This window comes from Cebidichthys violaceus, unplaced genomic scaffold, assembly GCF_023349555.1.
Source record: "Cebidichthys violaceus isolate CVI_PGR_0920_01 unplaced genomic scaffold, fCebVio1.0.p SCAF_16, whole genome shotgun sequence".
Lineage (NCBI taxonomy): Eukaryota > Metazoa > Chordata > Actinopteri > Perciformes > Stichaeidae > Cebidichthys > Cebidichthys violaceus.
Genome location: NW_027176329.1, coordinates 2,493,844 through 2,628,438, shown reverse-complemented (window position 1 = coordinate 2,628,438; position 134,595 = coordinate 2,493,844). Strand labels below are relative to the sequence as shown.

Genomic DNA, 134,595 nt, shown 5'->3' with positions numbered 1-134,595 from the left:
AGAGCTCTGTAGAAGTGACCCGTCACTAATTTCCATAGAAAATAAAAGCTGTATTTGACTGCTGCGTAATACAATGACACAGCAAATGTTATGCACGTCTAACCGGACAACACCGGGACAAAGAAACGCAAGTATCTCAAGAAGAAACACGGGGGGGGGGGGGTGTAAAACTCTCACCACTAGCTCGTCTGCAGCATGTCAGCCTAGTGCTGCACTACTAAACGTCCCCTGTTGCGTCTCCATTTCTCTCTGCAAAGAGGCTGGAAGTGTGACCTTTATCAGAGTGATTAATGAGTGGGCGACACCCCCCGCTTTAATATGAACGTCGCTATGGAAGAGTGTATATTTAAAACGAATAGAAATGATCAACAAATACGTCGTCGGCTCTTACGATCACCTTCTGTTCACCCCCCTCTTTTCTGCTCGTCTTACAGACAGATCACTTTCTCTTTTGCTCCCCTGAGATTCTTGGTCTTGTCATACATTGCCATGAAACTTGGTTCAGATATCACGGTCCACAGAGGATGAACCCGACTGATTTTGGTGATCCTCTGACTTTTCCACGAGCACCACCGTGGCATGTTTGGCTTGACAACTATCAGATGGATTGCCATGAAATATGGTAAATACATTCTGGTCCCCTTGATGAATATCTCCATATTGTCTTTGATTCTCTAACTTATCTAGAGCCACGCACGAGGTCAATGGACTCAACAGTTCAGTCCTATTTGAGGCGCTGCCACCATCTTGTTTGGATGATCTGGCTCGATGAATATTCATTCAATGCGAATTGATTGGAGGGAGAGACAGAAAGAGATTGACTGCTGGTCAGATTGACTTTAAGAGAGAGAGAGAGAGAGAGAGAGAGAGCGAGAGAGAGAGAGAGAGAGAGAGAGAGAGAGAGAGAGAAGCATCAATACCTTCTACGCTTTCTAGGGAATATAGAAACAGTGAAGTCAGGCTTCTTGGATTTTTCCCCCCAGCTCCCATCTTGCCTACAATGTTTATAGCTTCTTGCTATAAAATTAGACAGTGACTGCATGTGCACTGTAAACCGCTGACAGACACATTCTACACAGCTGGAAACTGTAACCAACGCACAACGCTTTCTGAAAGCCTGACTAAAAACACACAAAAAACAAATCTTTTATTCGCAGGCGACGCATTTATTTACAATTTTTGTTTTAATTCTGAACACGACTGATTTTTTTCTTTGACTTTTTGTATTCTATACTAACATATCTAAAGTGCCGTAGACGCCACATCGACGGCCTGTTGCGATTGGTCCAGACTTCACATGTGACACGTGTCTTTTACTTAGTCTGAGCAGGGAAACGGCGCTTCAGTCTTTATTGTGTATCGTAAATATGAATTCTAAATATTAAAATGTAAAAGTATAGGAAAAATATATGTTCTCCCAGTCATTGAGGGTGGGCCGGTTGTACAAGTGGGCGGACCTAGACCCGTAAGGCCCGCCCACATTCTTGGTAAAAAACTATAGTTACCATAAAATCCTGTGTCAGGGTATTATAAACTGTTAAATGCATTAATTTACTACTTCGCCTCGAGATCCGGAGTCATGTTTTAGTCTCAACAACAACAACACGCCCCGACCCATGCCCCCCCCCCCCCCTTAAGATCGTTTACTTTCTCGGCTCGTCCCCGGTTGACACGAGTTGGATCAACCAATCAGGTTGCTTGACACTCGGCTCCACGCATATTTACAAAATAAAATAAAAATAAAAATATATTTATATATATTAATTCATATATATAATGGCACTCTTTGATTTTTGGGGACAGAAAGAAAAGGAAAAGTAGATCGGATGAAGAGAAGGAGCCTACAGCAGCTCTCACACGGGAAGAGCGAAAGCTAAACACGCGTTTTTTCCACGATCCATCACCCAACACGGGGCCTGGCCTCACCAAATGGAAACCACCACGAGAGGACCCCCACCCCCCCACCCCCCCTCAGAAATTGGGTGGAGGATGTAATCCAAACAAAGCCATTCTCCAAAACCCGAGCGAGGCAGTCTTCACCGCAGACCCTCTAACTAACAGATGTTATTACCGTCTTATAACCGGTCCATACTGTTAATAGAGCCTCCGTCAGTGATTCGTAACGGTTGAATCGTGAGTTTGATTTCACAACAAACTAAATCGCGTGAACTTATCCTTTTTGGGGCTAAAACACGCTATTTTTTCTTCTTCTTAATGCTGATTTAACACGTGAGGCGGCTCTACCTCGGTTTTGCTGTATACACTATGATATTCAGCAGCTAAATTAACCACACACACGCCTTTTCTACCTATTTCATTTGGTCAACCATAATTTCGCCGTGGTCTCCCCTAGCGGCGAAGGAAAAAAGAAGCCCTCGCGCGGTTATTCAGGTGGTAAAGCGGTCGAACGTACTAAATCCACGAGTCGGAACGTTATCGTGGATGTCGTTGGTTTCTCCCGGTGTCGTTCATTCATATAACGGGCCGGCAGCCCTAAACAAACCGATACTGACCGCTAAGCGCAGAGAGGAGGAGGCGGAGGCACCGAAGTGAACGCCTAATGTGTTAAAAAAATATTAAAAACCAAGGCTTGCTGCTCACCCAGAAGATGAAGTTGAAGAAGAAGAGCAGGTACTTGATACATTTGGTGCAGCCTTCGACTCCCATGGTGGTCCGTTTAGTCGAATGTATTTAAAAAGAAAGAGTTTATACTGGACGGCGGCAGTGTAGCGGACCGAGTGTTGTCTCGCGACGTGTGTAACGGGGACTGAGTCTCGACCGGGAATCGTGACTTTAGCTCGGAGACCGAGGCAACACCCAACTCCTCCCTCCCTCCCTCAGACACACACACACACACACACACACACACACACACACACACACACACACAATCCAGTCCATAACACAGTGGACTTCCGGTAAACGCCTTCAAAATAACACATAATTTTAAGTGTTAATTGTAAAAATAAATGTTATTATGAGACCTCAGTAGAATATTGAGTTGGCCTATATGACGATGCTCTTATAGCAAACAGAACCTCAGGGATCACTATAGTCTGATGTGTACCTTCGGCTTCTCAGTCAACCGGTCCACACCCTGAATCGTAAGTTGTCGCCTCAATATTGCTATTTGAATTGCTGAGATCAGAAAACTTCCAGCATCAAATATTAAGAGATTTCAAAAGACCTAGACGTTGTTTCCACTTTTGAACTTTACACCATTATGGCAGACTTCCAAGAGGACCCAGAGGAAAGGAGCAAATTACCACTTTGGTTCCATCTTGACAGTCTCAACAGTAAAAATTCAAATACTCCCAAATGTCCTTCACACTATTTGATATGACCCCAGTTTCACTACCAGCACAGTGGTTCTATTGGAATAAATGAAGAAATAAGAATTGAATTGATTAGAGAGCAACCATTGTTTTCTTTCTTTAATATGGATCAAACCGCAGAACCCATATGTTTGGACACATGGAGATCATATCCATTACCGAAGATCCTGAATCAAGACCATGCCGCTCTTATCAAAACCCAACTAACCTCACTCTTCAACACACACCTCTGTATACCATTTTCTCTGACATCCCATACTCCCCTCTAACATCATCCCAGGTTCAAAACAAATCACTTTACATCAGCCATTTTTCTTCATGACCTTTAACCAACTATCTCGTAAATTACAACTCATCCGATAATATCACACATTCAGTCTTATTGGTTGGGCTTCGTTAGGTGGCTGTCCTACGTTTACTCTAGATATCAGCATCCTAAAATTGTCTGCCTGCCATTTTAGCAATCATTACCATCAGTCCGGTCCAATGGGACCATCTCCCTAACAAACGCAAAAGCTTATTTCATTGGTTTACAGTTGAACAGTGACTCACTCACCAAAATCTCAGCTCTTGTCCCTGGTTTGCAAAAGGATTTCTACATTTCCTCCTCTACTCTGGGATGTCATGTTAAAGGTTATCTGATGGCCCAGAGAGCAGCCCATCATGGACATTGTATAAAACAGATTGCTCAATGGACGGTCAGGGCCCAGAGACAGTCATTAAATAGAACACAGTTATACAACGTGTAATATAAGTTATTACAGTAAAACAATATTGTTAATGGGAACCTATTTCATGATTCCGTGACATTTGTGAGGAAAGAGGTGCATTGGTACATTGTTAATGTGAATGCACGCTTCAATGGTGTTACTTTGCAGCAACCTTATTCAGGTCCGGATGATAAAAGCACTCTACTGGACATCCATCATGTAGAGATCTGGACAAAGCCACTTCAAGCCTGTCTCACTTTGCGCTGATTGACTTTCATTGGTGAAGGGAAAGATGAGAAACGAGTAAATGTGTGGTTTCTTTACAGGGTTGTATCTGTACATTTGAATTGTTTGGTGAATATTTAGACTCACCTCCGTTGTTCCTAATGGTAGGTTCCGTCTCCCCAATGTGGGACCAATTAAGTTCCAAAACCACCATTGTTTATGACTGATGCGTCACCCGTTCAACTGCTTTAAATCACATATTATTACAATTTCATGTCTATTCATCCATTAAAGATAATGCTCGCCATAATGCTCGCACTAAAGATAATGAGGCCCACTTGGTTGCAACTGAGTGTGTGCCGTGTTAGCTTACCTGTGCTGAGCCTGTGCGTGATATCGGTGACATACATTCAGTGTGCCCTCCTTCAACCATTGCTCACGTGTAAACGGACTTGTTGAATTGCATTCGCACATTATCTATGAGTATGTTAATTGCGACAAGCAGTTACTGTGCCTTGGCCTGCTAACATCAGTTGGATGCAAACACCGTAGGCGTAGAGCTTTGTTGTAAATTGCTGCCTACTTTGATAAAGGAGCGGCTCCTTATAATTGAGTGTGGCTAGTTGGCACCACAGTGGTCTCACGGTTCCACCTTGTGGCAAAGTTGTGCATAGTAGTAAATCAAAATCCGATGGCGTGACAAGACTTAATCCAGCCTGCCATTTCCATAAGTGTAGTATTCTTGTAATCAGTACACCAGGTCTGAGACTAGTTGTCATTTTGATGCGATGCTGCACAAACCACACACACACATACACACACACACACACACACACACACACACACACACACACACACACCAGTCGGAGACAAAAATGGAAGTGAGGAAAGCCAGCAGACGACTAAAATCAATATGGGCACACACAGACAGGCTCGTCTCATTTTTCACCCTCCTCTCATCTGATTCAAGGGCAACGTTTTAGCCCAAACACAGCAGACGTGAGGCGACGCAACCGTCTGCCTTCGTCGGCGCTAGTTCTTCGGTGTGTGGGTTTTATGTGTTTTGTCTGAATCCTCCGGTTTCTCTTGATATCCACTCCATGAAAAGCCTGCTCCACGCTCGTTTGACAAAAGACGTCGTGACCCATTGCCGTCAACAACGCCTCACAGCGCTCCATTAACGGTACCAATAAGGTAGAAATAAGCAGCGGCCAGCAGAAACACCAAGGATCCATCTTTACGGTGTGAATTGGAGGCAATAACCTTCACATTGGGGTTACATAGTTGGGATTTTGGTGTTATATTTGAAGTTAAAAAAATAATGTTTTTAACTGTATTGTACATTTATGGGTCATTGACAAATAAGACTTCTAAAAATGAATTTTTAAAAAGTCTTTTCAAATTGGATGTAATGCATATTTTTGAGTGTGGAACAATGTATTTAAATAAGTCTCATTTGTTAAATAACTTTTCAGAGTGGTTAAATGTATTTTTAACAGTATTTTTTAACGTCATCTGCTCAAAAATGTCAGGTGGAGCGACCACATATTTGTAAAAATGTATCCTACTGTTCATTATAACTGACATCTTTGACAAGTATCCCTTAGAGTGTCTAGAGTGCCTAACACATTCTTATTTTGTGGATGTGTTTAATAAATTAAGAATGCATTCTACTGTCCGTGTTTTTGGTATCTTAAGCATCCGATTTTACATTTCACCTGAGAAAAATAATGATACAAATGTACAAATGAATACATGGAATAGAATAGTTATTCACGTTATAGTTATCAACCATTTGGTCACTTTAACCTGTTATTTATTGCGCAAAATGAATGTTTTACCTTGTTGCACCGCGTGACATTTACCAGTTGCACCAGCTGACAACATTGATAAAAACAGGATTCATGCTGAATATTTGCATTTTTACTTCAAATACGAAAAAAAGAGTTTTTGTCAACAGTCTCTATTGAAGTTAAAGTAGTAAATATTTCATAGCATCATAGTAATCATGTTCAGTACATCACACAATAGATTGATTAGATGGACAGACTGTAATGGATTGTGATTGATTCATAAAGTAACACCAGCTCAAGAGAATTGAAAAAACGAATTAAAAAACATCCAAATGCATTAATGTTACATTGCATAACATTAAATTAAATGCATAGCAACTGGATTGTAACACTATATACCAAATAACTTAAGATGAATTGCAGTTTATCAAGATGTATTATCTCTCTTTGCTTTTGGAATATGCTTCTCTTATAGCCAAATCATTGTCAATGCGCTCCCTGTGTCACTCTTCACTTAACAGTAGCATCTAAAATGATTATAAAATATCATCATGGAAAAGGTTAGAAAGCATATTGTATCTTTAAAGGCAGGGTTGGTTATCTTCTTCAAAAACATTTGATATTTTTGTTTAAATTCTCTTTACATCCTGACAGTTAATGCTGTGACAAACGAAAGAACAATAATCTGCTATCTGTGTCCATCTCAGGACTGTAAGCAGCTCGTCCGATCATTTCATTCAGCTCGTGTGTATATATATATATATATATATATATATATATATATATATATATATATATATATATATATATATATATATATATATATATATATATAAATATACTGTATATGTAGTATACAATGATCGGACGGCTACCTGACCAGTTCCTGCCTGCCTCCGTGTTCTCATACTATTGCTAGTTTCCCATCATTACCAAGCCTGCCTTTAACGTAAAACTACTAAACGATTAAAACATTTTGTGCGTTAAATAAAATATCATAAAGTGACATTCCTTTGCAGTTGCACCACCTGACTTTTACAACTAATTTCAAATGAATCAGGCATCTTCTTGGTATCCTGTATTCTTTTTTGTTCTTGTTAGCAAATTCATTCACATCACATTTAAATACAATAAAGACCTACATGATAAATAAACATTTTCTAGTTTTAAATTGGTTGTACCGCCTGACATGAAAAGTGTATCGGCCTACCTATAAGCTATTTTTATCAATATTTATGAGAGTTCTAAAATCATTTTCACTCTGCCGTAAAGGTCCGTTGAGGAACTCTTGATGATGCAATATCCTGTTTACTGTTCTGAACACATCTTTACAGTTGCGCCACCCTGACATTTGAGAACATGTGTAATGTATAATGATCTCAATTGCTTTAAACTATAGATATTTCTACAATTTTGTTTATTTGAAAGATGTCAACGATAAAATCATGCCATTGTATTCATTTTGAATTTATTATCATTAAAATACAATTTTTTTGACAGTTTTCTTAGTCTGTAGATTTGCTCGGATGGTGGGTTTGAGATGCCAAAACTTAAAAGAATGAATATTATTTGAATGTACTGAAAATATATTCAAACTCAATAGCTTTTATTGAATGAAATGACATATGTCGTGAATTGATAAAATTATTTTAAAATTAAATAATAGACTCGGACACTAAAATATGGACGTCATGTCATTGACCCTTATACAAATTCAGACTCATAGGTGTTTGTTGAGTCGGTTCAGGGCGTCTTCTACAATGTCCAGCTCATGCCGGATGTCTTTCAGCATGCTATTGATGCTGTTGGTGTCCTTCAGGACGTCCACACTCTGGGTGTAGGGGTTGTAGCGGACCGTAAATGGCCGCCAAATGGTCTTAGCAAACTCCCTGCAGACACACAAAAAGTCAGTTACATCAATAGCCCAGTTCAACCTTTGACGTCTCTGAAACATTGTAGCTACAAAATCATTCAACCAAAGTCTTGTGTGTGGTCATTTAAAAACAATTTAGAAACATGATCTCAAAAAGAACAGTGAAATTTGGGGATCCATCACCACAGTGTAAAGGACTTTAGGACTTTAACATACTCAGAAGTTTAATTGACTTGAATATATCAACATAAACAACAACACTGTGAGTTACCGCCTTGGGAAAAACATCATTACAGCTAAGCTAAGGTCCAGATGCTTGGGTATGCTAATTGTCACCGCATGGAGAACAAAAACAAATTTTGCCAACGTTTGCTGTGATACAGTAGATGCTGCTGGTGAAGAACTTTTTGGGGAATGTACTCATTTGCGTGACCTGAGAAGATTGATACCACATTCCATGTCTGTGCACCAAGTATGGAACTAGAGCCAGGAGGTGATTAGCCTAGCTTAGCATACATACTGAAAGCAGGGATAGAAAGGCTAGCCTGGCTCATCCAGGTGTAACGTCAGATGAAACGTTCATCTGATGATACAGTGCTGGTGTAATGACAGAAGTGACCTTTTGCTAAGCCCCGCCCCTTGCTACTACTCTGCCAAGCTGCCATCGAGCCCACACTGTCACTAACTGCACTCCGTGCATAAACATATGATAAAAAGTGAAAGCAGCATGTATACAGTCAGCACACCTTCAGTAGTTGGTATACCTTCACTAGCTTGTGTAGCATATGCTAACACTAGTTAATGATAACTAACGTACAATGCTAATGTTAGCGCTGCAGGTTTTTATGTAAAAACATGACATTTTAGAAACATATCTCCTTCCAACCTCTCTGGGTAACTCGTATAACTATTACACGTTTAACCATGACCAGCTCCAAAACTTCAAAACCAGCCTAAAAATAAAGCAAATCTGAAATTGCACGAGAGTCTACGAAGCAGCGCCGGCTAGTTGTCGGTCGTTGGTCGGAGCTGGCCAATGCTGCGCTATGATTGGCCAGTCTGCGTTCGAGGGCGGGACTTAACGAAGGGTGGGTCGGTTGGATTAGCTGCTAACTGCAACAGTGATGTTGTAAAATCTCAAAGTCAGAGCTACGTTATTAAGGGAGGAGACTTCTACTGACCTCATTTTGTTCTTGGCGTCCTCAAAACTCTCGGCGACAAAGTACACGTCCTGGAACGTAGTTATCATGCACTCCTGACTACTGGTCACCACGGGGTCAAAGGGACGGATGTGGGCCTGGTCAGACAAAGCATGCTGAAAGAAAAGAGACGCGTTAACTTGTGGTCACATTCACATACTGAGAGAATGCCCCTCTTAGCCTGGCTGGTCAAGTGACATGTTTTTGGCTGACTGCATGTAAATGCAATTACAGAATTAAAGTAACCTGGAATGCCACAGAGGAGTGTTTTGTTTTTGTAGTGGTAGTGAAAGCTAGATAAGAATTTCCTCTGAACACCTTTTGCTGAATATGAGCTGATGCTACAGAAGTGTGATTGGTTGAGGTCAGTACTGGTTTATTCATTTAAATCAAATTCAGACACAATTACTGTCGCTATAACCACAATCAATGGGTTTGCGGGAAACAAAGGAACTGTCATGGGAAAAGAAATTGTTTCTCGGTCCAGGAGATATGATCCAAAATCTCAATGCATTTATAAATGGCAACATTGTCACCAAACGTCATTGAAATATGTAATTTATGACATATATAGGAAAACCTGAGTAGGATCAATTGGCAGCTACTCATACAGAAGTTCACAGTGTAAGCAACAAGTGCAGCAGATGAACACGCACTGTGTAAAGCTAGACAGCAGGTGGAGTGTTACCTTGAGTTCACTGATGGAGGACAGGAGCCCGGCTCCATAGGCCCTTAGCCGGCCGTCCTGCTTACACAGGCCAAACTCCACTGTGAAGAAGTAACACTAGAACAAAGCGGGTTTTCATTTGTGCATCATCCTTTTCAAACACAGTATGAGAAGGTAAGTAACAGATGTCACTAACGGAGTTAGGTGTGTGAGTGTGTGCCTGTGGTAGGGATGTTATTGTCTTTATCAATCCTGCGTTGTCTCGGTTCTTTTTCAGGCGTATTGATAAAGGATTTACTTCATCAATGCACCTGAACCTTTGGTTTTATTGCACTTACAGTACAAGTGTATTGTGCGCACAGTGTTTGTGTGTGTGTGTGTGTGTGTGTGTGTAGTTGGAGGACCTCAGCTCCGACACAGAGAGCAGAGGAGATGCTGCAACATGATGATAAAGTACACCAAAACGTAAAGAAGTGCCGATAAAGAACAGCAAACATCAGAGCTTATTAACAATATCGCCTTTAATAATGTAGAACCGGGGCCCGTTTACTACTGTGTTTTGGTACCCATCCCTAGTTATACAGTTCTATATTATTATAGCAAATTATACTTGACAAAGTTCATATCGACACCAAAAAGAAAAAAGTGTAATGACAAAATGCCCATCAAGCTCTTTAGTTTTATTCTCCTCGTTGGTTCCTTTTGGTTGTGTGTTCCTTAAACTTAAGCTCAGCTTAAACTCGCACGAACCCCAATCTGGGATGTTTTAGTGCAGGGCTACCCAGAGCTTAACGATCTGTCCCACTGGCTATTTCACTTGCTTCACCCTTTCCGTCCAAAGACATCACAACATCTGGTTGAAGGGTCAACCTAAACTAACGCAGACAAGTGGCAGCAAAGCTAATATGATCCAGATTGACTTTGTTTTGACTTTGTTTAGTTTAGTCAGTGTGAGGCTTACTGCTCAAGTACCGCAACTTCAGCTTCATCGTCATCATCGCAGCGCGCAGGTTTTGGTTGCTTAGTAAGGGCAGGCGGGAGACGAGCACCGTGGGAACAAGCTGCGAGCGGCACGGCTGACGCTTTTGACACGTTTCTAGACGCAACACGCGAGCGGTCCCTTAGCCTAAATGAGTGTAAGGCTATGTAAAGGTCACCAACAGCAACATGAGTGAATGTGTGAGTGAATGTGTGTGTGTGTGTGTGTGTGTGTGTGTGTGTGTGTGTGTGTGTGTGTGTGTGTGTGTGTGTGTGTGTGTGTGTGTGTGTTTTCTCACTGTGGCCAGTTTCTGCACAGCATCATCTGAAGCTCCCAGCGATGCTAAACCAATTTCTTGAGAGAACTGGGCGAAGCTGGGCTCAGCGAGCAGAGGAACGTGACCCAGCAGCTCATGGCATGTGTCTCTACATCCAAACGTGAGGAGGCAAATGCAGGTATTGCTTCACTGAAACAGTAGTATGAAGTGAAGGCCTTTTGTGCGCACACGTGTGTGTACTCACGGTTCAGGCGTGTACAAAGGCTCGGAGCTGTGGCGGACATACTGAGTGCAGTGGAACACTCTGAAGGCCAGGCCCGCTAGGAAGTCCCTGGGGGAGAGGTACCCAGCTACTGGCCGAATGATGAAGCCTGAGCGCTCTACACACACACACACACACACACACACACACACACACACACACACACACACACACACACACACACAATGCCTGTTCAATTGGCCCTTAATCAAGAACCATGAACAGATTTACACTTAAGTGACACATACAAGTGATTTAAAGGTCATATTGATGACATTATTACATCGACGAATAATTACAAAAAACATACACAGAGTTTTTACAAAGGCAGTGAATGAATGTGTCGTGAATGAGCACTTGCGTTGCTTCCATTCGCCTCCATTGTAAAGGTGCTGACGCATAACTTATTCTTGAGGTTAGGCGATGTAACCTCACTTTAGCCTTTGCCTTGGAAAAGATTGGCAGAAAATAATTTTTACTTTTTAAGATTGTAATCTTCTTGTCATTAGAGAAACTGCTGCGTAAGCACTAAGCGCTGGCAAATGCTGGAACACACTTGTCCACACTTAAATGCGCCCCACCTGATCGGAAAGAGATCGGATGTAGGAAGCGGCTGTAAAAGGCTGGATAAACACGTGTAATTACCCATCAATTCTATACAGTAAAAGTCTGTAAACCTGTTTTATTAAATTCTATACAGTAAAAGTCTGTGAACCTGTTTTATTGAAGAATAGTCACTAACAAAGCTCTGCTAATTAGTTTCTTTCCCTATAAATTCTTCACAATAAAAGTCCCCACGTTATTTTGTCATTTAAAAGCTGCAAGAAGCAGCAAAATTGTGAAATGTTGAGTTTTAACCAGCAGTAACTCGACAGGACTCAGACAGCAGTGCTCAGCAATGACAAAAGTGCGACCGCGGCCTCGGGATTCGAACCGTTACCCTTGAGGAAGTGCGAGACGTCCTCCAGCTGGGGGATGTTGTCTTCGCTGTAGTTGCAGTGTTTGGTCAGCAGGGGGAGGTTCTTCAGGTGCTCCTTGCAGGCGTGGCTCGGGTACAGCTTGTTGAGCTCCCTGAACACCACTCCCCAGGTACGCACCTCCTCCGCCGTGAAGTCGACCCGAAGAATGGGATCGCCACTGACCAAACACGAGGTAAAGAGATAGTGAGCTTATTGACGTCATGAAGTGAATGTTCTGAATTATACAATTCAATGTTATATATTATACTAGCTTATTATACTCGGACACACTAAACGCCCTTTCTTTGTTTTCTTTCTGATTTCTAAAGACATTGGGGGGGAAAGCCTTTAAATTAAAAGCTCCATGAATAACTTCAAAAAAATCACACATTACGATTAGCCTTCTTATTTTCCTGACTTCAAGAATTATTTGCTTGTATACCCAAATATGTGGCATGATTTGGTTCATTTCTGGTCAGTTTTGTGCAGCTGATGCTTATAAAAGATGTGGTCTGATATTCTATTGACTGCTATTGTCCATGACCCCCACCCAAGACGACAGGGTGCATTCCGGAGGGTTTCCCCCTTCACTTTAGAAACAGAATGTTATACATCAAAGCAAAACGAAACAGTTTGCATCACAGTCACAGAAACAGTGTAACTCACAGTTTGTAGCTCATAGCCAAATCAGAAAAATACTTTCTCCTTTTACGGTACATGTTGTCTTTAAATCCCTGCAACAACAAACAAAAAAGACAGACTCACAATCTCAGTTTTCACAATTCCCCTTATTATAGACGTAAAGAATGTATCAGAGCTGCTCTGTGGCTGTGTAAGCTGTGCATGTCCCTACCGGATGGTCGGCGTCTAGTTCAGAGCCATACATCAGAACCCTGTTCGCAGACTGATCCAAATCAGAGATCTTCTTCGGGAACCAGGGCACATCAGCCATAACTGTAACACAATTCAGGTTCAGTTCAATCAGAGGTCTGCTTGCATCTCATCACGTTAACGTCTGCGCTTGTTGACAGGCCTTGATTATGGCATTTGCTGCTATTTAAGCGTGAAAGGATACATGATCTTATTGTAAATCACGTGGGCCTACTGTCATCAGGTAGAGTGGAGTTCTCGAATGGAGTAATCTCGACAACATCGGTGTGCGTCCTTAGCAGCTGAGTCAGCTCCTTGAGCTGTTCATTGTCAGTGTTGCAATCCACGAAGATCTCAAAGTCTGAATTCCTCCGCTTGGACTTGCGGGACTCGATGTGGACGAGGTTGATGTGTTTTTCCTGCACATACGGAACATGTGGAATAAGCTTCTGTACATGATCAGGCTCATCCAGGTTAAGGTCACTACAACAAAACAAAGATGAAACTATTTCAATTTAAAGTTTTAAAAAAACTTTCAAAATAAAACACCCACCTGGAAAAGCCGAAGTGCCCTGACGAGACCACCGACTTCATTTTTCAGTGAGAATATGATGGTTGCAACTCCTTTCGCAGAGCTGGCGGGCCTTCCAGTGGAGACGCTCCTGTTGTCCTGCTTCTCACCAAATTTACTGAACGTAACCTCAAAGAAAATAACGCATCAGAGATTTTCCTACAGTCTGAAATTAAAAAACAGCAACATATTCTTCAACGCTTACTGAGCTACAGATCGGATCACTCAGCTGCAGGACCGTGAACGTATGCTAGCAAAGGGTACGCCTACCAGAGGCGGAGTATAGGGCGGCTCATGCCTTCGCCACGGTTGTAGGACAACAAATATTGCCACTGCAATATCATTTTGCGTGATAATTAGCCATGTGCTTTTGTTTGTTGCAGGGAGAGTTTGTGTTTTTGTGGCATCGGGCCTTTGGAACAATGGAGGTTTGTTAACTTTGGGATAACGGGCTGTAGGACAAATGGACTTTCAGTCCGATGGCATCAAAGCGTCAGTTAGCAAACCTATCGTTGTCTCATACGCGGTCTGTGACGACGTCTTTGTTGCAAGTTGTAGTGAAATGAATCAACACAGGAATAAAAATGGCCAACAACTACTTGCTATTTAAAGCGACGGGCCACACGTTTAGTGCACGTTTGTGCACGTGACCGTGTCCCACTGGGTAGCTCACGGCTGCCGCTGCACCGCTCAGCCGTCGCCATGTTGAGAGCCATTGAGAGGCAATAGAAATGCTCCCAACCCTTGTATATCAGCATGTTTAAACAGCTTGTTTTACATACAGCATACATGTCTGCTCTGTAAATCACCAACTAACAAATTCATGAACCAAAAGAGAGAATTTTATATTTCTTGGTTTCATGACGTCCCCTAGTTTTGCATTGATTTGAATTATTTTGACAAGGCGTACATCTTAAAGATCTTAAAGATTTAAACAACAACACGTTAGCTTTCCTGCTAAAGTCTTCTTCCTATCTAACTTACAAACATGGACACAGCTGTTGTCCTGCACGCGATAGCTTGTTGATCAGGCCACCAAACAAACATTCACACTGCCAATGCCAGTTTGTGGGCTAAGTGGCTAACGAGACGTTCGGCTGCAGCTCATCAAACAGCATGTAAACATACAGCAAATGTCATCTGAGTGGGTAGAGAGCTGCTCCAATACCAACAACACTTGTGTGCCCATGACACGTCGGCTACACCGTGACACCGGCACTCCTGCCAAACACCGATATTGAGATGGAAAAGGCACTTCTGATATTTCCCTAAATACCTTTTTTCTTCCTTTTAATAATCCAAAAACATTACCAACAATACCAGTGATATAAAAACGCGTTGACATTATTTTTGTCTTTAAAAAGCGACTTCATTTCCGTTTTCAGTTCAGACTTAAAATAATGTTTTTAGCTTATACCGATAAGAAATCGTTTGACAGTTTTGATGGGCCTCCACAGAGCCATGCCAGCTCCAGACGTCAACTAACCAATCAGGAGGTCACCTCAAAGCAACATCGACGTAAAACCGCTACTAGTAAAAACAGAACACAAGCATTATCGGGGCTACTTACTTCATTGTTGAGCTGCTTCTCCTCGTAAGCAGGATTAACCGAGTCAAAAGACCCTTCTCTGCGTGTCTCGTGTTCTTCGGAATTCTTGGCGTACATGCCTGTCTCCATATCAGACAGGAATCAACTGCAGTTGTTGCTCGTTCAATTTGTGTGTTCTGCCCGAGCTACAGCTCAGCTTGACACTGGATGCGTTCTCTGAAAGGAAGACGTCTCTTGTCGGCAGTAGAAGGCGTTCCAGATCAACTCCAGTGTGAGTTTCCAGCCGTACTGTATCACGGAGCAAAATGCTGTGGTGTTTATGAGACTGTAGTGGAGGGGAGGGAGCAGCAATTTATTTCAGCAGGAGGGAGATTAGTACAGGTCAGTGTTGACTTCAGGGCGGACCCATCACATGGCCTGACACACACACACACACACACACACATACACAAACACAAACACACGCACACACACACACCACAGGTGGCAACCTCTGGGTCTGAAAAGTGAAGCCAATGCGTAAGTGTCTTAAACTTGCATTCTCTCTAGTGTCCATCAGGGGGCGACTCTTCTGGTTGTATAGAAGTCTAGTCTAAAATGACTCTACTTCTCTCTTGATTTATTCCCTCAGTAAACATTGTAAACATGAGTTTATGGTCTCAATCTCTAGTTTCCAGTCTTCTTCAATACAGCATGATGTTCATTTAGTACATTATGGTCCATTTAGAGTCAAACAGACCATAAAGCAGGGGATGATTTAGGGCGGGGCTTACTGTGATTGACAGGTCGCTACCACTACCAAAGGCAGACACGGCTACTCTACCAGTGCGCCACTCCACAACAGTCCAAATATGGTCACTTCCGTTGCAAAGAACCAAGATGGCGGCGGCCAAAATGCCAAACTTAAGGCTTCACAACTGCAGTCCGCAACTCAATGGGTGTCGTCACGAGAGACCAAACCTTGCTTGGACATTGTCACTTAGTTGCATTTCACTTACATGTAAAGCTTTGCAAAGTTGTAGGCAACATCGAGGATTGTTGAGTGTGGTTGTACATTCAATGCTGGTCAATTCCTTAAAAAAGGAAGTGCTTTTTGTCACCATGCTCATATCCATACTGGTGGAAACTGTGTCGTCGCTTCACTCAATAAGTTCTCTCTCGAGATGCAGCGATCTAAGCCGGACGGTTTTCAGCTGATCGGCCATAACCGGCGACCGATCCGCCTCGTATTTCCACGTGTTTACACACGTGTGCCGCCATCGCATCATAGCTTTACTTTGGAACGCAGCCGTGGAGGAACATCCATAAATCATTTTCAACAACTAACTTCATCAGACATTTCTGATATCACTTATGATAATGTGATTCGTATTCACAGTGACTGCTTAGAGCTACTCAGTGAGATGAGTATTGAGCAAAGGTTCATTTTAACGTTAGCGTGTATAATAGATAGAGTTTAAAGGAGATGTTTTCACGGCAATATAAAATAGGTATTGGAGAGGGAATTATGACCTGTTAAACTTCTTTACACTAGCTCTAAGCAGCTTATAATACTTCAATAGTACTACTAATGCCTCGATTAAAACAAAAATTAAAGCAAGTATTTAAATAAAAATACGTATTTCCTAATGATTTAAATCGTGTTTTAATACAATTAACTGATATAGATGACAGTAACAAAATAAAAGGATAACATTTAGAAATTCAAAATGGTCTTTTGGGACGCTTTCGGGACGTTGGTAAAAAAAAAAGTTAGTCCGGAGCCTTGATGTCAATGAAGGTTTGTAGGAAGAAAATCTCAATCTGATATAAAACAATTGCGGTCAGCACATCTGTAGTTGTTTTTTTTGTACTTACTGTTACCAAGGTAACAGCTTTAGTGGGTGACTCCTAAATATGTGTTAACGATGTTGCTATTACGTGCAACCAACACGTTTACGAGCTCTCACCATCGGGAGCCACATTAGGGGTGAAATTAATGAGGAAAAAAAAACAACAACGCCGGACTAATGAGTGAATCAGATATTGTCCCTGAACAGCGTTCACTGTCTTCATACGTCAGACCTGCCTATGAACTGTATTTCTAATGGAAACCACAACAGGGCGTTGAAGAGACGAGTAAGAACTGTTCCCAGCAGTATTGGGTGTGACACATGAGTCACACTGAGGACGTGGCCACACAGACCTACTTCTTGGATAGAGTACTGCAGGAATGAGTCCTAAAAGTCTGAAATGACTCAGCATTTTTGCACCTCCGGATCCTCTAGCATCAAAGTCAATGGGGCTTTTTTTCACCGTTTTTTTTTTTTTTTTTTTTAGATGCCTGAAATAAGAGCTGGGATTAATGCAAGTTTAACATATTTTAATGTTTTGTTTGACAATATGATATATGATATGTCTAAATACCCCTGTGGTGATCTGTCTTTAAAAAGGCGTGGCCAAGCGAGACTCCTGAATGTCATCATGCCGAACACTAGTCCTCCTACAATCCCACTGGCTCTTTGTAGAGGGGAACTATTAAATAAATATCCCTGCACAATATATGTATGCATTATAGATGCAATTTTTCAGCTGTGGCCTCCTCCTCCTGCCCTGAGATGATCCGCCTTCTGTTGAGTTGGGTGCTTGGACCCCTGCTTCAAGGGTTCAAGGGTTCAAGGATTCAAGGATCATTAATTGTCATTATGCAACACAGGGATGGGCAACGAAATTCAGTTGTAGCCCATTTGTAACGTAACAAACACATGACAAACAAAACAAAAAACAGTAGTGCATTCCTGTATAGTGCTTTTTAACATTTTTAAATTTGCGTCATAAGGAATGTAAACAGCAGCAACAACAAAAAACCTCTCCTCTGGGCCGATAATATGGCCGACATCTTCACATTCAAAATTCAACATGATGAAAAAAACATTGTCCGTCAACTCTGACACCATGACGTGAACACAGAGTCCAGCTCCTCCCGTCCCACCGGAGTCCTGCTCTCAACAGTCACCGACCTCCCGCTGCTTCTATCCATCTTATTTTCCTGCGGCGGGGCGTCAGACAGCCAGGAGCATGCTGGGTAGTGGAGTAGCCTCAGGTCCTATAGCTAGGTTAGCTTAGCTCCCATCTCGGCTCTTCTCCCTCTCTTCTCAGGGCCAGTTTGGTTGGTCGGCCGTGGAGTGGCGATCATCTCAAAGTCCTCTACACTTAATCCCCACACTTCCTTCTCAGATGTTGATGAAAGGGGTCCTTGGCCTTTCTTCTAAGGCCAAGGACCCCCCCCCCCCCCCCCCCCAACTTCAATCCAGGTCCCTGGCACATGCCCGCTTTGCCCACGCGGTTATCCATCTATATGATGAGTAATTGTAATTACAGCAAGAGACGGGAAGTCTCCATCTGGTTCTTTAATTGCTGTAGCCTGTCTCTAGGAGGCCTCCATACGAGACCTGGTGCATTTAAACACATTTACAGCCGGATATGACCCTCAGCAACCCTCTGACGCAGGTTTGTTCACTCTCGTAACAAGTTATCTGCAGTCAGGAGGTTGTTTTTTTTCTTTTTCTGAGAGGTAAATCTGACCATCGGTGCAGCTTAATGACAAGCGATCTGCTCTCTGTTTACACAATTAGAGAGCCCAGGCCCTTTGTGGTTGTGGCAGGTATTTTACAATGTCCAATTTGTTGCTCTGTTTCATTCTGCTGCGCTGAAACATTTAGACAACCGGAGTTGCAGTCAGAGCCGGATGCATACCGTACTTATAGCAAGAGATCAGCTGCGCCCTCACTGCAGGTGACCTAGGCTGGTGACCTACCCGGGGTGCATCCTGTCTCTTGCTCAATGCATGATGGGACAGCAAAATACCAGGGTGGTGGGGACCAAAATGTATAACCATAGCTGATAGAATCACAGGTTAAGCCCTGATTACCTCGTTCTTACTCGCTGCCATTTTGGTTCAGCTAATTGTGTGTTCCAAGTATGTAATGTTATTTATAATACATTGTTTTCTTGTTTTCCCTCTGGCTTACTTCCCCGTTTACTGTATTCAAATATATTTCAATGTTTGACTGCAAGAATCTTTCTCATAAAGACTGACGTACTACTACATAAGGCATGATTACCTTCTAGATTTTTCAGATTTAAATTGATCTTTTAAGAGAAAAGAAGAAAGGCTAGAAAGGTTGCTAAAAGGTATTCCTTGTATTAACTTTAGATGTAGTTGCCCTTCTCCACCACTAGGCGCTGCTAAATTGCACATTCATGCAGTTCAGCTATGGTCCCAAACTGGAGTTTCCAAATAAAAGATTGTATTTTGTACTCCACTACATTTATTTGCCAGGAATATTTACTAATCACTTTAATTTTACGTACAAAATGTGCTCATGAAATATAAAAAATATGATGCATTATTATAGATTAGATTATTAGATTAGATTGTTTTCAGTGTGTTTCTGAACATTTTCAGTGTTACGCACTGAAAACCGCTCTAATGTTCTTCAATTCGTTTGTCAGTAAGTGAACGCATCACCATTCATCTGCACTTCAGTGCTGGCCTCTGCAAGGTTTTAATAATCTTTTCCAGAGGGAAGTTATGTACTGTGAATTACTGCCAACGTGCTCTCAGTCATTCGGTCAACTCTTAAGTCATCTCGCATTTACATGTTGCAGAGGCTGGAGGCATGACCTTTGGGAGCGGGCTCTGGAGCCTGGAAGCATTACATTGATTGAACGAGGGGAATACTGTAGTTAAAGGTCAAAATACAAAAAAGTGAAAAGTCACAGCTGAGGTATGACCCAAGGTGTTTGTGTACCATCTGAGGAGGATGCTTACTTTGTAGATGTGTATGAAGTGTGCGTGTTCCTGCTTTGTTTAGCCTCGCTGGGGTTTATCGCACCGTGCTGTCCTGATTGGTTTGAAGTCAGTCCCTGAAGCAACATACAGAGTGTGTGAGTGAGTGGGGGCGAGAAAGCGCCTCACGCTCACTGAGGAAGGACAAGAACAACATCGAGCACATGATGTCTACTTCAGATTCTGTCGATGAAAGTGTGAGGATGGAAGAGTGCCAGACAGGAGGGAGGGAACAGAGTGTATGAAGAGAAAGTGCATGGAGTTACTGGAGGGGATGTCTGTGAACAAGTCAAGTCAATTTCATTTATATAGCCCAATATCACAAATCCTAAATTTATCTTAGGGGGCTTTGCCATCTGCATATGACACCCTGTGTCCTTTTCGTCCCTCCCAGAAGATAACAACAAAATTGGAAGAAACCTCAGATAGAACTGAGGGACAAAAAAAATTACAATAAAGACAATCAATATGAGAAAACGGTACACAGAATGTGAAAATAAATAAAAAAGATGGATAGAGGGCGTCAAGCAGCTTCCAGGTGTCGCAAAACAGCGGGAGCCTGAGCCACACAACCTTCTCTTCACTAAGAACTGTGGAGAGACGGACCAGAAGAGGCTGGATGTCCTGGAGGATGGAGAGACGGACCAGAGGAGGCTGGATGTCCTGGAGGATGGAGAGACGGACCAGAGGAGGCTGGATGTCCTGGAGGATGGAGAGATGGAGCAGAGGAGGCTGGATGTCCTGGAGGATGGAGAGACGGAGCAGAGGAGGCTGGATGTCCTGGAGGATGGAGAGACGGAGCAGAGGAGGCTGGATGTCCTGGAGGATGGAGAGACGGAGCAGAGGAGGCTGGATGTCCTGGAGGATGGAGAGACGGACCAGAGGAGGCTGGATGTCCTGGAGGATGGAGAGATGGAGCAGAGGAGGCTGGATGTCCTGGAGGATGGAGAGATGGACCAGAGGAGGCTGGATGTCCTGGAGGATGGAGAGATGGACCAGAGGAGGCTGGATGTCCTGGAGGATGGAGAGATGGAGCAGAGGGGGCTGGATGTCCTGGAGGATGGAGAGATGGAGCAGAGGAGGCTGGATGTCCTGGAGGATGGAGAGATGGAGCAGAGGAGGCTGGATGTCCTGGAGGATGGAGAGACGGACCAGAGGGGGCTGGATGTCCTGAGGATGGAGAGACGGACCAGAGGAGGATGGATGTCCTGGAGGATGGAGAGACGGACCAGAGGAGGCTGGATGTCCTGAGGATGGAGAGGCGGACCAGAGGAGGATGGATGTCCTGGAGGATGGAGAGACGGACCAGAGGGGGCTGGATGTCCTGAGGATGGAGAGACGGACCAGAGGAGGATGGATGTCCTGGAGGATGGAGAGACGGACCAGAGGAGGCTGGATGTCCTGAGGATGGAGAGACGGACCAGAGGAGGATGGATGTCCTGGAGGATGGAGAGACGGAATCAGAGGGGGCTGGATGTCCTGGAGGATGGAGAGACGGACCAGAGGAGGCTGGATGTCCTGAGGATGGAGATCCAAACATGTGGAATGACAGGAGAGGAGTGTGTTCACACAACATCTGATGCCTGCCTGTCCATTTGTTTTTCTTCTTCTCGCCTGCGGTGTTAACGTCCAAAATAAATTGTAACTCTATCCCCGGCTAATACAGAAACAGAATGTCTCATGAGTCTTGTTCACATTGTGGGTTTTGCATCATCTACTTTCCTCCAACAGCATTACAATACATTAATTTAGCAGACGCATTTATCCAAAGCGACTTACAATTCAGTATCTATCTACACACCGTAGACGCAGCCACAGGAGCAATTTTTGGGATTAAGTGTCTCGCTCAAGGACACACTGACATGAGACTAGTAGAGCAGAAGCCGGATCGAACCGCCGACCCTCTGATTGAAAGGCGGCCCTGCTCTCCACTTAGCCACGGTCACCCCCAACATTTCTGGCAGTTTGATGACTTTGCACTGTGTTTCATCTGGGAATTCAAATATTAAAGGTTTTCTCTAAAGACATACAGTCTAATTAAATATTCCCAATGAGTTTGTGATGACTTGTATGTTTGGGTCTTCAATGGGTTCCAGTGAAATGATCTGCTCGTGTATTTCTGTACTTCAAGGCGTTTTGGCCTCTGGGTGTGCACCAGGTCAATAACTGGATCAATCAACACATCAATCAATCATCTTAACTACGTAATGCCTTCTAAAGTCATTTGTCACGGCTCATCATAAGTTCAGGGGGAAGAGCAAAGGAAAGTCAAAGGAACACTGTTGCGTTATCAGGAACACAAATTAATCGAAGCAAAGTTGTCAATATCTAAATGCCAACAATAGCATGTGTTGAGGCGATGACAAAGACAAAACTGCAAACAATGGAGAGACGATCAATACGCTGAATTGGAATCTATTGCTGAAGCAGTGGTTGGGTCAAAGACTTGGAGCTGGATTGAGATATCTGGATCAGACTCCTTTGAAGTTAGACCCACAGGACCACAGAACAATCTGTCCAGTCAGTGTTTTCTCCTCAGAATTAAATATGGCGTCTCAGACATCACCAGTTGTTTGTGTACTGCAAAATGCGACCAGACGCAGTACATCCTGGTATTTGTGGCAAACTGTATTTGATATACTATGTATTAGGACATACTAGATATTAAATATCTAGCCGGTTTGGCTGTCAGTGTTCAATAGATCTGTTCTGTTATGAGACACTTTGCCCAACAAACACATGTACCCATTTGAAAACATGACAACAATCCAGTAATGGTGGAAACACTGCGCAAATAGAAACCACCGCTTCCTGTCCTGACTTTCAAAATAAAACCAGGGCGAACCCTTCTTATATGGGGGCGAACACATTAACATTTTGATTTGTGAGTGAGGGGCTGTTACTTGCGGCAGAGTGACTGTGCGGTGGGGCGTTGCTACCTTTACTGAAATAGAAGACCTGAATACTTCCTCCACTGCTGTTTGTTCATGTGATTGGCCCTGGGTCAACTGTGACTGCCTTACATTTATTTATACTTAATAAGTCCATTTAATGTTATTTTGTGTTTAGTTAACTATTCTTTGTCAATATTGCTTTGCTGTTTTCTTAATCTGTTAAATGATTTTGTAGGGAAATCCAAATGATCTGCCTTAACAATATTTTTCTGTTTCCATATTTGATAATTAATGTTTTGCTATTTGAATTATGGATGCTGCTGGACACAATACGATTTTAAAACAATGCAGTTTTAACGACGATTGCAAATGAGAAATTCTTTTAAATATTTTTGCCCACCCAAATTTTGCTGTTGAGGCTTTCAAGGAGGGTCTCAAGTGAGTTCATCATAGCACAAGTGTACAAGGCTCTCAGAAACGCTCAGGGAATTACCAAAAGACAACTGCTATGTCCATTCACACATCAAATGTAATCTTCATTACAGATTATCAATAATTTATATTTAAAAATTCTTCAAATGTACTCAGTTGCCATTCGCTTATATTTCCATCGCACCCTCCAATTCTGCTTTTATCGTGGTTGACAAACACCACATGTACGGAACGCGGCCCTCCTTTAGGGTGTAGTAGTTAGGTGTAAGCACGATGTACGGAACGCGGCCGCAGCCTGTCTGGTTCCTGTCTCCGTCACATATCGGGGCTCCCTGTTGGACACAGCGCTTTACGAGCTGCCTTAGCAAACTTTGAAACAAAAGTTACTCTCCATAGCTAGACTGTGTCAACTATAAAAGAGAACGCGTCCCATTAACAGGGAGTGGACAAGATGCCTGCGGTTTCTAAAGGCGATGGAATGCGTGGCCTGGCCGTGTTCATCTCTGACATCAGGAACTGTAAGTTTTTGTTTATCACCTTCGCAGACAGCTCTCGGTCGGGCTCGTGACAAGCTAGCTGGTGCGGCGTTGACTAGCGACGCGACCCCGGCGGCTTCCAGAACGCGTCAGAAAAGCCTGTCCCTTCGCCCGTTAGCCGCGATGGCAACTTTAATTTACCAAAGCGGTCTTAGACGACCACTCAGCCGGGGCTAGCCCTACGCGAGCTAATCAACGTTAGCCGCTAGCTTCCAGTTGCTAACGTCACGTCGAAGGGCGTGGACGGCACGGCTAACCCGGAGATAACGTCCAAACGGCCGTTTGTATTTTGGAAGTGAGCGTTTCAAGTTTGTAGTTTACAAACCGGTTCCTGCGAAAAGCCGTTCACACAATTCACATATTGTGTTTTTTGTAAACTGACAGTTTCGTCCTTGTGAGGACTATTTCAGGTGGCGTTAGCGTCAAGAGGACGTGCATCATGTTTTAATGATGAGCGGCTGTGGTGTGTTTGACATGTTGGGGTTTTTTTGTCCCAGGTTTTCTGCCCTAAAGTGGACTCAAAACCCGCCCAGCACGCGCTCAAACGAACTGTCTGTCAGTTAAAAGTCGCATACAAATATCACACATTTCAAGTGTATTTCCAGAGGGCGGAACTGTTGCCAAATACGTTGCCCAACATTTCCCTTCTCAAAACGTGTTTATCAAGCATTATAGAAGTTATTCACAGACTGTATCCAAGCACATTGCACTCTGACAAGTTCATTTAAACATCCCATAATCATGATGTATAATGTTGTTATTAGGGGGGGGGGGGGGGGGGGGGGGGAGTAAACATAGTGATTCCAAATAGAGCTTGGAATTATATGGCTTTATAACAGCGATAATACTATTACTACTAATTTAGGGACAATGTGAGAAGTCATCTGATACTACAGATGGAGAGGACTTAATCTAATTCGATATTCTCATACGGATCTCCTAGTAATGAGAGTTTTTTTTATTATGAGAAACAAAATTCACCGTAATGAGATGCTGATCTCATAATTGCGGGGTGCAGAATTTAGTTTTTTCTTCAGTGACTGCATGCACTGTGCTTTGGTGCAAACTGTGTGATGCTACCATGTCAGCATGGACCACACTCTCTAAGTAATGTTTTAGCATCTTGTTGAATCCATGACACCAAGAATGCAGGCTGTTCTCAGAGGAAATTGGGGGGGGGGCACTATAAAGGTGTACCTAATAAAGTGGCCCCTGAGTGTAGCTAATACGTCTGTTTACATGGGGCTCCACTGTTCTTTATAGAGGGCTGCAGGGATGATGTCGTTTTTGTTCGCCAACCAAACGAAAACAGCAAGTACAGCTTATTTCCCTCAGCTCGACAAAAAAGAAGCAAAGCGGCGAAAACAAGGAAGAAGTGTCGTGTTGAAATGGTCGCAGCACTACGTAACCCCGCCAAATGTCTTCATCTGTTTGCAGGTAAAAGTAAAGAGGCAGAGGTTAAGAGGATAAACAAAGAACTGGCCAATATCCGTTCCAAATTCAAAGGTAGGTGAACAATTCTGACACAACGAGCTGAATTACAGTGTATGGCATGTTCTGGCCACTGGTTCTCCTTGTGACCGAAGGCCTTTCTCATTTCCTAGTTTGCACATCCTCGATTTCTTTCCTTGCCTCCTCTCAGCCCCTCCCATCGGAATATGTGTGACGAGGAAGAGCGGACACGAAGCAACCGGCATTTAACAAATAAAGATGTCGTTTTAAAGCGACGTCTACTAAATGTGATGCGCGTCACAGCTGCATCAGCTGTCCCATTGTTGTCTTATAACACTGTATTTTATGACCTCTGTCAGATGAGCACAACAGTGTTCATGACAACTTCTATATTTACACTTAATTCAGTTCACAATGTGACAAGAACGTTGCACTCCTGTCTATACGTCAACATCAAACGCATCGTTGAGATGGATCCTCCGGACCTCACACCGTGTCGCTGCTTCGCCCCTTTTCACTTGCTTCATAGTTGTTGTTTTTTTTGTTTTTTTTAATGGCTGTCGCTGTGTCTGCCTTCATGCTGTGTTGGTGTTGTTTCTCACGCCACCTGTTCCACGCTGCCTATAATTAGTGTGCTCCGGAATGAAGCTGCCTCCTCTGCCTCACGGTGCCCACTCATTCTGGCTCTGGTTCTCTATGCGACCCCTCCTGTGTTACGCCCTGGTTTGACCCAGTATCTTTAGCAGTGGTTGTTCTTCCTATGTGCTCCTTAAAAGGCCAAACCTAATCCAGCGCTGGAAAGCTACGGAGGGAGGAGGAGCCAGACATTGTTCGAGGATCCATCGAGCCCTCACTTTGAAGCATACTGACGTTTACTATATAATATGTTGCCAATAAGATACGCTTTTTTCAAAAAAGTGTGAATCATCGCAATGACAAGAAGTCCTTGAGTCAGTCATGAATGAGCCCAAAAAATATTAGGCGTACAACTTTTGTCAATCACCAATCATGGATCATGGATGGATGGATTCAAATTGATTATTTGACCATAAAAATGATTTAAAAGTTTCTTCTTTTCTTCCATTACTCACTGGTTTGGTGTGAGAAGACTGAATGCCCATTGGACTGATATGGCAATGTCAGACCATTGTGATCCCTGCGTTTTTAACTTCATGTAGACGTTCATAATCCTTATTTGTGTGTGTGTGTGTGTGTGTGTGTGTGTGCGTGTGCGTGTGTTGTGCGTACAGGAGACAAGGCTCTAGACGGCTACAGTAAAAAGAAGTATGTCTGCAAGCTGCTCTTTATCTTCCTTCTGGGCCATGACATCGACTTCGGACACATGGAGGCCGTCAACCTCCTCAGCTCCAACAAGTACACGGAGAAACAAATTGTAAGTTAGTCCCCGCCTTCATCCGGACGTATATGTTGTATCTCCCGTGTATGGCGGAACTGCGCTTTGAATCCATGTCCTGCTTTGCTAGGGTTACCTGTTCATCTCGGTGCTGGTGAACTCGAACAGCGACCTGATCCGTCTCATCAACAACGGCCTCAAGAACGACCTGAACAGCCGCAACCCGACCTTCATGAACCTGGCCCTGCACTGCATCGCCAACGTGGGCAGCAGAGAGATGGCCGAGGCGTTTGCTTCTCAGATCCCCAGCATCTTGGTGGCGGGGTTTGTACATGAACGTTTACTGCGTCGACGTTTCGGCCGATGCGACGTCTCTTGAGACGACGCGCATCCACGCTGAACGGGGGTTGAAGAGCGGAGAAAAGTCTAGATGAATTGCAGGAAATGAGAGCCGCGTTTAACAACAGCATACCTCTATCAAATGAATCTCTCACACAACTCGTGCAGCATAATCCAAGTCTCCTTTATCCGGCTCTATGCTCGGTGCTCGCTATTTAAAACACTTTCGACTCGTCCGGACTGTTGATGAGATTAACATTACAGGACTGAAATCTTAAGGATTATAACTTTTAGTTTTGAAATTCTGACCTCGACCATTCGTGGTGGATTAGGATGAATGAAGTCGTGTTGTGCTCCCCTCCCTCAGGGACACAATGGACAGCGTGAAGCAGAGCGCGGCACTGTGTCTGCTGCGGCTCAACAGGACGTCCCCTGACCTGGTCCCCATGGGTGAATGGACGGCACGAGTGGTCCATCTGCTCAACGATCAGCACCTGGTGAGGCTATAAATACAACATGCGGGTTTGCTTTTCCCTCGTCCTGCTGATCAGTGCGTCTAGGGGATGCCAATGACCTGCAACCGGACAATGGTGGTTTGGCACGAATGCATGAGCGGTGTTCATTCTAGAGATGTGACAGGATAAAGTATGCTCAAAGCAGACAGTGTGCATACTAAATATGTTTTCTGAGTGTGCTGTGGATGCACACTATTGTCCCACAATGAAATGTACAAAGGAAGTAGAGTCGCTCACAGCTGGAGAAACGCATCATTTCCTGTTCGTATTAAATTCAAGTGTACTAGCTGCTAAAGCAGTACCCTGTGACGAATAGTACGCAGTACGTGCTGTATAGAAGTAGTATAGATTTGGGACGCAGCGTCTTTGTTTTTGTGCGACACTCTGTGAACCTGAAACACAGGGTGATGCAGCAATGTGTCGGTTGGTCTGTAGTTGATGTGTGAGGTGTGTCTGTCTGTTGTCAGGGAGTGGTGACTGCGGCCGCCAGCCTCATTACCACTCTAGCCCAGAAGAGTCCCGAGGACTTCAAAACATCCATCGCGCTGGCGGTGGCCCGGCTCAGCAGGGTGGGTGTCTCCCTGTCACTTCACAAAAATAACCTTCATCTCACTGAGGTCAGCGGTGCGCTGATGTGTCGCGTTCTTCTTGCCGGTCCAGATCGTGACTTCGGCGTCCATCGACCTCCAGGACTACACGTACTACTTTGTTGCGGCGCCGTGGCTGTCCGTCAAACTGCTGCGCCTGCTGCAGTGCTACACTCCCCCCGGTATGGTACAGTGCGGTCCTGTGTGGTGGTTGTCATTTCCGTCTGCATAGAGTACAGTTGCAGGAGGTGGTCTTTGACACTAGATGGCACCAGAGTCAAATGGAAGAGAAAAAAAAAAAGCTTTGAGATAATATATCAGTTTATCTAATTATTTTGAATAATGAGGTGATAAAAACAACGCCTGAGTTTAGTGAGACATCCAGCAGAAAACCAGCAACATGGTCATTTGTCTCTCTTTGTAATATGACATTACATAGAGTGATTCCATTCGTTGTTATTTTATAAAAAAAAATGACGCCCTCATGCTCAGAGTTTGCGGTCGTTATTATGCGGTGAGAGTCAAAGCTACGAGGTTGTTCAGAAGGTAATCTTTGTCTCTGCAGAGGATGCGGCGCTGCGGAGCCGTCTGACGGAGTGTCTGGAGACCATCCTCAACAAAGCCCAGGAGCCACCCAAGTCCAAGAAGGTCCAGCACTCCAACGCAAAGAACGCCGTTCTGTTCGAAGCCATCGCCCTCATCATCCACTACGACAGGTTGGCCACGTCCGCCGAGGATTTCCCCATTGGGTCACTAGATAGGCTCTACGCTAACCGTGGTTGCCTCCGACGCGTCGCGTTTGATGTCAGTTTTCACGTAACGTTAAAAACCACTTAAGCTTTATGAACCGCTCATCAAACCTAGCCGCCATTAGTTCACATTCCGGTGTCGCGCAGCGTTGGGTGTGTTTTTTAGTTTTTATAAGAAGTTGAAATGTGTGTTGGCATTCGGACCCTGCAGCTACTCGTTGTGTCTCGTCCGTTGCAGCGAGCCCACCCTGTTGGTACGAGCCTGCAACCAGCTGGGCCAGTTTCTGCAGCACAGGGAGACCAACCTCCGTTACTTGGCTTTGGAGAGCATGTGCACGCTGGCCAGCTCCGAGTTCTCTCACGAGGCAGTGAAGACGCACATAGACACTGTGATCAACGCTCTGAAGGTGAGTCCTCCTGCAGCTCTGGTAGCTTAATGTGGAGATGATGTTGTTTTCTTTTATCTTTTATCTTTTACACAGATGTATCATTGGTACCGTAGACGTGTTATTAGCGGAACTGTGTGTGCGTCCACGGCACCGCCGGCTCACCCTCATTCCACACAAAAGTGTTTCTGAACGGTCAAAAGATTCTGTTCATTTCAATCTTGGGATACTTAAAGGCATAATTTACCCCAATTTTGCAATTTACAGCCTGGATTTAATTCAGCAATTCGGTCAAATCGATCGGCCGCAGTGGAATTTAAGTAGCCACAGCTGATCAAATCTGCCAGAGACGTTTGTCATGCGTTCCGTTGGTGTTTGTTTCCCACACAGACGGAGCGAGACGTGAGCGTCCGCCAGCGGGCCGTGGATCTGCTCTATGCCATGTGCGACCGCAGCAACGCCAAGCAGATCGTGGCAGAGATGCTGAGCTACCTGGAGAACGCCGACTACTCGATCAGAGAGGAGATAGTGGGTCACTGGCGCAGGCCTGTTCACCATCCCCCCCCCCCCCCTCTGTGTGCGGCTCCCACCCTCAGCCGGTTGCTTTTTCTCCCTCAGGTGCTCAAGGTGGCGATCCTGGCGGAGAAGTACGCCGTGGACTACACCTGGTACGTGGATACCATTCTCAACCTCATCCGCATGGCCGGCGACTACGTCAGCGAAGAGGTGTGGTACCGCGTCATCCAGATCGTCATAAACCGAGACGACGTCCAAGGCTACGCGGCCAAGACCGTCTTTGAGGTGACGATTTATTGAAGTCTTTGTCTTAATGCGGAGCGTTGCAGCAAATCGCTTTACGAATGTTCGCCTGCCTCGCACCAAATGTTCACCATGTACTACACTGATTTTTATTTGTTTTTTTTAAAGAGTAATAATGACTAAGGTCAGGTTTTACCTGTGGCAATCAAAAGAGACCCTTTAGCCCAATAACACTAATAGCACTGCCTTCACAGTGGGGAACCAGTGAGGGATTGTGTCCTTGTTGCTGCACGATGTGAGCTCCACCTTGTTGGCTGGCTGGTGACCACCTGGTCCGTTGTGAAAGCACGCAGGCAGTAGGTAGCCGTGTACATTCCTAACGTAGTCGTGCTTTGTGAACCCTCGTAGGCGCTGCAGGCTCCCGCCTGCCACGAGAACCTGGTCAAGGTGGGGGGTTACATCCTGGGAGAGTTTGGCAACCTTATAGCCGGTGACTCGCGCTCCAGGTAAACGGCATCCACAAAGATCAAGCCACGCTTTTGAAAATCTAATTTCAATATATGAGGTTGGTTCTTCCAATCTACAAAAAAGAAACCCAACAATGTTCTCACTAGCTGCCATGCAGATGTTTTTTTTATCCAAGTTTTATCAATAATGACTTTATTTTGTGACCGGAGCTGAAGCTTGAACGTCCGGAGGTTTCACCGCTTCGTGTCGTCTTCTCCTCCTTCAGCCCGCTGGTCCAGTTCGACCTCCTCCACTCCAAGTTCCACCTGTGCTCCGTGCCAACTCGGGCGCTGCTGCTGTCGGCCTACATCAAGTTCATCAACTTGTTTCCAGAAGTGAAGGCCACGATCCAAGACGTCCTGCGCTCAGACAGCCAGCTGCGCAACGCCGACGTGGAGCTTCAGCAGAGAGCCATCGAGTACCTGAGGCTCAGCTGCATCGCCAGCACCGACATACTGGTTAGTGACTCCTAAATGACATACTGACCTCGCTTGACCCTCTCGCACACACACTGTCAGCTTGACAGAAAAAAAACCATTTGGTTTTGCTTCTGCTACTTCAGCCACCTGGTTGTTCTGTGTCATTCTTCATTATTCCATGACTTACACGTACTTTTAAGCTTCCCGACATATACCCACATTAACTCACACGCGCACCTTTTACTGCAACCTGCTAGATAGAATAAATCTGCCGTCTGAAATCAATACAAAGATTGTAAAATGTAAACCTTCAGGGAGAAACGGCAGAGGCGCTCCATCACACAGTAAAAGGCAATGCATTTAATGAGTGAGGACAAGATGCGCCGCGTCCAGTTTAAACAAGATCAGCCGATTACAATGGTTGCGTGAGCGATCGCGTCAGCAGTAATTAACAGTTCATTAGAGCAGCATGTGGCTCTGGTTCATTTATTTTCTGTGAAGTCGAGACACAAACACACAATCGGTCACAGTAAAGTTGGTTAAAATGCAGGTCAAAGTCTCTGCAAGTCTGGGAAGTTTGATGACCGCCAGCAGGGACACATTTAGCCGAGTCGGCATGAGTCTCATCCTGTTTGCTAAGGGGGCTCCGGTCGGGATTTTAAGGGCCGATCCCTGGAAACGGCCTCAGCTGGTCTTGACCACGGGGGTCTATTATTTATTTTTTACCAACATTGTATATTATGTATTCTTCTTCTTTGTGTTTGTACCTGTGACATCTCGTGCAGTCAGTTGGTTCATTGGTTTCTTTACATTTACCTGGCAGTCCTTTACAAACGCACCAAAAAAGCGTAGCTATGCTCCGACCCGAGGTGTCTGAAACCCGCAAACGCCCTCCAGGACATTTGAGACATTCTCGCGTCCTGTCCCGTCCCCGTCCCGTCCCGTCCCGTCCCCCCTCCTCCCGCATGCTTTTCCTCCCTCTGAGTGCAGCCATTTGGAACAGCCGTAAACATTCCTCAGACGTGGTCACGTGACACGTTGCTTACAGCATCAACGGTGTTGTTAACAAAACATTCACGCCCTGCCTATCTCTAATGCGGGATGCACTGTGATGTACTGTAGGGTTTTAATAAGTTATAAAAACTTGTAAGTCACACTTGAGATCAGCATTGCTGTTTGCTGTTTGTGTTGCACAGGTTTAAGGCTTTACAGTATTCTCTCTCTCTCTCTCTCTCTCTCTCTTTCTCTCAGGCCACGGTCTTAGAAGAGATGCCTCCGTTCCCAGAGAGAGAGTCGTCGATCCTGGCGAAGCTGAAGAGGAAGAAGGGCCCGGGCAACGTGCCCGACATCGACGACGCCCGGTGGAATGTCAATGGCAACGGCAACGCCGAGCTCAGCGAGAGCACCGAAGGCACCAACAAGGTGAACCCCGCAGTGGAGCTGTAGAAGTAGCTAAAGTAGTAGTAGTAGTAGTAGTAGTAGTAAAACCCACCCAGGAAAACCGTTCATTCCTAACAAGTAAAGAAATGTCACCAGTTTCTCATACAAATGAGCACGTTTAAGGACTTCATCCCTAAAACAAGTCTGCATCACACTAACGGTATTCTGAAAGTCATGCTCTTTTAGCGTTTCCTTGTTCTTCACCTTTTTACTTGTCTTCTCTGCTTCCTTCCCCCCTCTGTCCTTGTTCTCGTTCCTTTTCTCTTCTTTTCTTTCTCCATCAGTTCTCTCCTTCACTGATGGCAGACCTTCTCCCTACCAACAGGCCCCGCCCTGCCTCTTCTAGTCCCACCATGCTCTCTGCTGGGACCATGGTACACCGATAGCTAGAAAAGACGCATCGTATGATCCGTTACATGATTATTCATTATCACTGGAGTGGCAGGCAGCTGTTTTTGTCTCTTATACAACCCACATTACATTAGTCATCCGTGTTCCTTCCACTTACTTTGTTCTTATTTACACAAACCAGCGCTGAAGAGGTTTGGGTTTCGTTTGCTTGCAATGATAAGGTTTTGACAAATCTTATTTCACTTTCTTTAAAATCCCCACGCGCTACACTGCATCAAAGTCAAACGTAAAATCAATTTTAAAGCCACAGTGGGCTGAAGTCACAGGACTACCAGAGGGTTTTGATATTCTTCTAGCCATCACCAACACACCTTCTCACCTCCATAACGTGGGACACGAGTGTTCTGCCGATCACTCGCCGATGACTTCGGCAGGCTGGGTTATATCAACATGAGCGGTGAAACGATTCTCCCGCTCCACGGTTCCGTTCACACCGCAGGTTCTCTTTTCTCGGTTTCAGAACCGTTAGACAATCACCATACATGATGACGTTCTTCAGCCAATAGCGCCTCACAGAAGCTGGCAGCGCGTCACTGACAGCGTCATCTCTCAGTCAACCAACCACACGGGGACATGCCCCAACACACAATGGCTGTAGTGTCATTATAGTGCATGTTTTATTACACAGAAAGTGATTTCAAGCTTGAGTTTGACTTCAATGTTCGAGCTTTATATAAAAACGATGTGGATATTTCTTGACGTTTCTCTCCCAGGGTTCCGCCCACCCCTTCACAGACCTGCTGAATCTAAACTCCAGCCCTTCAGCGGGAGCCAGCCTGCTGGTGGACGTGTTGTCCGACAGCTCCGCCCCTGCATCCGCAGACGTGTCTGAGGAGAACTTTTCCAGGTGGGACCGTACTGTGAGCTTAGCCGATGAAATCGGCAGAAAGCGCGGTTTTCACGTACGGTAGAGTAATCCACATTCCACGAAGTAATACTGGGACAGTTGGATGACACACAAGAGACACTTCAAAAATCCCGGCTTTATCCTGGACATGTTTTTGGCTTCGAGAATCCATACGCTAATTATGACAATTTCACACAAATGTTTTAATAGGGTGGGGGGAAAAAATTGTCATCGTAAATCAATTTATTTTCATAGTGTGTTAGAAAATGATCTGCGGTCAGCCCGGCCCCCTACCTGGTCAGCCCGGCCCCCTACCTGGCCCACAGGCCATAAGTTGGGTACCGCTGTATTAGACCCACCTTTTGCCTGGTAAACACTCCATTTCCCCAGTTTGTAACGTAGGCTTAAAGGGATAGTTCAGGTGTTTTGAAGTGAAGGTCGATTGAGATGTTTATCCATAAGCAGTGTATTATCTACAGTCGATGACAGTCGGCGTGCCCCCCCCCTTCCAGTATGGAGAAACAGACGGGAGGACCAGCACACCGGAGCAAAGCAATGCTGTGGACCGGGGCAGCAGCAAAACCTATTTCAGACACCTAAAAAAAATCCACATCAGCACCACAGCAAATTCTCAAAGAGTTCTTCTGCTTGTGAATTCCAGGTTCGTTTGTAAGAACAACGGCGTTATCTTTGAGAACCAGCTGTTGCAGATTGGACTGAAGTCCGAGTACAGGCAGAACCTGGGTGAGCAGCTTTACTATTAGTATTCGTCTCCGATGTGCTTGAGTTCTATATCTCGGTCTCATCAGACCTCATCAGTCGTTAAGGATGCTTCTGAAAGTCTAGCGTTGTTTGCATCACTTTAAATGCCGTGGATGCTGGTCAGATGTTGTTACTTAAAGGACGAACTCCAACACAGTTTACCTGCTGTCGTCTCACAGGTCGCATGTACGTGTTCTTCGGCAACAAGACCTCCACCCAGTTCCTCAGCTTCTCCTCATCGGTCACCAGTAGCGACACCCTCAAGACTCATATCCTGACCGCTGCTTGGTAGCTTTCCTGTCACAGGCTTGACTGTCCCTTTCCAGCCCACAGGAAAGCCCTGCGGTTTACGTAACAACCCAGACGTATGCTAGTGTCCTTTATGTATCTGTAGAGTCCTTGACCCGTCGTCTCCACAGCTGAATGTCCACGCCAAGGCGGTCGACCCCACGGTAGACGGCGGGGCTCAGCTCCAGCAGATCCTCAACATCGAGTGCGTGTCGGATTTCACAGATGCACCGGTCCTCGAAATCCAGTTCAGGTCGGTGTCTGGATTCGTTCTTTATTCTTCACGTCCTTTTAGTTTAGTTCCACATGCTAATTTCTGACTGTGTGTGTGTGTGTGTGTGTGTGTGTGCGTGTGCGTATGTGTGAGAACAGATACGGCGGAGCTCTTCAGAACATTGCCGTGAAACTCCCCGTGATGCTGAACAAGTTTTTTCAGACCACGGAGATGACGTCCCAAGACTTCTTCCAACGCTGGAAACAGCTCGGGGTGTAAGGCTCACTTTAATCAATATCGTTGGATCGACAGCGATCTGAACGTATAAAACACAAGTATTTAGCGTTTTATGGCTGAATGGTCTTTAGTTAGTTATGTCAGCAGTGGCTGCTGCTATCAGCAGGTCGGTTCTTAAAGGGACGGTTCACCCGGCCTCCTCGGCTGAGCTGTAACCTTAGCTACGAGGTTCAGATAGGTCACTTCTATTGTAAGTAGGCTATCGTTCTATTGTTCCTGTCCTGCTGCAGATAAGTGAGTCTCTCCTCTGTGTCCTCAGTCCTCAGCAGGAGGTTCAGACCATCTTCAAAGCCAGACACCCAATGGACACGGATGTTACCAATGCCAAGGTAAAACACTCACTTCTTTAAGGGTAACTGCTCAGCGTCAGCCATCCACTGAGAAGATCTGCATGAAGGATTTGATGGTTTATAATGCTGAATTTTCTCAAAAATGGTGAAGCTGTTTTGGACTGTTTTTGTGGTTATTTTGCACTACACTACTGTAGTTTTTTTTTAAACAAAGTGGGACGTCTAAGTAACTCACAGATGGTCTTGAATGTATTTAGTTCCCATGAGAGAAACATGTAGCAATAGAATGAATGCTCTAGTTTTCTATAACTTACTAACTTGTCAACATGAACAGATGGTGACCGTCCCTTTGATAGTTGGTGGGCGATGGTCTTTGTCAACTGTGCGTGCACTAAAAGAACAAATTCAGCATTCAGTCGGCAACTTTAAGCCTTAACTTGGTGAAGTTGAGGTATTGAAATGACCGTGGTGCGTTGAGACTTGGTCTATGATCGTTCCCCTCATCAATCTGCGGTTTTGTCTCCATACAATCATCATCATATTGTCTCTTCTGTAACGCGTCTCGCAGATCTTAGGTTTTGGTGTAGCTCTGCTGGATGGGGTGGATCCCAATCCTGCCAACTTCGTCGGAGCCGGAGTCATTCACACTAAGAGCACTCAGGTGGGCTGCCTGCTCAGACTGGAGCCCAACACACAAGCACAGGTAAAGAGACGCACACACACACACACACACACACACAGACTCATCCTTGTATTGAACCTTCATATAGCTTGTGTGTGTGTGTGTGTGTGTGTGTGTGTGTGTGTGTGTCCTATTCAGATGTACCGTCTCACCCTCCGGACCAGCAGGGAGTCTGTGTCTCAGCGACTGTGTGATCTGCTCTCTGACCAGTTTTAGACTCAACACACAGCTCCAGTATTTCTACACCTTTTACTCTCCTTAAATAGAATTGATGTATTGTACAGTGTAAATTCTTTTTCTTTTTTTTTTTTGTATTTGACTAACTCCACATGTAAATGAAGTGAACTGTATTTTTCGCACATAGCTTTACTAATACGTCACTGCTTTAAACCTGCCTTTATGTACTCACACTGAGCACCTTAGCCGAGATGTTGCGGACGGGGAAAGAGGCTCCGGATGCTCCTCCGCAGTGTTCCGCGGCTCCACACTTCTGAACAGCTTTTTGAAATATTGTGTTTTTATTGCTCGGGTACTGCCTCTCTCATCCAGACACTTTGAAGAGTTGCTTTGGACGCATTAATGAGATTGAGTTAGTTGAAACTCTCAGTAGCATTGTAAAGCTCAACAATGAACTCCGTTGTTCCGGCAGCCTTCCAATGACACTTTCTGGTGCTTAAGTGCTTGGGAAGCTTTCCTCTACTTCTCGGCCATTTTGCACTTGATAGTTTAAAAAAAAAAAAATGTATCACGTAAGTAGAACTACAGAAGCCCAGAGAGGGAAAAACGAATTTAGGGAGTTAGAAGTTCCTGGGATCCATTTTCTAAGAAAAATACCGTTTTGGCCAAGATAATCTTCATAAGTTCCTTCATTATTTCTGATTCAGCTGTGGAACAGGTGAAGTGTCCGTTTTTGTAATTCCTATTTTGGTCACATGAGGCAGAAGTGCACCACTACCTCACAGGACTAAAAGCATTGTTTTCCTTCCAGGTGAGTTTTATTTTGCGTAACTTGCGAACACACAATAAATGTACCTTTTTGTTGAGAGTGCATGGAGACATTAACGCTCACCTGGAGGAAAACAGGAACTTAAAAAGGATTACAGAGAACTATTTCAGATCAGACTTGGAAAAATCGATCACCACAATTCTTTTTTTTTTTTTCCCTCACTGTCCTCTCGGGGCTTCCGTACAGATAGATTTTGACGAGGTCGTCTTTGCTTCAGTGTAAGAATTCTCAAATATTTCACTAATTTTACACGTCTGTCATCTCAGGAGAAAAAGCTCAGCTTTGCATTGTGGTATTTTTTTTTAGCAAAAAAAAAAAAAAAAAATTCTCTTTGGATGCTACAATTTTTGCTGGTGGCATTTTTTTGGAGCTACACTGTGCACAAAGTTTACACGTAGAATTCAGGCACTCCGATAAAACGGGAATGAAAATCAACACGGAACACTAGGTAGCAAACGGATATGAATGTCTGGTTCCGTTTCCAGAATATAGAAGTCCGATTTTCCTCCCCTCTCCGCTATCTGCGCTTTCTGTTTGTGAGGGCGACGTTGCTGCCTCCTGCGCTCAGTGCCGCCAAAGACGACTGTGATCGGTGTGACGAAGTGCGAACCAGCCGGAGTGTGTTTGTTCTCCGGTAGAAGGATGAGAGGTGACACCAGACCGTTCTCCAGGGCTGACGCAAAGCTGTGGAGACGGGTCCACAATATCTACTCAGCTCCACGCAGTGCCTGTGAACAGAACCAACCTTCAAATAGTAAAGAGTAATATTTCATATATATATATATATATATATATATATATACTTTCACCTAAATGCATTTATTCACAGAACACTGCCAAACTGTTAGAATTTCTACATTTCAATAACGTATGGTGTATTTTCTGTTTTATAAAATGTGCTTTTATCATAATCCTTCATTGCGTGTTTGATGCTTGACATGAAGACCGGCTCAGTTCAAAGGCAATTAACAACAACGCCTCTGTAGCAGTGTGCAAACGACAAGCAGCGGCTGGATTGAGCTGCACTAGCTTAATGCTTAGCTTAATGCTAAGCTAAGCTAAGCGACTCCTGGTTGTAGCTTCATATTCACTATATCTAGAGCGATATTGATCTTCTTATCGAACTCTCAGCAAGAAAAGCAAATAAGGGTCTGTTCCAAAATGTTAAAAGAGCTTTTGTTCAAAACATTGTGAAGAAAATAAGTAAGAATAGATAGAATACGAGTAAGGGTACTTTAATCTGGACCCAAAAAGAAGCTTTACTGCGATGTTAGCATGTTTTGATAATGGGCCCATGTCCAGGTCATGTCTTGTATGATATAATAATCATTTAAAGATCAGTGGACTCTGGTCCTTTTGGACGCTTTGATACGATCCGCTTACTTGTGTCAGGCCAAGGAGTGTTCAAGAAGACCAACTATCCCAGTGTCACGCTGTGTTGCTCAATGCAACACTGCAATATTTATGAATTTCAAGAGGTTGAAACGTCATATCTCTTAAAGTACAACACAGTGCAGCTGTAAAATGACCAGCTGATACTCAGCACTGATGTACTTCCTGGCCTGTTGTGGACACACTACCATGAAAACGGTTTAATGTCCGAGCTGCTGCCCGGTTGCTGGAAACACGACTCCAGTTAAAATGCTAACGTTGCTCAGAATTAGCAGCTAAGCTACTGTTGGCTAACACATTTCTACGAGGTGATAGGTCAGAGTTGTGTTTACAGCTGGTTTCCGTGGCTCACTGAAAAAAACAGTTTGTGGCAATTGTGCAGTTTAATAAGCTGAGTCTTGTTTTCATATTTTCTGTCCGGTGAACTTGTGGTTTGGTGAACGGCTTCATTAAATCACAAGCCACCGATGGCTCTTCAGTCTTAACCGCTCACCAGCCTCACGGCTTCTGCCATCAACCGAATTGTATCTATTATATATATTTTATTGTTCACTTCAACTAAAAGCTGGACTCTTAACACAGAGCGGTGTTCAAGTAGAGCACAAGATGATGCTAAACTACACTGTAGATATTTGGGCCCTAAACCATGCCATTAAGACGGTACTACATCCAGCACACGCTCAGTGCTCACTATCGGTTACTGTACTATTTTAACTTTACAGGTTGTCACAATGCTGATGTGTTTCTGTGCTTTCTAACAAGCTTTCGGTCTCTGCCAGACGGCTGGATATCTTGTTCTTATTTAACTGTAACGTCATTTCAACATCCAAACGTTGACCTTCGTAAACAAATTAAAACCTATATTTCTTGCTTTTTAATGGAAAAAAACCATGATTAATTATACTGTATTATTATACAATATGTTCAATATAACTCAACTCACAGAATCATTCATTGTACTTGAAACGTGTGCACAGTTGAGCATCTGGATCTCTGCCATAAGCCTGCTGGACGGCTTACCTTGAGTTCTACAAAGCACTGAGTTTAGTGTAAAGAGTGCCGTCTGGCTTTAGAAGACTCAAAGATGGCCGCCACCACCTGTGTCCATTCCTGCCACGTATCACCTGTGCTTTAGAAAAGCTCCAACACCAAAGGGAAGGTGAAGGGAACCGATCGATCTCGATTTGGATCATTTAGATATTTAAACTTTTTTGTCGTGCTTGGTGATGCATTTATGCTTTAGAAATGTTTTCCCAGCAGCAAAGTTTAGTGTCATTCAATTCTCACTTCAGCGCTTCCCTCGTCTGAGAGAGTAAACTGTCAAAATGTTTGGTCCTACCCTCACCATCTGTATTTCAGAATGACAACGCAACAATAACACTGGACTGGTTTCCATGTCCCACGTGTTTGCACAGGTGACCTCTTTCATGTCTCGCTGTAGAGCTGTAGAAAGACATCGTCTCTTCAGTTTTATTCAGCGGAAGCAAAGTTAGTTTAGCACCCGGAGTACAGGATGAGTCATCAACATGAAATGAGATATTTAACTACCATTAAGAACACGGATGAACTTCTTTTTAATCAGTGTTGGGCCAGACAGTGGCAAATAGGTGACAACCAGTGAAATACATATGTGATTACAAAACAAATCTACTTTGAATTCCTTGGAACCTTAATTTAGGAAATATAATTAATGAGCTACCATCATAACTTTGACATGTCAGTGGCTCACAGTGGGTATTTTTTATAATGCAAAACATTTCTTTTATATGCAATAAAGGCAGCAATGAGCTTCCATAGAATAAACTAAAGTGAACTTGTTGAGCCACTGTCCTGGAAGACAGAAGACAGTGGAGCGGTATCAAACACAAAGTCTCTCTCAGAGACGGCAAAGCTTCAGTCAGTGAGATAAGATGAAGACCAGTCAAGCAGCCTCTTCATCACAATATGACGGTCTACAGTGTTGAAGCAGAGCTGAGGTCAGGAAGTCCTAACACAGAACAATCAGTACATCAGAAGACATCAGGACGCTTCAGGAACCGTCAGAGGATCTGTCTCAGTAGAGCTGTGTACCATCCTGGACTAGAACCTCTCCTGGGCACCAGTGAGGTGGTTGGCTACAACCTTCAATAACATTTGTGACACAAAGGGTAGTTTAGTTCATGGCCGGATATCAATTCATTTTTGTTAATATGGGCCGGATAGCTTACAGATGTGTGTGTGTGTATCAAGATGTGCTCTTACAATCCAGAGAACTTTAAAAATGCAAATCAATCAAAAAGCACAATAGCGTCAAAGGTTTATTTTATTTGAAAATCCTAAACAGAGGTATATTACAAACACCCCGATAGAGAGGGAATTCAGAGATCACCTTCTAATCCAGAATAAAAGACTCTCCAGCTACAAGAGAGTAAAGAGCAGAGGAAACTCTCTGGTACAAAGCATCATCTGTGCCGATGTCACTGTCCGTTCATTATGAAGTAACACAGATGGCTTCCTACAAGTACTCAGACCTGTTACTTAAGTAAAATGAGCAAAGTACTGACATTAAAGTATACCTTAAGTACCCCTTTAAGCAGATCTTCAGTTTTATAATAATACCTCATCATTTATTAGTTGATTGACAGTTTTTATCAATAATTTGAACCTGAACATACATGTACAATATCTGCCTCTGAACTGTAGTAGAAGTATAAAGTAAATACTTTGAAAGTACAAGTACCTTCAAATAGTTAAGTACAGCACTTGAAACGTCTCACCACTGCTGTGAGGATGGACACTTTGAAGACAGCAGAGGATAACTGCTCCGTCTGGCACAGACGTCAAAGTGAAACATCCACGATTCACAGTTTGTTTTCCAAATCAGTACAAAAAGAAGTGGTGAGAACTCTGGTTGTGCTCAGCAGGCCCGACGGCCCTGAAAAGTCCACGTCGTAATCAGAACTCAGTCCTTATAGCGCACCTCCGATCGGAGCTCCTTGGTGACGTAGTTGAGCAGCGCGGCGGTGACCTGCTGCTGCAGCGTGGCGTTGCCCATCACCAGGGCGACGAGCTGGGCCGCGTCGGTCCAGTCCAGGTTGTTCAAGACGGCCGCGACTTGATCGTAGAGCTTCTGTCGCTGGGCGGGAGGCAGCTCCATCAGGATCTGAGGCAGAGGCCGGAACTGTCCGCTGGTCAGCCAGCTGCCCAAGAGACCGCCCACTGCTCCGCCTGGTGGACACACAGAAGGGGAGGAGGTGTCCTGACTTAGACGTCCTGACTTGACCCAACAACCTCAAAGCAACCCTCCGTCAGCGTCGGCTACATGTGGACCTTTCATCAGCTGTAGATAACGGTACATTTTGTTTGGAGAGTGTTTATTCTTACCGACAGCAATCCCTGGAGGTCCACCGAGCATCCCGCCTACAAAGGCGCTTCCTCCTGCCAACATCGCTCCTGTGGTGGAGTTTTTCACTGCCACCTTGATCTGATCGTGGGCCGATATTTCACAGCACAGACGCATGACGTCATCCAATCGTGGAGCCATCCCTGCGTTGAGACGCTCATGGAGGACAGTCGACTCTACTTTGGTGTTGCCTAAAAAAAAAAGAAGAAGAAGAAGAAGAAGAAAGACCCATCTTTGAACCGTAGACCACATTTTGCCCCACAGTTGCAGCACAGAATGAGTTTTCTGAGCCGAGTATTCACACGGATAAGACGGTACAGTGTCTACCAAACCTAATCTAGTCGCTCAATATAATAACATAAGAACTTTGGGCAACTCCTACAAGCTGTATATTACTGTTCATGCAGTAGTCTACAGACTGAAAGAGAACGTTAAAATATCGGATCTACAACTGATCTGCTTTCAGCACGACTGTCACAATACATGCATTAGATTATATATTTAAAAGTGAAACCAAATGCATTTAGTTTCACTTTTACTTGTATGTATTCAACATAAACAGCAAAACAACAACAAACACATCACTACAATATATAACGTTAGTATAACTCTTAAGTCTATGTCTGAACAAATATAGATATTTATCAAAAATGACGTAGTGCTTCCACACTGCGGGTACCTCGTGGCTGCTGTTAATTCGTAAAATATCTGGAGTCAAACTGTACGCGTTATTAATGATTGGTAACATCCACTGTTATGTACTTATTTAAAGGACCTGGTTTCTGAACGGAGTTTGGCGGGAGAGGTTTCGTCGCCTTAATGCTCGCTAGTTGAACCGGGTACATATAAACTGACTTGATGTCACTAGGTGGGCATGATATGCCATCATGCTTCCACAATGTTTAATTTTTATTTTCAAAGATAACTCAACGACAGTGACAGTTGGTTAAATCGACAACGGTTTGAGTTGAATGCAACAGACGCTCAAGTTTCGTTTCTATTTTAATACCGAAAATAATTCTTCAAGTACCTTCGGCTTTCTTCGTCTTTATTTAAGTAGAGACACGAGGTAGAAGACAGCTGACACCACCTTTACCTCAAGAACTGTCTAATTGTTTTAAATACCTTCAGTCGCGTCCTGAATGTGCTGTGAAGTGGTCGTTTTTGCTCTTTGCGAGCATTCGGCTTTGAACAAAATGCGCTGTCACCAAACTTCTTTGCTGTTACTGCACTCTTTGTGCTGATCCCCCCCCCCGTCCGTGAGTGGCAGTCGCTCCACTTCCTGCTTTACAAAAAGCTACCAGAGAGTATATAACAGACAATCGAGGCGAGATGAACGTTTTCATCAGAATGCCGTTGAAAACAGCATGGCCGGTGGCATTGTGTCATATATCATCGATGTATTCGCTTCTCACCGGCTCTCTGCCGGTCCAGTTCAACTATTTCCACATGTATCAACTGTATCAGCGGAAAGGGGCTTACTAAATAAATTATTACATATTAGCACATTGTGCGCATGCGTGCTACACAAACAATGGCTGGTTGTTTGGTGAAGGGGTGAACTCTCTGGATCTGGAGGGTCTTCAAACTCTTTGAAGATAGTTTAGCTAGCTTGTCCTTACTTTGAGACTTTGTCCATAGCTTATTCGCTCATTCACTTACATTAATGAATAATAAATAAGTATTTAATTTATGGGAATGGTCGAAGCATTACTGTCCAGTTTTACAGCAATGAACGGAGGCTTTGAAACTATTAGTCCACAGTAGATACAACTTTCATCATTCTCGGTGTTTGTAAGCTCGGTTACTGTTCCACTGTTTACAGTTCGAGAAGTCCGTGAACACGAATATGTGTATAAAACCAGAGACAGAAGGACAGAACGTGAAAAACAAGCCGTAATGTTTCCGTCGACATTGACGTTTCAAATGTCACTTCTACATTAAATCCGTGACGCGGAGGAGAGAGCGGGTTGGTTCGTGGGTGTGTGACGCGCGCCCGCCCCGCCTCATTTGGGCGGGATTTGATGACGTGTCAGGACGAGGGGAGGACTCTCCCCGACAAACAACTTTGACATCAAAACAATCTCGGAAGAACAGCAAGATAGCGGGACCCTCTCTGCGCGACGGCCACACTCGAAGACAAGCATACATCTGTTATTACTGAAGTAAGTCAAAACGTGCATCTCTGAGCATTTACCGGACTGTTATGAGGCCTGTGTTTTATTTGTCTTTTGTCCTATAAGTACAGTAAAGCCGTGGCTGTGTGATGCGTTTTGGTTTGACGCGTTGGTGTCCGTAAATAGCAGTACTTATGGTACCTCGTCCACTCCATACAACTCACCCGATACGAGCAGCTGTGATTACAATAAATAAAGCAACGCACATACAGTATCCCTGAGCAGGCGGTCAGCTGTTTTCGCTCAGTGGATAGCAGGTTATTATTGGCCTGCATGCTGGGGGGTTATGTCTGTGTTTACAGAGAGCGGTCTGGTGGCAAACACTTGACGAGCAGGCGGTAAGGAGGGAAAACACCACTCGATTTTATTAATCTTATGCTTTGTCTTGAGCGACGACAGCAGCCACGTACTAATAATTATGGCCATAATATTTATTTTGTGATATATACCCCGAGGGTACTTTAAACAGATGAGGAAACGCGGGTCTGCTGCCGTCTGCGTGGGACATTCCTTTTGCGATCAGCTGACAAGTGTTGACAAGTAAACATCGCGCCATCACACACTTTATTAACTGAAAAGGATGACGTCATTACCTCACAATCACTACTTTGTCTACTTCTTCTCTTAGTGTGACAGTTGAATTTCTCAGAGGGTGAAATGCTGCCTCACAATAGCAATAAGCGATATTAAACAGACTAAAATATCTTTGCCCATGAAATGGCACGATGGCAACCTGTACCAGGGACCAAAACCAAAACAAACGTTACATAACGCTGGAGCAGGGAGCTACAGGGTCATCCGTTTGGGGCACAAGGTCAGTCCGCTGCAGCGTGAGGGTCAAAGAGACTTCCTCTAATATGGCAGCAATCGGTGTAATTTCAGCCTCTGTTATCACCCGGTTCCCTCAGCTGTTTCAGCTCTAAACTGACTGGGCTTCATAGCGACGTAAACAACTCAGGCCGCTCAGGTTTCTGAGCTTGACGCAGTGGAAGCTGTCGTTGATGCTGAGCAGGCAGGTGTCCACGGAAGACTGGTCTTTATTGGGACCGCCTCAAGGGGGAGCACTTGCACTGCTAATGTCTTTGATGCATTTCTTGTGACTCACCTGCCTACCTGTTGTCATCTTTTTCAGATTGCAAAAGAGGCACAAAGATGATCGGTAAACTTCTTTCCCATCTGCTCGGGAACGCCGGCGAGGACTTTGAGGCGGCGGATGACACTTATGAGGAGCTGATGGAGTTTGAGGAGGGAGAATGGGTCATTGTTAAGCTCCCAGGTGAGAAATAGACAGTGCAACACAGTGCTTTCTTCACATCTGTAGGATTTAAATCTGTCCTCGGCTCAGTGAGGATGCAGCTTCTACTGGGATGAAAAAAACCCCAGATCTGTTTGAACTGGGATGTGGTTTGTACAGAGAACGGGCCGCTGACGGCCTCCGAGGTGGATCCCCTGGAGAACCTGCTGATCGAGCACCCCAGCATGTCCATCTACCAGATGAGATGCGGGGCGGGCGGAGCAGAGGAGGAGCTGGACTCCGAGGAAGACGAAGAAGAGGACACCACCAGGTTAGTCTCCATTCAGCTTACACATCTGTCTTATACCTCAATGTTTTAATGGTCACCGCGCCTGAATGTCATCCTTCTCCTAAAGCATCCCCTGCTTTATGGTCTGTTTGACTCTAAATGGAGCATAATGTACTAAATGAACATCATGCTGTATTGAAGAAGACTTGAAACTAGAGATTGAGGCCATAAACTCATGTTTACAATGTTTACTGAGGGAATAAATCAAGAGAGAAGTAGAGTCATTTTAGACTAGACTTCTATAGAACCGGAGGAGTCGCCCCCTGGTGGACACTGGAGAGAATGCAGGTTTTAAGACACTTCTGCATCGGCTTCACCTGGTTTTCACGCAGCGCTGGCTTGCAGTAATACTTTCCTCTCTCTCATGTTGCGTAGCACCTAATATTCCATGAACACACACTGTAACACTTCCGCTGTGTCTGTCCAGGACCGTGGCAGTGAGGCGGCACGTATCCTGGCGTCTGGCTGCCTGGGGAATCCCGCTGCCCGGCAACGTCCAGCTGCTGGCGGTCCAGAGGGCCAGGACCCAGGCCGAGCGGAAGAAGCTGGGCCGCAGCGCCCTCCACAGGCAGAACCTGGCCAAGGCGCGTTTCTCCCCGGCAGAGAGACGCTACGGCCACTTCAAGAAGCCCTGCCAACGCCTCTGCAACTACTAAACGCAGCAGCGACAGCAACTGCTTGTGAGAGAGGGTGCGTTTCAAGTTGCAGCACGGTGCCTCGACTCTGAATCACTCAGGTCTTTCTCGCCATTGTTTCACCTCACACAGTTAATTCAGCACATCCACCGAGGCAAACCGCTTCCTGTGCGGTGAAGCGATCGAACGACTGAAACCACAGCAAGTTGTTGTTTTTGATTTTATAATATAGGAAACCTGCAGTGCATCTCTCACGTGTGAAACCGCTGAGAACAATGAATCTTCATCTCCTAAGTTACAGTGTGACACTGATACAAAAATATGAAAACTTCAAACAATACTTCTATATGAATTTAATAATTATGATGCAGTTGGATTACAGCGTGTCTTTGACTGGTTGGTCGTATTCAGTATGTTTTATATTATGTGCCTTAGCTTTAGACATTCTTGTGAATGTGAGGGTGTTAAAATTGTATTTCATACCGCGGTGTACAGTATTCATGTATTTTGTTTGACTCTGCTTCAGGAATAATTACAAAACTACTGTTTTGCGTTGAGTCCACCATGTTGTTCTTTGGAGCGGGTGGGCTCTCATTTCATTCATGTCACACATTGTTTTTTGAGTGTAAATACAGTTGAAAAATATGCTTTTCTATTTGCATGTATTTATAAAATGTACAAAAAAATTTATTAAAATCTTGTTTTCTTAAGGTGGCTGTATGTGTTTAATGTGGCACTACACGCAGTGGTAGTCCACGTACAAGCAAACACGTTTCAGGAACTGGGGCTCATTTTCGTAGGTCGCGTATCTTTCCCATGAACCTCTTCACTCGCTCCGGGTCGACTGCGTCGGCCCAGTGGCCGCCCTCCTTGAAATGAGAACCGACGATCATTCCGTGCGCGTCGAGGTAGCGTTCGATGTTGTCGTAGGTCACTCCAGAGCCTATCAGCACCGGGATTCTCACAGACTGGGAAACCTCTGCAGAAAGACAAGAAACAGCTGAGCAGTGGCAGCTACAAATTTTAAAAAAAAATAAAAATAAAAATACACACAGTTTATGGTTCCACAAATCCATGATAAGAGGAAAAAAAGCAAAAATACCTAATGGTAAAAATACATCTTTCACGGCTTTCTATCCTTCACTTCTCTCACCGGCATGGATGCATCTTCAGTACAGTCTAACTAAATCTACACGAAGCAGAGCGTTACAATCAAGAACATTGCTAATATGCTAAACTGCATCTTTGGGTTCACAGTTATGTCGATGCAGCATGCAATTTTTAAAACTCTGGGCCGGTCAATGAATGCTAATGTTCAGGATTTATTTTTCAAACGTTAAAAAGTGAATCTTCCTCAACTGCTCGAGAGGTTGACATTGAAAAGGTCACAACATAGAAGTATTCAGGTATCGATCAGACCTTGTCAATCTAATCCGGGCTGAAACTTAAATGTAGTGAGCGGAGGGTTATTCAGTGCGTTGCAATCTGCAACCACGCCGCTAGACGCCACCGAAATCCTACACACTGTCCCTTTAAGTCCTTCTTAAATGATCGGGAAAAAAACAGCAATCATTGGTCAGTGAGATTTGCTCTTAAAGTTTTCCCTGAAATCGTTACAGAAAATTGTGTCTGTTTATGCATTTAACTTGTTCTTTTTATACAGCACACGAACTAGATATTGTTTTCCCCCCTTTCTATAGTGTGTAACAGCTGATATATATCTATATATATAGATATATACATATAGATAGATCTAAAGCCTCTAAAAACCAAGAGAGGCTGTGATACACCCGGTGAACTTTGGACACAGGAGTCGGCTGACCTCCACACTGACATGTGAGCTCCAGTATCATTCTGTCTGACCAGTGTCAGATATTTGTGTTACCGAGATAGAGAGTGCACGTGTGTGTGTGTGAGGGAAAGAGAAAGAGATGGGGGAGAGTGTGTGTGTGTGTGTGTGTGTCTCTGTCAACACACATGCACTCGTGTCGCGTGCATGAAACCCAGGCTGAGTGCCTGTTTAGCTCCAGGTGTTGACAGTCTTGTATGTCGTATTGGGGACTGTTTAAAACAGCAGCCCTGGTGTTGCTAGGAGACGGGCATGGTCGGATTCAAGACCCACTGACTGATTCTGGTCGACCGCCACAATGTGAAAGAAGTTAAACTAAAAATGTTACTAAGGTAAAAGTACAGAAGTAGTACCAGCTAAACGCAGTCAAGTATTGAAAGTGCAGGTACTCGTAACAATGTGAGAGGAGCACGTTTGTACAATAGTATTGGATCAAGAGGTATTTAGATAAGTCTCAATACCACAATTTAAAAATACTGATTTACTCCTGCATTGAAAAATGTTTATTTTTTATTTTTTTTATGTAAAAGGTACAGAAGTTAAATGTTCTATCAAAAGTAAAAGTTGTTTTATGTTTTTGAATCAGGCTTTGTAAAAACCATGTGTTGTACGTAAATCTTCAAAGTAACTATAGCTATAGATTTAGTTTTGTTGACCAACAAGCTGTGAACATATTGACATATTATACACCTCATAAAGTAGATATGACAAAGCTGCCAGCAAACAGAACACATCCAGTAGATATGGAGCAACATTAGCAAATCTCAAGAGTTACAATCTGCTCTCATGGTATGTCATTGTTAATTGGATACTTTGATTAAAAAGATGAATGTCCAATCAATGTTGAAAAATAGCTTGTGTTGTGTTGCTGTCCAAATGTATTGCCAGAGCATTAAGCAGTGCATGATCAAAGCATTCACGTGGCTCCTGGCTAAACGGAGTAGGAAGCTGTTAAGCGGCGTCTTACCTCTAAGCTCCCGCGGGTCAGCCTGCGCTCCGGTGGCCGCTCCCGTGACGATGAGTCCATCTGAGAGGAAGAACTCTGCGGCACGCGCCGTCTCCTCGATGCTCACGTCCGACGTCAGGGCATGGGAGCTGGGGACGACACAGGCGGAGCAAGACTAGTCTGGGACAAAACTGAGACTAAGTCTGGACACCATGGTTTACATCAGTCTGTCTCTCTGTCCCACACAGTCCGACATGACTCTCATTTTTTTACTTAGTTAATATATTTGTGTGGAATCCTTCATATTTCCATATTAGAAATGAACAAATAAAGTAATATATTTATGATAAATGAATAAGGAGAAAATTCAGCTGCACATCAAATGAAACCAGGGACGTTCTGGTTATAGGGTATGCACCACAACCATTGGAACGCTCTTACATTCAAGAGCATATTTTGAAATCATCAGAAATAATAGATATGTTTTTATCCTTAAATTTAAGTACAAATTACATTTTGTCAAACTACAAATTTAAAACCCTTCCCGACCCAATTGACAGCCACGCTCAAGCAAATTCATTTTGAGGCTACTGACAAACTTGGTTGAGTCACCACTAAACAATTTCTATGAATCTCCATCTAGCAGTAAACAGGAATGGATCAGCAGTTCTGTCAGTATCATGAGAGGAAAAAGTAGTTCCAAGAGAACCACTACAGTTGTATTCAGAGATATTAAGTGTCAAACTCGGTCTCTCTCAGTGGCTCATCAGGTTTGATTTACTAATCGATCTGTACGGATGGCGATCTCACCTGTGCTTCTTTTTGATGTCGGTGAAGATCTGCACGTGCTCAGCTCCGATCTGCTTGCGATATCTCAGTAAGTCCCCGGCACAGGCATTCAGGAGACCCTCATCGGCCACGTGAGAGAAGACGAAACCCTCCGCCCTGATGAAATCCAGACCTGTGAGCACACAGTGACATTACGAGACTACGGTCGACCTACCGACCTTACGCACAAGTGGCCGACCTTTGACCTTTGGTAGTTCATAAGCAGCACAACGACAACTGATGCAAAGACCGAACCTGAAGCCAGAGCTACGGCCAGGGCCTGCTGGTTGGCAGAAGACAGTATTTGCACTCCGAGCGGCAGGCGAGGACAGGCGCTCCTCACGGCGGCGCATACTGCGGCCATACAGGCGGACACCTCCGGGCCCACAGAGAAGGAGTACGGGATATCGTGCATGTTCTCAATGATCACGCCATCCTGAGAAAGGGGTTGTTTTTTTTTTATGGGGAATGGTTACCGGCTTGCTCTGGAAGACTTCAAAATGTGTAAGGAATGTACACACGGTGTGAAATGACTTACAATCCCTGCATCGCGGTACATTTCTGCCTCCCTGCATGCTTCTTCAGTGATTTGGGACATTTTCATGCAACCCAGGGGGGTTCCTGAGATATCAGACGTTATAGCTCCCAAAATATGCAGTGATGCAATGCAACATTTAGTCAAGGACAAAATGTACTTTACTTGAGTTATTCCATTTCATTCCACTTTACACTTTTACTTCCACTGTTCAAAGATAGTATTGTAGGTTTTAACTCAGCTATGTTCATTTGATATAGTAAATATTTAGTTACTTTGCAAATTTACCACACAAAACTACAGGACAGTTTTTGTTACACTGCTTCTACTTGAGTTAAGCAACTGAAACATTTACATTTAAACATTGACGGACACAGGTCAGTGCAGTCTCAGTTTACCTGGTAAAGCTTTAACATGAACCATTCCAATAACCACGGGTTTTAGGCGTCCAAAAAGATCCAAAAACTTCATGATCCCGCTTTTAGGTGGAGCAACCAGAGAGCAGAGGACGAAAAAAAAATAATCTTGTTTTTGTCTTTCTAAGCATGGGGATCACATGACTGGCCAAGGGTCAATTTTAGTAAATCAAACAAAAAAACGATTTAAATAATAAACCGTCTCCAAAAGATAGTGCAGAAAACAATTGAACTGTAACTGGATTAAACACAAATGTTTCACTGCATCAAGTTCGTTAATAGAAAAAAAGGCTTTACGTTACGTGATTGCGATGTTGGACGTATAGATACTGCGACCCATGCTGGAAATGGGCGCCCTAACCCGGCAGAAGCATCGGCGGGCTAACATTGCTGTTTTTTTGCTAAATAACAGATGCGCCTACGGTGACAGTGGGAGACAACCACGCGTGGAGTCCACTCAACGACGGGGCTCTATTACTTCGCCGCAATTCGGTCGCGTTAACCTTTATTTTAGATTTAATCGCAAAGGACTACTGCTTTGTTTACATCCGACAGACTAGCCACGCGGTACCCGGGCACTTCCTCTTTGGAAGCCCCGCCCCCTGCAGCTGTCACCGCAGCGGTCCCGCCTCCTCGTTTTGCTAACTTTTATAAACGTATTTTTCCTTTTATTTGGCGCAATATACGCCGACTATATAGCAGCTACGTGTTCCACACGCGATATAGAGTCGACACGGGGGTGAATTGAGTGTAACTTCGAGCATAAAGAGGCGGTGGAGCTGGAGGTTTAGCGCCAAGTTAAATCCACTCCTCTCTGACGTTGACGCTTCAAGTCATCTGTTCTCTACAAGGCGCCAGCTCAGAGGAACTAGCCCGGCCTGGATGCACACACATACACACACACACACACACACACACACACACACACAGACAGAGCACCCCGAGTCTGAACAACAAGTCCGTGAAGTTACACACTATCCACATTTGTTGTTGAGACGTGAATACGAGTGAACTTCAAGGGCGGAATCTTGAGGTGAGTGTTTGAAACGCTGCGTTTACCGTCGAGTAAGCTATGTCGAGCTGCAACTTTTTTTTGTTGTAGCTGCGCCGACTTAAATGCTAACTTAACCAAACACCGCAACAAGTTGGACAATGAAGTGAAGGTTCGTTCGGATGTTCACGCTTTAAACGACGCGTTGTTTCATGCCGGGTGTTCCACGTTGTCGCTGTTAAACGGCGAATTGAGACGACGCAGGCCGCCTCAGCTGTGCCTGTCGTTAGGCCATTATGTGGCGAGCCAGCTGTCCGAAGTTATTGGGGGGGAAATAACCAGCTTACCCTTAAAAATACGCGAAATATCAACGCCGAGCAGCTAACGTGGTGTCTGATGTCAGTCGGTGGTTAGTTTCACGAGTGTACGTGTGTCGCGTGGTGCTCTTTTTCACGACTTTTAACACCGCGTACCGTTTCCATTTCCCCGCGCCAGGCTGCGTCGGGCTTTGTCAGAAGGAGGGAGTTGAGAGTGGGGGTTGGGAGTGAATGAATGCTGGTTTATAAACCCTAAAATATAACTCAAACATTTCTCATTCACAGGTTTACTCCGAAACGGACACGTGCCCCAACTATATATAATGCGAGGACAACGGTGAGTTTCGTGTTTGTTTCATTCGTGGCTCTTTTCTTAAGCGCGTCAATCAAAGTGTGTGTGTGTGTGTGTGTGTGAGTGTGACGACAGGAAAGCAAAGTTGAGTGGATGGAGCTTTAGCCATCCGGCTAGTTAGCTCGATGCTATAGGATCTTATTTTGAGCACATTCACATATATGAAGCGTGTTCACCGTGTTTCTATGCGTCTACTCTGGAGACTCAGCGTGTTTCTGATGGGCTGTTCACAGGGAAGAGACAGAACCGACGTCTGCTGCTCCCGAGGCGCCCAGTGAAACTACAGTACGACCGAGAAAGAGGAAGGCAGATGTTGCCATTGTAAGTAACATTGGTGTGAAAAGAGTCGGAGGCAAAGAAGTGGCCGACACACACACACACACACACACACACACACACACACACACACACACACACACACACACACACACACACACACACACACACACACACACACACACCAACTTAGCCGTGGCTAGGTTGCTAATGTTCAAATAGGGCCTACTTGAACAACTCCAATATACAACTGCTGTTACATATAATCACCATTGCTAGCAACTAAGTGAAGTATGACTGATTGATGCAGCTGATATTGCGTTGCACATGACATGTTTACACTGTGGATTTCTGTGAGGTTTGTGATCTGAATCTTTCAAAAAAAACAATACATTCATTTTCCTCTTTTTTTTTTTTAAATTTTTTTTATTTTTGTATCCTCCAGTATTTACAGGACCTGGATGACGAGGTAGCAGAGATGACGAAGAAGAAGCAGCGTGAATGCGAGGTATGCTTTGTGATCTCAACCAGCGCCTCAGTTCTGTTAACGTGTCCGTGGCCCGGTGACACATTGACTTCTTGGTTTGTATTGAGTCAAATGCAACACCACTATGAATTTGGTTGCTCATTCTAAGGCTACTTATCTGCTGATCTGTTGTTAACACTGCCTCAACTCTCGCTAGGTGTGTCTATAGTTTCTTATCAGGATTCAATGTTTCTGTGCTGCGACTTCACCCTCCCGTTGTCTGGTTGTCATCGCTCTGCTCTGTCCTCTCTCCCCCTGTGAAGGTGGACTGGAGTCCCGATGCCAGTTGCACGAGTCCCCAGAGGTGGATCCCCACACCTGATCAGGAAGAGGACCAACCAGTCGCCCTGATAAACGTGGGCTTCCCCCACTACAACTTCAACAACGTGTTTGTAACACCCGTGCGTTGCGCTCCGCTTCCGGCACTGTGGTGAGTTCTGTTGATGTTAGATTGAATTTCTCAGGTTAGGCTCCAGCTAATCACACGCATATCGGAGACAAATTAAGCTCAGCCTGTTGTCAAAGCTTAGCTTGTCTTCTTTCACAGCATTCTCTTTTCTGTAGTTTTCTCCTTTTTTGTCTTTTTTTTTAAATCACTACCTGTGATTAAAGTACAGCCCTGTAGGAACTAGATTGAAATATGTCAACTCCACATTTTCTTTTGATCTCATGGTTAATGTATCCAACTGTCCATGGAAAATCCTACTTCTAATGCAAGTGGTTGTTGTATCATTCATTTTTTTTTGCCTTGCTGTCCATCTCTGCTTTACTCTCAGCTGGGCCAGTAAGGATGTGGTGTGGAACAACATGTTGGAGAAGGATAAGACCTACACCAGGGACGTCCACGTGATGGAGAAACATCCTCACCTGCAGCCCAAGATGAGGGCCGTTCTCCTGGACTGGCTCATGGAGGTGTGTAGTTAGTGACCAGTTCAACATCAGTATCTAAATAGGTGTAAAACAGGGAAGACGGTAGTTGGCAGGGACATAAATGGCTGTGACCGCCCTGATACCATTTCATGTCCGTAGTGCACTCTCGTATGCGACCCTACCGGTGAATGTGGTTTGAAGTCGCGTGCGTTGATGTCCTGTTTTGTGTGCATGCTTTAGGTGAGTGAGGTGTACAAACTGCACAGGGAGTCGTACCACCTCGCCCAGGACTACTTCGATCGCTTCATGGCCACGCAGAGAAACGTCTTCAAGTCAACGCTGCAGCTCATCGGCATCACCTGTCTCTTCATCGCTGCCAAAGTAGAGGTGAGAAGTGTTGGCGGTGCACAGAGTGAGACGGCGTTACGTGGCCTGCGGTTCTTTTTGGTCTGCGTTGTGGGCTAGCTCGCTTCAGGGGCTTCATCTTAGTTGCACTACTACAGCATTTTACAATACGTGGTTTGATTTGATTGTAATGATTCTCTGTTCTCCGTCCTCCAGGAGATGTATCCTCCCAAAGTCCACCAGTTTGCCTATGTTACAGACGAAGCCTGCACTGAAGATGAGATTCTCAGTATGGAAATCATCATCATGAAGGTGAGGAACGCGCACACATCAATCGTATACATATCGCAGAATCTCCTCACGCCACTGGTTGGTGGTGTTTTACTCTTAACACTGCAGGTTGGTCTGCTCTTTCTCTCCGTTTCTACCACAGGAGCTGAAGTGGAGTCTCAGCCCGCAGACTCCCATCTCCTGGCTCAGCGTTTACATGCAGGTGGCCTACCTGAAGGACACCGACGAGCTGCTCGTCTTCAGATATCCACAGACCACCTTCACGCAAATCGCAGAGGTAGCAAAACACTGCATTACAACTACGGAGGGCTAAACGTTTGTGTGAAAAGCCAATTCTGGTCTTTATAAGTTGTAAAGTGGAGTTACCTTAGAGAACAGCGTCTAGTCAGCAGTGGTTAAGACGCTTTAAATTCACTGTAAATGCACAACTGAAGGCTTTTTTTCCCTTTTTTGAGGGTGAAATACGGTCTACTTTGAGTGACGACTTAGTTCAGAGAGAGCCAGTATTGGGTCTTAATCTCTACACGACATTACTCGGTCAGATTTATCCATTTTAGTCGTGAATTGCCGTCTTTCACGTCGTAGAGAAGGAGGTCCTAGAAACCCACTTCCAGGAACAAGAACGTAAACGAACAAGGCTTTACACCTCTAACAATATACAACACACACACACACACACACACACACACACACACACACACACACACACACACACACACACACACACACACACACACTCTAGAGCAAAATAAAAAGGAATGTAAACATGCTAGTCTTTCGGCCGGGAGGCGGCGACCACTGTGACGCACTACGTGAGATAGAATGATTGATTATGGTTCCCAATCCGAGCAGACGCCCCACGTCTCCAGTCGGGCTGTAATTTCGGCCGATGTGAAGTCTGAACTCGTCTTTAGTACCATCCAGTAAATACTAAGACGTCAAAGTTCCACTTGTTGCTGCCCTACAGTTGCGAGCTCCGCAGTTCAGCTTTCAGAGATCGTCGTGGTTTGTTATGAGTATTTGCAGTACTCATTTGGAGGCGTGCTCTGATATTTACTGTTGTTTTTCTCTGTTTTTCTTTTCTCCAGTTGTTGGACCTGTGTATGCTAGACGTGCGATGCCTTGAGTTTTCCAACGGCATCCTTGCTGCTTCAGCCCTGTTTCACTTCTCCTCTCTGGAGCTGGTGGAAACTGTCTCGGGTAAAAAAAAACAAAAAACCTTTTTATTAAAGACGGCTTTAGTTTTTAGTTTTTTTTATATTTCCTGGTTGTGTTGCCCCGAGGTCTCACTCGGCTCCTCCTTGTGTCCTTGCAGCGCTGAAGAGGGTGGAGGTGGAGCAGTGCGTGAGGTGGATGGTGCCGTTCGCCATGGCGCTGCGGGAGGTTGGTGGGTCGTCCATGAAAACATTCGTAGGAATCCCGGCAGATGACGTGCACAACATCCAGACGCATGCGTGCTACATCACATGGATGGTAAGTGAAAGTACCGCAGTATACGTCTTGTTGTTTTAAAACATCATTTCCAGGGAGGGTTGTAATGGAAACGTTACAGATCCCCTCAACACATCTGTATAAATACTCAACCTTCAATATTTTATAACAAAATGTTGACTCTAATCTAATCTGTGTGTTTCCGCTGCGTACAGGACAAGGCCTACTCCTACCAGGATGTGGAGTTGGAGCGTCACGTCAACTGCCCTGTACCTTCAGGTGTCCTGACTCCGCCCCAGAGCAGCGAGAAAAGCGAAGACTCGGTCCGAGTGGATGCCGCGGTGCTGAAGATCCGGCCCAGGATTCGTACTCCGTCCCCACAGCGGCACTTTCCGAAGTAGCGAAGCGAACACTGAAAGTGACGAGACGACGGCGGCGAATCCTAATTTAGAGTTTTACGTTTTTAGCTGTAAGCGGAAGAAGAACTCCAATGTGTTTTTACTCTGAACAGCGGCACCACTGCAGTACCTGTGCACACGTGTACGATGGATTCTCAGTGGGGAAACATCAGATGTTTTTAAATGTCTCTGCCGTGGGTGACCACGGGGACTTTGACTAAATTGGAGAAACACTGACGCACAGTGAGCGAATGGCTTGGACGGCCCCTCTCCTCACAGGAACGGTACCTATTTAACCCTGCAGTTAGAACACAAAGCGAAGGGCTGTTAGGGATGGATGGCACGGCCCAAAAGGAGATATTTTATATACATATATATATATTTTTTTTTAATGGCATTGCATCCAAATGCTTGCATTAATTACCAATAACACCTACATTTTGTGGTTGCCATTTTTATTTTCTATGCAGACGCCAAATTGAATGGACAGTTTATGGAGTCTCTACTTGATTTAGTGTGTGTGTGTGTGTGTGTGTGTGTGTGTGTGTGTGTGTGTGTGTGTGTGTGTGTGTGTGTGTGTGTGTGTGTGTGTGTGTGTGTGTGTGTGTGTGTGTGTGTGTGTGTGTGTGTGTGTGTGTGTGTGTGTGTGTGTGTGTGTGTGTGAGTGTGTGAGTGAGTGTGTGTGAGAGAGAGAGGGGGGGAGGGTGATTGCTGTTTTTAATCTATTAGTGGCCTCATTTGCCCAAAAACTATTCCTAGGGTCATATTTGGCTCTTTGTGCTGCTATAAAAGTGGGCTTTGGTGTGTGTGTGTGTGTGTGTGTGTGTGTGTGTGTCTTGCCATTTTATTGGACAAAACATGGCCATGTTTTGCTGAGGGACTAGTTGACTAAATGGACAAGTGAACCAGCCAGGCTTCAGAAGCTGATTGTATTGATTGTATTTAATTTTTTTTATTTTTTTTTTTAAATCTCAACCTACATTTTGTTTCCCCACCACCAAAATGTAAGATTTTTATTTTACTTATTAAAATAAAATGCTGCTACATATTTTCATTTAAAGAATGTTTCTGAGGACTTTGTTTAATTATATCTGCTTTTAAAATTGCAGAACAACAAATGCTTTCATGAAATCCTAATGCTGTCAGTCATTTTAGAGTGTAACTTCCTTGCAGTCGCGTTAGGATAACAGATGCACGGCGACTTCATTCCACTAGATGTCAGTATGATGCTGTCGGTTCTCACCAAGAAAGAGAAACATGCAAATATACCGTCATCGAAGAACCAGAACAGAAAGGCTGAAATGTTATACAGTGCGGTTTTATTTCATTATTTTTTTTTTTTTTGTCGGAATCTAAAAAAAAATAAACTACAAAGCAGAGGACCAAATTCCCCAAAAAGAATATTTTCTTTTCTTTTTCAAAAATAATGAAGAAAGATGACATGCAGATGCAGACATCTATTTATAGGAATTAAATGTGTACATATCAGAGATGGATCATCTTTGGTAACAAGCAAGCTCTTTGCTTAAATGTGGTCCGCTGACCTCCGGTTTGTAAATCCTCGGCTCTCTCAGCACGCGGCAGACATGACGGGCCGCACCAATTTCTCTCTTTTTGCTTTATCGGTTAACTACCTACTTTTCTGCCATGCCCACAAGCTTTACCACAGAAAAATATCAACGGAGTGCACGAAATTGTTCGATGTACTTTTACATGCACCAACCAGCTAACGGGAGAAATGTTCGAAGTTGTACATCAACAAATGAGGGTGAGTAATTAAGCTTGTAGCTTAGCCTAATGTCTGCCAGGGCCAGAGCTTGTTGGAGAACCAGGGGGAGCGTTCCCACGGCAGAGCGTGCCCACGGCAGAGCGCCCGCTGTCGGCTGTCCTTCAGTGTTCACGCAGCCCTGCATGCGGAGCCTCCGACGGGCTTTGCAGGCCCTGGCTAGACTCTCACAACATCATGACTGCCTCTCCAGCTCTAGCCTCCAGTTTTTTTTTTATGGAAAATGCTGATAATTGAAATCTACACAGTTGAGATCTCGCCTCATAAATTATAAAGAGTGAATTTAAGGATGTCACAACATATGGAATTTGTCAAAAAGACAACTTGGCATTACTTCGCACTAGGGGAACAAAAGCTCTACTCCACAATCTTTTCTGTAGAACAAGTCGGCGCATAGCAGTAGCTTATTTAAAACATTTATTTACATGTTTAGGATACTAGTTTGGTCATTATGTGTTCCAGTCAAGGTATGCAAGCATCTTTCCGTATCAGGCCATCTGTGTGCACGCATGTAACAATCTGTAAATAAATACAAAAGACTGTGACAAATAAAAATCTTATTTTAGTGAGCTTTTCGAAGGCAAACATGATTAGATCTGTGAAGTTGAAGTTAAAAATCTGTATGTAAAATATTAATATTTTTTGTAATTGAGATTTGTGCATTCATAAAACAGTTTTACGCGTGTTGAAATTAAGCTAAAAGGTCAGAGTATAGTATGCCGTAAAAATCATAGTGTAGTATGCCTTGAAAATGTTAAAGATATTCTATATATACTATACTATACCATGCCCTTTTTATGACTTTTTTTATTGCTTTTTTAACATTCATTACTGTGACTTTAATAACGTTTCGACATGTACTACTATGGCTTTTTATGACTTTTTTTCACATACTATACCATGACTATTATATGACTTTTTAATACCTTTTTGAACATACTTTATGACTTTTCTTTACCTTTTTTGACATACTCTATTATGACTCTTACTTCCTTTTTTGATGTAGAATACCGTCCTATGACTGTTTTCAACATACTATACTAGGGCTGTTTCATGCCTTTTTAACATTCTGTACCACGGCTAGTTGTTCAAGATTTTGATCATTTATATTATGACTTTTCAGTTACTTTTTCGTCATTTATTACTTTGGCTTTTGTATGACATTTGTGACATATTATATAATATGGCTATTTTTTGACTTTTTCTGGTCATACTAAGATTTTTGTATGACTTTTTTTTTACATACAATACGATTACTTTTTATCACCTTTGTCGACATATTATTCTTTGGCTATTTCGTGACTTTCTTTTCTTTTTTTAACTCACCATACTTTTTTTCCACATACACGTAAATGACTATTTTAGAACTTTTTGGACATACTATCACAATTAAATGCCTTTTTAAATGTTATATACTATCAATTTGTATTATTTGTATTCAATGTACTATATCATGACTTTTCAATTACTTCTTCTACATACTGTCCTTTTTTCGCCATACTATACTAGGGCTATTTCATGTCTTAGAATGATTTTGAGAATTAAAATTATGACTTTTCAATTACTTTTTGGCAAATATTACTGTGATTTCTTTTGATATGCTATAGTATGGGTAATTCATTTTGAATCATTTACTTTTTTTGGGCATACTATGAACTTTTTTATGATTTTTTTTCGATGTACTATACTATGGCTTTTTTCAAGATTTTAACATTCTATATTATGACTTTTTCATGAGATTTCTTTTCATTTTGATGGGTGAGTGTCGATTGAGGTTAGGTATACAGTATACAGTACAAATACAGTATATGTACACAACCCTATAAATTGTGTGTGTATATATATATATATATATATATATATATACACACACACACAGTTACACATAAGAAAAATAAAAAAAAATACATTTAAAAAAACACTAACAATGACATCCTATTGTAAGAAAAGAAATAGAAGTAATTATGAATTTATGAAAAATAATCATCCATCCATCCATTTTCCTCTGCTTATCCGGGGTCGAGTTGCGGTGGCAGCAGGCCAAGCAGACTGACCCAGACTTCCCTCTCCCTCGCAACATTTTCCAGCTCATACTGGGGGATCCCGAGGCGTTCCCAGGCCAGCTGGGAGATATAATCCTTCCAGCTTGTTCTGGGTCTTCCCTGGGGTCTCCTCCCAGTTGGGCGTGCCCAGAAAACCTCCAGTGGGAGGCGCCCGGGAGGCATCCTAATTAACCCGAACCACCTCAGCTGACTCCTTTCAACGCAAAGGAATAGCAGCTCAACTCCGAGCTCCTTACCCTATCTCTAAGGCTGAGCCCGGCCACCCTACGTAAGAAACTCATTTCGGCCGCTTGTAGCCGCGACCTTGACTTTTCGGTCACGACCGACAGAGTACCATGGCCTCAGATTTGGAGGTACTAACTCTCATCCTCGCTGCTTCACACTCGGCTGCAAACCGCCCCAGTGAATAATAATAAGTTAGTTCATTAATTAATACTTCTTTAAATATTTCAGTATTATGTATGCAAGTGCGTGTGCATATTTGTGTATGCAGGGGTTGAGGGAGGGGGCAGTTTTGGATCTATCTGAATTACACTGATGACGGTAATCCGCCCAGCCGCGATAACGTCGGGGAAACTCTTCTGTTTGAATAACACAGTCTTATGATATCCAACTTAATGAGAGTACTTTTGTAAGCAAAGTTCATCTCATTAGTGGATATTTAAAGGACAACTTCAATCTACTGTTGAACTTTACATTTGCACAAAGTTGGGTTAAGTTTTCAACCAGCAACAATCACGTCTCAGTAGAACTTCATGGACTATGAAATTGCCTCTGCGAAGGGATGCCTACGGTCCCAAAAACATTCAACTGTATCTGGTCCGACACTCACAAAACACATGGTGCAATATTCGCCTTAGAGGGTCTACGGTCATGTTAATGGTGCATTTGATTGGCTTGTTGACTGCAAACCACGCCTTCTCCAAGTAATGGCAGTACTGGCTGGATGAAGAAGTAACACATCGTTGGGAAAAAATACTAAATGACACTACTTTGGGAAGCAAAGATGACAATGGACAGGCGTATTTGATCATGAATTCTATCCTGATGAAAAAGTTGGTACATCACAGGCAGACAACTCAAGAAAGTTGGTCTATTTAGTGGATATCTGAATGACAACATCAATCAATCTACTGTTGAATTCAGGATTTTACATTTGCACAAAGTATTAAGTCTCATCTGAGACCGACAAAAATCGCCATAGCTGACTATATTTCAAGTCATCTCGGCGGGGTATTGGGTTAAGTTTTCAACCAGCAACAATCACGTCTCAGTAGAACTTCATGGACTATGAAATTGCCTCTGCGAAGGGATGCCTACGGTCCCAAAAACATTCAACTGTATCTGGTCCGACACTCACAAAACACATGGTGCAATATTCGCCTTAGAGGGTCTACGGTCATGTTAATGGTGCATTTGATTGGCTTGTTGACAGCAAGCCACGCCTTCTCCAAGTAATGGCAGTACTGGCTGGATGAAGAAGTAACACATCGTTGGGAAAAAATACTAAATGACACTACTTTGGTAAGCAAAGATGACAATGGACAGGCGTATTTGATCATGAATTCTATCCTGCTGAAAAAGTTGGTAAATCATAGGCAGACAACTCAAGAAAGTTCATCTTTTGTGGATATTTGAATGACAACTTCAATCAATCTACTGTTGAATTCAGGGTTTTACATTTGCACAAAGTATTAAGTCTCATCTGAGACCGACAAAAATCGCCATAGCTGACTATATTTCAAGTCATCTCGGCGGGGTATTGGGTTAAGTTTTCAACCAGCAACAATCACGTCTCAGTAGAACTTCATGGACTATGAAATTGCCTCTGCGAAGGGATGCCTACGGTCCCAAAAACATTCAACTGTATCTGGTCCGACACTCACAAAACACATGGTGCAATATTCGCCTTAGAGGGTCTACGGTCATGTTAATGGTGCATTTGATTGGCTTGTTGACTGCAAACCACGCCTTCTCCAAGTAATGGCAGTACTGGCTGGATGAAGAAGTAACACATTGTTGGGAAAAAATAGTAAATGACACTACTTTGGGAAGCAAAGATGACAATGGACAGGCGTATTTGATCATGAATTCTATCCTGCTGAAAAAGTTGGTAAATCATAGGCAGACAACTCAAGAAAGTTCGTCTTTTGTGGATATTTGAACGACAACTTCAATCAATCTACTGTTGAATTCAGGGTTTTACATTTGCACAAAGTATTAAGTCTCATCTGAGACTGACAAAAACTGCCATAGCTGACTATATTTCAAGTCATCTCGGCAGGGTATTGGGCTAAGTTTTCAACCAGCAACAATCACGTTTCAGTAGAACTTCACGGACTATGAAATTGCCTCTGCGAAGGGATGCCTACGGTCCCAAAAACATTCAACTGTATCTGGTCCGACACTCACAAAACACATGGTGCAATATTCGCCTTAGAGGGTCTACGGTCATGTTAATGGTGCATTTGATTGGCTTGTTGACTGCAAACCACGCCTTCTCCAAGTAATGGCAATCCTGGCTGGATGAAGAAGTAACACATTGTTGGGAAAAAATACTAAATGACAATACTTTGGTAAGCAAAGATGACAATGGACAGGCGTATTTGATCATGAATTCTATCCTGCTGAAAAAGTTGGTAAATCATAGTCAGACAACTCAAGAAAGTTCATCTTTTGTGGATATTTGAATGACAACTTCAATCAATCTACTGTTGAATTCAGGGTTTTACATTTGCACAAAGTATTAAGTCTCATCTGAGACCGACAAAAATTGCCATAGCTGACTATATTTCAAGTCATCTCGGCGGGGTATTGGGTTAAGTTTTCAACCAGCAACAATCACGTCTCAGTAGAACTTCATGGACTATGAAATTGCCTCTGCGAAGGGATGCCTACGGTCCCAAAAACATTCAACTGTATCTGGTCCGACACTCACAAAACACATGGTGCAATATTCGCCTTAGAGGGTCTACGGTCATGTTAATGGTGCATTTGATTGGCTTGTTGACTGCAAACCACGCCTTCTCCAAGTAATGGCAATCCTGGCTGGATGAAGAAGTAACACACCTTGGGAAAAAATACTAAATGACAATACTTTGGTAAGCAAAGATGACAATGGACAGGCGTATTTGATCATGAATTCTATCCTGCTGAAAAAGTTGGTAAATCACAGGCAGACAACTCAAGAAAGTTCATCATCTTTTGTGGATATTTGAATGACAACTTCAATCAATCTACTGTTGAATTCAGGGTTTTACATTTGCACAAAGTATTAAGTCTCATCTGAGACTGACAAAAATTGCCATAGCTGACTATATTTCAAATCATCTCGGCGGGGTATTGGGTTAAGTTTTCAACCAGCAACAATCACGTCTCAGTAGAACTTCATGGACTATGAAATTGCCTCTGCGAAGGGATGCCTACGGTCCCAAAAACATTCAACTGTATCTGGTCCGACACTCACAAAACACATGGTGCAATATTCGCCTTAGAGGGTCTACGGTCATGTTAATGGTGCATTTGATTGGCTTGTTGACTGCAAACCACGCCTTCTCCAAGTAATGGCAGTACTGGCTGGATGAAGAAGTAACACATCGTTGGGAAAAAACAGTAAATGACACTATTTTGGGAAGCAAAGATGACAATGGATAGGCGTATTTGATCATGAATTCTATCCTGCTATAAAAGTTGGTAAATCATAGGCAGTCAACTTGAAAAAGCTCATATTTTGTGGATATTTGAATGACAACTTCAATCAATCTACTGTTGAATTCAGGGTTTTACATTTGCACAAAGTATTAAGTCTCATCTGAGACCGACAAAAATTGCCATAGCTGACTATATTTCAAGTCATCTCGGCGGGGTATTGGGTTAAGTTTTCAACCAGCAACAATCACGTCTCAGTAGAACTTCATGGACTATGAAATTGCCTCTGCGAAGGGATGCCTACGGTCCCAAAAACATTCAACTGTATCTGGTCCGACACTCACAAAACACATGGTGCAATATTCGCCTTAGAGGGTCTACGGTCATGTTAATGGTGCATTTGATTGGCTTGTTGACTGCAAACCACGCCTTCTACAAGTAATGGCAGTACTGGCTGGATGAAGAAGTAACACATCGTTGGGAAAAAATAGTAAATGACACTACTTTGGGAAGCAAAGATGACAATGGATAGGCGTATTTGATCATGAATTCTATCCTGCTATAAAAGTTGGTAAATCATAGGCAGTCAACTTGAAAAAGCTCATCTTTTGTGGATATTTGAATGACAACTTCAATCAATCTACTGTTGAATTCAGGGTTTCACATTTGCACAAAGTATTAAGTCTCATCTGAGACAGACAAAAATTGCCATAGCTGACTATATTTCAAGTCATCTCGGGGGGGTATTGGGTTAAGTTTTCAACCAGCAACAATCACGTCTCAGTAGAACTTCATGGACTATGAAATTGCCTCTGCGAAGGGATGCCTACGGTCCCAAAAACATTCAACTGTATCTGGTCCGACACTCACAAAACACATGGTGCAATATTCGCCTTAGAGGGTCTACGGTCATGTTAATGGTGCATTTGATTGGCTTGTTGACTGCAAACCACGCCTTCTCCAAGTAATGGCAATCCTGGCTGGATGAAGAAGTAACACACCTTGGGAAAAAATACTAAATGACAATACTTTGGTAAGCAAAGATGACAATGGACAGGCGTATTTGATCATGAATTCTATCCTGCTGAAAAAGTTGGTAAATCATAGGCAGACAACTCAAGAAAGTTCATCTTTTGTGGATATTTGAATGACAACTTCAATCAATCTACTGTTGAATTCAGGGTTTTACATTTGCACAAAGTATTAAGTCTCATCTGAGACCGACAAAAATTGCCATAGCTGACTATATTTCAAGTCATCTCGGCGGGGTATTGGGTTAAGTTTTCAACCAGCAACAATCACGTCTCAGTAGAACTTCATGGACTATGAAATTGCCTCTGCGAAGGGATGCCTACGGTCCCAAAAACATTCAACTGTATCTGGTCCGACACTCACAAAACACATGGTGCAATATTCGCCTTAGAGGGTCTACGGTCATGTTAATGGTGCATTTGATTGGCTTGTTGACTGCAAACCACGCCTTCTCCAAGTAATGGCAATCCTGGCTGGATGAAGAAGTAACACACCTTGGGAAAAAATAGTAAATGACACTACTTTGGGAAGCAAAGATGACAATGGATAGGCGTATTTGATCATGAATTCTATCCTGCTATAAAAGTTGGTAAATCATAGGCAGTCAACTTGAAAAAGCTCATCTTTTGTGGATATTTGAATGACAACTTCAATCAATCTACTGTTGAATTCAGGGTTTTACATTTGCACAAAGTATTAAGTCTCATCTGAGACCGACAAAAATTGCCATAGCTGACTATATTTCAAGTCATCTCGGCGGGGTATTGGGTTAAGTTTTCAACCAGCAACAATCACGTCTCAGTAGAACTTCATGGACTATGAAATTGCCTCTGCGAAGGGATGCCTACGGTCCCAAAAACATTCAACTGTATCTGGTCCGACACTCACAAAACACATGGTGCAATATTCGCCTTAGAGGGTCTACGGTCATGTTAATGGTGCATTTGATTGGCTTGTTGACTGCAAACCACGCCTTCTCCAAGTAATGGCAATCCTGGCTGGATGAAGAAGTAACACACCTTGGGAAAAAATACTAAATGACAATACTTTGGTAAGCAAAGATGACAATGGACAGGCGTATTTGATCATGAATTCTATCCTGCTGAAAAAGTTGGTAAATCACAGGCAGACAACTCAAGAAAGTTCATCATCTTTTGTGGATATTTGAATGACAACTTCAATCAATCTACTGTTGAATTCAGGGTTTTACATTTGCACAAAGTATTAAGTCTCATCTGAGACTGACAAAAATTGCCATAGCTGACTATATTTCAAATCATCTCGGCGGGGTATTGGGTTAAGTTTTCAACCAGCAACAATCACGTCTCAGTAGAACTTCATGGACTATGAAATTGCCTCTGCGAAGGGATGCCTACGGTCCCAAAAACATTCAACTGTATCTGGTCCGACACTCACAAAACACATGGTGCAATATTCGCCTTAGAGGGTCTACGGTCATGTTAATGGTGCATTTGATTGGCTTGTTGACTGCAAGCCACGCCTTCTCCAAGTAATGGCAGTACTGGCTGGATGAAGAAGTAACACATCGTTGGGAAAAAATACTAAATGACACTACTTTGGTAAGCAAAGATGACAATGGACAGGCGTATTTGATCATGAATTCTATCCTGCTGAAAAAGTTGGTAAATCATAGGCAGACAACTCAAGAAAGTTCATCTTTTGTGGATATTTGAATGACAACTTCAATCAATCTACTGTTGAATTCAGGGTTTTACATTTGCACAAAGTATTAAGTCTCATCTGAGACTGACAAAAATTGCCATAGCTGACTATATTTCAAGTCATCTCGGCGGGGTATTGGGTTAAGTTTTCAACCAGCAACAATCACGTCTCAGTAGAACTTCATGGACTATGAAATTGCCTCTGCGAAGGGATGCCTACGGTCCCAAAAACATTCAACTGTATCTGGTCCGACACTCACAAAACACATGGTGCAATATTCGCCTTAGAGGGTCTACGGTCATGTTAATGGTGCATTTGATTGGCTTGTTGACTGCAAACCACGCCTTCTCCAAGTAATGGCAGTACTGGCTGGATGAAGAAGTAACACATCGTTGGGAAAAAATACTAAATGACAATACTTTGGTAAGCAAAGATGACAATGGACAGGCGTATTTGATCATGAATTCTATCCTGCTGAAAAAGTTGGTAAATCATAGGCAGACAACTCAAGAAAGTTCATCTTTTGTGGATATTTGAATGACAACTTCAATCAATCTACTGTTGAATTCAGGGTTTTACATTTGCAAAAAGTATTAAGACTCATCTGAGACCGACAAAAATTGCCATAGCTGACTATATTTCAAGTCATCTCGGCGGGGTATTGGGTTAAGTTTTCAACCAGCAACAATCACGTCTCAGTAGAACTTCATGGACTATGAAATTGCCTCTGCGAAGGGATGCCTACGGTCCCAAAAACATTCAACTGTATCTGGTCCGACACTCACAAAACACATGGTGCAATATTCGCCTTAGAGGGTCTACGGTCATGTTAATGGTGCATTTGATTGGCTTGTTGACTGCAAACCACGCCTTCTCCAAGTAATGGCAGTACTGGCTGGATGAAGAAGTAACACATCGTTGGGAAAAAATACTAAATGACACTACTTTGGGAAGCAAAGATGACAATGGACAGGCGTATTTGATCATGAATTCTATCCTGCTATAAAAGTTGGTAAATCATAGGCAGTCAACTTGAAAAAGCTCATCTTTTGTGGATATTTGAATGACAACTTCAATCAATCTACTGTTGAATTCAGGGTTTTACATTTGCACAAAGTATTAAGTCTCATCTGAGACCGACAAAAATTGCCATAGCTGACTATATTTCAAGTCATCTCGGCGGGGTATTGGGTTAAGTTTTCAACCAGCAACAATCACGTCTCAGTAGAACTTCATGGACTATGAAATTGCCTCTGCGAAGGGATGCCTACGGTCCCAAAAACATTCAACTGTATCTGGTCCGACACTCACAAAACACATGGTGCAATATTCGCCTTAGAGGGTCTACGGTCATGTTAATGGTGCATTTGATTGGCTTGTTGACTGCAAGCCACGCCTTCTCCAAGTAATGGCAATCCTGGCTGGATGAAGAAGTAACACATCGTTGGGAAAAAATACTAAATGACAATACTTTGTTAAGGAAAGTTGACAATGGACGGGCGTATTTGATCATGAATTCTATCCTGCTGAAAAAGTTGGTAAATCATAGGCAGTCAACTTAAAAAAGTTCATCTCTTGTGGATATTTGAATGACAACTTCAATCAATCTACTGTTGAATTCAGGGTTTTACATTTGCACAAAGTATTAGGTCTCATCTGAGACCGACAAAAATTGCCATAGCTGACTATTTCAAGTCATCTCGGCGGGGTATTGGGTTAAGTTTTCAACCAGCAACAATCACGTCTCAGTAGAACTTCACGGACTACGAAATTGCCTCTGCGAAGGGATGCCTACGGTCCCAAAAACATTCAACTGTATCTGGTCCGACACTCACAAAACACATGGTGCAATATTCGCCTTAGAGGGTCTACGGTCATGTTAATGGTGCATTTGATTGGCTTGTTGACTGCAAACCACGCCTTCTCCAAGTAATGGCAATCCTGGCTGGATGAAGAAGTAACACACCTTGGGAAAAAATACTAAATGACAATACTTTGGTAAGCAAAGATGACAATGGACAGGCGTATTTGATCATGAATTCTATCCTGCTGAAAAAGTTGGTAAATCACAGGCAGACAACTCAAGAAAGTTCATCATCTTTTGTGGATATTTGAATGACAACTTCAATCAATCTACTGTTGAATTCAGGGTTTTACATTTGCACAAAGTATTAAGTCTCATCTGAGACTGACAAAAATTGCCATAGCTGACTATATTTCAAATCATCTCGGCGGGGTATTGGGTTAAGTTTTCAACCAGCAACAATCACGTCTCAGTAGAACTTCATGGACTATGAAATTGCCTCTGCGAAGGGATGCCTACGGTCCCAAAAACATTCAACTGTATCTGGTCCGACACTCACAAAACACATGGTGCAATATTCGCCTTAGAGGGTCTACGGTCATGTTAATGGTGCATTTGATTGGCTTGTTGACTGCAAACCACGCCTTCTCCAAGTAATGGCAGTACTGGCTGGATGAAGAAGTAACACATCGTTGGGAAAAAATAGTAAATGACACTACTTTGGGAAGCAAAGATGACAATGGATAGGCGTATTTGATCATGAATTCTATCCTGCTATAAAAGTTGGTAAATCATAGGCAGTCAACTTGAAAAAGCTCATCTTTTGTGGATATTTGAATGACAACTTCAATCAATCTACTGTTGAATTCAGGGTTTTACATTTGCACAAAGTATTAAGTCTCATCTGAGACCGACAAAAATTGCCATAGCTGACTATATTTCAAGTCATCTCGGCGGGGTATTGGGTTAAGTTTTCAACCAGCAACAATCACGTCTCAGTAGAACTTCATGGACTATGAAATTGCCTCTGCGAAGGGATGCCTACGGTCCCAAAAACATTCAACTGTATCTGGTCCGACACTCACAAAACACATGGTGCAATATTCGCCTTAGAGGGTCTACGGTCATGTTAATGGTGCATTTGATTGGCTTGTTGACTGCAAACCACGCCTTCTACAAGTAATGGCAGTACTGGCTGGATGAAGAAGTAACACATCGTTGGGAAAAAATAGTAAATGACACTACTTTGGGAAGCAAAGATGACAATGGATAGGCGTATTTGATCATGAATTCTATCCTGCTATAAAAGTTGGTAAATCATAGGCAGTCAACTTGAAAAAGCTCATCTTTTGTGGATATTTGAATGACAACTTCAATCAATCTACTGTTGAATTCAGGATTTCATATTTGCACAAAGTATTAAGTCTCATCTGAGACCGACAAAAATTGCCATAGCTGACTATATTTCAAGTCATCTCGGGGGGGTATTGGGTTAAGTTTTCAACCAGCAACAATCACGTCTCAGTAGAACTTCATGGACTATGAAATTGCCTCTGCGAAGGGATGCCTACGGTCCCAAAAACATTCAACTGTATCTGGTCCGACACTCACAAAACACATGGTGCAATATTCGCCTTAGAGGGTCTACGGTCATGTTAATGGTGCATTTGATTGGCTTGTTGACTGCAAACCACGCCTTCTCCAAGTAATGGCAATCCTGGCTGGATGAAGAAGTAACACACCTTGGGAAAAAATAGTAAATGACAATACTTTGGTAAGCAAAGATGACAATGGACAGGCGTATTTGATCATGAATTCTATCCTGCTGAAAAAGTTGGTAAATCATAGGCAGACAACTCAAGAAAGTTCATCTTTTGTGGATATTTGAATGACAACTTCAATCAATCTACTGTTGAATTCAGGGTTTTACATTTGCACAAAGTATTAAGTCTCATCTGAGACCGACAAAAATTGCCATAGCTGACTATATTTCAAATCATCTCGGCGGGGTATTGGGTTAAGTTTTCAACCAGCAACAATCACGTCTCAGTAGAACTTCATGGACTATGAAATTGCCTCTGCGAAGGGATGCCTACGGTCCCAAAAACATTCAACTGTATCTGGTCCGACACTCACAAAACACATGGTGCAATATTCGCCTTAGAGGGTCTACGGTCATGTTAATGGTGCATTTGATTGGCTTGTTGACTGCAAGCCACGCCTTCTCCAAGTAATGGCAGTACTGGCTGGATGAAGAAGTAACACATCGTTGGGAAAAAATACTAAATGACACTACTTTGGTAAGCAAAGATGACAATGGACAGGCGTATTTGATCATGAATTCTATCCTGCTGAAAAAGTTGGTAAATCATAGGCAGACAACTCAAGAAAGTTCATCTTTTGTGGATATTTGAATGACAACTTCAATCAATCTACTGTTGAATTCAGGGTTTTACATTTGCACAAAGTATTAAGTCTCATCTGAGACTGACAAAAATTGCCATAGCTGACTATATTTCAAGTCATCTCGGCGGGGTATTGGGTTAAGTTTTCAACCAGCAACAATCACGTCTCAGTAGAACTTCATGGACTATGAAATTGCCTCTGCGAAGGGATGCCTACGGTCCCAAAAACATTCAACTGTATCTGGTCCGACACTCACAAAACACATGGTGCAATATTCGCCTTAGAGGGTCTACGGTCATGTTAATGGTGCATTTGATTGGCTTGTTGACTGCAAACCACGCCTTCTCCAAGTAATGGCAGTACTGGCTGGATGAAGAAGTAACACATCGTTGGGAAAAAATACTAAATGACAATACTTTGGTAAGCAAAGATGACAATGGACAGGCGTATTTGATCATGAATTCTATCCTGCTGAAAAAGTTGGTAAATCATAGGCAGACAACTCAAGAAAGTTCATCTTTTGTGGATATTTGAATGACAACTTCAATCAATCTACTGTTGAATTCAGGGTTTTACATTTGCAAAAAGTATTAAGACTCATCTGAGACCGACAAAAATTGCCATAGCTGACTATATTTCAAGTCATCTCGGCGGGGTATTGGGTTAAGTTTTCAACCAGCAACAATCACGTCTCAGTAGAACTTCATGGACTATGAAATTGCCTCTGCGAAGGGATGCCTACGGTCCCAAAAACATTCAACTGTATCTGGTCCGACACTCACAAAACACATGGTGCAATATTCGCCTTAGAGGGTCTACGGTCATGTTAATGGTGCATTTGATTGGCTTGTTGACTGCAAACCACGCCTTCTCCAAGTAATGGCAGTACTGGCTGGATGAAGAAGTAACACATCGTTGGGAAAAAATACTAAATGACACTACTTTGGGAAGCAAAGATGACAATGGACAGGCGTATTTGATCATGAATTCTATCCTGCTATAAAAGTTGGTAAATCATAGGCAGTCAACTTGAAAAAGCTCATCTTTTGTGGATATTTGAATGACAACTTCAATCAATCTACTGTTGAATTCAGGGTTTTACATTTGCACAAAGTATTAAGTCTCATCTGAGACCGACAAAAATTGCCATAGCTGACTATATTTCAAGTCATCTCGGCGGGGTATTGGGTTAAGTTTTCAACCAGCAACAATCACGTCTCAGTAGAACTTCATGGACTATGAAATTGCCTCTGCGAAGGGATGCCTACGGTCCCAAAAACATTCAACTGTATCTGGTCCGACACTCACAAAACACATGGTGCAATATTCGCCTTAGAGGGTCTACGGTCATGTTAATGGTGCATTTGATTGGCTTGTTGACTGCAAGCCACGCCTTCTCCAAGTAATGGCAATCCTGGCTGGATGAAGAAGTAACACATCGTTGGGAAAAAATACTAAATGACAATACTTTGTTAAGGAAAGTTGACAATGGACGGGCGTATTTGATCATGAATTCTATCCTGCTGAAAAAGTTGGTAAATCATAGGCAGTCAACTTAAAAAAGTTCATCTCTTGTGGATATTTGAATGACAACTTCAATCAATCTACTGTTGAATTCAGGGTTTTACATTTGCACAAAGTATTAGGTCTCATCTGAGACCGACAAAAATTGCCATAGCTGACTATTTCAAGTCATCTCGGCGGGGTATTGGGTTAAGTTTTCAACCAGCAACAATCACGTCTCAGTAGAACTTCACGGACTACGAAATTGCCTCTGCGAAGGGATGCCTACGGTCCCAAAAACATTCAACTGTATCTGGTCCGACACTCACAAAACACATGGTGCAATATTCGCCTTAGAGGGTCTACGGTCATGTTAATGGTGCATTTGATTGGCTTGTTGACTGCAAACCACGCCTTCTCCAAGTAATGGCAATCCTGGCTGGATGAAGAAGTAACACACCTTGGGAAAAAATACTAAATGACAATACTTTGGTAAGCAAAGATGACAATGGACAGGCGTATTTGATCATGAATTCTATCCTGCTGAAAAAGTTGGTAAATCACAGGCAGACAACTCAAGAAAGTTCATCATCTTTTGTGGATATTTGAATGACAACTTCAATCAATCTACTGTTGAATTCAGGGTTTTACATTTGCACAAAGTATTAAGTCTCATCTGAGACTGACAAAAATTGCCATAGCTGACTATATTTCAAATCATCTCGGCGGGGTATTGGGTTAAGTTTTCAACCAGCAACAATCACGTCTCAGTAGAACTTCATGGACTATGAAATTGCCTCTGCGAAGGGATGCCTACGGTCCCAAAAACATTCAACTGTATCTGGTCCGACACTCACAAAACACATGGTGCAATATTCGCCTTAGAGGGTCTACGGTCATGTTAATGGTGCATTTGATTGGCTTGTTGACTGCAAACCACGCCTTCTCCAAGTAATGGCAGTACTGGCTGGATGAAGAAGTAACACATCGTTGGGAAAAAATAGTAAATGACACTACTTTGGGAAGCAAAGATGACAATGGATAGGCGTATTTGATCATGAATTCTATCCTGCTATAAAAGTTGGTAAATCATAGGCAGTCAACTTGAAAAAGCTCATCTTTTGTGGATATTTGAATGACAACTTCAATCAATCTACTGTTGAATTCAGGGTTTTACATTTGCACAAAGTATTAAGTCTCATCTGAGACCGACAAAAATTGCCATAGCTGACTATATTTCAAGTCATCTCGGCGGGGTATTGGGTTAAGTTTTCAACCAGCAACAATCACGTCTCAGTAGAACTTCATGGACTATGAAATTGCCTCTGCGAAGGGATGCCTACGGTCCCAAAAACATTCAACTGTATCTGGTCCGACACTCACAAAACACATGGTGCAATATTCGCCTTAGAGGGTCTACGGTCATGTTAATGGTGCATTTGATTGGCTTGTTGACTGCAAACCACGCCTTCTACAAGTAATGGCAGTACTGGCTGGATGAAGAAGTAACACATCGTTGGGAAAAAATAGTAAATGACACTACTTTGGGAAGCAAAGATGACAATGGATAGGCGTATTTGATCATGAATTCTATCCTGCTATAAAAGTTGGTAAATCATAGGCAGTCAACTTGAAAAAGCTCATCTTTTGTGGATATTTGAATGACAACTTCAATCAATCTACTGTTGAATTCAGGATTTCATATTTGCACAAAGTATTAAGTCTCATCTGAGACCGACAAAAATTGCCATAGCTGACTATATTTCAAGTCATCTCGGGGGGGTATTGGGTTAAGTTTTCAACCAGCAACAATCACGTCTCAGTAGAACTTCATGGACTATGAAATTGCCTCTGCGAAGGGATGCCTACGGTCCCAAAAACATTCAACTGTATCTGGTCCGACACTCACAAAACACATGGTGCAATATTCGCCTTAGAGGGTCTACGGTCATGTTAATGGTGCATTTGATTGGCTTGTTGACTGCAAACCACGCCTTCTCCAAGTAATGGCAATCCTGGCTGGATGAAGAAGTAACACACCTTGGGAAAAAATAGTAAATGACAATACTTTGGTAAGCAAAGATGACAATGGACAGGCGTATTTGATCATGAATTCTATCCTGCTGAAAAAGTTGGTAAATCATAGGCAGACAACTCAAGAAAGTTCATCTTTTGTGGATATTTGAATGACAACTTCAATCAATCTACTGTTGAATTCAGGGTTTTACATTTGCACAAAGTATTAAGTCTCATCTGAGACCGACAAAAATTGCCATAGCTGACTATATTTCAAATCATCTCGGCGGGGTATTGGGTTAAGTTTTCAACCAGCAACAATCACGTCTCAGTAGAACTTCATGGACTATGAAATTGCCTCTGCGAAGGGATGCCTACGGTCCCAAAAACATTCAACTGTATCTGGTCCGACACTCACAAAACACATGGTGCAATATTCGCCTTAGAGGGTCTACGGTCATGTTAATGGTGCATTTGATTGGCTTGTTGACTGCAAGCCACGCCTTCTCCAAGTAATGGCAGTACTGGCTGGATGAAGAAGTAACACATCGTTGGGAAAAAATACTAAATGACACTACTTTGGTAAGCAAAGATGACAATGGACAGGCGTATTTGATCATGAATTCTATCCTGCTGAAAAAGTTGGTAAATCATAGGCAGACAACTCAAGAAAGTTCATCTTTTGTGGATATTTGAATGACAACTTCAATCAATCTACTGTTGAATTCAGGGTTTTACATTTGCACAAAGTATTAAGTCTCATCTGAGACCGACAAAAATTGCCATAGCTGACTATATTTCAAGTCATCTCGGCGGGGTATTGGGTTAAGTTTTCAACCAGCAACAATCACGTCTCAGTAGAACTTCATGGACTATGAAATTGCCTCTGCGAAGGGATGCCTACGGTCCCAAAACATTCAACTGTATCTGGTCCGACACTCACAAAACACATGGTGCAATATTCGCCTTAGAGGGTCTACGGTCATGTTAATGGTGCATTTGATTGGCTTGTTGACTGCAAACCACGCCTTCTCCAAGTAATGGCAATCCTGGCTGGATGAAGAAGTAACACACCTTGGGAAAAAATACTAAATGACAATACTTTGGTAAGCAAAGATGACAATGGACAGGCGTATTTGATCATGAATTCTATCCTGCTGAAAAAGTTGGTAAATCATAGGCAGACAACTCAAGAAAGTTCATCTTTTGTGGATATTTGAATGACAACTTCAATCAATCTACTGTTGAATTCAGGGTTTTACATTTGCACAAAGTATTAAGTCTCATCTGAGACCGACAAAAATTGCCATAGCTGACTATATTTCAAATCATCTCGGCGGGGTATTGGGTTAAGTTTTCAACCAGCAACAATCACGTCTCAGTAGAACTTCATGGACTATGAAATTGCCTCTGCGAAGGGATGCCTACGGTCCCAAAAACATTCAACTGTATCTGGTCCGACACTCACAAAACACATGGTGCAATATTCGCCTTAGAGGGTCTACGGTCATGTTAATGGTGCATTTGATTGGCTTGTTGACTGCAAGCCACGCCTTCTCCAAGTAATGGCAGTACTGGCTGGATGAAGAAGTAACACATCGTTGGGAAAAAATACTAAATGACACTACTTTGGTAAGCAAAGATGACAATGGACAGGCGTATTTGATCATGAATTCTATCCTGCTGAAAAAGTTGGTAAATCATAGGCAGACAACTCAAGAAAGTTCATCTTTTGTGGATATTTGAATGACAACTTCAATCAATCTACTGTTGAATTCAGGGTTTTACATTTGCACAAAGTATTAAGTCTCATCTGAGACTGACAAAAATTGCCATAGCTGACTATATTTCAAGTCATCTCGGCGGGGTATTGGGTTAAGTTTTCAACCAGCAACAATCACGTCTCAGTAGAACTTCATGGACTATGAAATTGCCTCTGCGAAGGGATGCCTACGGTCCCAAAAACATTCAACTGTATCTGGTCCGACACTCACAAAACACATGGTGCAATATTCGCCTTAGAGGGTCTACGGTCATGTTAATGGTGCATTTGATTGGCTTGTTGACTGCAAACCACGCCTTCTCCAAGTAATGGCAGTACTGGCTGGATGAAGAAGTAACACATCGTTGGGAAAAAATACTAAATGACACTACTTTGGGAAGCAAAGATGACAATGGATAGGCGTATTTGATCATGAATTCTATCCTGCTATAAAAGTTGGTAAATCATAGGCAGTCAACTTGAAAAAGCTCATCTTTTGTGGATATTTGAATGACAACTTCAATCAATCTACTGTTGAATTCAGGGTTTTACATTTGCACAAAGTATTAAGTCTCATCTGAGACCGACAAAAATTGCCATAGCTGACTATATTTCAAGTCATCTCGGCGGGGTATTGGGTTAAGTTTTCAACCAGCAACAATCACGTCTCAGTAGAACTTCATGGACTATGAAATTGCCTCTGCGAAGGGATGCCTACGGTCCCAAAAACATTCAACTGTATCTGGTCCGACACTCACAAAACACATGGTGCAATATTCGCCTTAGAGGGTCTACGGTCATGTTAATGGTGCATTTGATTGGCTTGTTGACTGCAAACCACGCCTTCTCCAAGTAATGGCAATCCTGGCTGGATGAAGAAGTAACACACCTTGGGAAAAAATACTAAATGACAATACTTTGGTAAGCAAAGATGACAATGGACAGGCGTATTTGATCATGAATTCTATCCTGCTGAAAAAGTTGGTAAATCATAGGCAGACAACTCAAGAAAGTTCATCTTTTGTGGATATTTGAATGACAACTTCAATCAATCTACTGTTGAATTCAGGGTTTTACATTTGCACAAAGTATTAAGTCTCATCTGAGACCGACAAAAATTGCCATAGCTGACTATATTTCAAGTCATCTCGGCGGGGTATTGGGTTAAGTTTTCAACCAGCAACAATCATGTCTCAGTAGAACTTCATGGACTATGAAATTGCCTCTGCGAAAGGATGCCTACGGTCCCAAAAACATTCAACTGTATCTGGTCCGACACTCACAAAACACATGGTGCAATATTCGCCTTAGAGGGTCTACGGTCATGTTAATGGTGCATTTGATTGGCTTGTTGACTGCAAACCACGCCTTCTCCAAGTAATGGCAGTACTGGCTGGATGAAGAAGTAACACATCGTTGGGAAAAAATACTAAATGACAATACTTTGGTAAGCAAAGATGACAATGGACAGGCGTATTTGATCATGAATTCTATCCTGCTGAAAAAGTTGGTAAATCATAGGCAGACAACTCAAGAAAGTTCATCTTTTGTGGATATTTGAATGACAACTTCAATCAATCTACTGTTGAATTCAGGGTTTTACATTTGCACAAAGTATTAAGTCTCATCTGAGACCGACAAAAATTGCCATAGCTGACTATATTTCAAGTCATCTCGGCGGGGTATTGGGTTAAGTTTTCAACCAGCAACAATCACGTCTCAGTAGAACTTCATGGACTATGAAATTGCCTCTGCGAAGGGATGCCTACGGTCCCAAAAACATTCAACTGTATCTGGTCCGACACTCACAAAACACATGGTGCAATATTCGCCTTAGAGGGTCTACGGTCATGTTAATGGTGCATTTGATTGGCTTGTTGACTGCAAACCACGCCTTCTCCAAGTAATGGCAGTACTGGCTGGATGAAGAAGTAACACATCGTTGGGAAAAAATAGTAAATGACACTACTTTGGGAAGCAAAGATGACAATGGATAGGCGTATTTGATCATGAATTCTATCCTGCTATAAAAGTTGGTAAATCACAGGCAGTCAACTTGAAAAAGCTCATCTTTTGTGGATATTTGAATGACAACTTCAATCAATCTACTGTTGAATTCTGGGTTTCACATTTGCACAAAGTATTAAGTCTCATCTGAGACCGACAAAAATTGCCATAGCTGACTATATTTCAAGTCATCTCGGCGGGGTATTGGGTTAAGTTTTCAACCAGCAACAATCACGTCTCAGTAGAACTTCATGGACTATGAAATTGCCTCTGCGAAGGGATGCCTACGGTCCCAAAAACATTCAACTGTATCTGGTCCGACACTCACAAAACACATGGTGCAATATTCGCCTTAGAGGGTCTACGGTCATGTTAATGGTGCATTTGATTGGCTTGTTGACTGCAAACCACGCCTTCTACAAGTAATGGCAGTACTGGCTGGATGAAGAAGTAACACATCGTTGGGAAAAAATAGTAAATGACACTACTTTGGGAAGCAAAGATGACAATGGATAGGCGTATTTGATCATGAATTCTATCCTGCTATAAAAGTTGGTAAATCCTAGGCAGTCAACTTGAAAAAGCTCATCTTTTGTGGATATTTGAATGACAACTTCAATCAATCTACTGTTGAATTCAGGGTTTCACATTTGCACAAAGTATTAAGTCTCATCTGAGACAGACAAAAATTGCCATAGCTGACTATATTTCAAGTCATCTCGGCAGGGTATTGGGTTAAGTTTTCAACCAGCAACAATCACGTCTCAGTAGAACTTCACGGACTACGAAATTGCCTCTGCGAAGGGATGCCTACGGTCCCAAAAACATTCAACTGTATCTGGTCCGACACTCACAAAACACATGGTGCAATATTCGCCTTAGAGGGTCTACGGTCATGTTAATGGTGCATTTGATTGGCTTGTTGACTGCAAACCACGCCTTCTCCAAGTAATGGCAATCCTGGCTGGATGAAGAAGTAACACACCTTGGGAAAAAATACTAAATGACAATACTTTGGTAAGCAAAGATGACAATGGACAGGCGTATTTGATCATGAATTCTATCCTGCTGAAAAAGTTGGTAAATCACAGGCAGACAACTCAAGAAAGTTCATCATCTTTTGTGGATATTTGAATGACAACTTCAATCAATCTACTGTTGAATTCAGGGTTTTACATTTGCACAAAGTATTAAGTCTCATCTGAGACCGACAAAAATTGCCATAGCTGACTATATTTCAAATCATCTCGGCGGGGTATTGGGTTAAGTTTTCAACCAGCAACAATCACGTCTCAGTAGAACTTCATGGACTATGAAATTGCCTCTGCGAAGGGATGCCTACGGTCCCAAAAACATTCAACTGTATCTGGTCCGACACTCACAAAACACATGGTGCAATATTCGCCTTAGAGGGTCTACGGTCATGTTAATGGTGCATTTGATTGGCTTGTTGACTGCAAACCACGCCTTCTCCAAGTAATGGCAGTACTGGCTGGATGAAGAAGTAACACATCGTTGGGAAAAAATAGTAAATGACACTACTTTGGGAAGCAAAGATGACAATGGATAGGCGTATTTGATCATGAATTCTATCCTGCTATAAAAGTTGGTAAATCATAGGCAGTCAACTTGAAAAAGCTCATCTTTTGTGGATATTTGAATGACAACTTCAATCAATCTACTGTTGAATTCAGGGTTTTACATTTGCACAAAGTATTAAGTCTCATCTGAGACCGACAAAAATTGCCATAGCTGACTATATTTCAAGTCATCTCGGCGGGGTATTGGGTTAAGTTTTCAACCAGCAACAATCACGTCTCAGTAGAACTTCATGGACTATGAAATTGCCTCTGCGAAGGGATGCCTACGGTCCCAAAAACATTCAACTGTATCTGGTCCGACACTCACAAAACACATGGTGCAATATTCGCCTTAGAGGGTCTACGGTCATGTTAATGGTGCATTTGATTGGCTTGTTGACTGCAAACCACGCCTTCTCCAAGTAATGGCAATCCTGGCTGGATGAAGAAGTAACACACCTTGGGAAAAAATAGTAAATGACAATACTTTGGTAAGCAAAGATGACAATGGACAGGCGTATTTGATCATGAATTCTATCCTGCTGAAAAAGTTGGTAAATCATAGGCAGACAACTCAAGAAAGTTCATCTTTTGTGGATATTTGAATGACAACTTCAATCAATCTACTGTTGAATTCAGGGTTTTACATTTGCACAAAGTATTAAGTCTCATCTGAGACCGACAAAAATTGCCATAGCTGACTATATTTCAAATCATCTCGGCGGGGTATTGGGTTAAGTTTTCAACCAGCAACAATCATGTCTCAGTAGAACTTCATGGACTATGAAATTGCCTCTGCGAAGGGATGCCTACGGTCCCAAAAACATTCAACTGTATCTGGTCCGACACTCACAAAACACATGGTGCAATATTCGCCTTAGAGGGTCTACGGTCATGTTAATGGTGCATTTGATTGGCTTGTTGACTGCAAGCCACGCCTTCTCCAAGTAATGGCAGTACTGGCTGGATGAAGAAGTAACACATCGTTGGGAAAAAATACTAAATGACACTACTTTGGTAAGCAAAGATGACAATGGACAGGCGTATTTGATCATGAATTCTATCCTGCTGAAAAAGTTGGTAAATCATAGGCAGACAACTCAAGAAAGTTCATCTTTTGTGGATATTTGAATGACAACTTCAATCAATCTACTGTTGAATTCAGGGTTTTACATTTGCACAAAGTATTAAGTCTCATCTGAGACCGACAAAAATTGCCATAGCTGACTATATTTCAAGTCATCTCGGCGGGGTATTGGGTTAAGTTTTCAACCAGCAACAATCACGTCTCAGTAGAACTTCATGGACTATGAAATTGCCTCTGCGAAGGGATGCCTACGGTCCCAAAACATTCAACTGTATCTGGTCCGACACTCACAAAACACATGGTGCAATATTCGCCTTAGAGGGTCTACGGTCATGTTAATGGTGCATTTGATTGGCTTGTTGACTGCAAACCACGCCTTCTCCAAGTAATGGCAATCCTGGCTGGATGAAGAAGTAACACACCTTGGGAAAAAATACTAAATGACAATACTTTGGTAAGCAAAGATGACAATGGACAGGCGTATTTGATCATGAATTCTATCCTGCTGAAAAAGTTGGTAAATCATAGGCAGACAACTCAAGAAAGTTCATCTTTTGTGGATATTTGAATGACAACTTCAATCAATCTACTGTTGAATTCAGGGTTTTACATTTGCACAAAGTATTAAGTCTCATCTGAGACCGACAAAAATTGCCATAGCTGACTATATTTCAAATCATCTCGGCGGGGTATTGGGTTAAGTTTTCAACCAGCAACAATCACGTCTCAGTAGAACTTCATGGACTATGAAATTGCCTCTGCGAAGGGATGCCTACGGTCCCAAAAACATTCAACTGTATCTGGTCCGACACTCACAAAACACATGGTGCAATATTCGCCTTAGAGGGTCTACGGTCATGTTAATGGTGCATTTGATTGGCTTGTTGACTGCAAGCCACGCCTTCTCCAAGTAATGGCAGTACTGGCTGGATGAAGAAGTAACACATCGTTGGGAAAAAATACTAAATGACACTACTTTGGTAAGCAAAGATGACAATGGACAGGCGTATTTGATCATGAATTCTATCCTGCTGAAAAAGTTGGTAAATCATAGGCAGACAACTCAAGAAAGTTCATCTTTTGTGGATATTTGAATGACAACTTCAATCAATCTACTGTTGAATTCAGGGTTTTACATTTGCACAAAGTATTAAGTCTCATCTGAGACTGACAAAAATTGCCATAGCTGACTATATTTCAAGTCATCTCGGCGGGGTATTGGGTTAAGTTTTCAACCAGCAACAATCACGTCTCAGTAGAACTTCATGGACTATGAAATTGCCTCTGCGAAGGGATGCCTACGGTCCCAAAAACATTCAACTGTATCTGGTCCGACACTCACAAAACACATGGTGCAATATTCGCCTTAGAGGGTCTACGGTCATGTTAATGGTGCATTTGATTGGCTTGTTGACTGCAAACCACGCCTTCTCCAAGTAATGGCAGTACTGGCTGGATGAAGAAGTAACACATCGTTGGGAAAAAATACTAAATGACAATACTTTGGTAAGCAAAGATGACAATGGACAGGCGTATTTGATCATGAATTCTATCCTGCTGAAAAAGTTGGTAAATCATAGGCAGACAACTCAAGAAAGTTCATCTTTTGTGGATATTTGAATGACAACTTCAATCAATCTACTGTTGAATTCAGGGTTTTACATTTGCAAAAAGTATTAAGTCTCATCTGAGACCGACAAAAATTGCCATAGCTGACTATATTTCAAGTCATCTCGGCGGGGTATTGGGTTAAGTTTTCAACCAGCAACAATCACGTCTCAGTAGAACTTCATGGACTATGAAATTGTCTCTGCGAAGGGATGCCTACGGTCCCAAAAACATTCAACTGTATCTGGTCCGACACTCACAAAACACATGGTGCAATATTCGCCTTAGAGGGTCTACGGTCATGTTAATGGTGCATTTGATTGGCTTGTTGACTGCAAACCACGCCTTCTCCAAGTAATGGCAGTACTGGCTGGATGAAGAAGTAACACATCGTTGGGAAAAAATACTAAATGACACTACTTTGGGAAGCAAAGATGACAATGGACAGGCGTATTTGATCATGAATTCTATCCTGCTATAAAAGTTGGTAAATCATAGGCAGTCAACTTGAAAAAGCTCATCTTTTGTGGATATTTGAATGACAACTTCAATCAATCTACTGTTGAATTCAGGGTTTTACATTTGCACAAAGTATTAAGTCTCATCTGAGACCGACAAAAATTGCCATAGCTGACTATATTTCAAGTCATCTCGGCGGGGTATTGGGTTAAGTTTTCAACCAGCAACAATCACGTCTCAGTAGAACTTCATGGACTATGAAATTGCCTCTGCGAAGGGATGCCTACGGTCCCAAAAACATTCAACTGTATCTGGTCCGACACTCACAAAACACATGGTGCAATATTCGCCTTAGAGGGTCTACGGTCATGTTAATGGTGCATTTGATTGGCTTGTTGACTGCAAGCCACGCCTTCTCCAAGTAATGGCAATCCTGGCTGGATGAAGAAGTAACACATCGTTGGGAAAAAATACTAAATGACAATACTTTGTTAAGGAAAGTTGACAATGGACGGGCGTATTTGATCATGAATTCTATCCTGCTGAAAAAGTTGGTAAATCATAGGCAGTCAACTTAAAAAAGTTCATCTCTTGTGGATATTTGAATGACAACTTCAATCAATCTACTGTTGAATTCAGGGTTTTACATTTGCACAAAGTATTAGGTCTCATCTGAGACCGACAAAAATTGCCATAGCTGACTATTTCAAGTCATCTCGGCGGGGTATTGGGTTAAGTTTTCAACCAGCAACAATCACGTCTCAGTAGAACTTCACGGACTACGAAATTGCCTCTGCGAAGGGATGCCTACGGTCCCAAAAACATTCAACTGTATCTGGTCCGACACTCACAAAACACATGGTGCAATATTCGCCTTAGAGGGTCTACGGTCATGTTAATGGTGCATTTGATTGGCTTGTTGACTGCAAACCACGCCTTCTCCAAGTAATGGCAATCCTGGCTGGATGAAGAAGTAACACACCTTGGGAAAAAATACTAAATGACAATACTTTGGTAAGCAAAGATGACAATGGACAGGCGTATTTGATCATGAATTCTATCCTGCTGAAAAAGTTGGTAAATCACAGGCAGACAACTCAAGAAAGTTCATCATCTTTTGTGGATATTTGAATGACAACTTCAATCAATCTACTGTTGAATTCAGGGTTTTACATTTGCACAAAGTATTAAGTCTCATCTGAGACTGACAAAAATTGCCATAGCTGACTATATTTCAAATCATCTCGGCGGGGTATTGGGTTAAGTTTTCAACCAGCAACAATCACGTCTCAGTAGAACTTCATGGACTATGAAATTGCCTCTGCGAAGGGATGCCTACGGTCCCAAAAACATTCAACTGTATCTGGTCCGACACTCACAAAACACATGGTGCAATATTCGCCTTAGAGGGTCTACGGTCATGTTAATGGTGCATTTGATTGGCTTGTTGACTGCAAACCACGCCTTCTCCAAGTAATGGCAGTACTGGCTGGATGAAGAAGTAACACATCGTTGGGAAAAAATAGTAAATGACACTACTTTGGGAAGCAAAGATGACAATGGATAGGCGTATTTGATCATGAATTCTATCCTGCTATAAAAGTTGGTAAATCATAGGCAGTCAACTTGAAAAAGTTCATCTCTTGTGGATATTTGAATGACAACTTCAATCAATCTACTGTTGAATTCAGGGTTTTACATTTGCACAAAGTATTAGGTCTCATCTGAGACCGACAAAAATTGCCATAGCTGACTATTTCAAGTCATCTCGGCGGGGTATTGGGTTAAGTTTTCAACCAGCAACAATCACGTCTCAGTAGAACTTCATGGACTATGAAATTGCCTCTGCGAAGGGATGCCTACGGTCCCAAAAACATTCAACTGTATCTGGTCCGACACTCACAAAACACATGGTGCAATATTCGCCTTAGAGGGTCTACGGTCATGTTAATGGTGCATTTGATTGGCTTGTTGACTGCAAACCACGCCTTCTACAAGTAATGGCAGTACTGGCTGGATGAAGAAGTAACACATCGTTGGGAAAAAATAGTAAATGACACTACTTTGGGAAGCAAAGATGACAATGGATAGGCGTATTTGATCATGAATTCTATCCTGCTATAAAAGTTGGTAAATCATAGGCAGTCAACTTGAAAAAGCTCATCTTTTGTGGATATTTGAATGACAACTTCAATCAATCTACTGTTGAATTCAGGGTTTCACATTTGCACAAAGTATTAAGTCTCATCTGAGACAGACAAAAATTGCCATAGCTGACTATATTTCAAGTCATCTCGGCGGGGTATTGGGTTAAGTTTTCAACCAGCAACAATCACGTCTCAGTAGAACTTCATGGACTATGAAATTGCCTCTGCGAAGGGATGCCTACGGTCCCAAAAACATTCAACTGTATCTGGTCCGACACTCACAAAACACATGGTGCAATATTCGCCTTAGAGGGTCTACGGTCATGTTAATGGTGCATTTGATTGGCTTGTTGACTGCAAACCACGCCTTCTACAAGTAATGGCAGTACTGGCTGGATGAAGAAGTAACACATCGTTGGGAAAAAATACTAAATGACACTACTTTGGGAAGCAAAGATGACAATGGATAGGCGTATTTGATCATGAATTCTATCCTGCTATAAAAGTTGGTAAATCATAGGCAGTCAACTTGAAAAAGCTCATCTTCTGTGGATATTTGAATGACAACTTCAATCAATCTACTGTTGAATTCAGGGTTTCACATTTGCACAAAGTATTAAGTCTCATCTGAGACAGACAAAAATTGCCATAGCTGACTATATTTCAAGTCATCTCGGGGGGGTATTGGGTTAAGTTTTCAACCAGCAACAATCACGTCTCAGTAGAACTTCATGGACTATGAAATTGCCTCTGCGAAGGGATGCCTACGGTCCCAAAAACATTCAACTGTATCTGGTCCGACACTCACAAAACACATGGTGCAATATTCGCCTTAGAGGGTCTACGGTCATGTTAATGGTGCATTTGATTGGCTTGTTGACTGCAAACCACGCCTTCTCCAAGTAATGGCAATCCTGGCTGGATGAAGAAGTAACACACCTTGGGAAAAAATAGTAAATGACAATACTTTGGTAAGCAAAGATGACAATGGACAGGCGTATTTGATCATGAATTCTATCCTGCTGAAAAAGTTGGTAAATCATAGGCAGACAACTCAAGAAAGTTCATCTTTTGTGGATATTTGAATGACAACTTCAATCAATCTACTGTTGAATTCAGGGTTTTACATTTGCACAAAGTATTAAGTCTCATCTGAGACCGACAAAAATTGCCATAGCTGACTATATTTCAAATCATCTCGGCGGGGTATTGGGTTAAGTTTTCAACCAGCAACAATCACGTCTCAGTAGAACTTCATGGACTATGAAATTGCCTCTGCGAAGGGATGCCTACGGTCCCAAAAACATTCAACTGTATCTGGTCCGACACTCACAAAACACATGGTGCAATATTCGCCTTAGAGGGTCTACGGTCATGTTAATGGTGCATTTGATTGGCTTGTTGACTGCAAGCCACGCCTTCTCCAAGTAATGGCAGTACTGGCTGGATGAAGAAGTAACACATCGTTGGGAAAAAATACTAAATGACACTACTTTGGTAAGCAAAGATGACAATGGACAGGCGTATTTGATCATGAATTCTATCCTGCTGAAAAAGTTGGTAAATCATAGGCAGACAACTCAAGAAAGTTCATCTTTTGTGGATATTTGAATGACAACTTCAATCAATCTACTGTTGAATTCAGGGTTTTACATTTGCACAAAGTATTAAGTCTCATCTGAGACTGACAAAAATTGCCATAGCTGACTATATTTCAAGTCATCTCGGCGGGGTATTGGGTTAAGTTTTCAACCAGCAACAATCACGTCTCAGTAGAACTTCATGGACTATGAAATTGCCTCTGCGAAGGGATGCCTACGGTCCCAAAAACATTCAACTGTATCTGGTCCGACACTCACAAAACACATGGTGCAATATTCGCCTTAGAGGGTCTACGGTCATGTTAATGGTGCATTTGATTGGCTTGTTGACTGCAAACCACGCCTTCTCCAAGTAATGGCAGTACTGGCTGGATGAAGAAGTAACACATCGTTGGGAAAAAATACTAAATGACAATACTTTGGTAAGCAAAGATGACAATGGACAGGCGTATTTGATCATGAATTCTATCCTGCTGAAAAAGTTGGTAAATCATAGGCAGACAACTCAAGAAAGTTCATCTTTTGTGGATATTTGAATGACAACTTCAATCAATCTACTGTTGAATTCAGGGTTTTACATTTGCAAAAAGTATTAAGTCTCATCTGAGACCGACAAAAATTGCCATAGCTGACTATATTTCAAGTCATCTCGGCGGGGTATTGGGTTAAGTTTTCAACCAGCAACAATCACGTCTCAGTAGAACTTCATGGACTATGAAATTGCCTCTGCGAAGGGATGCCTACGGTCCCAAAAACATTCAACTGTATCTGGTCCGACACTCACAAAACACATGGTGCAATATTCGCCTTAGAGGGTCTACGGTCATGTTAATGGTGCATTTGATTGGCTTGTTGACTGCAAACCACGCCTTCTCCAAGTAATGGCAGTACTGGCTGGATGAAGAAGTAACACATCGTTGGGAAAAAATACTAAATGACACTACTTTGGGAAACAAAGATGACAATGGACAGGCGTATTTGATCATGAATTCTATCCTGCTATAAAAGTTGGTAAATCATAGGCAGTCAACTTGAAAAAGCTCATCTTTTGTGGATATTTGAATGACAACTTCAATCAATCTACTGTTGAATTCAGGGTTTTACATTTGCACAAAGTATTAAGTCTCATCTGAGACCGACAAAAATTGCCATAGCTGACTATATTTCAAGTCATCTCGGCGGGGTATTGGGTTAAGTTTTCAACCAGCAACAATCACGTCTCAGTAGAACTTCATGGACTATGAAATTGCCTCTGCGAAGGGATGCCTACGGTCCCAAAAACATTCAACTGTATCTGGTCCGACACTCACAAAACACATGGTGCAATATTCGCCTTAGAGGGTCTACGGTCATGTTAATGGTGCATTTGATTGGCTTGTTGACTGCAAGCCACGCCTTCTCCAAGTAATGGCAATCCTGGCTGGATGAAGAAGTAACACATCGTTGGGAAAAAATACTAAATGACACTACTTTGGGAAGCAAAGATGACAATGGACAGGCGTATTTGATCATGAATTCTATCCTGCTATAAAAGTTGGTAAATCATAGGCAGTCAACTTGAAAAAGCTCATCTTTTGTGGATATTTGAATGACAACTTCAATCAATCTACTGTTGAATTCAGGGTTTTACATTTGCACAAAGTATTAAGTCTCATCTGAGACCGACAAAAATTGCCATAGCTGACTATATTTCAAGTCATCTCGGCGGGGTATTGGGTTAAGTTTTCAACCAGCAACAATCACGTCTCAGTAGAACTTCATGGACTATGAAATTGCCTCTGCGAAGGGATGCCTACGGTCCCAAAAACATTCAACTGTATCTGGTCCGACACTCACAAAACACATGGTGCAATATTCGCCTTAGAGGGTCTACGGTCATGTTAATGGTGCATTTGATTGGCTTGTTGACTGCAAGCCACGCCTTCTCCAAGTAATGGCAATCCTGGCTGGATGAAGAAGTAACACATCGTTGGGAAAAAATACTAAATGACAATACTTTGTTAAGGAAAGTTGACAATGGACGGGCGTATTTGATCATGAATTCTATCCTGCTGAAAAAGTTGGTAAATCATAGGCAGTCAACTTAAAAAAGTTCATCTCTTGTGGATATTTGAATGACAACTTCAATCAATCTACTGTTGAATTCAGGGTTTTACATTTGCACAAAGTATTAGGTCTCATCTGAGACCGACAAAAATTGCCATAGCTGACTATTTCAAGTCATCTCGGCGGGGTATTGGGTTAAGTTTTCAACCAGCAACAATCACGTCTCAGTAGAACTTCACGGACTACGAAATTGCCTCTGCGAAGGGATGCCTACGGTCCCAAAAACATTCAACTGTATCTGGTCCGACACTCACAAAACACATGGTGCAATATTCGCCTTAGAGGGTCTACGGTCATGTTAATGGTGCATTTGATTGGCTTGTTGACTGCAAACCACGCCTTCTCCAAGTAATGGCAATCCTGGCTGGATGAAGAAGTAACACACCTTGGGAAAAAATACTAAATGACAATACTTTGGTAAGCAAAGATGACAATGGACAGGCGTATTTGATCATGAATTCTATCCTGCTGAAAAAGTTGGTAAATCACAGGCAGACAACTCAAGAAAGTTCATCATCTTTTGTGGATATTTGAATGACAACTTCAATCAATCTACTGTTGAATTCAGGGTTTTACATTTGCACAAAGTATTAAGTCTCATCTGAGACTGACAAAAATTGCCATAGCTGACTATATTTCAAATCATCTCGGCGGGGTATTGGGTTAAGTTTTCAACCAGCAACAATCACGTCTCAGTAGAACTTCATGGACTATGAAATTGCCTCTGCGAAGGGATGCCTACGGTCCCAAAAACATTCAACTGTATCTGGTCCGACACTCACAAAACACATGGTGCAATATTCGCCTTAGAGGGTCTACGGTCATGTTAATGGTGCATTTGATTGGCTTGTTGACTGCAAACCACGCCTTCTCCAAGTAATGGCAGTACTGGCTGGATGAAGAAGTAACACATCGTTGGGAAAAAATAGTAAATGACACTACTTTGGGAAGCAAAGATGACAATGGATAGGCGTATTTGATCATGAATTCTATCCTGCTATAAAAGTTGGTAAATCATAGGCAGTCAACTTGAAAAAGCTCATCTTTTGTGGATATTTGAATGACAACTTCAATCAATCTACTGTTGAATTCAGGGTTTTACATTTGCACAAAGTATTAAGTCTCATCTGAGACCGACAAAAATTGCCATAGCTGACTATATTTCAAGTCATCTCGGCGGGGTATTGGGTTAAGTTTTCAACCAGCAACAATCACGTCTCAGTAGAACTTCATGGACTATGAAATTGCCTCTGCGAAGGGATGCCTACGGTCCCAAAAACATTCAACTGTATCTCGTCCGACACTCACAAAACACATGGTGCAATATTCGCCTTAGAGGGTCTACGGTCATGTTAATGGTGCATTTGATTGGCTTGTTGACTGCAAACCACGCCTTCTACAAGTAATGGCAGTACTGGCTGGATGAAGAAGTAACACACCTTGGGAAAAAATACTAAATGACAATACTTTGGTAAGCAAAGATGACAATGGACAGGCGTATTTGATCATGAATTCTATCCTGCTGAAAAAGTTGGTAAATCACAGGCAGACAACTCAAGAAAGTTCATCATCTTTTGTGGATATTTGAATGACAACTTCAATCAATCGACTGTTGAATTCAGGGTTTTACATTTGCACAAAGTATTAAGTCTCATCTGAGACTGACAAAAATTGCCATAGCTGACTATATTTCAAATCATCTCGGCGGGGTATTGGGTTAAGTTTTCAACCAGCAACAATCACGTCTCAGTAGAACTTCATGGACTATGAAATTGCCTCTGCGAAGGGATGCCTACGGTCCCAAAAACATTCAACTGTATCTGGTCCGACACTCACAAAACACATGGTGCAATATTCGCCTTAGAGGGTCTACGGTCATGTTAATGGTGCATTTGATTGGCTTGTTGACTGCAAACCACGCCTTCTCCAAGTAATGGCAGTACTGGCTGGATGAAGAAGTAACACATCGTTGGGAAAAAATAGTAAATGACACTACTTTGGGAAGCAAAGATGACAATGGATAGGCGTATTTGATCATGAATTCTATCCTGCTATAAAAGTTGGTAAATCATAGGCAGTCAACTTGAAAAAGCTCATCTTTTGTGGATATTTGAATGACAACTTCAATCAATCTACTGTTGAATTCAGGGTTTTACATTTGCACAAAGTATTAAGTCTCATCTGAGACCGACAAAAATTGCCATAGCTGACTATATTTCAAGTCATCTCGGCGGGGTATTGGGTTAAGTTTTCAACCAGCAACAATCACGTCTCAGTAGAACTTCATGGACTATGAAATTGCCTCTGCGAAGGGATGCCTACGGTCCCAAAAACATTCAACTGTATCTGGTCCGACACTCACAAAACACATGGTGCAATATTCGCCTTAGAGGGTCTACGGTCATGTTAATGGTGCATTTGATTGGCTTGTTGACTGCAAGCCACGCCTTCTCCAAGTAATGGCAATCCTGGCTGGATGAAGAAGTAACACATTGTTGGGAAAAAATACTAAATGACAATACTTTGTTAAGGAAAGTTGACAATGGACGGGCGTATTTGATCATGAATTCTATCCTGCTGAAAAAGTTGGTAAATCATAGGCAGTCAACTTAAAAAAGTTCATCTCTTGTGGATATTTGAATGACAACTTCAATCAATCTACTGCTGAATTCAGGGTTTTACATTTGCACAAAGTATTAGGTCTCATCTGAGACCGACAAAAATTGCCATAGCTGACTATTTCAAGTCATCTCGGCGGGGTATTGGGTTAAGTTTTCAACCAGCAACAATCACGTCTCAGTAGAACTTCACGGACTACGAAATTGCCTCTGCGAAGGGATGCCTACGGTCCCAAAAACATTCAACTGTATCTGGTCCGACACTCACAAAACACATGGTGCAATATTCGCCTTAGAGGGTCTACGGTCATGTTAATGGTGCATTTGATTGGCTTGTTGACTGCAAACCACGCCTTCTCCAAGTAATGGCAATCCTGGCTGGATGAAGAAGTAACACATTGTTGGGAAAAAATACTAAATGACAATACTTTGGTAAGCAAAGATGACAATGGACAGGCGTATTTGATCATGAATTATATCCTGATGAAAAAGTTGGTAAATCATAGGCAGACAAATCAAGAAAGTTCATCTATTTAGTGGATATCTGAGTGACAACATCAATCAATCTACTGTTGAATTCAGGGTTTTACATTTGCACAAAGTATTAAGTCTCATCTGAGACCGACAAAAATTGCCATAGCTGACTATATTTCAAGTCATCTCGGCGGGGTATTGGGTTAAGTTTTCAACCAGCAACAATCACGTCTCAGTAGAACTTCATGGACTATGAAATTGCCTCTGCGAAGGGATTTCTACGGTCCCAAAAACATTCAACTGTATCTGGTCCGACACTCACAAAACACATGGTGCAATATTCGCCTTAGAGGGTCTACGGTCATGTTAATGGTGCATTTGATTGGCTTGTTGACTGCAAACCACGCCTTCTCCAAGTAATGGCAGTACTGGCTGGATGAAGAAGTAACACATCGTTGGGAAAAAATACTAAATGACACTACTTTGGGAAGCAAAGATGACAATGGACAGGCGTATTTGATCATGAATTCTATCCTGCTGAAAAAGTTGGTAAATCATAGGCAGACAACTAAAGAAAATTCATCTTTTGTGGATATTTGAATGACAACTTCAATCAATCTACTGTTGAATTCTGGGTTTTACATCTGCACAAAGTATTAAGTCTCATCTGAGACCGACAAAAATTGCCATAGCTGACTATATTTCAAGTCATCTCGGCGGGGTATTGGGTTAAGTTTTCAACCAGCAACAATCACGTCTCAGTAGAACTCTATGGACTATGAAATTGCATCTGCGAAGGGATGCCTATGGTCCCAAAAACATTCAACTGTATCTGGTCCGACACTCACAAAACACATGGTGCAATATTCGCCTTAGAGGGTCTACGGTCATGTTAATGGTGCATTTGATTGGCTTGTTGACTGCAAACCACGCCTTCTCCAGTAATGGCAGTACTGGCTGGATGAAGAAGTAACACATCGTTGGGAAAAAATACTAAATGACACTACTTTGGGAAGCAAAGATGACAATGGACAGGCGTATTTGATCATGAATTCTATCCTAATGAAAAAGTTGGTAAATCACAGGCAGACAACTTAAGAAAGTTGGTCTATTTAGTGGATATCTGAATGACAACATCAATCAATCTACTGTTGAATTCAGGATTTTACATTTGCACAAAGTATTAAGTCTCATCTGAGACAGACAAAAATTGCCATAGCTGACTATATTTCAAGTCATCTCGGCAGGGTATTGGGTTAAGTTTTCAACCAGCAACAATCACGTCTCAGTAGAACTTCATGGACTATGAAATTGCCTCTGCGAAGGGATGCCTACGGTCCCAAAAACATTCAACTGTATCTGGTCCGACACTCACAAAACACATGGTGCAATATTCGCCTTAGAGGGTCTACGGTCATGTTAATGGTGCATTTGATTGGCTTGTTGACTGCAAACCACGCCTTCTCCAAGTAATGGCAATCCTGGCTGGATGAAGAAGTAACACATCGTTGGGAAAAAATACTAAATGACAATACTTTGGTAAGCAAAGATGACAATGGACAGGCGTATTTGATCATGAATTCTATCCTGCTGAAAAAGTTGGTAAATCATAGGCAGACAACTCAAGAAAGTTCATCTTTTGTGGATATTTGAATGACAACTTCAATCAATCTACTGTTGAATTCAGGGTTTTACATTTGCACAAAGTATTAAGTCTCATCTGAGACCGACAAAAATTGCCATTGCTGACTATATTTCAAGTCATCTCGGCGGGGTATTGGGTTAAGTTTTCAACCAGCAACAATCACATCTCAGTAGAACTCCATGGACTATGAAATTGCCTCTGCGAAGGGATGCCTACGGTCCCAAAAACATTCAACTGTATCTGGTCCGACACTCACAAAACACATGGTGCAATATTCGCCTTAGAGGGTCTACGGTCATGTTAATGGTGCATTTGATTGGCTTGTTGACTGCAAACCACGCCTTCTCCAAGTAATGGCAGTACTGGCTGGATGAAGAAGTAACACATCGTTGGGAAAAAATAGTAAATGACACTACTTTGGTAAGCAAAGATGACAATGGACAGGCGTATTTGATCATGAATTCTATCCTGCTGAAAAAGTTGGTAAATCATAGGCAGACAACTCAAGAAAGTTCATCTTTTGTGGATATTTGAATGACAACTTCAATCAATCTACTGTTGAATTCCGGGTTTTACATTTGCACAAAGTATTAAGTCTCATCTGAGACTGACAAAAATTGCCATAGCTGACTATATTTCAAGTCATCTCGGCGGGGTATTGGGTTAAGTTTTCAACCAGCAACAATCACGTCTCAGTAAAACTTCATAGACTATGAAATTGCCTCTGCGAAGGGATGCCTACGGTCCCAAAAACATTCAACTGTATCTGGTCCGACACTCACAAAACACATGGTGCAATATTCGCCTTAGAGGGTCTACGGTCATGTTAATGGTGCATTTGATTGGCTTGTTGACTGCAAACCACGCCTTCTCCAAGTAATGGCAATCCTGGCTGGATGAAGAAGTAACACATCGTTGGGAAAAAATAGTAAATGACACTACTTTGGGAAGCAAAGATGACAATGGACAGGCGTATTTGATCATGAATTCTATTCTGCTGAAAAAGTTGGTAAATCATAGACAGTCAACTTAAAAAAGTTCATCTTTTGTGGATATTTGAATGACAACTTCAATCAATCTACTGTTGAATTCAGGGTTTTACATTTGCACAAAGTATTAAGTCTCATCTGAGACCAACAAAAATTGCCATAACTGACTATATTTCAAGTCATCTCGGCGGGGTATTGGGTTAAGTTTTCAACCAGCAACAATCACTTCTCAGTAGAACTTCATGGACTATGAAATTGCCACTGCGAAGGGATGCCTACGGTCCCAAAAACATTCAACTGTATCTGGTCCGACACTCACAAAACACATGGTGCAATATTCGCCTTAGAGGGTCTACGGTCATGTTAATGGTGCATTTGATTGGCTTGTTGACTGCAAACCACGCCTTCTCCAAGTAATGGCAGTACTGGCTGGATGAAGAAGTAACACATCGTTGGGATAAAATACTAAAATCCTTAAAATCGCTACCTGTGACGTTCGTGGAGCTCAGTCGAGTGTTTATCGTCAAAACAAGTATTTATTGCACATTGACTTTGACATTCTATGTACTCAGGACGTTGATAATGTTTGTGACATGTGGCCTAAAGGTAAATGTGTAATATCTATAGGTGAGAGCAGGGCTGATGGTATTGGTATTTTTTTTAAGACTCATGATGTTGTTATTATTAGAAAAAGTAGTCCAGGCAGGCTTTTTATGCTAGATTGCCTTTTTAGAGGATAAAAACACTGAATAATAAATGTTTATATTTCTCCCGACAAATCCCCAAAAATCGGTTTATTTAAAAGACTCAGAGAATTATTGTCAGTAGGTTGTAAAATTATATTATGTGGTGACTTTAACACAGTTACTGAAGAAAAAGACAAATGTAGTAAGAAGCCCTTCAAACTGAGTCCAGAGGGCACATTTTTAAAACAAGTATGTGAAGAAACTAAATTAATAGATCTGTAAACCCTTCAGGAAATTAATTCACCAGGTTTGACTCAAAAACCAAAACCCGTATAGACAGAATTTATGTATTGTCACACTTCAAAGCAATAAACTATAGAGCTGTATTAAATGACTTCTCAGATCACCTCTTAGTAAAAACAACCGTGTCTTCTGGAACCTCAGCTAGCAGATACAAATACTCAATGCCTAAAAAATACAGATTTATTAAAGGAGCTAAAACAGGAAATACAAAAAATAACACAATTCAAAATTCTAACTAAATCTAATCTTAAATTATGGGAAATATTGTCTTTCACTCGGCTTCAATGTCTTCGGTAGAATTCGCGGGTTTGTTTGAACCTGACAGGGATTGTGAACGTGAACGCTTCTACCATGATACTCAAAAGACCTTGCAGTGTTCACTGCAAGGAAACTGTCATATAACCATCGCGCTTCAGTGAAACGAAAAGAAGAAGAGGAAGATGGGAAATATTAAAATATAAAGTGAAAGATTTCTTCAAATTCAAATGTATAAAAAACCATGAAGGTACTTGCTAAAACAATTATGAATAGATTAAATGATATATTAGACAAAATTATAGATTAAGAACAAACATGAACAATTAAAGGCCAACTGATGTGGGACAACTTGTTCATACTAAGAGAACTCTTGCATAAACCGGATAAAAAAGGTTTCTATGTTGTTGGGCTCGATCAGAAGAAGGCCTTTGATTACATCTCCAGAGATTACCTCTGGGCTGTGATGAAGTCGTACGGCTTCCCCGATGCCTTTATTCACATAGTGAAATGTCTGCACGTTAAGTCTGTGTAAATGTGAATGGAGTTTCAACTGAAGCCTTTCAAGTGGAGAGAGGAGTGAAGCAGGGCTGTCCTCCGAGTGCTGCTTTATACATCCTCGCCATAAATCCTTTAATTAAAAAAATCAACTCAGATCATCTAATCTCAGGTACAAGTGTATGTCATAAACCCAAAGTCACAGCCATCACATACGCTGATGACATCACTGCTATCATTAAAAACCAGCTGGAGATGGATGCTTTAACTAATATTCTAGCTCTGTATGAACTAGCATCTGGAGCTAAATTAAATCCTAACAAAACGGAGGGAGTTTGGATCGGAGATGAACGTCATAATTGTAACATCAACATTAAAGTTAAACCATAAATAAAAATACTGGGTTTAATGTTTTGTGACAGAAAAAGTAGTGAAAGAAATTGGGAAAATAAGTTGTGTGAAATTAAAGAAGAGGTGAAAAAATGTAGAAAAAAAAATACTAATTACAAATCCAACTACTTTTTTTATCAGACATTTTTCCTCCATTCAGCAAAATGATAATCCAGTTAAATAAACAGTGTGAGAACTTGATCTGGGGCACAACCAGGGAAGTGACTAAAAGACAACTGATGTATAAAAGTAAAGAACATGGTGGGTTAGGGGCTCTAGAGCTCGGCGTCAGATTACATGGTGCCTTTATCAAAAATGTCTCTGCTGTCATCTCCAGAAACGCTCTCTGGTTAGGAGACGGCTCCATGTGGAGAAAGAGAAGGGGGAAACTGAGACAAGGTCCTGAATACAAGTTAACATACGGAGATTTAATTAACCAACATCAACACCTACGGATAGACTGGAACAGTTTATCAAGTAAAAGTATCTATAGAAAGATCAACGATTTTAAACACGGTGGACTTGTTGAATATAAAAAATTGACCGATGACGAGGGTGATGAGGTAATACAAATATTGAAGGATAAGAAATTCTTGGAGAGTATTAGAGACGTCCGATGGCTCATGTCAGTGAATAGACTCGCTGTAAGAGCCACTGTGTCATGGAGCTGCTATGTCACTATAAAGAAGTGTCCCATGATACAGTATAACGAGGACGAAACACAGAAACACCTGTTCATGGGCTGTTACAGAGCGCAAGAGCTCTGGGCCTCGCCTCAAGGCCTCTGTCTCGTCTTCAATGTGAACTATGAATCTGTAATGTATGCTATGTTTGATGAGAAGATGTCCGGTAAACAAAAAGAACTTCACCATCTCATTGTCAGCATCTTTAGTGGATATTTTATAGTTGAACAAGAAATCTAAGACCCTAAAGGATAACCTATTTTGTTGTAAGCAAGGATACGCGTGTATTTGATCACGAATTCCAGCCTCTTAAAATTGATAATATGCTTCCAGCACTGCAACAGAATGCAGAAGTTGAGTCATCATCCATTGTATCAAAGCGTGACAACATCACTGGTCTACAGCATATCACAAAGGTCCACTTTTGCTGCAGTTGTTTTGTAGTTTTCTCTTCCTGTTATATGTTTAATGAGTACGGCTCCGTGGCCGTGAACATCACAGATTTCTCTTTACGTGTCAATTTTCTTTCCTTTGAAGTGATATGATCTGGGGCTGATGTCTCTTGATGATGTTCGTTTCAAAGTTGTAACATAAACCAGACTTGAGTTAATCTGCTCTTACTAGCTCTAAGCTAGCTTTATGATACAGATCAATCATGGGTCAGTTTGTTCGGCTAGTTCAAGACTGGCATTTCCCAATAATCCCTGCCTTTCTGAGCCACATGTTTGATCAACTGCCACTCAAAAAACAGCTTTACAATCGAGACTGGAGACTGTAAATAGTCACACAGAAACTAAACCGGCAACCACACTAAGGGTTGTTGTTAACCAGATCTAGACTTGTTTGTCTCCAGTGGTTAGTTTCTTCTCTGTATGTTGATGCTGCCAGTGGTGTTGTTTGCTTCAGCTGAGTAGAGTTAAAAACCAGGCCAGACCTCCCTCAGGGCCTTGCCACCGTCCCATGTAAACAAGTTGCAACAGTGTATATTAGCAGAGACTTTGATGTCACTGCTGACTTAGTTTCTCTTCTCTTACTCTTAAATATTTTATTGACTTAGGCTAATTCACGGCAGCAGAGTGAGCTATTGACTACAACAAGGGCTTTGATTGCTGTTTTTCAAGAACTCAAAGGGATAAGTTTATCATATGTCGTATGGTAATCACAAACATGGCGTTTCAGCAGCACGTACTGTATGAAAAATCCTGCATGATTTCCAGTTCAGATCAATTTGAGTTTCTGAAGGGCCGGTGATTGTTTAGGGGCCTCCAGATAACCTGAAGTACCCTTAGACTGTGAGAAACATGTCTGTGTTCAAATGCTCAGGGACTCTTCATGTACAGTACATGCCGGTCGTTCTGCAATGCTCTTTTAAATGTGTGGCTGCCTCCCTCTTGTGGCTACTCTAATTAAATGCAGGACCACTTGCTGAAGCACAGATTCCCTCAGAGGAGCGTCAGGCTCTCCCCTCTGAGAGGGCACACGGAAAGAAAAGGAATTTGGTACAGTTGGGATCAGATCCATGCGTGTCTGAGAGAGAAATTAATGTTTTCAACATACCATTAACAATCCCATAACTGAATTATATGCTCCAGTCACTGGAGGTCCCCTCTGAGTACTTAAAGATATTTGATGGGGTGTGTATAAAAAAAAAATCATTGGAATAGTAAGCGTCCACATATAAATCTAGGGAAGTTACAGCATCCAGTCCAACAGGGAGGTTTAGGGCTCCCGAAACTTCGGTATTATTATTAGGCGCTTAGTCTGGGACTCCAGTGAGGGCTCAACCGTGGTGCACTATAAACAGTCTGTCTCAGCTCCTCTTCCTATTGCGCCGTTTGTCCACAAAACCGTCTAAACGTCTTACAGCTCAACCAATTATATCTCACATTTAGGGCGTATGGAAAGGGATTGTAAAGATGATTAAGTTGAATCCTTATTTGAAAAAAAGTGTTTGGTTGAATCCAGTGCTTTGCATTGACAAACTCCCCTTTTTGTGGAAGGAGAGCTATGACATGGTAATCCTTACATCGGGAGTTTTGTATTGTGAGGATACATAAAACAACTTTAATAACCTATCACTACAATATGGTATTCAATTCTGGAGATACTTACAAATAGGTCTTGCTTTAAAGATGGTTTCGGGGTCATATCTTCAGGTCCCACAACCAGCAGAGTTGACACGAGGCATCCAAATATTATACAATGTTATTGTCCTATAGGGAAATAAAAATGTGGCAGCTCTGAAAAATGTTTGGGAAAGTGATCTCGGTGTATCATTTGATGAAGAAGATACATGGGCTCAAATTCGGGGACAATTCTCGTACAACGTCTTGTGATTTGAGGATAAAATTCCACATCGTTACTATTGGAACACTTGCTTTTCAGAATCGGGTAAGTGAAAAGGGAAAGGTTGCTGCATATGAAAGGATGTCATGTCAGAATTATAATGGGGCAGAAAAACGTTGGCTTGCGTCAGAAAGTTCTATTGCTTTTATAAGTGCACCAGAGAGTGAGGGTGGAAGCAAAGTCTTAATTTGCACTGAGGATTAATGCATTTATTATTTAATTTTCTATATACTGTACATATTTTATTTATAAATATAAACATATGTTCTTTGGGGTTACACAGGGTGAGGAGGAAGCAGTGGAGAGAGATATAATGTGAATTTGTACATTGGATTGTTGACTGTTTTGCATATTGAACAACAAAAATTGCATTTATTTACATAAGAAAACATACCATCAACGAAACATCTTTCTAACAAAGTTAACAAAAATGGACTTAAGTTTCTCAAAGGCACCATTTTGCAGGACTGTTGTATTTTATTGCATGGATTGAGGTCGTTTATGCACAAGATGACTCGTGTTGGTTGAGTTTTATCTGACTGGCCTGTTTCCAATTATTTTCCTAGTGAATTATCATTTGAGTGATGTGAATATATTCCACAAAACCACCGTGGTTACATGCATTTCTTCACATTTCTCAATAACTAACATGTCAAATTCAGAAACTAAAACAACTTTTCGTAACCCATAAAACTGTTCTGGAAATCCTGTGAAAGTTTTGCAATAGAAACATATGGCGTTTATATAGAACTTCACAATTTTCTTTTAGCATTTTAGTCATGCTGGTATTAGGTTGGTATGCCAAACACACACTGAGACATCCTTGAAGGCTGTGCGAAATACTTTACATTCAAAAATCACAGCTGTCTGAAGATGGGAAGGTATCATGATGCGATGATGATGTGTCGCCTCTGGTTTGTGAGGTTCCTTGTTTTGAATGAGTATGAATACAGTGTATAGACCTGTTTCATAGCAGATATGTGAAGCTGTCAAAGCAGATGTGTAACTAATGGCACTGATGATGGCTCTGTTCCATTCAATTTCACAGTAAGCCTTGCCAGCGAGCCACACTAGTGTTCTGGACTGAAACTGGCACACTCAAATGGAATACAGTCATTAATAATGTTATCAGTAACACCTGTGCTTCTCCTGCTGTGGTCCAAATGTCTGCAGTATAAAAGGTCAATTACAGTATGTGTGCTGAGGTTATACTATTTTTGTGTACTGCAAAGCATTTCAAATTTTGCATAAAAAAAGTCTATAATAATAACCACCATTAAGTGAAACGTGGTTATGTTTCCCTATTGAATCCATTATGCACTTTCCAGTCTTTTGCAATTCATATTGAGGATTAATAGTAAAAAGCAGATTTACAACAGCTTTAAATGGAACAGATAATTAGGCTTCACAGCTGTGTCCTGTGAGTACCATATGATCTGAAATATTAAAAGATATTTGTCAATGAGAAAATGTATCCCACCAGAAACACGATTTGGATTACATTTTCATATATTCATGTATTATTTATTGTTATTGTTTTATTGAATGAATTGTTTTATCTTCATGACACCATTTAAATGACCAATACCTTGTAAGATGACACATTAATATATATATATATATATATATATATATATATATATATATATATATATATATGACAATACGACATCATCACCACAATCTTGCTACGATCTTAAATTGTTTTGCAATATGCTGACTATTTTTTTATTTCTATTTCAATATACTGCGATTTACTACTGTTTTCAAGTGCAATTTAAAAAAAAAATATCTTTTCTCGGTTCATCTCTCTTCAATTATTTTTATTAGAGGAAAATGGGTTTGTCAGTCAAATAGAAAGACTGTCATAAAAACCTGCCACTATGCACCTGACACACTGAACTGTTTGTATTACAGTGTACTACGGTTGGACCCAAATATTTGACTATTCAGTTATGTCTTTGTTGGGTAGGTCGCCTATTCGGTTTTCAATTTTATTACTTGGACATTTGTTTTCTGATTTTCTTTAACCCCTCGTGATAAAAAAATTGCATTAAACACTAAACCTTTGGGAAAACGGTTCTTATTCAGTAACAAATACAAGCTTTGACTATTTGCCGTTGATTACTACCAAAGCTTCGGTGGCAAAACAAATGGTATTCGGGACACAAATGGTATTCGGTAAAAAACTCAGCACCATCTAGTGGACTGAAAAAACAAATGTTACCAAAAGGTTTCATTTGTATTTGCAATATTAATAGATTATGTAATAAAATAACAATACTTGGCGTCTGTGTATCGATACAATATTACCATCCAAAAAATCGCGAATACTGCTGTGAGCACCTTTACCTGCAAGTCGCTGGCACAGCCGTTGCCGGGTCGTTGCCATGTTGAGAGAAGGCGGCAACATCCGCTTCGAAGAGTGAAGCCAATTTAGAAGTGTCCTAAACTTGCATTCTTTCAAAAGGCCATCAGGGGGCGACTCCTCTGGTTGTATAGAAGTCTAGTCTAAAATGACTCTACTTCTCTCTTGATTTATTCCCTCAGTAAACATTGTAAACATGAGTTTATGGTCTCAATCTCTAGTTTACAGTCTTCTTCAATACAGCATGATGTTCATTTAGTACATTATGCTCCATTTAGAGTCAAACAGACCATAAAGCAGGGGACGCTTTAGGGCGGGGCAACCTTGTGATTGACAGGTCGCTACCGCTACCAGAGCCGTATACGACGTCTCTGCGTCCCTCCTTTGCAGTCCAAATATGGTCACTTACCTTCACTGGCTTCACAAATTCAAGATGGCGACGGCCAAAACGCCGAACTGGAGGCTTCAAAACGGCAGTCCACAAACCAATGGGTGAAGTCATGACGACGACGTCCACTTCTTCTTACAGTCATGGTTGGGCGTCATTGAGAGGCAATACAAACACTCCCAATCTCGCATATATAGCACCTTTAAATACATGTAAAACCAATCTTATTAGCATTCCCCCCCAGACGAACCAACAGTATCATGTATTTGCCTGTATTAATTTTGTTGTCCCTGCTTAAGCAAACAAATACCTTATTAAATTGTATTTAGGGATTTGTAATTTGTTCAAGACACATTTGTGATTGTTCTTCAGTGGGTGTCACGCTTCCAGACGTTACTTAAGTATCTGTATCTTCCCCTACAATTTAGACTGAGGGGGACATATTTGGAGTAAATCTTAGAGCTGCATAGTACAATAGAGCATGTGTGGATTAGGCCTATTTAATAATGCGAGCACAAAGGCACTCTGTTCTTTTAAGTCTTTATGGGATTTCATAATGCGTATATGTGTGTGTGTGTGTCACACATGAGAGGCCGCTTCCTGTCGATACTACTCCACACATCCCCGGTTCCTTTTCCATTGTAATTCCTTTAATTAAAGTGATTTTATTCACAGGCACACAGCTGGCACCGGCTACTTTCCATTAGCCATCTGAGTGGACGCCTCGTTCAGTGGGAGGACCCGCACTGGGGCTGCTTCCTATGGAGCACACAATACTATTTTCATCTCCCAGCTGAGTTTGTTGTGTGTTTTGAATTTATTAATCATTGATTTTAATGTGCTGCCTCTTGACAGTGGCAGCTACCCACGCATTAATTAATTCCTACTTCCCGCCCTTACAAAATGGCATTTAAAAACAATGAGAGGTCGGCTGGTGTTTCCTCTGACCTATAAATGGAAGGCGTCAAAAAAAGCAAAATGTCAAAATTTGCTTTTATTTGTTCTTCTCTTGGCAGATTTTATTGCCTCCTTTTATTTGATAGAGCAAGATAGAAACGAGGTTATTTTAGGTCTATTGAAATGATGTGTAAATACAGTTGTGTCACCTTTAATATTCCGCTCGTCTTTTTGGGAGGTTGTGAAATGCAATAATGTCTCTTTTGTCAGGCATGTTTCCCTCGGTGCACCTGCTTTGCATACGGCATCTGCCAGGAGCACTCTCAAAGGAACTGTGGGTCTTAAGTTGGGGATAAAGGTGCATTGCCATCAACAATAGGTAGTCTGTGTTTATCCTTTGAGGTCTTAAACAACTATGTGTACAAAGATTTGCCTTCCTCGAATTGGTGGAAATAGAAAAAGGGAGATTAGATCTTAAATTAAGCATATGGTGCTGGAATTTGAATGGAGTTGGGATTTGAATGTATTTATGGAAGTACATTCTTTTTTTATTTATTGAGCAGACCTGAATTGTTCATCCATTTAAATGAGTGACTGGTCTGTGTGTTTGAAGAGATAAAAGCTCGCTCCTAATCCTTATTGACACTCCGGGATGCGTAAAGACAGCTATTGCTAAGTCCCTGCAGTGCCCTGCCCCATGGAAAGGGCCTCATCCCTATTCACACTGGGTTGTTTAAAGCTAAAGATTTCCTGACAGATTGCTCTCAACAGATTGATTAGCACATGTTGTGAGACAGACAACTAACCAAACTGGGTTTGGTGTACGTTTTGCATGCCTGCACGGCGGCGGTGGTGCTGCTGTGTGCGCGTGCAACCCCCAAGTAAAAGGGGGGAGTCGTGGAGTGCTTATCGCACGCTTCAAAAAGCATTCCCGCTATAATTAAAAAAGCAAACAACCACAGTCGTAACCTGATGGCGTTTAGTGGGAGCCCCGTGGAGCTTCGGCACAAAAACTGCAAACAGTGCTGACAGCTGCAAAAGATAATACACTTGCTCCTCTCGGCTCACCTCTATCACACGAAAAATGACTGTTATGTAGGAAGAGGAGAGGTAAATAGATACTGTGTGCATCCGCACAAAAAAAATAAATAAAGTGCTTATGCGTCACAAACCTACAGTACAGGGAGGCTGATCTGTTTGGACAAAGACATCTGAGGTGCCCGGGGTTTCTGTGGGGCCACGAGTCGGGTTTTTTTTCCGCTGTAAAATAATCAGCCATATTGGTTTCGATGCGGAATCCACAACTGGATTCGGGAGCGCTTGCAGATTCCGCGCCGACTTGCATCCCCTGCTCTGCCCCCGTGTGAGCGCCGAGTTGCCGTTCTCCTGGTACAGATGCTCAGCCTCTGGCTCAGCCTTGCTACAAAGTAAGAAAAAGAGAAAATCGTTCCCATGCAAATGTTGCACTGTTTGACATGTTCAATTAGACCCTTGTGAAGAAAACGATCGCCGCTTTTGAAGAGAGACGGTTCCCACTGTTAGTGCACCTATGAAGCCCTAAAGCTGCTTGGCCTTTCCTCCCCCCTTCCTCCTCTCTCTCTCTCTCTCTCTCTCTCTCTCTCTCTCTCTCTCTCTCTCTCGCTGTCCTCCCCGTTCCAGCCTCCCCTTCCTGTGCCTGGCCTCTAAACGGAGAGAAAGAGAGAGATCCATCGATCAGTGGCGATCGTTGAGCGCCCGCCCCGCCTCCTGCCTCCTGCCTCGCATTGTTTTTATCTCATCTCTCAACCCTGTTGCCATGGCACTGAAGATGGCACTTCAACCCTTGTGCTTAATGATCTCTTGGATGATAGCCTACTTGTCAGGCATTCATGCCCTGTTCTGTTGAAATGCAAAGACAGAGAGGAATGAGCCGCTGCTGCTGGTGGAGGGGAGGGGTGGGTTATTTGAACATTTTATTCTAAGCTTAACTGGTAGTGAACATGGCGTTATGGGTTATTTACCAAATGAGCTGTCTTAAACAGCTGTTTTGTTTCCTCTTCCTGGCCGGCTGAACCATGTTCCCCGAGATGGACATCCAGAAAGACAGAGAAGCCAATTTGCATTCATTTAGTGTCTCCCTTTTGTTTTGCGGCATTACTTTAAAAGCCATCCCTCTTTTCTGGCAGTTCAGCGCTGGGTGAGGGATTACCGCTCATATAAATAGCTGCCATTGATTTGACTAAGAGAATGCTTTGTGTCATTATGAAGGCAGAAAATCCTAATTTGGAAATTGGAACACACAAAAAAAAAAAAAAAAAGAGCTGAGCGTTGAATTCATATCCGTAATCCACCACATTGCATGAAATCAGGGGTGTTGCGCTACAATGCTAGATTTTCGTCATCGCCGTGATGGAGACAAAGGTAGCGCCTGGAGCCATCGTGGTGGTGCTACTCAGCAAGGGAATGTGTCATTTTATTATGTTTTTAATCTGGCAACCTTCCTCTGCGCTTTGCCGTGTGGAAGGCCTGTGCAGGGAGAGCTCAGGGGTTGCAATCCTGGAAGAGTGGGGCTGAAGATGCCAACAATCGTCACGAATCCGTGACGAAAAAGTCAATAATTAACAGCAAATATGTTCAAATTGCAAATGCAGTCATGCCTAATCACATATAACTTGGGGGAGATGATGTGTGCAACAATGATTTAAATATGGATTCAGGCATCTCACTGAGTCAAACACATTAGTGACTGCTTATTGATTGAGATTCCTGGAAAAGAAGAGATATGCCGACTCGCAGTCGCTGGAGATGGAGCTGTTCGATCACATCTGACCCATTATTCATGCGAGGCAGAGCTACGGGTTGTTGCTTTTGTCTTGGTGTGATTCCCCTCTCTGCGTCTTTAGGGATTCATGCTCATCGGCGTATGGAAAGGATCACTTTCTTTACCATCAAAATATGTCTATTAAAAGAATGAGTTGAAGAAAGGGCTTTAATTAAAACAACTTAAGGGTTAAAACACTGGTGGAAGGGCCTGATAACTTCTTGGTGGAAGTTTGGTGTGTCGTCACTTTGAGAGTATGAGCAGAAGTCAAATATAGCCCTGCTGGTCGGACTTTAGTTAAATGTGTTAGTGTGTGTTTTTGTCTCCTGAACACAGACAGGCAGCATTATAAAGCGACTTAATCCTCTCCTCCCTTACAGAAGAGAACACAATGAAAAACACACTCCTCTTTTTATCTGCTTTTATCTCCTTTTGTGCCGAAGAGCTTTAAAGAATCAGCGTCTTTATCTCTCCCCCACTCCCCATAATGCAATAGGGCGAATGCTTCCTGTGTGTCATAAATAAGGTATTGAAAGGTCCAATTGAATTAAACTAAAAGATCTGGGAAGAAAATGGGAAGTACTCTCACTTTTTCCCTCTCATTTTTAGACGGCGGGAATTGCTGTAAATTGACACTGAAATGGTCCGTCTCGCCTCAGCTGCCCTCCCTTTAACACCCCCCCCCCCACCACCTCTCGTTGGCTCCATACGCCCCCTCAGCGCAGTCGGATAACGTGCATATTAACGGGCTCTGGGCAAAGTGTGTTGAAATGGGACAGAAATGCAGTAAATGAGATATCCATTGTCTATAGCAGATAGCATTTCCCCTCATCAGAGCGGCTTGCTTGATTTCCTCCCCTACCGATGCCTGATGGGTTTATGACGTAGCCACTTCAAATTAACTGACCTTGGCCTTGCTGTCTGCATGCGTACACACACACACACACACACACACACACACACACACACACACACACACACACACACACACACACACACACACGCACACAAAAAATATCTAGAATCTGCACAATTTGCACACAAAAATAAAGGTGCTAACTAGAACCACATAGCGTTCTTTCTCAATCCTAACATTGTTTTTTGTTTAACAGGTTAGCTGCACGCTAACCCTTTTTTGAACCCTTTCTCAAAAATTCAAGCCATTGTGCCTGCCCAGCACCAAACAGCACACAGACAAACTTAGCAACGACCAAGTTAGCAACAAAACATAGTATAGCATCTAGATGCTAAAGAGCCGGATGTTTTTAAGAAGAGTTGGCGGAGACCAAAATGGAGCGTCAAAGAGAGCTATTGGACTTGATTAGGGCAAATGAATGCTAATGTTGCTCTGTGTCTGCTGGATGTGTAGTTGGGCAACTGCTTGCTAACATTGCTAACAAGTTTTATAATAATAAAAGGTCAATGCTGTGTTTTCAGTATGTTCAACAGCTTCAAAGTGATAAAAGAATCTGTATGTTTAGGTAGAGGAAAGAGGAAATACTTCTGAACTGCGTGTGAATTGACGGATGCAAAGCAAGAGGCTGACAAGATATGTTTGGACCATTTTCATGCTAATTTCATCCGTATTCCGGAGTCTGGCCTATGCCAAAGCTGCTTGTTAACATCTATGTGTCAGTATAACGCATACACTAAATCTGAAGAGCAGGCAGGACTTCAGCGTTCTCAGCTGGGAAGAAGAGAGCGCTGGTGAATTTCCCACCGATACCTGTGAAATGTAGGTTAGATGTTTCGTGGAACTTGCATCAGTGTTTAGTGATTGTCATTTCTGCATCAGTGCGGCATTATGGGGATTCTCTTCCTTCGAGTGGCAACTGTCGCAATATTTTGGTGCGTCTGAAAAAAAGAGAGAGATGCCTTGAATACACACGCCATTAATAATTAACTCTGTGCTTTATTCCCCTTTGAAAGTTATTATGCAAAATTAATATTTCATACGGGTACAGGCTGTACATGACAACTGTGCTAAGACAAAGGATAGTAATGGCACAAAGTTTGACAAGTCTTTCTGGGCTTGCTCAAAAATCATTGGGCCTTCATCTTATATTTAGCATTCAAGAGACGCCATGAGATGGATCCCTATTTTTGTTCACTTTCCTATTCATGAGCTCTTCTTTCCCATCCTATGTGCAAAATATAAGACGTGTTCCATTTTGCATGAACATGCACAGTGGTGGACTTTTCTGTTTGGAGATGGCAACTGTCATTAGCCCATCAGGATCTGGAAGCTGCTCTTGTGATCTACATCAGTCCTTAACACGAAGACCCTGCAGCCACTTGGAGATCTCCGGAGACAGGGCACAGCAGGTCGATGGCAAGCACCCCACCTTTCCTCTAAGGCACTTGAGTGACAATCTGCCAGCCCATCATATCCTGGGCCTACGGTGTCTATTGTGCTTTAGCAACGATTGTCAGCCTCCTACACCTGAAGGGATATCATATAACTGGTGATTCTGTTATGTGTGTTTGACTACATTTGTTTTATTGGCAGATCTGCATCAAACAATTGCTGTGCTCAAGCAGCCTTGTCTCTCTCCCAAGGTGTAAAACACAAGGCGCTTTGCTATGCGCCCCCTCAGCGTCTCGAATACCCTTTATGCATGAGGCGCACCCGGTTTTCAACCAACTCCAACGTAAACCCATCCGTGTCAACGTGCGACGCAGAGCAACGGGCGTAGTATTTAAAAGAGAAAAGTCCGCTAAGGGCGGGAGGGACAAACAAACACAGGACTTTGACTCGGGGGAACGGCGTTCATGTCCCGCATGAAATCAAAAATTTTGATTTTCACTGACGTTATGTCCACGCGACACTACGCCACTGAGTCACATGACGGTTCGTCCGGAGTTTACCTTAAGCTACAAGCATGCTTTAAGCCAAACCATGTTTTTTTTTACCCTGACTCTAAGTGGTTTTGTTGCCTGAACCTAACAGCCACCGCCTCACAACGTGAACATTAATGAAACTGATCTCCGATAATCCGCTAACTTTCACTTTTAAGGTCTAAGGATGTTGAAAAGAAACTAGTTTGTCGGATGTGTTTTCTAACCAAGTCTAAAGGCAAATGCGTCAATAGTGGTTCTGGAGTGCAACTCTTTAAAGCTGGGAGCAGAGCATTCTCAGGTATGCAGTCACAGACATGGCGCCAATGGGAAAACGGGGCATATACTTGCTGACAGTCTCTCCTCAAAGTTAGTGCGATACATAAAAAGTGTAAATCCATAAGAAGGAGACGTTCAAATCCTGTGTTATTTCTAACATAAACATTAAATCTAACAATAATGGAAATGTTGGAGTTTTTTGGGGAAAATCCCTATTCATAAAGACAACAATCTGACCTAAGCATAGCACATTGCATTGTAAACTGTCGTGCCGTATAAAAGCTATCGGCTGTGATTACAACACAAATCCCTTTTTTTAATTTTGTACATCTCTTTGTCTCAACATTTCCCTCCCCCCCGCCACCCCTTCTTTCTCTCATTTAGACCCTCTCTCTTTCCTCCCTCCTCCTCTCTCGTCTGACTCTCTTGTCCCATGATATGCCACAGAGAGACACAATTATCCACTTCATTTGAGTCGTGGTGCTAATGGTTGAGACTGGCCTCTCGGGGAGTTTGGGGGTGGGGGGGTGATAGGTAGCAGTAATTGTAAATGGTGTAATGAGTGTGGAATGGCCACAATCTAGCGCTCTGCCATTACAGGTGACCCACTCCTGCCCCCCCCTTCCCTCGAACATCACACCGACAACAAGTGAGCACCCCCCCACCCAACCCCCCCTCTCCTTCAGGGTTCAGCAGAGACAGAGGAAATATTAGCCTCACAGACCATTACTCCCAAGTGGTTTGGCTGTTGCTCCTTTTTGCCTCGTTCTGTGGGTGGCCCCTTCGCCTTTTTCTTTCACTTTTACCCTGATTTGACATTTGTTTTTCTCTATTTTTTTTCTTTCTTTTTCATCCTAACTTTTGTCTTTTTCCTGACAGATCAAATGAACCCTGTAGCTCTGCGCTGGTCTCAGTATTTGTTGCTCATGCTCACAGAATCTCTCCCGTCTTTTTGAATCACCCTATATATTTTAAACACCTTATTTATGCCTTAACTCTATTTAGCTTTGTATCTTGTGAAGGTATGAGACAGTTTTTTATCCTTTAATCAATAATGTGTTTGGTTGTCCAGTCCGTCTGCCAACTGTCTGTCTGTATACTGTATATATGACAAACTTTGAGGAGGACAGGAGGGAAGCCAATTTACGGCATCATGTTATTTTGTTTTATGTGTGAACTAAGTGCTGCTTGATGTATGTGCTCTCTGTTCCTAATTCAATATGATTGATATCATGTTCATATGATTTTCAATTTTTATTGAGTATATCTTTTAATCTAGAAAGCAGCTTATTGTTATTGCTACTTTCTCATGTTCAATGAGAAAAAGAAAGCAGTAAAACGGGCGGAGGACATCTGCGCCGGTCCTTCAGGGCTGCCCCTACAAGCTAACTGTTGCGTTGGCTAACACAAGCGCATAACTGCTGCTGATGACAAAGGGAAACGTGAATCTGAAGAAAGGAAAACTGAAATGAGTTATACATCTTCATTTGATTTGTAGAGTAGTTCACAGTTTGCATGTCATCATTTATTTTCCAATATGCAACTATCTCTGTACTGCCGTGTTCGTCACATACTACATATACAGAGGTAGAGTATTGAGGAGGGCATTTGGAAATCATCAATGGATCAACAAGAGTCAATATTGTGTTCTGGATGTTCATTGGTAACGAGCTCGAGGGAGGACGTCCTCCCGACCTTGGACGCTCATTTTTGGCTTGGCCAAAACATATAGAATGTTCTGTAGAAAAGTGGGACGTCACTACTGACACCCCAGTGCTCCCACTACAATCCCCCCTCCTTTAGAGCAGTTTGCTCCTAAGAATAAGTGAATATTAGCATTCAATAACAAATCTCCAAAAATGTACCACTGAGCTTTGGCTTTGCTGCCTGGTAATGAGTCCAGTGCTCACAATACCTATGTATAGAATTAGCTTTGGCTATACAATGTGACCATAAAGCTATGGCTGCATAGCGCCTGTTAATTATAGGTAACAATGCTATCGTTCATTTTATCAGCTGCATCAGGTCCATTCAAACTGGCTCTCCCAGATATCCTATTATATGTTTTCAAATACCTAATGATATTGATACTATGGCTAGAGCAGGACACTTTACGGTTATTTTTTACTGAGAGATGTGCATCCATATCTCCCATCTTGCCCAATTCATCAACATTCTAAATATCAATTCATTGCTTTACATCTTGCATGAGTCCAGAGTTTTAACTAACCATTGACTGAGAGACTACATAATCATTGTCTATGAGGAGAGTCACCACACCCATCTCTAGGCTGCGCTCCCCTCAGAGGTTGCTGCTGGAGTTTCATTTCGTGGAGGCGAACATACATTCATGTCGCAGGCATCTTTTCTGAGTTGCAGTTTACAAAGGCCGTTGCCTACCGACGTTGTCAACATTGACACCTGCTTTTGACATTATTCGGAACGTCAGACAAAAGGCGGCTGTACGCTGAGATGGAAAATCAAAGCTCACGGAAAACACTTTGGATCAGGCACAAATAAAGCGGAGTGTGCTTTAGGGCGGGACTACTGTGATTGACATGTCGCTGCCACTACCAGAGACGTATACGCCGTCTCTACGTCACTCCTCCACATTACAAATATGGTGAAAAATACCACATGGTAACAGCCGTAATCCAACATGACGACGGCAAAGTTGCTGAACGCGAGGCTTTGAGACAGACGTCCACAAACCAATGGGTGACGTCACGATGACTACGTCCACGTCTTATGTACAGTCTATGCGCCCAACCCGTCTACCGACACTTGGTCAGTGGCCCTGAGCTTTAAACTGTGACGCTCCTACTCTTGCTAACAGCGGTAAGGTTCACCTGATTTTACCAGCGAGTATGAGACCCTTCTGTGTCACTGATTGTAATTGAAAGCAGCAATTTTGGCAAACAGAAAGTTTGCAGATGGCAGATGCGTGCTGCTTAAAAGGAGATGTGGCCGTCGCTCTCAACAATCTCCAAACCCCGTAGGAGAAAACACAAGCAACCGGTTGGAGTTATTTCATAAGTTTGATTATTTTGTTGCCATTTCTTATTTTTGTGTTTATTTTTGTTGACACTAGGGGCACTGAGCACCAGGTCCGGACACTTGTTCAGGTGATGCACCAAGAAGGGCAAGAGAGAGACTGCAGGAGGAATGTTTGCTTTTGACAATAAAATCAACCAAAAACCGCAAATCACGACTGGAAATTGGACTTAACATAACAACCCGACTGAAATGGTGCATCAGTGGCTTTTTGATGTAAGTTTTTTGTTTGATTTTTTTTTCTCTTTGACAAATAGCCACAACACAGCCAATCACAGTTCTTGAGGTCGTAGTGAAGCTGATGCGGTAGTGTCTTAAAACTTGTGTTCTGACCATCAGGGGGCGACTCCTCTGGTTGTATAGAAGTCTAGTCTAAAATGACTCTACTTCTCTCTTGATTTATTCCCTCAGTAAACATTGTAAACATGAGTTTATGGCCTCAATCTCTAGTTTTAAGTCTTCTTCAATACAGCATGATGTTCATTTAGTACATTATGATCCATTTAGAGTCAAACAGACCATAAAGCAGAGTATGCTTGAGGGCGGGCTTACTGTGATTGACAGGTCGCTGTCGCTACCAGAGACGTATACGGCGTCTCTTCATCACTCCTCCACAGTCGAAATATGGTAACTTGCGTTCATTGGTTGCGAAAAAAACAACATGGCAACGGCCGCAATCCAAGATGGTGACGGCGAAATCGCCGAACTCAAGGCTTCAAAACGAAACCAATGGGTGACGTCACGATGACTCCATCCACTTCTTATGTACAGTCTATGGGAGACGCATGTCTGTGCTGGCATAGCTAAAGAGGCTACGCAAGTAGGCTCCGTAGCTATGCTTTAACACCGCAACGCACATCTATAAATCAACCTTAAATTGCATTGTTGCACACAGCGGTCACAGATAAAAAATGAATAACACAGCTTTAAATGAGCTTCACCCCCCCCCCCCATCCTGTCCCTCACTCAATCACATAAACAGCAGCTGTTAGGGTGGTGGGGAAGCAAAAGGGGAGGAGGAAGAGGAGGAGGAAGAGGAGCTGTTCCTCTCTCCGGTGGGCGATGACATCCCAGCACCTGCGCGGAGACAGGTGAGCGAGCGCGCTGACGTTCCCCAATTATCACAAGTGACACAGTGTCAGCGAATTACCTCCCTGCTCACCGACGCCTGGAGAGCCGGGGGAGCAGCGGGAGGCCCGGGCGAATCTCAGGCAACATTCATCGCACAGAGTTCGCCCGGCCGCCTGTGGAGGAGCAACGTGCGGGCAGGTGTTTCTTTACTGCTCCCTCTCACGTGATCCCCACTCTCCTCTATTATATTTCTCTCTCACACATAAACACATGGTGGATATTTCCTTCCTCGCATTCTGTATGACTGCCTCTCTCTGTCGTTCTCTCACACGCGCATTCCCTCTCCTGGTGAAGTGTGTGTGTGTGTGTGTGCGCGATAAGCCGCTCGTCATGGATTCCTGCTGTTTCCTGGAGTACGTAGGAGCGATATCTGCTCCATTTGAAATTCCTCTATTAATTAACCGACCCCTTTACTCCCTATTGTAAGAGGTGTCACTGTCCACGTGACTCAAGTCCTTAAATGGCTACTTTGGTTTCGTTCAACAAGCAAGTTGAGTCGTTTTTTTCCTGAGTGATACTGTGGAAGCAGGAGCACCGGTCCAATTTGCTTCGTATGGCTTATGACAATCACTTATCTGCACACTTGTGGCTGAATGGGCTCTCTGAAATATTATATAACTTCGTTGAGTGTAATCTAATTGTGGTGCCTTTAAATGTCTTGAGTGAATCAGTTCAACTAAATTTGGTTGCCAAATAAAGCTCTAGCGAAAGTTCAGTCAGGAAGATTTTCTTATATATATATATATCTATATATATATCTATATATATATAGATATATATACTGCCATTCACTCGTCTCACGCATGCTCACTCATAATTTCCCTGCTGTCATTGTCCGGGGCAGTCAATCCAACATGTTCTCAAATGCCGCAGCGTGGTCAGTGCTTCTCAGAGCAACTGATGCAGTACTGAGTGCGAGATAGTCCACATGGGACGGGTGGATGGGTGTAACAGTCTGAAGTGAAACTAAAAGTAAACAGTGACATTTTGTCATGTCAGTCACATGAGTCTCTTGTCACATGACGCGTTTGTCACTAGTCACGTGATTTGCAAGCTAGTCAAGTCAAACACGCTCTTTTCCATTTGATGCATTGGGGTGAAAATGTTTTGGTCAATCCGGGTATCAGCTGTTCTCACCAGCTGGTCACAGCTGATGAGAACAGCTTCATCATTTGGCTTCATCATTTCATCAGCCTCATCAGCCGACCACTCTCAGCAGAATCATCAGCCACCACCACCAGTGTCTGGACTTCATGGAGGGGATGGTGTATCTCAGTGCTGCTCAGGGCAGACGGCCCTCGATTACAAGTAGAGTCTAAGCACCAAAGACTTTTTGTCCAGACCTTATTATCACATATCTGTTTTAATAAACAATACTTTTCTTTACTTCATTCACTTGTCTCTTCTGATTGAAATACTACAACAGACTCATAAAGAATCCCACAAGGAAGATGACTGCATGATTAAGAAACTTTGCACTTAAAATGGTTAAAGCATGTTTGGGAATCCTAATTCCAAATCTATTATTTCTTTTCCATAACAATACGAGGTAGTGCTATGTGCATTGTTACACACACACACACACACACACACACACACACACACACACACACACACACACACACAAAGTTGCAAAGTTAAAAGGAGAGTGCCAAGTAGTCATGGTCATTGTGACGTCCCCCATTGGTTTGTGGACTGCCGTTTTGAAGACTTGAGTTGTGAACGGAAGTGACCATTTTTGGACTTAGAAGGAGTGACGTAGAGACGCCGTATATACGGCTCTGGTAGCGGCAGCGACTTACCAATCCCAGTAAGCCCGCCCTAAAGCATCCCCTGCTTTATGGTCTGTTTGACTCTAAAGGGACCATAAGTTACTAAATGAACATCATGCTGTTTTGAAGAAGACTTGAAACTAGAGATTGAGACCATAAACTCATGTTTACAATGTTTACTGAGGGAATAAATCAAGAGAGAAGTAGAGTCATTTTAGACTAGACTTCTATACAACCAGAGGAGTCGCCCCCTGATGGCCTTTTGAAAGAATGCAATTTTAGGACACTTCTAAATTGGCTTCACTCTTCCGAAGCAGAGGTTGCCGCCTTCTTTCAACATGGCAACAACCCGGCAACGGCTGTGCCAGCGACTTGCAGGTAAAGGTGCTAACAGCAGTATTCGCGATTTTTTGGGTGGTAATATTGTATCGATACACAGACAAAGTATCGTTATTTTATTACATAATCTATTAATATTGCAAATACAAATGAAACCTTTTGGTAACATTTGTTTTTTCAGTCCACTAGATGGTGCAGAGTTTTTTACCGAATACCATTTGTGTCCCGAATACCATTTGTTTTGCCACCGAAGCTTTGGTAGTAATCAACGGCAAATAGTCAAAGCTTGTATTTGTTACTGAATAAGAACCGTTTTCCCAAAGGTTTGGTGTTTAATGCAATTTTTTTATCACGAGGGATTAAAGAAAATCAGAAAACAAATGTCCAAGTAGCAAAATTGAAAACCGAATAGGCGACCTACCCAACAAAGACATAACTGAATAGTCAAATATTTGGGTCCAACCGTAGTACACTGTAATACAAACAGCTCAGTGTGTCAGGTGCATAGTGGCAGGTTTTTATGAATAAATCAAGAGAGAAGTAGAGTCATTTTCTCATAGACTTCTATACAACCAGAGGAGTCGCCCCCTGATGGTCACTAGAGAGAATGCAAGTTTTAAGACACTTCCTCACTGGCTTCACGTGTCAGAATCGGAGACATATTTTATGTATATCTTATATATAATTGTATACATAAATAAAACAAATTACCCAGCGATCTGCAGAGTCACCCTCCACTCCTCACAGCTTCTTCTAGGTATAGGAAGTAGGTATAGTCTCCAAGACTACAGCTAGCCGTTTTCTCCATAATTGCAAGATTAAGGACGACACACAAGGTGCACAAGGAATTTGGGGAGTTAGCATCAGCAAATGGTAACATAATATAGTCACTTCTTATGGATATAAGAAAATGACTTAATGCAACTACTAAAAGATACATCCAGCTTGGAATCGGAACCAACACAAATTGTGGGAGGAGGAAGGAACTGGATTCACGATAGAAGGCTAGGCTATCTGGCGTCATCAGTTCGCGGGGGATCTGGTGTGACTGTCAGTGAACCACAACCTCCACATTATCTTGGAAGTGAGAGAAACTTCACTGTCGGGTCCAAAAGAAGCTTTGCGAGAGAGACCCCCCACGCAAATGCCTGAGAACCAAATGACCCAAGTGAGGCAGCGATTGGCTAGTTCATGCCACAGACCGGCCCTGTTTTTTTTGGGGTTTCGTGATACCATCAGACCAGAAAAAGCATGTTGGTTGTAGGTAACAAAATGTTCTGTACCTAAATTGAAGAATCAATGTAAAAAAAAAAAAGCAGACACTGTGTGCAGATGTGGCAGTGCTCGTGGAGCTGATGCTGGGGGCTTGCTTGCGTATCCACTGAGGGACCAGAATTCCAGGGACGAGAGAAGCCATGAGGCGCTCCGGGAGATCTTTGACTCATGGTGGGACTCTGGGAGAGGATATTAAAGACTTCATTGCCAGAGAGACATCTTGTGTCACAGCTGAGCCCTCCTCCCCCAGTAGCCTCCAGCAGCTCCCCTCTCCTTTGTCCTACAAGTCCCAGTGGCCTTTGCTCTTCCTGAGAGCGCACTGAGAGAAGTGCAGTTTCACAAGCGTGTCGGAGAGCTACGGTGGCCTTCGGGTAACGTTAAAACGCAAAAGGCCCCCCCCCCCTGGAGCCAGTGTGGTGTCCTCTGTCAAATATAGGCTCAAATGCGTATTAAAATAATGCTATGAGTCCTTGTCCACCCTCAAACGCCCTCACTGCTGAAAGACAGAACCATTGTTTCGTTTCAAATCCAAATATGAGGAAAGACAAATACTCACATTGGTCTAACATCTATAACATATCTATACATTTTTCTTCTTACAGCTTTTAGTTGTGGCACATTTGTTTTTAATAGCCTATTATGTATTTGAATATAGCTTTGTATACTAAAACCTTATTGCAGACATCACTATTTCTTTGTACTTATTGTATGTGCAGATACGTTCTCATTTTCTTATGTTTATAGCTTTAAAACGTATTGAAATTACCCCTTATTGTCTACTACAAGTGGAATCTAACATCTCTTTATTATAATTACATGGAGGGAAATCATTCTGCAACACTTTTGTCACCTGTATGGTGTCTATTTCATTGAGAGAGAAAGAAAAATATGTCCTAAATACTTGCCCCAATATATGACTGAAGAGTTATATCTTTCAGTGTATTTAAGTAAATTCTGAGATAAATAATATGAAGTTATTATATATTATAAGGCTGAGTTACCAGGGGCCCGGGCTCCTTATTAAAGCCCAGGGTTCACTGCATGGCAACTGGTTTCTCCGAAGAAGGATTTCTTGAAGTTCCTCTGCACCAGGACGTCTACGTTTATCTACAACATGTCGCTCCACAGACCGTAACAAGGTCAAGTTCATTTAGACAATCGGCACCAGTACCATATATGTAATCATAACAGCGGAAACTGCTTCATTTACAGTCTATATATAAAACGGGATGTTTGTCTACCTTTTACCTTATGAGGGTCTTAGGAAATAAAGTGAATACACGGAAATACAATATCAGCTGACATGAGACAAGTCCACCATTATTATGAACTGAGTGTTATAAGGGGCTCTGAGTTAAGACAGATTTGATTTTGTGCTTACATGGTGAAAGTTCTTCAAAACTTTTCATTTAAATAAGGGTAATTGACACACATTAAACCTGGACACGTGCAGGTAGCGCTGGTGGTTTCGTGGGTCTCCAGTAGTGGGTATTCAGAGGTGACAGGGCACTCACACAACGCACAGAGAGCGTGGGAAGCAGTGCGTCACTGGGGGGGCTTACATTCCCACAGCTCCATACTGGGTTAACCCGGCCGTTGTAGGTTCACATGCGTTGCTTTTCTGGTTTTGTACAGCACATACAGAGTACAAAGGGGGTGGACAAAAAAAACTAAACAGCAGTGGCAAAGCGATCTGAAAGGAGCCAGTGTGGCCCCTGTTCTCCAGCAGGGGGTGGTATTAGCACTTGTTTCTCTCGGCTGGGGCCTTTTGGGAGAGACAGCTGAAATGCCAGCACTGCCTACAGAGACAGAAGGATAGAGGAGGGATGGCAGAGACAGCAGAAGAGAGGATGGAGGGGGGGGGGGGGGGGGGGGGGGGGGGTTCTAACCAACGCAGCAGTATCAGGCATGTAGTCTTAACGGAGTCAGGAGAAGCTGATTGTTATTCAAAGTTCTGTGTGTGTCGGGGTCGTTAAACGAGTCGATGACAGGGATTTCTACCGCAGCCCTCCGCTCGATCCCACGCCGTACCGGGAGCTCGCATCCATCTCAATTCCCTCAACATATGTGTTTGAACAGGAAATAAATCATGGTTCATCATCGGTGTCTCAAAACGCTGTCAGTCACTCCCGCTCGTCGGTCTGTCTTCCTCTCCTGCTCTGCTCTGCTTAATTCTATTGTATTCTATTCTATTTTTAAGAAAGGCATTTCTCAAATCATGCAGGCATTAAATCACCCATCCCTAAAATCACCTCCTTTACAGCCTAATCTGGATCTGGTCAAGTGAAAAAAAACAACCCCCCCCGCCCCACTGATCCACAGTTAAAGAAGCTTTTTCTCTTTTCTTTTTTCATTTTCCAGTGGATTTAAAGTCAGTCAGGAACATTATCAGGCTGGGCCCAGCCGAGCAGAAGCATTCCATAACCCCCAACCTTCCCCGTCTGACCCCTCCCTTGCTTTTAACAACTGCCGACATAGTTTGGCTCTGTTATGTGATCATGCTTGGATGAAATCTGTCAAACAGCTCCCTGAGTTATTAGGCTGTCTGCGCCTGACCTTTCCGCAATCAAAGATATATGACTTAAGGGCTCGGATTTGCCATGGCAACGGCTCCAATTTGCCGCCGTGAGAAAAGGTCTAATTGTTGCAGAAATTTAATGATCTAGCCCCGACATCAGGGGCTGTGAGATTTTATGAACTGTTTACGCTATAATTTTCTTTTGTTAATGCATTCTGCCTTAACCCCTTCCCCGCCGGCTGCCTGCAGGGAGGGGAGGAGAGTGCGGCTGTGTGTGTGTGTATGCGTGTGTCTGCTGAAGTGTGTGTGTGTGTGTGTGGGGAGGGGGGGGTGGCGCGACGAGGAGGCGGAGGGAGGGTGATATTTCTGCCCCCCAACCTGTTAGCTTGTGTGTCTGGCGCCTCTTTAAAAAGGGCAGTTTTGTCTTTAAGAAAAGCAGCTGCCTGCCGCATTATCTGCTCTCAGCGATGTAGACATCAGTAATATATTCTACAAGGTCAAAGACAACTGAGATTAAAATGTCTAATCAGTTAATTTGTTTTATTGAGAAGGACTGCCGTGTGATTGGACACACAGAGAGATAGAGGGGGAGAGAGGGAGAGAGAGAGAGAGAGAGAGAGAGAGAAAGAGGGAGAGGCGGAGCAGGGGGTGGAAGGAATATGGAGAGATGGAGAGATGGAGGTGGCTCGGATTTGCACATTGGTATTTTGACTGATCTCGGTGGTGGAAAAAAATATGGCCGTGCCACTCAGTTATAGCATGTTGATGAAGCTCTGACACCCTTTGTTCCCCCCCGTCCCCCCCCCCCCCCCCCCCACACACACACACACACACACACACACATTCATTTTCAATCTATGGCACATTCATACAAGACTGATTTTATTAGTTGCCGAAATAGACTTATATTTTATATCTCATTAAATATTCAAAATAAATTCAGCATATTTCGAGCTGTTCATACATATTCAGCTTCTGTAACAAGGATCAGACTATTTTGATTGAGCCTGTACAGCAGAGACATTTTTTGAATTTTCTTTTTTGTGTGCGCAGATAATTCCATTCAGGGGGAATGAGTTGAATCACAATTGATCTCGTTGTTTTCTCCCCCCCCCCCCCACCCCCCGCACCACCCACTTACAATTAAATGTGGAGGAATACATTTCTGTGGATGAAGTGGGCGACAGAGGGTATTGGTTTGTGTGCAGGCCGGCACATTTAGCAGTTTGAGGCTTCTGAAGAAAAAAATGGCTCTACAGTGAAGACAGTGGCGTTAAATCGTTAGTATGCTATAATATATATATATATATATATATATATGGGCAACCTGACTTGACACATATCACAGGGATTACCGTGATGATCTTTAATACCTCGCGATGACCTATATCACCATGTAGTTGAGGACTATGATGGAGCTCTAATTCATTTCATGAAATAAAATATATTCTAATTGGTTTCATGTTACTGTACCGCACTGTGCTGCTGTACAAATGTAAGCTACAAATTGAGCTTTACCTCCATTAAAAAAAACAAAAACATTTTAACATTTCTCTTGCACGGTGCACTGGATGGCAGGAAAGTAAAGGTGGCTGTCGCTGATTCGTGTGATCTGGAGGGGAAGCATCAATAAAAGGGTGAACCAGGAAAGAGGGATTGTGCGGTGAAACAATACGTTGATTTGTTAATTGACCTCACGTCGAAGTTGTCTTTTTTAAAAGCAAAAAATACAAATATCTGAATTTGAAGACGTCATCTTGGGCTTTAGGAAACTGTGACCGGCATTTCCTCCTGTTTTCAAACATTTTATAATCCAATTGGTAAATCAAATATCGGAGACATTTTCGTCATGATAATCGTCAGCTTCAGCTCTGGTTAAAATTCTTTTAAAGCAAAGGCTTCAAAAGAGTTCGATAAGGAGCTGATTTCATTGAAGGACGTGTCCACTAAATATATCTCAGTTAAACAAAATGTGCAAGAAACTGAATATGAGCTCAAGTTCACACACGGCATTCAGTGCATTGGTTTCCCTCATGGGCGGGACACTTCCTCGACTTTATGCCCAGCATCGCTTTCAGCCAGGGCAACATACGGATGTGTTTGTGCATGCTCTTTTTAAATAAAGTAAATGTGTCTCTGTGAATGTGACCTCCATTAGGAGCAGCTGAGGAGATCCATCTAGGGGCAGTTTGTTTTCCGGAGAGGAGCAGCGATGGCGGACGGCCCTTGATTTATTAGAACCGTGAGCCTAGTGACCGTGATGAAGTGCATTTCCATTAAAAAAAAAGAAAAAAAAAGAAAGAACATACAGCTTCATCTGGAGAAGGGAGGAAGAACGCTTAAAGAGAGGAGGAGCGCAGGCGATGACGGAGCAGACCGCCGAGCTGCAATAATCACAAAGACGGAACAGGAGACTGTTTTGACTTTATCCAATTTGAGAATTGTTTGCACTAAAATGAGATACATTACTTTATGTTCCAAAACTTAACGTGGGGATGAGCGTGGTTGCTGGGTGAAAAAGAAAGAAGGGGGTACGCAGGAAGAGAGGAAGTAAACGAGACGGGGGAAAATATGTTTTTTAGACGGGACATTGATATTAGACATTTAATCCTGTGTGAAGTTGTTAACATAGAGTAATGCCTCATACTTAAGCGGGAAAACATTTTGGGACGGCCGGTGCCAAACCTTGCAATCATGCAAGGGTTGTGTAATGAAAGCAGGGTTTTACCACTGCACGGGCGGCATGTTGCGTTGCTTTTTCTTTCTTTTTTTTTTTGAAGTGTGTCCTCCGTTATTAAATCTAAAATAAAATCAAACTGAACACCCCCATGGATGTGTGCGTTGCGGGGCTGCAGAGCTCGGTGTGCGTGCCTTCAGATGGAGCGTACCGAACGGCCTCCCATCCCGCGGAAGTGATGGAGTGTTTCTTAAATGAAAATACACCTGTCTTTCGGACAAATATGTGCCACTAATTACCTGTCTAACCTAAATCTCTGGGCGCCAGATGTTGCTAAAACACAGCGAGACAGAGACAAATTGCGGCATGCTGTCGGAAGCCCCGCACGTAAATATAGTCGGGGCTTAAATCATCTTTTCCTTGACCCTGTTAGAGAAGTTGCTCAATGTGATTTTGGGAGTGTGCGGCACCTGTAGGAAAAAAACTAATTGTAAAGATAGGGCAGAGTGTCACATAATCCCTTCCTCTCCCTCTCTCTCTCCCTTCAGCCGGGCCATAAGAAGGATTACATTTTGATCTGTATCCTTGCTTCCAATTCAGATTTCTATTTCAGTTATGTTGCCTCCCCATCTCCTCCTCCTCCTCCTCTTTTCCTCCTGTCTCGGGCCAGATGAGAAGAGGTGGACAAAAACTGCAGCTTGATGACTTGTGCAAAGCGGTGAAGACTTTTCAAAGCTAGATTTACAGAGGACACTGAACAACTTTCCAGGTCACAGTTACAGTAACCCAATAAGAACCGCTTCCATACAGCGCTCCCACTTAGTCCTCTCGATCCGCCCTCCTTTTCCTCATCTTCATTATTCATTGATTTTAGGATTCAAAATACCTTTTAATGCACTTTCACAATTCAATTAAATCAACAGAGCGCTGCTTTCAAGATACATTCCTGCCAATTAACAAAAATTTGCATCAAATTAAGATTCCTCCTCACCTGAATTCTGTGTATTTTTTTTACAGTATATTACTGTTCTACTCTGGACTGCAGCAGCAACATTCAGGAAAGTTTTTTGGAGGCTGCCATTAAAGGGCGCGCACAGCGGCATGACAGCTCCCTAAAAAGTGAAGCCGAGACGTCTCGACCCCCCCCCTTCCTCCTGGCTGGCTGGCTGTTAGTTTAGGATTTGATATGCAGCGGAGTTTTCTATGAGAGCAGCGCGCATTTTTAAAACGTCAAAATAGCAGCCGATCACATTCATATAATTGTGGGATTACTGAAAACCTGTAAGTTGAAGGGGATAAGCAGGCACAAGCTCAGGGGGCCCAAGGGGTCAGGAGGCCCCTGAGCCGGAGCCTTTGTAATGTCGGAGAGGCAAAGAGCAGTTAAAGGTAGGGACGTACCGATCACAATGTTTTCTCTGATCCAGATTCGACGCTGAGGTTTTATTTATTTTTATTGTATGTATGCATATACTGTATGTATAAATGTATTAATGCATTAATGTAAAAATGAATACAGCGGCTGTGGCAGCTTTGGAAGGGATTTAGGCAGCCTTTCTTTTCAGCGTGAAGAAAATACTGAAGTTCAGGTGCAGTTTTTGTCAAACCTTTGTCAAACATAGGGGGCGCTACTGCTTCAGCATGTAGGAAAGGGGGCCCTTCATGTGTTCCACACCGAGGGGACCCATTCACTCCAGATCCGTCCATGGTCTCATACCTCATAGTTTCAGTTGCTTGCTTGTGTTGCGATGAAAACTCATCTCAACGTGATGACCGTCAGGCGAAGAAAATTCTCCGATTCCAAGGATGTTCACCTATGTGAGGTTAGTGTTGGATTGCTCAGCCATTGGACAGACTGAATACAAACATCAGTCCTGATGTTGCCAAGCGTCTACTCTGTCTTCGAGCCAGAAACTGAATCACTACCCTGACCTCTGACATCACTATGGATGGGGTCAGAGAAAACCTCTACTCCACTACATAATGTGAGGCCCGGCTGTTCTTCTAACATGTGTCAGATACCCCGTAAAGCTGTCAGGGCTCTCCATGTCTGCGTTAATACCCCCCTGCACATTTTTTCCCATGCACTCAGCAAAACACGTGCCTCCGATTCTTCTTCCGTCTCTCCCCTTAAATCCCCTCTTCCCTTCCCTCCGCGCTAGCGTCTCCGTCTCCCTCTCTTTCCCCGACCGTCCGTATTTGAATTAGAAGTGAAGGGGTAATAATAATAGGGGCACCACAAACAGCCGCGTTCGGCCTTTCCTTAAAGGACAGGATAATGAGACGGAGTATCTATTTGCACAGCGTAATGTGTGTGTCTCCAGACGCCGTTAAAAAAGACACGTGGACCTCTCTCTCTCTCAGCCGCGGTGGGAGACGGGTTCGGGAAGGGTGGAGGATCACACGGAGCTGTGTTTTTTGATGTTAGACACACACACACACACACACACACACACACACACACACACACACACACTAAACAGCCCCTTCTAGCAGATGTAGAGGAATTCTGGAGATGCAGGTGGAGGTTTCTGGGTGGGGAGCGTCGGGGGTTCAGGAAAGTGCAAACTCATTGGTGCAGTCGCATGTCAGTCTTAATCACAGATAACCAATATGCAGCAAAGGTAAATATGTCCATTAAAGAGCCCCCCCCCCAGGGGCGGGATTATAAGCAACCAGCAGCCTATGAAATGCAGATTCCCCCCATTCAGAATGCTACACACACCGCTCTCCTGTGTGATATCAGCCATGAGCGCTCATTCTAATTATTTGGGCAAATGTACTAATTAGCTATCAGGTGCCCCCCCCCCCCCTCACACCACCACCACCACCACCACCACCCCCTCCATCCTCACTTATCGTCCTCCCCTGACATCTTTTGTATTCAAAATAGGTTCCCAGCATGGTTGGAATTTTTCAGGCCATCAGCAAATATTTACCAGTTCCATCTCATTATGTTCCGGGCTAAAATGCTGGCTGTGAATATCTTAAGGCCCCTGGTACACGGCATCTAAACTTTGCCTTGACCTTTTACTGCTGGCCGCCCGCGCTGCCAACGGAGCTGCAGTTTCAATATGTGGGCACGCATGCACAGGCGGCCCACGCACACACGGTTTCTGTGTCATCGTGTCTCAGTGTGCTGTTTTCACTGTGGACTTAAGACTACAGCAAAGTGATGATTATGCATATGCACCTTTCCTCTGCATGGTTTAGCCTCGCCGCCCCTGCCTCATGCTCTGATCAATCCATTAACTTACATCCTGTTGTGTACGTGTATATATATATATATATATATATATATATATATATATATATATATATACGTACACATATATCTGGTTTAGCACGACCAACGGAAATGCTGACGACTCCTATTTCTTTTGCTTTGGCGATTAGCAACTTGGTCCTTGTCAATACACAGTAATGAATGAGCCAGATAAATGCAATTTGGGGGCATAATCATTTTTTTGTGATAGTTTGATATTGCTGGTCTGCATTTTTGCTTAAAAAGCAAAGTGATTAATCAATAATTAATTTTGAAGCAGGGGCACTGATAGAGGCGAAACGATGAAAACATTTGCCATAAATCTGCACTTTATTGCTGGGGCTATTGAAGGATTCGCGGCAAGTATGTTGTGAGCATTTTTCTGTATGGTTCGCAAAATGACTGAGAGAAAATATTCACGTGTCTTATTTACTGCCAAATGTCTTTTTATGCGAGGGATATTTGTGTACTTATCAATTTTATTTCAGCAGGGGAGCTCATCTCGGCAGAGTCTGATGGTGGTAAGTCAGCCGGAGGATCACAGAAGTGAGGGTGCCTTGGATGTTAGAATATAATCCTCTTTCCTGAAGGCTTTTGGGACCACGTCCTGTATTCTTTGTGACTACTTAATGTATGAACTGGATGTCACTTTGCAGGTGCTCACCCGCATGTTTGTGGTGCGTTGTCCCTCAACATTGGACCCGAATGTGCTACTTCAACATACTTTAAACTCCAGCGGAGGGTGATTCCATTGAAGGAAAATGTGCTCATTCACTTTTCTTGCTATATTGACAACACTCTGTTATTTGTGAGTTAAATATGAAGTGCCAGGAGACTGTTAACCTAGCTTAGCATAAAGACTAGAAGCAGGGGGAAACGGCTAGCTTGGCTCAGTCCAAAGGTTAAAAAAGAGAGAGCATTCCACCAACCTAACTCACTACATATTGTTTGATTCATCTGCACAAAAAAACAAAGAGCAAAAATGACAAGTTTACTATTTTACCTCTGTCGGAGAAAGTCCGACACAAGTCTGCCACACAACCCCCGTAAAACTACAACAAACAAACAACAAACTAGATCCAACAGGCTCAATAGTGAGCATTAGCGGCACTGCCCTACAACATATTCTCACTGTCAACTCGTCAAATACCCACACTATGCCAGTAAGACTACAGTTGCATGGATAGTGTATTTTCAAAATAAACTGCCCTGCTTACAGAAAATGGACAGTTTCTTCTCGTCACATGTATTCAGTGTCATTTCAAAATAAACTTTTGTGCTCACGGGAAATGCAGTTTCCGCTCCTTAGATGCAATCAGCGTCTTTTCAAAATAAACTCCCATGTAGGTTTACTTAGTTTTTAGGTTTAGGAAACGTATGTAGGCTGCGTTAGTTAAGTAGGTCAGTTATGTAACAAACGCAAGGTAAAAAATCTCAACATCTACTTGGTTTTACACAGGACACAAACAGCGATCTCGTGGGTGAAAGTGTGTGTATGTTTGTTTGAATCACCCATCCACCCCGACCCCGCTGAGCAGACTTTCTCACTCTTTATACTACGACAATTGCTCTTACGGTCCACTGAATGGATTGGTTAACATTGGAGCTAATCGAAAACCCGGTGCGTCTCATACAGGTGTCAACTGAGGCCAATGCATGAGTGTCTTAAAACTTGCATTCTCTCTACTAGCCAGCAGGGGGCGACTCCTCCGGTTGTAAAAAGAAGTCTGGTTGTATAGAAGTCTAGTCTAAAATGACTCTACTTCTCTCTTGATTTATTCCCTCAGTAAACATCGGAAATATTTATGGTCTCAATCTCTAGTTTCAAGTCTTCTTCAATACAGCATGATGTTCATTTAGTACATTTCGGTCCCTTTTAAAGTCATATAGATCATAAAGTGGAGTATGCTTTAGAGCGGGCTTACTGTGATTGACAGGTCGTTGCCACTACCAGAGTCGTATCCGTCATTACGTCACTCCTCCGCATTCCAAATATGGTAACCTTGTTCATCGATGGCAAAAAAACATGGCAATGGCCGTGTTCCAAGATGATGACGAATGATTTCGCCGAAGTCGAGGCTTCAAAAAGGCAGTCCACAAACCATTGGGTGACTACGTCCACTTCTTATATATGCAGGCTATGGTCTCATACTGTTGCTAAATCGCACCTCGGCCGAGCGTCGGCATTTGAAGAGTTGGGAGAGAGAACGGGTAGACGGAATTTTATGACTTTTGGACAAAGCCTGGCTTGCAATTCCTCCTCTTTCGGTATTTACGCTACGCTAAGCTAGCTGGCTTTAGCTTGAGAGTGATAACGATCAGCTATAGGCTGAGTCCCACTGGTGAGCCTCAGAGGGCCATCTGGTGGACGGTTCTGTTCGCTTGCTAACGTTCCCTTGGATGCAGTGAAATAGATCGATTCAACTTTAAATCATAGTGGCGGAAAGTGAAGGGGAATATTTATGTTGGTCATTACAGCTGACAGAAGCATCACAGCCCAGTTTGTTTTTTCTCCTTTTTTTTTGCCGGGTAACGTTTTTCAAGAGGTGGGCCTTAAGTCACAAAAGACAGAGAACCCCTGGTATAGATCTCATCATCAAACAAGAAAGCAAATACATAGAAAATATTCTTTAAACATGAAACACAACATCTAATTGCATTGACAATCTGTGCTTATTGTAATACCCTTCTCCAATATTTTACATACATCTAATACCAACCCTGATCTTCAGCAGCTTATCGTCCTGCTTTTATGAAGGCATCTCTGACTCAGAATCCAGAGTTACGAAACAAAAAGGGGTTTTAGCCCCAAAAATATCCCTCTACATCATCATAGATGTATAGAGGTGTGTATGCGTGTGTGTGTGTGTGTGTGTGTGTTTAAAGGAGACAATGGTGTGAATTTAAAGACAATGCTGTGTGCTTGCCAGGGCTTTGATGCCGAGCCAAGCGCCATCGTTCCCAGAGGTATTTACCCCCGTCTCTTCCTACCACATTGTTAAACACTACCTCTGTACGTTTTTATAACACCATTGTTAAGCTCAATAGATTTTTATTTGGCTGCTTTACTCCTCCCTCGCTCCCTCCCTCGCTCCCCCTTCCCCATACTCTCTCTCCCTCTCTCCGGCTAGCTGTGTTTGTGTGTTTGCGTTGCCCCGTCCTTTCACCTGGAAGTGTCTAGGTGTGTATTTATAGTTCCTTAGACAGCAGACATGGACAAGACCAAACATCCTCTTCCTCTCTGGAAATCGCAGAGACTGCAACGGCAACAATGTTGACTCTTCTGTCTCATCTTAACACAGTTTTGGTTTGTGTGTGTGTGTGTGAGAGAGACACTCTTTATTATTATTTTACCTAAATTATATCCTTGATTAAAAATAATCTGATTTGAATTGAATTTGGTGTTGTGTTCTCATACACTTATTTTGTACCCCCCCCCCCCAATCACTTACTCAGTGATGGGGGGCTGCATACAATTCACACCAACATTAGCTAATAGTTAGTTTAGATCACTACATTTCTCAGGTCATGTTGCCGGCTGCCGTTGCGTTTGCAGAACCGGTCCTGACCCGTGAACCATGTAAACCATTTGTCGTCGCCACAGAGTCACACCTGACACCCCGGTGCTCCCATTACAGCCCTCCCTCCTCTAGAGCGGTCTGCTCCATCTGTTGGTTCTAAGGATAAATGGACCTATACAGAACAGAATGAGGTCTGAACAAACACTATCGAATAGAGCATTTTCTATAAAATATTAAGATAAGTGAAAATTAACAATGAATAAGAAATTGCTGAAAATATGACACTGAGTCCTCACAATATTAGCGTTTATAGAATTAGCTTTGGCTATACATTGCGAACATAAAGCTGTGGCTGCATAGCGCCTGTAAAATATATTAACAGTGGTGCTGTTCATTTTATCAGCTGCATCAGGTCCATTCAATCTGGCTCCCCCTGATTTCCTTCAATACATTTTCAAATATAAAATATTACTGATACTACGGCGTGGCTGGATACTTGATGGCATACCCAGCATACGCAGATCAACATTTTAAATATCAATCCACAGCTTTCCATCTTGCACGAGTCCAGAGTTGGAACTAAACCTTGATGAGAGACTGCAGAATCATTGTCTTCTTTTAAAACTACGTGTGTCTATGAGGAGAGCCGTCACGGCCATATCACGCACGGGCATGATCGGAGGACAAAAGATGAAAACGTGTAATCTTAGTCGGTGTAGAGACACACTCTTAAGACTGCGATGTGCGAAGAGGACGTAGTATTGCAGCTGGATTGTGAGAGGCTCACTTTTGTGACTTTGACTTGAGTTCAGGTTTTATATAGTTGGAGGTACAATTAAAGAGACCTGTCAGTCACGCACCAGACAACCCTGTAAACACAGTGCCAGAGTGGAAGCTGGGAAACCCACATTTATCCTCAGCAGCTGCTTGTAGTATTTTTCTTGATTGAATTCCCCTGATTATTACTTTTAATGTGTCATAGTCTCGTGTTCTCATTACATTCGCCCTCTTTTAGGTTCATGCTACACTTTGTGTCACTTTCACGTCGTCCGCGTCCAAACGCTCGACGACTACTCCTCGAGCCGGTAACGGAGAGAGTTCAGGAGTGAGAGAGTGGAAGAATGGATGGACACGGAAAGAAGGATGAATTTCGAGATGGGGGAAGAAGAAGAGAGGAAAGTGAGAAAGGGGGTAAGGAGAAAGGCGGTTGTGCTTCAGCCATCTGTTGTGTGTTCCACAGCAGCAGAAGAAGGTGAAGTCTGTCCACATCTATCCTCTGGCCACACATCACAGGCCCTGCCGTTGGCCCGGTGTCGGCCCCGCTGTCTCTGTGTGTGTGTGTGTGCGTGCGAGCGCAAATGTTTGTTTGCGACTGTGTGTGTGCATTATGTGGCCAGCATCGACCCCAGACACGAGCTGCTCTGGCTGATTTAATGAGAAGGGCTGGGTTGCCATGGCTAAGGCAGGCCCTGTCTCTCACACACACACACACACACACACACACACACACACACACTGCTCGACATGCCCGTCCGATTCCCCGCGGTCATGTCACTCCCCTCCAAAAAATCACACACACTTGTCGAAACTCACACGGCTCTCCTGGAAAAAGTCACAGGGTAAAATATGAAAATGAAAAAAAAAAGAAAAAGGAAGGCCCATCCTGGAGGCATCACCGCTTTCTGCATTTCCCCGTCTTTGCGGAATTTGGGAGAACGTCGAATAGAATGGGGGTGGGGGGGGGGGTGGATAACAAAAAAGAAAAATGCTAATGTTCGTGAGTTTGAGTGACTTGCCCGGTCTCTCGCCTGGCCAGCAAGTGTGGCAGTGTTTTAATGATGCATCTGCTTGTGTCAAATGATTCTGGGCACATGGCTAAACCCAGGGCTGCTGGCCCCCTTTGATGTCACCGCGCGCGCAAGCACACACACACACACACACACACACACACACACACACACACACACACACACACACACTTTCTCGAAAACGCTCACACAAGCACTTCTGCGTGCAAACCCCACCCACACACACACACACACACACACACACACACACACACACACACACACACACACACACACACACACACACCCTTTCACGTACTCCCATCAACACACACGCACACGCGCACACACACACTCCCATACAGCGATGTACCGGGCAGCGGTTCACTCGGGCCCCCTCTGGTGCTGTGGTGGCTGGTTTTAATGTCCCTGCCTAATGATCTGGCAAGCGTCGAAAGGTAAATGATAATTTGCTTTAAGTGGAGCCTTTAGGCGGAAAAGCCTTGTAGGGCTTAGCCGTCTCCCTGACATGACAGTGTTCAACACCAAGCAGCACCTCGACAGATTCCATTTCAAATACGATTTCCTTATGAAAATCCATCGGATCGACTCGCCGGACGGCGCTGACTGTTGCGCGAACAGACATGCATCTGTATTAGTGTGTGTGTGTGTGTGTGTTCGTAATTCTGAGAGATCCTCCGTGAAGGCGTCCAAGGGGACGATTGAAGACAATTCAGTTGGAGACGCACGGCGGCGGATGGACACAGCGAGAATTACCCACAGAGGGGACAGAGGAGAAAATCGCTGTGTTTATTTTAGTTTTTTTAAAGGCTGTGAAAGCACATTCTGAGGAGACGGCTTCGAACATCCAGCCTTGGTGTCGTGTCTCTTTGTAGCTGAAATCTGGGCAGTTTCAAATGAGTTTCTCATCACTGAAAAGGGGACTCATTATCACTTTTGTGTACTCCCTCCGTTTCCATTCTTCATCAGGCTTTGTAAGCACAAAAAAGTGCTAAAGCTGTTTTTGTGTGTGTGTGTGTGTGTGTGTGTGTGTGTGTGTGTGTGTGTGTGTGTGTGTGTTGCATGATTTTCCTCACTTGTAAATCAGCAGCCAGGAGTTACTGATGTTATGAGCGGAGTGGAGAATCTGCTGAAACGTAAACGTCTTAATGCCGCGGCATGTTGGGATGGAGACAGCTTTCTTGTATTTTTAACTGGAACTGATCACGTGTTTGTTGTGCGAGACGCACAAAAGCGCGCCACCGTCTATTTTCAATCGGTCGGAGTACTTTTAACTCATCGACCACAAATCGCCAAAACGGAAAAAAATTCTCTCTAAATGAGACGCCCACCAAACCACGTTGCTCAGCCAACGAACCGATCTCGGTGTAACAGGAGCAGAGAGGGAGGTGAGAGTAAACATCAAAGGGAAGGTGAGGAAAAGAGACGACAGCTAAGTCAAACAGAAGGCAGTTTAGATCAGCGGGAAACGAGACGAGGAGGTGAGCGCTTGACAGCTGGCGATAACGCGTGGCTGCAGGGCGGATGTCTCGTCCCCTCTCCTCCCCTGACTCCTACTGTACTTTCATCCTTTTCCCCCTTTTTTTTCATCCACTCTTCAACAAAAGTCTTCCTTCATCTACCCCTCCCACCCCGGAAAATAATCCGCATTCTCTCTCTCCACACCTCTTTCTCCACCGACTGAAATATTGCATATTCAGAATCATCTTTCACACATCCGCAACTTCAACCTCTCAACGCCTTTACCATTCCATCTCTGAACAAAAACAATGTCTTTGTAACACGGAATTTCACCTATTCGCCAACTTTGTTCACTCTGTTGGGAATGAAAAGGAACGCGTTTGGCATATAAGAAAACTAAATTATTGACATCAATAGAATTATTAATGTCAGTAAAATTATTAACGATTATTAATAATAACGGGGCACCACCCTGCGAACAGGGACCAATAACCAAACTATAAACTAAGTCTCATAATTAGTATTCATAATTAGTATGTCAATCGTCAAAGTACTATTTCACATTCAGAGTGAAAGTGAAGGTGTTGAGTACAGACCACATATCAGCTATAATCTCAATACACATGCACAAAGTCATCACAGACAGCTGCTCTTAAAGACAACAGAGTTTATTAAGTTCCAATAATAATGATCTAGTCAACTAATATCTAAAACTAACAACTATACATTTATGAGCACGCTGTCTACAATCAACAAACTATAGTAAGGGGGGAAGTGTGTGTGTGTGTGTGTGTGTGTGTGTGTGTGTGTGTGTGTGTGTAGGGGGGAGGGGCGAGAGTATGACGTAGTCTGAAACGTGGCGACGTCTCTCGCGAGACCACAAGATGGCGCGAGACTCTACAATGGCGGTAGACAATAGAGATCTCGTTATCTACACGTGTCTGAAGCCATTAGCGCAACCCCGGCGCTACATTAGCTTAAAGCTATATGTAAAGCATGAGAGAAAGCCAACGAAACAAAATAAATCCTCCAAAAACAAAAGATTAAGATCCTCCCGCCGCGGTGGACTACGGAAGATTGTTCTCTCATCTACAGAAACAAACTCATTGATTCGCACAGCCGCGGTTCTGACCTCTGAACTGATGAGAAGCAACTTCCGCCTCGGCTAGCGGTGAACCATCTCAACACAATTTCAGTGGTATGAAATGCACAGTAACTTCTACACAACATTAACGATCTCCATCGTTCTGCTCGCACCTAATGTCGACTCTGTGTCCTGTATTGGGCTTTGCGGTCAGCGAAACTCTTCATCATACTCTTCCTCCAAGGAACAGACCAGCGTGTTGTATTTGGACAGGTTTAATACGAAGAAGTGTGAAACTACAAAACAGGCAGAAAATATACAAGCACATATTAGTTTTCATCAAACTTAAATACTGTATAGTGATACAAAATAATGGAAACATACCTTGCTGTGCCATCTACCTATATTCAATCAGTTACATGTTGCACATGTCATCAAACTCTTTATACTTACAACAAACTAACAAAATTAACCCTCAGAAATACCTAAAGCTATAAAAGTAAATTATACTCACTGGCGTTGCCACTCAGAGGGCCAGAAGATGCAGGATGGATGAAGATAATGGTGCACAGTCACTCTAGTACAACGGAGCCATGTTATCACAAAATCAGGAAAAGGAATACGGCGTTACTTCCTGTCACATGTGCCACACATATAGCAGGTGAACACTGCATTATCTGCACTTTACACTAGGCGGCAGTATTTGCACAGTGCGGGCGAAAACTGGCGAAAAAAACGTAACACCTTATCTTAACACTAGGTGGCATTAATTCCTTCAAACAAAATACAAGTCCTTACATCGATCGTTAATCTCGGCGATTTTTGAGCATACACACCACGTTATAAAAATGACAGTAACTTAAACAACACAAACAAGACAATAAACACAATAACCTAACTCTGCCCAGACTCTTTGCCTTACTTATGAGTTGATTTCGTGGTGTGATCGGTCGGTCCTCCGACGGCGTGGCTCCGTGCGTTGCGCAATAAACTCTCTCCGTAGCAGAGAATTTCTTCGGCTCGCATCTATGGTCTCGTCCAATTAGATCGCAGTGTTGCATTTGGGTGAAGGGTTCACACCTTGATGTGTGGGGGTTTGGATGCTTATCAAAACTCAAATCAGGCTCCAGGT

General features: G+C 42.8%; 7 protein-coding genes and 65 non-coding genes across 74 annotated transcripts in view; 3 read left to right on the top strand and 69 right to left on the bottom strand.

Annotated features, from left to right (window-relative positions):
• Positions 1-2,824, bottom strand: part of LOC137872501 (CD81 antigen-like) — a 25,826-nt gene extending 23,002 nt beyond the window's left edge. The window contains exon 1 of the mRNA XM_068710731.1: positions 2,602-2,824. Coding sequence (XP_068566832.1) covers positions 2,602-2,667 — 66 coding nt within the window. The 5' untranslated portion in view covers positions 2,668-2,824. The remainder of the gene's footprint in view (positions 1-2,601) is intronic.
• A 4,940-nt stretch (positions 2,825-7,764) lies between these two features.
• On the bottom strand, positions 7,765-15,503 carry LOC137872341 (tryptophan 5-hydroxylase 1-like). Its single transcript, XM_068710539.1, has 11 exons — positions 15,291-15,503; positions 13,703-13,849; positions 13,385-13,568; positions 13,133-13,233; positions 12,946-13,013; positions 12,261-12,457; positions 11,303-11,438; positions 11,080-11,206; positions 9,824-9,919; positions 9,118-9,251; positions 7,765-7,952 (listed from the first exon to the last, which is right to left on the bottom strand). The coding sequence occupies exons 1-11, from the start codon at positions 15,396-15,398 to the stop codon at positions 7,784-7,786; spliced, it is 1,467 nt and encodes a 488-aa protein (XP_068566640.1). The 5' UTR covers positions 15,399-15,503; the 3' UTR covers positions 7,765-7,783.
• Positions 15,504-23,734: 8,231 nt separating this feature from the next.
• Positions 23,735-38,177, top strand: LOC137872500 (AP-2 complex subunit alpha-2-like). 2 transcript variants are annotated; one of them, XM_068710729.1, is made up of 23 exons: positions 23,735-23,944; positions 25,400-25,468; positions 26,665-26,807; positions 26,899-27,092; positions 27,475-27,604; positions 28,090-28,191; positions 28,283-28,391; positions 28,775-28,925; positions 29,197-29,365; positions 29,735-29,872; positions 29,963-30,145; positions 30,512-30,609; positions 30,837-31,068; positions 32,281-32,451; positions 32,754-32,843; positions 33,594-33,727; positions 34,389-34,471; positions 34,669-34,759; positions 34,908-35,030; positions 35,150-35,266; positions 35,548-35,617; positions 36,147-36,281; positions 36,399-38,177. In XM_068710729.1, the coding sequence occupies exons 1-23, from the start codon at positions 23,878-23,880 to the stop codon at positions 36,474-36,476; spliced, it is 2,877 nt and encodes a 958-aa protein (XP_068566830.1). In that variant the 5' UTR covers positions 23,735-23,877; the 3' UTR covers positions 36,477-38,177. The 2 variants fall into 2 exon arrangements, with proteins under 2 accessions (XP_068566830.1, XP_068566831.1); XM_068710730.1 differs by lacking the exon at positions 32,754-32,843.
• Positions 38,178-40,942: 2,765 nt separating this feature from the next.
• LOC137872499 (protein C19orf12 homolog) lies at positions 40,943-43,301 on the bottom strand. The gene is made up of 3 exons (XM_068710728.1): positions 43,166-43,301; positions 42,022-42,231; positions 40,943-41,865 (listed from the first exon to the last, which is right to left on the bottom strand). Exons 2-3 carry the CDS (start codon positions 42,179-42,181, stop codon positions 41,600-41,602), a joined length of 426 nt encoding a protein of 141 aa, XP_068566829.1. The 5' UTR covers positions 42,182-42,231; positions 43,166-43,301; the 3' UTR covers positions 40,943-41,599.
• A 796-nt stretch (positions 43,302-44,097) lies between these two features.
• On the top strand, positions 44,098-47,145 carry si:ch211-260e23.9 (uncharacterized protein LOC555795 homolog). Its single transcript, XM_068710727.1, has 4 exons — positions 44,098-44,205; positions 45,350-45,493; positions 45,632-45,782; positions 46,228-47,145. The coding sequence occupies exons 2-4, from the start codon at positions 45,370-45,372 to the stop codon at positions 46,454-46,456; spliced, it is 504 nt and encodes a 167-aa protein (XP_068566828.1). The 5' UTR covers positions 44,098-44,205; positions 45,350-45,369; the 3' UTR covers positions 46,457-47,145.
• Positions 47,146-47,223: 78 nt separating this feature from the next.
• On the bottom strand, positions 47,224-51,586 carry zgc:162297 (uncharacterized protein LOC555865 homolog). Of its 2 annotated transcripts, none has more exons than XM_068710726.1 (7): positions 51,307-51,586; positions 50,992-51,071; positions 50,597-50,679; positions 50,314-50,494; positions 50,041-50,191; positions 49,252-49,379; positions 47,224-47,414 (listed from the first exon to the last, which is right to left on the bottom strand). In XM_068710726.1, the coding sequence occupies exons 2-7, from the start codon at positions 51,062-51,064 to the stop codon at positions 47,224-47,226; spliced, it is 807 nt and encodes a 268-aa protein (XP_068566827.1). In that variant the 5' UTR covers positions 51,065-51,071; positions 51,307-51,586. The 2 variants fall into 2 exon arrangements, with proteins under 2 accessions (XP_068566827.1, XP_068566825.1); XM_068710724.1 differs by having other exon boundaries at positions 51,312-51,586.
• A 230-nt stretch (positions 51,587-51,816) lies between these two features.
• On the top strand, positions 51,817-57,841 carry ccne1 (cyclin E1). The gene is made up of 12 exons (XM_068710723.1): positions 51,817-52,042; positions 52,603-52,654; positions 52,903-52,990; positions 53,391-53,453; positions 53,735-53,901; positions 54,248-54,383; positions 54,582-54,728; positions 54,903-54,998; positions 55,120-55,254; positions 56,066-56,177; positions 56,293-56,450; positions 56,624-57,841. Exons 2-12 carry the CDS (start codon positions 52,641-52,643, stop codon positions 56,807-56,809), a joined length of 1,302 nt encoding a protein of 433 aa, XP_068566824.1. The 5' UTR covers positions 51,817-52,042; positions 52,603-52,640; the 3' UTR covers positions 56,810-57,841.
• A 3,460-nt stretch (positions 57,842-61,301) lies between these two features.
• Positions 61,302-61,441, bottom strand: LOC137873307 (U4 spliceosomal RNA). The gene has a single exon (XR_011103159.1). It is a non-coding gene; the product is annotated as a U4 spliceosomal RNA (small nuclear RNA).
• Positions 61,442-61,828: 387 nt separating this feature from the next.
• On the bottom strand, positions 61,829-61,969 carry LOC137873296 (U4 spliceosomal RNA). Its single transcript, XR_011103149.1, has one exon. It is a non-coding gene; the product is annotated as a U4 spliceosomal RNA (small nuclear RNA).
• A 385-nt stretch (positions 61,970-62,354) lies between these two features.
• On the bottom strand, positions 62,355-62,495 carry LOC137873295 (U4 spliceosomal RNA). The gene has a single exon (XR_011103148.1). It is a non-coding gene; the product is annotated as a U4 spliceosomal RNA (small nuclear RNA).
• A 385-nt stretch (positions 62,496-62,880) lies between these two features.
• On the bottom strand, positions 62,881-63,021 carry LOC137873305 (U4 spliceosomal RNA). The gene has a single exon (XR_011103157.1). It is a non-coding gene; the product is annotated as a U4 spliceosomal RNA (small nuclear RNA).
• A 385-nt stretch (positions 63,022-63,406) lies between these two features.
• Positions 63,407-63,547, bottom strand: LOC137873271 (U4 spliceosomal RNA). The gene has a single exon (XR_011103125.1). It is a non-coding gene; the product is annotated as a U4 spliceosomal RNA (small nuclear RNA).
• A 387-nt stretch (positions 63,548-63,934) lies between these two features.
• LOC137873281 (U4 spliceosomal RNA) lies at positions 63,935-64,075 on the bottom strand. Its single transcript, XR_011103134.1, has one exon. It is a non-coding gene; the product is annotated as a U4 spliceosomal RNA (small nuclear RNA).
• A 385-nt stretch (positions 64,076-64,460) lies between these two features.
• On the bottom strand, positions 64,461-64,601 carry LOC137873270 (U4 spliceosomal RNA). The gene has a single exon (XR_011103124.1). It is a non-coding gene; the product is annotated as a U4 spliceosomal RNA (small nuclear RNA).
• Positions 64,602-64,986: 385 nt separating this feature from the next.
• LOC137873301 (U4 spliceosomal RNA) lies at positions 64,987-65,127 on the bottom strand. The gene has a single exon (XR_011103153.1). It is a non-coding gene; the product is annotated as a U4 spliceosomal RNA (small nuclear RNA).
• Positions 65,128-65,511: 384 nt separating this feature from the next.
• Positions 65,512-65,652, bottom strand: LOC137873269 (U4 spliceosomal RNA). The gene has a single exon (XR_011103123.1). It is a non-coding gene; the product is annotated as a U4 spliceosomal RNA (small nuclear RNA).
• A 384-nt stretch (positions 65,653-66,036) lies between these two features.
• Positions 66,037-66,177, bottom strand: LOC137873267 (U4 spliceosomal RNA). The gene has a single exon (XR_011103121.1). It is a non-coding gene; the product is annotated as a U4 spliceosomal RNA (small nuclear RNA).
• A 387-nt stretch (positions 66,178-66,564) lies between these two features.
• On the bottom strand, positions 66,565-66,705 carry LOC137873279 (U4 spliceosomal RNA). Its single transcript, XR_011103132.1, has one exon. It is a non-coding gene; the product is annotated as a U4 spliceosomal RNA (small nuclear RNA).
• A 385-nt stretch (positions 66,706-67,090) lies between these two features.
• LOC137873247 (U4 spliceosomal RNA) lies at positions 67,091-67,231 on the bottom strand. The gene has a single exon (XR_011103102.1). It is a non-coding gene; the product is annotated as a U4 spliceosomal RNA (small nuclear RNA).
• A 385-nt stretch (positions 67,232-67,616) lies between these two features.
• LOC137873290 (U4 spliceosomal RNA) lies at positions 67,617-67,757 on the bottom strand. The gene has a single exon (XR_011103143.1). It is a non-coding gene; the product is annotated as a U4 spliceosomal RNA (small nuclear RNA).
• A 385-nt stretch (positions 67,758-68,142) lies between these two features.
• LOC137873266 (U4 spliceosomal RNA) lies at positions 68,143-68,283 on the bottom strand. Its single transcript, XR_011103120.1, has one exon. It is a non-coding gene; the product is annotated as a U4 spliceosomal RNA (small nuclear RNA).
• A 385-nt stretch (positions 68,284-68,668) lies between these two features.
• LOC137873240 (U4 spliceosomal RNA) lies at positions 68,669-68,807 on the bottom strand. Its single transcript, XR_011103096.1, has one exon. It is a non-coding gene; the product is annotated as a U4 spliceosomal RNA (small nuclear RNA).
• Positions 68,808-69,194: 387 nt separating this feature from the next.
• On the bottom strand, positions 69,195-69,335 carry LOC137873278 (U4 spliceosomal RNA). Its single transcript, XR_011103131.1, has one exon. It is a non-coding gene; the product is annotated as a U4 spliceosomal RNA (small nuclear RNA).
• A 385-nt stretch (positions 69,336-69,720) lies between these two features.
• LOC137873265 (U4 spliceosomal RNA) lies at positions 69,721-69,861 on the bottom strand. The gene has a single exon (XR_011103119.1). It is a non-coding gene; the product is annotated as a U4 spliceosomal RNA (small nuclear RNA).
• Positions 69,862-70,246: 385 nt separating this feature from the next.
• Positions 70,247-70,387, bottom strand: LOC137873298 (U4 spliceosomal RNA). Its single transcript, XR_011103151.1, has one exon. It is a non-coding gene; the product is annotated as a U4 spliceosomal RNA (small nuclear RNA).
• A 384-nt stretch (positions 70,388-70,771) lies between these two features.
• LOC137873288 (U4 spliceosomal RNA) lies at positions 70,772-70,912 on the bottom strand. The gene has a single exon (XR_011103141.1). It is a non-coding gene; the product is annotated as a U4 spliceosomal RNA (small nuclear RNA).
• A 385-nt stretch (positions 70,913-71,297) lies between these two features.
• On the bottom strand, positions 71,298-71,438 carry LOC137873246 (U4 spliceosomal RNA). Its single transcript, XR_011103101.1, has one exon. It is a non-coding gene; the product is annotated as a U4 spliceosomal RNA (small nuclear RNA).
• A 385-nt stretch (positions 71,439-71,823) lies between these two features.
• LOC137873289 (U4 spliceosomal RNA) lies at positions 71,824-71,964 on the bottom strand. Its single transcript, XR_011103142.1, has one exon. It is a non-coding gene; the product is annotated as a U4 spliceosomal RNA (small nuclear RNA).
• Positions 71,965-72,349: 385 nt separating this feature from the next.
• Positions 72,350-72,490, bottom strand: LOC137873264 (U4 spliceosomal RNA). Its single transcript, XR_011103118.1, has one exon. It is a non-coding gene; the product is annotated as a U4 spliceosomal RNA (small nuclear RNA).
• A 385-nt stretch (positions 72,491-72,875) lies between these two features.
• On the bottom strand, positions 72,876-73,014 carry LOC137873239 (U4 spliceosomal RNA). The gene has a single exon (XR_011103095.1). It is a non-coding gene; the product is annotated as a U4 spliceosomal RNA (small nuclear RNA).
• A 387-nt stretch (positions 73,015-73,401) lies between these two features.
• On the bottom strand, positions 73,402-73,542 carry LOC137873277 (U4 spliceosomal RNA). Its single transcript, XR_011103130.1, has one exon. It is a non-coding gene; the product is annotated as a U4 spliceosomal RNA (small nuclear RNA).
• A 385-nt stretch (positions 73,543-73,927) lies between these two features.
• Positions 73,928-74,068, bottom strand: LOC137873263 (U4 spliceosomal RNA). The gene has a single exon (XR_011103117.1). It is a non-coding gene; the product is annotated as a U4 spliceosomal RNA (small nuclear RNA).
• Positions 74,069-74,453: 385 nt separating this feature from the next.
• On the bottom strand, positions 74,454-74,594 carry LOC137873297 (U4 spliceosomal RNA). Its single transcript, XR_011103150.1, has one exon. It is a non-coding gene; the product is annotated as a U4 spliceosomal RNA (small nuclear RNA).
• Positions 74,595-74,978: 384 nt separating this feature from the next.
• LOC137873287 (U4 spliceosomal RNA) lies at positions 74,979-75,119 on the bottom strand. Its single transcript, XR_011103140.1, has one exon. It is a non-coding gene; the product is annotated as a U4 spliceosomal RNA (small nuclear RNA).
• A 385-nt stretch (positions 75,120-75,504) lies between these two features.
• On the bottom strand, positions 75,505-75,645 carry LOC137873262 (U4 spliceosomal RNA). Its single transcript, XR_011103116.1, has one exon. It is a non-coding gene; the product is annotated as a U4 spliceosomal RNA (small nuclear RNA).
• Positions 75,646-76,028: 383 nt separating this feature from the next.
• LOC137873286 (U4 spliceosomal RNA) lies at positions 76,029-76,169 on the bottom strand. The gene has a single exon (XR_011103139.1). It is a non-coding gene; the product is annotated as a U4 spliceosomal RNA (small nuclear RNA).
• A 385-nt stretch (positions 76,170-76,554) lies between these two features.
• LOC137873244 (U4 spliceosomal RNA) lies at positions 76,555-76,695 on the bottom strand. The gene has a single exon (XR_011103099.1). It is a non-coding gene; the product is annotated as a U4 spliceosomal RNA (small nuclear RNA).
• Positions 76,696-77,080: 385 nt separating this feature from the next.
• LOC137873261 (U4 spliceosomal RNA) lies at positions 77,081-77,221 on the bottom strand. The gene has a single exon (XR_011103115.1). It is a non-coding gene; the product is annotated as a U4 spliceosomal RNA (small nuclear RNA).
• Positions 77,222-77,605: 384 nt separating this feature from the next.
• Positions 77,606-77,746, bottom strand: LOC137873232 (U4 spliceosomal RNA). The gene has a single exon (XR_011103088.1). It is a non-coding gene; the product is annotated as a U4 spliceosomal RNA (small nuclear RNA).
• Positions 77,747-78,131: 385 nt separating this feature from the next.
• Positions 78,132-78,272, bottom strand: LOC137873260 (U4 spliceosomal RNA). The gene has a single exon (XR_011103114.1). It is a non-coding gene; the product is annotated as a U4 spliceosomal RNA (small nuclear RNA).
• A 385-nt stretch (positions 78,273-78,657) lies between these two features.
• Positions 78,658-78,798, bottom strand: LOC137873259 (U4 spliceosomal RNA). Its single transcript, XR_011103113.1, has one exon. It is a non-coding gene; the product is annotated as a U4 spliceosomal RNA (small nuclear RNA).
• Positions 78,799-79,183: 385 nt separating this feature from the next.
• LOC137873294 (U4 spliceosomal RNA) lies at positions 79,184-79,324 on the bottom strand. The gene has a single exon (XR_011103147.1). It is a non-coding gene; the product is annotated as a U4 spliceosomal RNA (small nuclear RNA).
• Positions 79,325-79,711: 387 nt separating this feature from the next.
• LOC137873285 (U4 spliceosomal RNA) lies at positions 79,712-79,852 on the bottom strand. The gene has a single exon (XR_011103138.1). It is a non-coding gene; the product is annotated as a U4 spliceosomal RNA (small nuclear RNA).
• Positions 79,853-80,237: 385 nt separating this feature from the next.
• LOC137873257 (U4 spliceosomal RNA) lies at positions 80,238-80,378 on the bottom strand. Its single transcript, XR_011103112.1, has one exon. It is a non-coding gene; the product is annotated as a U4 spliceosomal RNA (small nuclear RNA).
• Positions 80,379-80,762: 384 nt separating this feature from the next.
• On the bottom strand, positions 80,763-80,903 carry LOC137873282 (U4 spliceosomal RNA). Its single transcript, XR_011103135.1, has one exon. It is a non-coding gene; the product is annotated as a U4 spliceosomal RNA (small nuclear RNA).
• Positions 80,904-81,288: 385 nt separating this feature from the next.
• On the bottom strand, positions 81,289-81,429 carry LOC137873255 (U4 spliceosomal RNA). The gene has a single exon (XR_011103110.1). It is a non-coding gene; the product is annotated as a U4 spliceosomal RNA (small nuclear RNA).
• Positions 81,430-81,812: 383 nt separating this feature from the next.
• On the bottom strand, positions 81,813-81,953 carry LOC137873284 (U4 spliceosomal RNA). The gene has a single exon (XR_011103137.1). It is a non-coding gene; the product is annotated as a U4 spliceosomal RNA (small nuclear RNA).
• A 385-nt stretch (positions 81,954-82,338) lies between these two features.
• On the bottom strand, positions 82,339-82,479 carry LOC137873243 (U4 spliceosomal RNA). Its single transcript, XR_011103098.1, has one exon. It is a non-coding gene; the product is annotated as a U4 spliceosomal RNA (small nuclear RNA).
• Positions 82,480-82,864: 385 nt separating this feature from the next.
• On the bottom strand, positions 82,865-83,005 carry LOC137873293 (U4 spliceosomal RNA). The gene has a single exon (XR_011103146.1). It is a non-coding gene; the product is annotated as a U4 spliceosomal RNA (small nuclear RNA).
• A 385-nt stretch (positions 83,006-83,390) lies between these two features.
• LOC137873254 (U4 spliceosomal RNA) lies at positions 83,391-83,531 on the bottom strand. The gene has a single exon (XR_011103109.1). It is a non-coding gene; the product is annotated as a U4 spliceosomal RNA (small nuclear RNA).
• A 385-nt stretch (positions 83,532-83,916) lies between these two features.
• Positions 83,917-84,055, bottom strand: LOC137873238 (U4 spliceosomal RNA). Its single transcript, XR_011103094.1, has one exon. It is a non-coding gene; the product is annotated as a U4 spliceosomal RNA (small nuclear RNA).
• Positions 84,056-84,442: 387 nt separating this feature from the next.
• Positions 84,443-84,583, bottom strand: LOC137873276 (U4 spliceosomal RNA). Its single transcript, XR_011103129.1, has one exon. It is a non-coding gene; the product is annotated as a U4 spliceosomal RNA (small nuclear RNA).
• Positions 84,584-84,968: 385 nt separating this feature from the next.
• LOC137873234 (U4 spliceosomal RNA) lies at positions 84,969-85,107 on the bottom strand. The gene has a single exon (XR_011103090.1). It is a non-coding gene; the product is annotated as a U4 spliceosomal RNA (small nuclear RNA).
• Positions 85,108-85,492: 385 nt separating this feature from the next.
• LOC137873272 (U4 spliceosomal RNA) lies at positions 85,493-85,633 on the bottom strand. The gene has a single exon (XR_011103126.1). It is a non-coding gene; the product is annotated as a U4 spliceosomal RNA (small nuclear RNA).
• A 385-nt stretch (positions 85,634-86,018) lies between these two features.
• Positions 86,019-86,159, bottom strand: LOC137873299 (U4 spliceosomal RNA). Its single transcript, XR_011103152.1, has one exon. It is a non-coding gene; the product is annotated as a U4 spliceosomal RNA (small nuclear RNA).
• A 384-nt stretch (positions 86,160-86,543) lies between these two features.
• On the bottom strand, positions 86,544-86,684 carry LOC137873283 (U4 spliceosomal RNA). The gene has a single exon (XR_011103136.1). It is a non-coding gene; the product is annotated as a U4 spliceosomal RNA (small nuclear RNA).
• A 385-nt stretch (positions 86,685-87,069) lies between these two features.
• Positions 87,070-87,210, bottom strand: LOC137873241 (U4 spliceosomal RNA). The gene has a single exon (XR_011103097.1). It is a non-coding gene; the product is annotated as a U4 spliceosomal RNA (small nuclear RNA).
• A 385-nt stretch (positions 87,211-87,595) lies between these two features.
• On the bottom strand, positions 87,596-87,736 carry LOC137873253 (U4 spliceosomal RNA). Its single transcript, XR_011103108.1, has one exon. It is a non-coding gene; the product is annotated as a U4 spliceosomal RNA (small nuclear RNA).
• A 385-nt stretch (positions 87,737-88,121) lies between these two features.
• Positions 88,122-88,262, bottom strand: LOC137873252 (U4 spliceosomal RNA). Its single transcript, XR_011103107.1, has one exon. It is a non-coding gene; the product is annotated as a U4 spliceosomal RNA (small nuclear RNA).
• Positions 88,263-88,647: 385 nt separating this feature from the next.
• LOC137873251 (U4 spliceosomal RNA) lies at positions 88,648-88,788 on the bottom strand. Its single transcript, XR_011103106.1, has one exon. It is a non-coding gene; the product is annotated as a U4 spliceosomal RNA (small nuclear RNA).
• A 385-nt stretch (positions 88,789-89,173) lies between these two features.
• LOC137873237 (U4 spliceosomal RNA) lies at positions 89,174-89,312 on the bottom strand. The gene has a single exon (XR_011103093.1). It is a non-coding gene; the product is annotated as a U4 spliceosomal RNA (small nuclear RNA).
• Positions 89,313-89,699: 387 nt separating this feature from the next.
• LOC137873275 (U4 spliceosomal RNA) lies at positions 89,700-89,840 on the bottom strand. The gene has a single exon (XR_011103128.1). It is a non-coding gene; the product is annotated as a U4 spliceosomal RNA (small nuclear RNA).
• Positions 89,841-90,225: 385 nt separating this feature from the next.
• On the bottom strand, positions 90,226-90,366 carry LOC137873250 (U4 spliceosomal RNA). The gene has a single exon (XR_011103105.1). It is a non-coding gene; the product is annotated as a U4 spliceosomal RNA (small nuclear RNA).
• A 387-nt stretch (positions 90,367-90,753) lies between these two features.
• LOC137873273 (U4 spliceosomal RNA) lies at positions 90,754-90,894 on the bottom strand. Its single transcript, XR_011103127.1, has one exon. It is a non-coding gene; the product is annotated as a U4 spliceosomal RNA (small nuclear RNA).
• A 385-nt stretch (positions 90,895-91,279) lies between these two features.
• On the bottom strand, positions 91,280-91,420 carry LOC137873249 (U4 spliceosomal RNA). Its single transcript, XR_011103104.1, has one exon. It is a non-coding gene; the product is annotated as a U4 spliceosomal RNA (small nuclear RNA).
• A 385-nt stretch (positions 91,421-91,805) lies between these two features.
• Positions 91,806-91,944, bottom strand: LOC137873236 (U4 spliceosomal RNA). The gene has a single exon (XR_011103092.1). It is a non-coding gene; the product is annotated as a U4 spliceosomal RNA (small nuclear RNA).
• Positions 91,945-92,331: 387 nt separating this feature from the next.
• LOC137873248 (U4 spliceosomal RNA) lies at positions 92,332-92,472 on the bottom strand. The gene has a single exon (XR_011103103.1). It is a non-coding gene; the product is annotated as a U4 spliceosomal RNA (small nuclear RNA).
• Positions 92,473-92,857: 385 nt separating this feature from the next.
• LOC137873306 (U4 spliceosomal RNA) lies at positions 92,858-92,998 on the bottom strand. The gene has a single exon (XR_011103158.1). It is a non-coding gene; the product is annotated as a U4 spliceosomal RNA (small nuclear RNA).
• A 386-nt stretch (positions 92,999-93,384) lies between these two features.
• On the bottom strand, positions 93,385-93,525 carry LOC137873292 (U4 spliceosomal RNA). Its single transcript, XR_011103145.1, has one exon. It is a non-coding gene; the product is annotated as a U4 spliceosomal RNA (small nuclear RNA).
• A 385-nt stretch (positions 93,526-93,910) lies between these two features.
• Positions 93,911-94,051, bottom strand: LOC137873304 (U4 spliceosomal RNA). Its single transcript, XR_011103156.1, has one exon. It is a non-coding gene; the product is annotated as a U4 spliceosomal RNA (small nuclear RNA).
• A 385-nt stretch (positions 94,052-94,436) lies between these two features.
• Positions 94,437-94,577, bottom strand: LOC137873235 (U4 spliceosomal RNA). Its single transcript, XR_011103091.1, has one exon. It is a non-coding gene; the product is annotated as a U4 spliceosomal RNA (small nuclear RNA).
• Positions 94,578-94,962: 385 nt separating this feature from the next.
• LOC137873302 (U4 spliceosomal RNA) lies at positions 94,963-95,103 on the bottom strand. The gene has a single exon (XR_011103154.1). It is a non-coding gene; the product is annotated as a U4 spliceosomal RNA (small nuclear RNA).
• Between the last annotated feature and the right edge of the window lie 39,492 nt (positions 95,104-134,595).

Bases quoted from the DNA above. Each gene is read 5' to 3' on its own strand.
- ccne1 (XM_068710723.1), top strand. The intron at 54,999-55,119 runs GTGAGGAACGCG...TTTCTACCACAG, and splicing joins TGGAAATCATCATCATGAAG to GAGCTGAAGTGGAGTCTCAG. The intron at 56,178-56,292 runs GTAAAAAAAAAC...GTGTCCTTGCAG, and splicing joins GCTGGTGGAAACTGTCTCGG to CGCTGAAGAGGGTGGAGGTG.
- LOC137872500 (XM_068710729.1), top strand. From the start codon at position 23,878: ATGCCTGCGGTTTCTAAAGGCGATGGAATGCGTGGCCTGGCCGTGTTC. The intron at 25,469-26,664 runs GTAGGTGAACAA...TTGTGCGTACAG, and splicing joins TATCCGTTCCAAATTCAAAG to GAGACAAGGCTCTAGACGGC. The intron at 31,069-32,280 runs GTTAGTGACTCC...TCTTTCTCTCAG, and splicing joins TCGCCAGCACCGACATACTG to GCCACGGTCTTAGAAGAGAT.
- zgc:162297 (XM_068710724.1), bottom strand. From the start codon at position 51,397: ATGTTAGCCCGCCGATGCTTCTGCCGGGTTAGGGCGCCCATTTCCAGC. The intron at 50,680-50,991 runs GTAAACTGAGAC...CTGATATCTCAG, and splicing joins TCATGTTAAAGCTTTACCAG to GAACCCCCCTGGGTTGCATG. The intron at 50,192-50,313 runs GTTCGGTCTTTG...GTGTGCTCACAG, and splicing joins GGCCGTAGCTCTGGCTTCAG to GTCTGGATTTCATCAGGGCG.
- LOC137872341 (XM_068710539.1), bottom strand. From the start codon at position 15,398: ATGGAGACAGGCATGTACGCCAAGAATTCCGAAGAACACGAGACACGC. The intron at 12,458-12,945 runs GTGAGTTACACT...GTGTTTGGTCAG, and splicing joins TTGGCTATGAGCTACAAACT to TGGCGATCCCATTCTTCGGG. The intron at 11,439-12,260 runs GTAACGGTTCGA...GTGTGTGTGTAG, and splicing joins CGTCTCGCACTTCCTCAAGG to AGCGCTCAGGCTTCATCATT.
- si:ch211-260e23.9 (XM_068710727.1), top strand. From the start codon at position 45,370: ATGATCGGTAAACTTCTTTCCCATCTGCTCGGGAACGCCGGCGAGGAC. The intron at 45,494-45,631 runs GTGAGAAATAGA...TGGTTTGTACAG, and splicing joins GGTCATTGTTAAGCTCCCAG to AGAACGGGCCGCTGACGGCC. The intron at 45,783-46,227 runs GTTAGTCTCCAT...GTGTCTGTCCAG, and splicing joins GAAGAAGAGGACACCACCAG to GACCGTGGCAGTGAGGCGGC.
- LOC137872499 (XM_068710728.1), bottom strand. From the start codon at position 42,181: ATGGCTCCACGATTGGATGACGTCATGCGTCTGTGCTGTGAAATATCG. The intron at 41,866-42,021 runs GTAAGAATAAAC...TGTGTCCACCAG, and splicing joins ACCTCCAGGGATTGCTGTCG to GCGGAGCAGTGGGCGGTCTC.